The sequence below is a fragment of the Gavia stellata genome, chromosome 2, assembly GCF_030936135.1.
Source record: "Gavia stellata isolate bGavSte3 chromosome 2, bGavSte3.hap2, whole genome shotgun sequence".
NCBI classification, from domain to species: Eukaryota; Metazoa; Chordata; class Aves; order Gaviiformes; family Gaviidae; genus Gavia; species Gavia stellata.
In genome coordinates this window covers 103768268-103912446 of record NC_082595.1, presented here as the reverse complement: position 1 = coordinate 103912446, position 144179 = coordinate 103768268, and positions in this window count along the sequence as shown.

The window sequence follows — 144179 nt, the reverse complement described above, 5'->3', positions numbered from 1 at the left end:
CTAATATTTTCACCTTCTTTCTTTTCTCTAGCCCACACCCCATATCTTGAATGCGTTAGACTCCCACTTGTACTTATTTTTATAAATATTATTTTTTCTATAAGGGTCTCATACTCGCTTGCAAATATCTACATTATCACATAATCTTTACAGATACAAATATAATTCTCATGTGCTGCTGTTTGCAGTTTGTGGATCTATTTTCCAATCAATTCAAGGCCAACTCTCATTAATGCAATGAGAGCTTTCATGAATAAATCCCTCATTTTTCAATGATAAAATAGATTCTTCATTATTGAATTGCGTGCACTCAAGTGGGATCTATCTGCATCCAAAGAAAGAAATTCTTCATTTCTTGAATAATAATGAATTCCCCAGTACATTTCTTACCATTTTGGTTCTTCAGAACTGTATCTAATTTCCTGAATATCTTTGATAAACATTGGCTTTTTTCTGCCTTCTTGGTTAATGAAAACTCAGGAATTATTTCTCAAGCCTATTAGTTAGGGGTGTTTGTGCATTTTTCAAACTACTCTGAAAAGTGAATGATAACCATTGATATCAACTACACTGAGAGTCTAAGAAAGAAAGAAAGGATATATGGGTCATCATTAACAAAATTACAAGAAAGAGTCTTTGAGTGTTGTTGGCATAATATCTATCTAATCAGTGGTAGATGCAGTGAAAATGCAGGTGGATTATGTTGAAACTTCCTTTCCTTATTTTAAAATCATCTGGGAGGTGTGCATAATTTACAAAAGCATTCCTATAGAAAGTAAAAATACAAAATTAATATGGTGGGTACAGTATACTGAGTTTCATCTACTAAATTAAATATTGCGACCTTATCTGAAATACTTGATATCTAAAAATATATTCCTACTCTGTTTATTTAGGAGATAATATTTATTTTTATTGACGATATTGTGAATTTTTTTAGTCTTTGGTGCCTTGAATACAGAATCAAAAATATGGAGCATTCTAAATGCCCTTCATTAATATTGTCTATTGTTGAGCTGACTGAAAAGGTAAAAATGCTGTTTTGTGTCCCATGAAGACAGAAAAAACATCTCTTGTGAATGAGATTCAGGAGTCTGGAGATCCACCCTGGACTCATCTACCAACTCCTGTGTGACTCCACCTTACCTTTCTGTAAAATGAGTTAGCTGTGGCTACAGGTCCAAGAGGTATCTGGATGTTGGAGGTGCTGAAAGTCTATGTGAATTGGAGGAAAGACAGGAAATACTCATGCAAGAGAAATCCAGTAACAGCTAAACATAAAGACAGCAACTCTGGCTCAGGAAAGCACTGAGCTGAACACTGTTGGAGGCAGTGGAATATTCCCAGGGAAGCACCTCTGTTTGCTTGCTCTTCCCTAGGTGCCTGCTTCTGACACCTACCACAGACAGGACACTGGGACCTTCTAGCTCTTTTTTCTGTTTCAATCTTCTGTTCTTCCAAGGCTGCTCTTCACGGGGTGATAATGCCACGTGAAATATTGAGCCACCTTCACGGCAATAGGAAGAAGGCTGTGAAATATTATTCCTATAAAAGGAGGTTGAACAAACACCTGCCAGTGCTTTGGATACTGCTTTAGAAGAAGACAGTGGGCACAATGGCTTGCTGAAGTGTCTTCTAGTATACATTTCTAGGATTTCCACTGATATTTGAGAATTAGTCTCACTGAGAAGGTAGTCCCATCCGGACTAATCTCCTATTTCGTTGTCTCTAAAATGACTAGATTTTCTGCATACAGCCATACCTGGCTCCCTTAATAGTCAAGGAAGTATGCGCTGAATCACCTGCTGATGACCTATGTTAATTGCCTTCCAAATGGACCTCTGTCTCCTCTACAGCATTCAGAAAAACCTTGTGACTATACCATTAACATAGATATCTCATTTGTATACACAAGGTTTTGAAGGAAGAATTCAGGTTTTTATGTGTAGCAAAGTTCTCATTGCATGTAAGGATGCACAACGTGTTTGTAGAAACTTAAAACATTTCTCCAATTCTATTTCACCCTAGACTTTTGGAAAGACGAGGGCTGCAGACTTCAGCTGTAACGTGGAGTCCAATGCCTTGTTTTCTAAGAGATCTGTTATCTTAAAACAAAAATGGCATTCTGGTATAAATGAGGTATACTGTAAGCCAGTTTGTTCTAGATTAGCAATGCAAATGATCAAACTATATCAAGTCCTTATTAGATTTTTAATAATATTTCAAGATTATGTGAGATTGCATGTCTCCAAGAAGAAAAGAAAAAAATTACTAAATTGTCTTTTCAGCTGAAAATATGAAATGATCCAACAGAACTAACTGACATTTGCTGTTGACCATTCAGAAACACACCACTAATGCATTGTGATCTCCAGCAACTCACTATCACAGGCCACCTTAACAGTGGATTACACTGGTGGCTTAGGGGGAACTTGGTCCCAAAGGAGACAGTAGATCTCCTTCTCTGCTATCAGTAGAGCAGTGCAACAACCCCTTCTCCACGGATTAGGGAAAACTTACTAGTTATGATCTTGTAACCAGCACTAATGAAAAACTACTGGACAAATATGTTTCCTTTGATCCACAGAAAATATCTTAGTGCAGTTAGCTGCCACACTACACTGCTTGCTAAATCCCTAACTGCTACAATTTTATCAGATGTACAGTTTTCCAGGATAATTCCCTTTCCTGTGTATAAATATATGAGGTCAAGTAATACAAAAAGGACATTTGCAACAATGTAAGCTGACAAAAGAGTGCACACATTGCTGCAGTGACACTGGAGGATGGTGAGGGCCTGATTCTGCAGCCACCAATCAAATATGTGGGTAAACTGCTGTGCTGAGCATTATTAATTTCAATGAGTTTATATACCTGCAATAGTTTGCACCTTTTCCATTGCAGACCATAGCTCTATACCATGGCTTGCATTCTAAAATATGTAGCCGTTGCCTAGAGCATTCTGAAGTTGATAGTTGCCCCAGTGGCTTATACTACTCAATATTTTGTAGTCCCCTGTGACATCCCTTTTTCTTGTGTATAGTAGACTTTTCATCTAGGTCAATTCTAGCAGTCTATTTGGCAGTTACCTTTTAAAATTGATTGCCTAGATCTATTTATGAATCACTCATCTGCTTTTTTTTTTTTTTCCTTGCCCTAGCAATAATAATGGAAGCAGATGTCAAAAGAGACCAACAGCATAGGTACCCACAGACTTGCTGCTATAGAGACCCATTACAGTCAATCAGCACTGCATGATATACTCTGAACCAATGGGTTGCTGGTTTCTTTGGGTTTTTTTCCCCTGCATGATATATAAAAGATGATTTTTGAGTCTTTTCCAGTACAATGAATAAACTATTCACATAATTTTTACTTTTAACTATTGGATTTGCTGATTCATTAATAATATTCTCATATTAAAATAATCATTACCCTTAAGTTTGTAACATTATTTCCCAGTGTTTTCTATTCCTAACAAATTAGTATGACAGGTGTAGCAATAGAGAAAGTATAAACAAATGGATTAAGTGTACTGGAATCTGCAGTTAGAAGAAAAAGCAAAAGAGAACTTCTGCTGTTATGTGTCTGAAAGTGTTAACTGCATTGGATTTTAAAGAAATATGATATTTCCTTGATGCAAATACCCTTTATCCATAACAACAATAAAGCAAAAATGACTGTAAAGTCTATATTCAGACAAAGTGATCTCTATGTTATGAAGAAAACTGTTTATTGGTTTTGTTTTGTTGGTTTTCGTGGCCTGTTTTTGTTTTTTTTTAAATTTAGGTTTCTGTAGGGATTTCTTTATCTGTGACACATATATTCCTTTAGAAACTACATGTTAGTAGAGTAAGAAAGTTTTGTGGCAAGATACTGTGGGTTTAGGGAGTTTTTTTCTTGGTTTAGAAGAGCAAAGTCAAGGACAACTCCATGTGTTCTGCAAAGTTCAGCAGTAATATTATTATTCACACAGGTTGTCTCAGCTGTGAAGTCAGTACATTTGTTCTGGATGTCTCTTTATTATTAATGGCCCTTTCACCTGACTTTCTACATTCGTTTGAACCAACATTGCTCTTACCTGCTGGCCAGTTCACTTAGATTGTTTTCATCCCCTAGTTGCCTTAAAGGTGAAGCTTTGTTCCAAATGTCTTCTGAAAGGTTAGTCTTAACTGCTAAATGAAATAGTGATACTCTCCTCCTACTTTCAAGGCATCACTCATTCTATCCAAAATGCTACCCCCAACATGACATCACAGGGTAAAATTCACCATGGAGCCAGGGTAAATATAGCACAAAGACCACAAAATGCTTAAATCCACTCAAGTTTGACACCGCGCTGTATGTACCTTAAGCAGAAGCAGATGTTTAAGTAGGAATTAAGTGGTGTGTTGCCTTTTTGACGTCTCTTTGCAAACTGGTGAATTTCACCCAGAGAGAATAGGCATAAAATTAAAACAATTTATTAAAAGTTCTGACTGGAAAAAAAACATAAAAAGAAGATTAGTCACGAAAATATGACTTCCATCTTGGAAAAAATATATTTAGGAAAATTATCATTTTTCTTTCAAATATGAGTCAAAATAAGAATTTCTTATCTTTGAAAATGCCCTCAATTTCCAGTGCATTTGGATGAAGAGGTCTGGTTTTACACGGGCCACTTGCAAGGGTCTCATAATCTGAGACTTATTTGTAATTTTATTTTCATATGAATCTTAAAATACTTAACAATTTTGCTGATGGAGAACTACTTATACTATCAAAGATGTTTATATAAAGCATAAGTAACACTGCCAAAGAATTAATTAGCACGAGCAATGGAGGTCACTGGAATGTGAAGTGCAGGGCTCTAACTGCAAAATCAAGAGCTGAGCAAAATGACATATTGGTTTAGCTTCAGTAGATTATGTTACAAAGAACTCTGTATCAAACTGCTACAATTTCATCTGCTTGTCTTTCCTTCTTTATAGAGTACCTTTATGGAGTTATTCTAGTCTTCCAAGAAAATTTTTAAGGAGATTCAGGACTCAATAAACCATATGTCACAAGCAGAGTAAAATAATATGTAATGAAGAGACATTTTAAACTCAATACAAAGTAACATTCAGATGATTTTGGTGTACGGGATGTATGTGTGCATGTTAGAGTAATGTGAAATACAGAGTACCAAGGTGATAATATGCCACATTAGGACAATTCATTTTATACATCTTAAAATAGAAATGTCTAAGGAATGAGAGATGGAGGTCAGAAAAAATTCATGAATTCTTCCACCTTATTTTCATAAATCAATGCCTTAGGCCCCACTGAGGCAGCTAAAAATACATTTCTCTTTCAGATGAAGGAGATTAGGAGGTGGGAGGGAGGGCATGTTGCCTTGCAAACATAGAGGATGTCAGCATTGTCATGAAAATTATGAACATACTGTGTAGGTGTTACTGCATGAGGGATGCACTTGCCCTTTTAGTGACACAGATAATAACAGTCTTTTATAATCCACTATATACAATTTGAAATTTCACCTTTTCAACTATTATGTTTGTGATGCAGCCTCTAAATACCTAATAGGAGAGAAGAGGAGAGGTTGAATGGACTAAATGAGTTCTCTTCACTGCTGTGCAAAATCTGTGTATTTCAGGCAAGGAACTGGAGATGAACTGGTACACAGTGAATGCAACATTTTCTGATTCCAGGAATTATTGACTTTCCTGGGTACTCTGTTTAGAGAAGACAGAATAACCAAGGTGAGTGCATTTCACTCTGGATGTCAAAGGAGAAATTGGATGACTCAGCTGATACTTTGGAACTATCTGCTTTACAATTTGTGAAGCAGGTCTAGAGACTGCAGCCACCATAAAGGTAGAAAATATGAGCTGAAGTCAAGTAAATTCAGTTCAAAAACCTACTTCTTAAATGCATGGCTATTCATCAGTTGCTTAAGTAAACTAAAAAGTGAGTAGAGACTGTGCTTGAGAGGTGAGAACTTTTATATATTCATCATAAAGAAGCAAAGCCTGAACTCTAATGACTGGGCCTTCATGGCACAGAAGTTAAAAAGACAAATAATGCAATGGGCTTCTGTTAATTGGAACAACTCAGTGGGTAGCCAGTTAAATGGCTGTCTTGATGAGGAGAAAAAATTCAAAAATAGCTTTGAAAATAACTAAGTTGACATAAAACTGCACACAAACTAAAAATTGTAAAGATAAACATTTTATATGCGCCTTCTTTACGGAATCTGCCTCCTATAATATATTCTGTGCAAGACACAAGGTCAGTATCTGTTGCATAGAGAAGACACTGTACCTCTGATACCGAATATACTCCAAGTATGGGGGCAGAAAAGGTAAAGATGGTTGCACTCATTAAGCAGATCTTCATTTTTCTTCAAGAGGTGGAAACTTTGGAGCTTCTAAAAGCAAAGGTTCCTTTTTCCCACTTGTTTGTTGCAATTGTTTTTGTTTTCAATTTCTACCTGACAACTCCTGCATCAAAACATCAATTTCTATGACCTGATAGAAATGTTTTCTGTGTGCAGATTGTGCAAGTACTTGCACACCCACCAAACTTGACCCACCCATTTTCTAGTGAATAGCACTACCAACCTTTAGCGTGACATATTCCCATTTTCACTTAACTGCTAAGTATCATATTTATGCCTTCCACATAGCAGCTCAAGGAGGGCAGTATCAATTAAGCTCAGAATATTTTCCCCATCCTTAAATAGACCTACATAATTTCCCACTGAGATGATCACTAGAGAAACAGCTTCTTTCAAACATGCTTCACACTCTGTAACTAAATACATTTTGTAAAATTATTCGGTGCTCTAATCTGATTCTTTCCTAATGCTGTTGTGGTGGGGAAGTATTCTCTCTACTGTGATGGAGCTGCAACTCAACTATGTATCCCAAGCAAGGGTTTTCATCATTTTTTTCTTAGAGTGTTTCATCATCGTTTTCTGCAATTTCCCTCCTGCTTTTTCACTCACCTGTGATGTGTGTCCTGTCAGCACAAAGGTCTTCAATACAGTTGTGCACTTCACCCTGCACATTTTTGGTCAGAGCTTCCACAGCTCACCCTGCAGTCATACATACGAATGCAGGAGCGGAAGAGTCTCTGGTGGACTGTTCTTTTCCATTCGTATTTGGTTTACGGGGCAAGGTTTTGGTTGCAGGGAGGGTGCTGCAGGGGTGGCTTCTGTGAGAAGACATCAGGAGCTATCCTCATGTTGGAGAGCACCTCTTCCAGCTGGTTCCAAGATGGGCCCACTTCTGGTCAAAGCTGAGCCATAGGTGACGTTCTTAGTGCCTCTGTGATAACATATTTAATAAAGGGTAAAAAAGCTGTGCAACAGCAGCTGGAAGAGAGGAGTGAGAATAGGTGAGAGAAACAACCCTGCACACACCAAGGTCAGTGAAGAAGGAGGGGAGGAGGTGCTCCAGGCGCCGGAGCAGAGGTTCCCCTGCAGCCCCTGGTGAAGACCATGGTGAGGCAGGCTGTGCCCTGCACCCATGGAGGTCCACGGTGGAGCAGATATCCACCTGCAGCCCGGGGAGGAACCCACACCGGAGTAGGGGGATGCCCGAAGGAGGCTGTGACCGCATGGGAAGCCCACGCTGGAGCAGGCTCCTGGCAGGACCTGAGGACCCGTGGAGAGAGGAGCCCACGCTGGAGCAGGTTTGCTGGCAGGATCTGTTGCCACGTCAGGGACCCACCCTGGAGCAGTCTGTTCCTGAAGGACTGCACCCCGTGGAAGGGACCCATGCTGGAGCAGTTCTTGAAGAACTGCATCCCGTGAGAAGGACCCATGATGGAGAATTTTGTTAAGTGACTGTCTCCCGTGGGTGAGGCCCCACACTGGAGCAGTGGAAGAGTGTGAGGAGGAAGGAGCGGCAGAGACATGATGAACTGAGTGTAACCCCCATTCCCTGTCCCCCTGTGCTGCTCAGGGGGAGAAGGTAGAGAAGTCAGGAGTGAAGTTGAGCCAGGGAAGAAGGGAGGAGTGGGGGGAAGGTGTTTTTAGATTTGTCCTTATTTCTCATTATCCTACTCTGTTTAATTGGTAATAAAGTAAATTATTTTCCTGAAGTCAAGTCTGTTTTACCCATGATGACAACTGGTAAGCGATCTCCCTATCCTTCTCTTGACCCATAAGCTTTTAGTTGTATTTTCTCCCCTGTCCTGTTGATGAAAGGGGAGTGATAGAGCAGCTTGGTGGGTACCTGGCAGCTAGCCAAGGTCAACCCATCACACCATTGCTCATTTACCCAATGAAGGACCAGATCAAGGCATCAAATATCATATAACAATTCTGGACAAATATACAGATATCCTGTGTTACATTTTTTTTGTGAACTGTTCCTCAAATTCTTTCCTTTCTCATGCCTCTTCAATTTATGGAGTTTTTCTGTGACCCACAGGACCACCAAGAATAGCCAGCTTTGCATTAGATATTGTTTTGAAGTCATCTAGTAATCACATTCATGCCAAGGTGCTAAGGTTCTACTCTTGCATATAAAAATGACATTATCATATATACCACAAGAGCACGGCATCAAACACTTTTGTCAGTCAAATGTCTGATGAAAAGATAAAATGGGAGAATTTAAGTTGAATTTGTCTGCATGTATGCATGCTTGTAGAAGTTTGCATATGTAGCCATGACATAACAGAACGTTCCATTACTTAGGTTGTGAAGTATGTAGTTTTATATAAAGCAGGAACTTCAAACTTATATTATATACTGTTCACCTTGTACATCCTGATTTCTGCTGCCCTTCTCCATGAGTGGCGTGGACTGCATGGACATAAATACAACATGGATTTAAGTCAAAATGTAAAGTAAATTTCTCATAGAGGGATCTAAGTTGCAATGAACTCAGTCAGAGGTAGAAGCTCAAATTTGCTTTAAATACTGAGAATATATTTTGTTTTGTGTCTCAGAAGAGTTTTAAGAAATCATGGTAAGAGCAATTTTCCTCTTTGTGCAGTTTGGTATAAATTATCGCGCTCAGGAGTTGTTATCCAAATCTATGCTAGTTTACTTGCTTTAACATAGAGTACCTGGGAGTGATCCCAGATGTCAGTGAGATTCCCTCTGCCACCAGGGCTTCTGCAGGGGAAAAAAAAAAGTTTCTCCTCAGATGGTTGTTGTACATCACAGAAACAGACACCAGAACAATCATCCTCCATTCCTGTTATCACATATTTGAAAAGTTCTGATCTAGTCTTTGGAGACCCTGCATTATGGAGAGGGATGCTACCTGCAGCATCCAGCTCTGGAACATGAAGTTGAATACTATAATCACAAAATTATAATGTGTCTAAAACTACTGAAATCAAGTTTATCTCTGTTACTTGAATGTATCATCAAGCCTAAAAGAAAAAAAAAATCCTGTATGAAAATCTGTCAGTCTGTTAAGCTGAAACATTAAATGATTTCTATCCTGCTTACCATCACCTGCACTCCCCTTTTTAATGAACACTGGACAGTAAAAGGACTTTCCTCAACTAATGAAGTAAAATATGATTGTAAGTAACTATACACGTAATAAATTATTTACAAAGAAAACATAAACCCTAACCATACCGAAAATCCCAAAAGATTTAAATGTTAATACACAGTTTGACTAAGGTGTGTCAAGTTAGGTAGCCCAGCTTGTACTATTTAGGTCCTGTGGCCCTGAGTAAAATAAAAAACTTGTGACCGGAACGTAGATTTACATTCAGTTGCTTAATGCCATTTGATTGTCTTTGGCTAATACACCTGGCTTCCAGCTGTTGATCCAGAGGTATGTAGGTTTCCTATATCAATTCTGTCATGTTAACTAAGCCCCTATGTATATTTTGGGTAGGTAGGTGCAACATTTAGGTAACTGAACCCTGTCCTATACTCCTTGGAGGAAACATAGGGAGATTTTGGCATTTATTATGGCATACAGAATGGAAATACCAAGGAAGTGTAAACACGTTCAAGTGCCTTGAGCTGAGCAAGAAGAATACGGTCCAATCTTTCTAATTTTCCTGTAGGGCTCCCAGTTCATAGCCCAGGACTGCCTGTTGAAAGCGTACCAATACAACTTTTCTGAAAAAAACCAACAGCTTTTCTTGTCTTCTTTTTTTTTTTCCAATTTTTGAGAGGCTCCATCTTGCTGAACTTGGGACATCTACACTGTAAGTATCTGAGGTAGTACCGTTTGCACCCTTTATAGTCAATGAAAAGAAGTAGATGAATTACTCCAAAAAAGGGTCTAATTTATCTGAAGTGGCTTTTTGGGATGAGATAAAATGCATTGTAAACTGTGTGTATCTCTTCAGAAAACCAGTGATGGGGTTTAGTCCATCTAATTTTGGACGGCTACAATGTAGTGACTGCATCTACACCCACTACATCTAGTTAGTACAAACAACAGAGTGTAAAGAGTGCTGTGGCTCATCAGCATTTAGAGTGGGATCAGTTCCAGAAATGTAGGCGTCAGTTTTGATGCCATGGATTACCCTGGCTTGAAGCTACTGCTTTGAAAAAACTCCTGCAAGCCCTGTGTCATATTTACCTATCTCAGGTACTTTAGGACATATCAAATTGTGTCAGATGTCAATGCTTAGGCAATTTTATCCTGCCCTAGTACCTTCTTTATAGTGAGTTTAGTTGCTCTTCAGGTTATCACTGACTGCGGGTTCTATTCAGTTGCCTGATCAGAAGCACCTAGAGCCATTTGAGATGACCCAGAGTATCCAAGACATGCATGGGGCTGGCAGACATGACACCGGACAAATGAAAAATCCCTGCTTCTTCGGAGACTTAAACTGAGATCACGTGAGATAGCTCTGGGCATTTGAGGTGCACTAGAACTCGTATATTTTGGTAGCTGAACTAAACCTCAGAATTCCATTGACCATACAGGGGCTAGTATAGTAATTTTGGGGACCTAAATGTAGAATTGGCCATTGTAGAAATATGGCCATTTACTGGGGGCTATATGTAGAATTAAACCTTTACTGTGCAATTCTGGGAGAAATCCCATCTTTTGCATTTACCCCAGTGATTTTTCTTCCCAGGTAATATCCTAGCAAGTGACCTACATATCCTTATATCTCTTTAGAGACAAAATGGAAATAGCATACCCCCATTAGGTGAAGATTTGTCTACATGCCAATGTCAGAAATATAAAAATAAGCATTTCTGGTTTTTTAATCAAGCATTTGTTTTTAAACCAATAAAATAGTGAAGAATATACATCCTTCCTAGCTTCATGGTAATATGGAAATGTTTCACCTATCCCAGTATGGCCAAAGGAATTTCATAGCATGGAAAAATCTTAATTTTGTTTTGTGTCACAGGAAAATAGTGATGCCATGTGAACCTCAAGGTATTTTACTGGGAAGTATGAATTTTTTCAAAATCAAAAAGAAAATTAAGGTTTCCTTTCCCTTGCTTTATTCTGGTGTGCACGATCTATCTACTTCTGCATCCTGCATCTCAGTTAACCCATCCTTGAAACAGGCACAGGAGTGTGAACAGTTCTTGAGGATTACCTGTGTCAGCTGTGGAGGCAGATGCAGCCTGCACCGTGACTTACTGCCCTGCTTGGAATTTGGGCACCCTGTGCAGCCGGATAGCGTAGCCGCTGGACTCTGTGAGATGCCATATAGTCTTAGCCCCCCCAGATCATCTGCAGTGATGATCCACTAGAGCTTATCATGACTTGTTTCCTGATCACGCACTGAGATGGTGAGGACACAGTTCTTGTGCTCACATGCAACTGAAGCAGACGGTGGGAACCCACACTGCAGCATACACAGACCTATAGAATCCACTGAGCATTTTGTCTCAGCAAACACTGCCTCTTGTCCCTACTGCTCTTGATAAGCCTGCATTGCTTAAAGAAGACTTGTAAAGGTGAGGTTACATGCACAAGGGGCACCCTATACCATGGTAGCTTTATGGTGGCATGAGCTCAGGTCTGAGGAAATTATGCTTGTGCTGACATGGTGCTGTAATGGGATTATATCACTTCTGATTCTCAAAACTAACTCAACTTATTGTCTCTATACTGTATGCATGGCTGTAAACATGCCCCTAGCTGACAGATGAATATGCAGTGATTTGAGCATTTGATAAAAAAACAATGTACAAATGTGATATGAGAACATACTCAGATTTGGGATGCCTACAAACAGTAACTTTAAGCTGGAACAGAACTAACATATGATAGTGCTGACCCACAGATGTGAGGCAGAGAGTTATCTTAATTCATCCTGGTCTTTTTTGGACTGATTAAAGATTGAATTTGTCAAATTGCTGTATAGTTGTGTCATAATAATGCGGTATCTGAAAATTCATGCATTATGATTGGTTGAGGTCATTATTAACTAGTCAAAGTGCTGAGAATCCTTTAATATGCACTAAGATTTTTCATCATCAGAGACTCATTTTACAAATTTAATCTCTCATTCTCAAATAAATGCCTCTTTTCTGATTTGCTGTTACCGTCAGAATTCTTCACCTCTATATCATTACCAGTCATGAGAACCTGTTTATCTTTTGACCCTGCTACTCGTCCCAAATCCAAAGATTTTATCTGCCTCAGGCAGAAATAAACACATCTTAACAGCCGTGAATCCCCGTGGGAAGTGCAGATGAAAGGATGATAAATCCTATAAAATTTAATGTAATTGATTATTGGTGGACAGTGAAGAGGGATAAATGCACTCCTGTTTTTGATGAAGAGAATTTAAGAGCAGTTTCTGTCTGCAATTGTGACTGGTGAGAATTTTTTCTTAGCTATCTTACACTTTCCTCCTCATTGTTCATCACCTCCCCTTTATGAAAGGCTGTTTATTCCTCATCTCCCTCTGTTAGGCTATTTAAGTTCTCTTTAATATCTTTCAATCAAAATATCTGAAATTAACAAAAACTCCTTCTTAAGCTGTAATGCTAGTTTGTCTCGTTTTTATGGAGATGTGCTGGAGAGCTACCTCGTGGACAGTGAATGCCACAGCTCTAATGAAAAGCAATAGGGAGCAGCAACATGTGCAACCCACTTTTCAGGTTTTGCACCTAAAGATGGAAGGGGACAGGAGTACAAGCCCTGAGAAACCTGGAAGTGTGATATTGGGAGGGAGATATATAAACACAGAGCAGACAACTTCACTTTAAGCATATACGTTCAGAAAGCAGGAACTAATCAGACCAGAATATAGACATGGAGAGAACTGCTGTGAGTGTCAGGCTACTACATTCCATAACACTTACCAGTAATGACAGATGTCTCATCTTAGCTTTGCAAAGTTCAGAGGCAGCTCTAATAAGGGGCTCTGCAGTCCATTTATGTTACTTCTTTTTTTTCAAGAGACTTGAAGAAACTCCATAAGACTGCATGAAAAACAGTGTTAGCTCAGTACTAAAAGGGCAAACAGGCTGACCTAGGGAGCTATACTGTGGTTACTTTGAAATTGGTACTAGGGAAAACACAGAGTGGATGACATAAGAAGCAATCAGTACATAATTAAAGAATAGAAATATTCTTAATGTCAATCAGTATGGTTTCCTGTAAAAAAAAGTTGTGTGCAACAAAACTACAAGCACTCTGAAAGAGACTGTAAGTGTATGGCATTGTCTATGGCCATCTGTAACAGAAACAAAATCTAAAACTGGTAATGAATTTGGTAGCAACACAGTGCTGGAATCCAGAGCTATAACCCATCTATTTCAGGTGATCGTAGTGTCGTGGTAAAATATAGGACTACTGAATATTATTTTGCTGAGATTTCCTGCAGGAGAAAATGCCTACTTTGGTGTGAATGATACTAGCTCCCAAACCATTATTGTTTTTCAGCACAAGAAGTTGCAGCTACCTTAGGTTTAAAGCCAGGTTTAAAGTCAGGTGCTCAAGGAAGTTCATGCACAGTAACAAATAGAGTTATCAGGCTCCTAATGATCTATTCTCCCATTGATACTCCTGGGACTTTGCATAAAGCTCTCATTAATGCAAATGGAAATGTGGAAATTACATGCTGAAATCAACAACTCCCCCTATTGTTATAATAGGTGAATAGTCCCTTAGGCAAAAAGTAACATTGTTGAATTTAATTTTTCCTTGACTACTTCCTTCTCCTTAGGAAACAAATCATGTTAAAAAGTGTGGTCATTTGGGTTTGTTTGTTTTTTAAGTGGATGTCATGGGAGAAAGTCAGTGCAGAGGATTTATCAAAAACAACATTCTTGTTATGACCCAGTTCTGACCTGGCTTAGCCAAATCATCAATCACAGTGACAATGGGCCATATTTATCCCTGGTGCAACTGCACTGTAATTGACAGAATTACATTTAGAAGAGATTTGCCCTATAGCTGTTTAGTAAGAAGTCTGGGGTGATGATTAGTCGAAGGTTAGCCTTTCTCTGCAGCTTGGATTAATGCATACACTATGTAAAGGTATATGTATGTTTCAGTTTGCTACAGATGTTGTAGTTAAGAATTCATGGATGTTTACACTTTGCTGCTCCAAGTTTCATTATAATAGAATGTGAAGATAACAGGGCCACAATCTAGTCATACAGTTGAAAGGTTGACAGAATAATTTGATTGTGTTCTGCTTATTTACCACAATATTCTAGTATACTTTGTGGTTTGTAATGAATGCTAGGCATGGGACAGCTAAAATAGGTAGCACTAATGATGTCCTACAGCAAAGAAATCTTGTTCCTAGATCTTTTATGACCGCATTTCCCAAAAATAACACATAGAGAAAGTGGTAACTTATTTACATGGTTCTAATAAAAGAATACTTGTCAGTGTCTAAGATATCTACTCACTTTTTGTATCTTTCTAAATTTAGGTGCCATTTAGTCAATTTGAGTGATCAAAACCAAACATGTTTATTTCTATGAATGGAAATCTTTCGATCAAACTCTTTGTTGGCATTAACAGACTAGATCTATTAAAACTAGATGGAGCTACCCCATGTTAAATAAGCAGTGTGTTTCAATTTTTTATTTCCTAAACAAGTAATTGCCTTTACATGATAGTAACAATCAGCTGCTTACTGGGTGAAATTGTTCCTAACCTGAATTAAGGGAATTTCTAACATTGACTCCACTGGGGCTATGATTTCACCTTTATTACATTAATTAAATGTAATGTGCCTCAGTAACAAAGCTCAAAATATTGATCAGTTAAGGAAAGAGCAAAGATAAATGCTTAATGTAGGTGTCATCTGAAACACAGAAAGCAGTGATAGAATAAGCCCTGGTTTATTACAGTGTCTTGTGATACACGTTTCACAGCTGTGCTGAATCTGTATATCAATGTGGTAAGTAGCACTTTCTAGAAATGAAGATAGTTACGAATTTGATATTTAGTAAATGGGCCATATAGGTGAGGAAATAATTTACTAGCAGTAATGCTATAGTCCAGCTAAATAACTAGTTGTCTTACTCACCAGTAGGTAGTTGCATATCTCGTGTGGCACTACAATTCTATAACAAATTGATCCAAATTAATTGGATTCACAATTAATCCAAACACACTTTAGAAGGAGAGATATAGAGCAAGACTGGACTGACCAATTTTTTTGCAATTTTACTGGAAAACTTTCTGAGATGTGATGTGCAGTAGCATGAGGGCTTTGTACTGAAATTCCATGTGGGGTTGTATTATCAATCAATGTGTCCTAGGGATTTACACAGAAATCTGCTAATGGAATACAGTTAACTTAAAACTATGCCATCAGTAAGTGTCACTCTCACTATTGGGAGACATTAGCTATCACAGCAGTGGCAGGGAAAAATACAGAATACAGTACATGTAGTTCATAAACTGTTGTGAATTACATGGCAGTTCTTTCTGACTTTCTTTTGTCTACATATTCCTAAGATTTTTAATAGCACCCTTCATTGTTACCCTAGCATAAAAGACAGATCAATTAAGAGAAGAAATCAATGTAAACTTTCTACTCAGTAATATAAAATAAGTGTTGGAGGTCTTGAAAACTACTAACTACATCTACAACTTAGGCTCTGTGTCAGTGTTTCTCATTCAGTGGGTTACAACCCCAAAGTCATCAGGAAATGGCACCAGAGGGCTACAAGGGAGTGTAAATTTTATGACAACTTAAAGCAAAGGATATTTCTCTCTCCTGTTCTTCACAAACCTTTGTCTTTTAAGGTCCAGTAATTTTTGTAAATCTCTTGAAACACACATGGTAGCAACTACTTTTCTCACTCTTAGATTTGCAGCATATAGAGGGGGTTCATAATTTTTTTCTAATATCTCTTAAATAGTCACTGTGTAAATGTGTATAAGTCATACTTTCATTAAAATGAACTGATGCTTGTGATACATGATACTAGCTAGCATTTGACAGCTAATGCACATTAAAATTCTTCTGAGGACAATGTGAATTTTAACACATCAGCCGATAGGATTTATTGCAACTAGCATTGATCAGATAGCTTATGGTAAAAATACAGCAGGGCTTTAGCACATTAATTAGTATGTGCTAGCCATAGGAGTTGAAATTAACCTTTTTATCTAATGAAGACCATATCAAAGACTAATTTTTGTGGGATGCAAAAGCTAACAGAATTCACCAAGGAACTCAGCAAAACCTTACTGTATTTTCTTTCAGGGCTAATTAAACTAAAAGCACCAGGATATTATCCCCATATTTAGAATTTACACCTGCATGTAACGCAGCTGTAGCCTTGTGTGTTAACAGCATTTGTATTTTCTCTGTTAGAAAGATTGTGCTGATAGAAGCTTTACTGAGCTGAAACAATGCTAGCTAAGAAAATGAGCTGTGAGCTGTTCCTTACTATTGTCCCTTTGAGAAGTTACTCCTCCTTCAGTCTTGTCCAGCTGCTCCTTAACTGCTGTCTCACTGCACCCACTCATTTACCCAGACAAAGGCGGTGCCGTACCTTCAGCAAGTTTAATAGCAAATCTTTGTTCACCTGGGTTATATTTGGTTTAAATTTTCATTTTCGGAGAGGCTTACATTTGATCATCTCTGAGATGGCCAATCAGAAAATCTCTACTTTAAAGATAATAACAAAGGATAAAGACAAATTTGTCAGAAAGTAATGTAGTTTCTTCCATCATACATACACATAGATATGTATTTATGGTTTCTCTTTTGCATGCATACCTGCATATGTAAGTTATACTTCAACTTCCCTTAAGAAGAAAATATTCAAAACATAATCATAAAATGAAGAACCACAGAACGTATACCTTCCCTAAGAAGTAATCTTTCTGTGGAAGAGACCACAGGCAGGCTAAAAAGCTTGCAGTAGCATGAAAATGTAATTTGATGGTTATTTAGGTCAAAATTTATTCAGAGAAAAAAACAGAAGAGTCTACACTTTCCTCTCTGTGTCACTATATTTTTCTCTGCTGGTATAACAGCTTGTACTGCAATCTAGTACGGGGAACTGATCCAGCTGAAAAATAACCACCAAAGGACAGAATAAAGATCCTGTTTTTTGACTTGGTGAATTCTGGTTTATGATTAAGATTTACATTTTTTGCCAGTCCAATGGAAGGTGTGAAACCACACAGAAGGAACTAGCAAGGTTATATTCAGTGCAGCTCAAACTATGCCTGGGATTTCATATGGGAGGATAGACAGTTGATGTGGCAAGATGCCTTACAACTATACGACTTGGCTGGTAGGTGAGGAGGTGGGAAGGATTCATATGAATGTTGAAGAAACAGGTCTGGCTTTTCTATGTCCTCTTCTTCAGGTAAGCAGGACAGTGAAGCAATGACCCGCTCTACTAAAAAAATGAAGGGTGAAGTGAGAAAAGAGAAAGGAAGGCCAAACTGCTTCACTGCCCTTGGCATTGAGCAGACTTCATAAGGCTTAAGATGCAATATATTTTCCCTGTTTACAGGTAACAAGAGTCTGTGTTCTACCGTTACCCATCTCTTTCTATTTACATGAGTGTACAGGATGAAACAATAGAGGACCCTGGCAAAGTACCGGACAAAGTCTAACAACAGCTAATAAGAGGAGCATAGCCTCTAGATTCCTCACGGGGAGAGAGGAATAACCAGAACTTTTACTGTCCTGTGGGATGCAATTATGCTGGCCAGAACCAAAGAGTGACCTGTCTCACCTCCCCTATTTATTGAATGCAAACCTGATGTCTGGTTTCACTGCAAGCTCCCTCCCTAAGATGGATATCCTAAGGCCAAATTCAATAGGCAGTCAACCACTATACCTGCCAAGAGCTAGTATTTTCAAAAGAATGCATGCCAGTAGATTATCATGTCTGTTTCAGTTAGAATCAACATTTCATTTCTAGTTCACTTAAAATCAAATACACCACAGTCCAAGAAATATATGCCTTAATCCCCACATATTTTATAGCGCCATGGTTCTCATGTGTGATTCTGACACCCAGAAGAATTTGGGTTAAATTTTCAGATGCTTCGGTGATATTGGATGTTTAACTTCTTTGAATCCCAAAAGAAGAAACTTCAGGATTAATACCTGGCTGTGTCTTCTCAGGGAATAAAAGTAGGAACCATAAGCTTCCAACTGAAATATCTGAAATAGAATCACTATTGCAAGTATCAAAGTTATGGCTCTTTCAAAGAGGCACTCAGAAAAAATGTGGAGAAGCAGCTTTGAAATCTTTATGGGACTTTCTCCAGTGATGATTTAAGGGAAGCCATTCCAGCAGAGGAAAAACACACTAATTGTTTGGAATATGTTTGCAATGAAATGTGCAACTCGCAGAAATTGCAGGAAAAGACACCAGTGAAGTACACAGAAATTTTAATTTTGACTTTTTATGGGTTTCAGACCTGACTAGTGTGTATACAAAGACGATGGATTTATTGCACTGCTCATCTTTGCCAGACTAACAAGATCTCCTAGACACCATGTCCCAGATTCATACCATTCTCCCTGCTGCTGTAAAGATCTATAGACTATCTGTGTATATTTCTTTACCGGAGAGACATAGGTTTCCCCAGAGAACAATTCAGAGCACCTAAGATCAGCATTGCCTTCTTATCAGAATTTATTATTGCAGTGTGCTACAATAAGTAGTATCACCAGGTAAACTAGCTCAGACAGCTAAGGTAATAATTTAGGCATCTCGTTTAACTACCTAAGATCAGATGAAGCAATCCAGGCTGACGGCATTACAAATGGTCATAATAATATGAAAACCAGTAATCACAATGAAGCAGTATTATTGCATATTATGGAAAACTGGCATATTTTATCATTGGTATTACAAAATATGGGTCATTTTCTATCAAGTCACTAAGAAACTTAGTGAAGCAATGAAAGACAAAATAATACTGTACAGGATCGATCTGCTATGGTGGTGGTTCTTTTGGACAGCCCATGACAAATAGTCTATAGAATCCTGGTAAATTGAGAGAATAAGCACAGACTGTTATACATGAGTGGGCAGCTGGAAGACGGGAGACCCTATATCTATTCCAGAGAGAGACAAGCATCAAGAAAATCTTGGGTTTTATAGGAAAGAAAGAAGATCCTTACCAATTTGAATCACCAAATTATAGCAGAGGTGAACAAGAACATTACTTATTCACCCCGTGGAGAGGTATGTGTGCTGTTCCTGGAATACAGTCTCATTGGGATGACAGAGATGTGGTGGGATAGCTCACAAAACCGGAGCACGGCCATGTATGTATACAGTCCAGGAAGGTGAAGAGGGATAGTTGCTCTTTATGCGAGAGAGCGGTGGGAACGCATAGAGCTGTGCTCTGGGATGGACAATGAGGTAGCTGAAAATTTATGCATGAGGATTAGACAGCAAACCAACATTGGCAATATCATGGTGGGTGTCTGTTCCAGGCTGTAGCATTGTAGCAACTTTCTTACGAGGAGAGGCTGAGAGAGCTGGAGAAGAGAAGGCTTAGGGCCATCTTGTCAATGTGTATAAATACCTGATGGGAGGGGGTAAAGAAGACAGCTCTTTTCAGCGATTTCTAATGAACAGGATAGGAGGCAATGGGCACAAATCAAAATACAGGAAATTCTATTTAAAATGAGGAAAAACTTTTTTATTGTAAGGGGAGTTAGACACTGGAAAAGGCTGCCCAAACACATTGTGGAGTGTCCATCCTTGGAGATATTAAAAATCAAACTGGATAATGCCCTGAGCTGTGGCTGACCCTGCTTTGAACTGGGGGTTTGGACTAGATGATCTCCAGAGGCACCTTCCAGCCTCAACTGTTCTGTGATTCTGTGTGACTCTGTGATATATGTTACATTTTGTTAAACTGGAAGGAGTGGTAGCAGAAGTTAATTAAGCTGTAGTACATACACAAACTCATGAAATCATGGAGTTATAGCTACTAATATTTCCTCTGTTATTTATAAGTGATTGAAGTCTGTATCATGCCATTGCCCGTCTCTTTCTATTTATATGTCTGCACTGAATGATATGAGTGGAAGGCTCGAGGCAAGATTTTTAGAGAAAAGAGAAAAGCTAAGTCAATTGAAAGCAATTTCTAAAGGGAATAACATCAAAAACAAGGAGGAGAAATATTTGAAAAAGAGGAAAGGGATTGAAGGATATTGAAGATATTATGTTTATGTGGCATTCTGGCACTTTTGAATGTCCTAAAAAAGAATTACACAAACAGTAAGTTAGTGGATAAAGCAAAAATTTTGAGGAGAGGCACAAAGGAAAACCAATAGAACATCAAGAGCATTTGAAGTGCTAGGAGGCATTTTCCTTGTGGAAAATGTCTGAAAATCCTTAAGAGAGCTGATGAAGATTCATTTGAATAGCTGAGCAGCTCATTTAAGCTGTCAGCCAAAAGCCTCAATGCAGCTTTACAAAATCAGGCTGTTACTATGAACTGGTGGCACAGAAGACAAAAGCAAAAATGCATCGTGTGTTCTGACAACGCACTTTGTCAGAAATTGGTCACAACTGGCTTAAACTATGCACTGAAGTGGGGTCCACAAAATACCTAGTGTTCACTATTTGCTCAAGGTTAATGAACAGATAAAAACGTCCAGACCCAGTATTTAAAAATTATAAAATGAGGATTCTTTGGGAATATACTTTTACTCTCAAACACTGAAGCAAGCCAGAAAACTAGAACTTCTGTTGATTCTGCAAACTACAGAAGCCAACTGTACCAGACACTGATTGCTCACAGAACATCTGTCAGCAACAGGGGAAGGAAAAATAGTCCCGTTATTGATATCAGATGGAATATATAGGAATAAAATAAAAGCATTATACATTCTGTTCAAGACTTTGCAGGGATATCAGAATGATTGGGGATTTCCATGAAGAATTCAAATTCTCTACCTGCTATTTTGAAGATAGTTTCCATGTTTCAGTGATGCTTTGAAATCTTAGAATCTCATTATTCCCACTTCCTGGACATCGGCGCTTGTTTATAAACTCAAGAATAATAGCAACAGTGAGGATGTTGGTAAAAAAAACAAAGAACAGGTTCATCTTCTAGCAACTGTGACTGGAGGAAGGCATGTGAGAGAAAAGCTAGAGTCTAAGACCGGCATCTGGTGTAGTGTTGATCCGAGAGCTCCCACAGGAAAACTGCAGTTGTTCTAAGTTGAAAGAAGAACTTTGGAAGAAATGAACACTTTCAGTTTTCCTTATACTTCTTCAGATAAGGAAGTTGGAGATGGAGGCTTAAGGGGAGAAAAAAGAAAGGTTTCAATGCAACCTGATGATAGTAAATTATAAAATCAAGGTTTCTGTGTTTGAGGGAAGACTCACCATAACTGAAGAGTATCTAATAAATAAAATTGACACATCAAACAGTTCCTAGAACCTTTCCTTAGGGAAGATTACACCAGAATCCAAGCTCAAAATTAATCTTTTTTTGTGGATGATCTAGTCTCCAAAATGCTGAGGTTACATGTGTCATGGCCTCCATAGTTGTTGATTATTAAATAACACACATAATAATAAAAATCACAGTCTGAGATTTGAAACTGGGCATTGGTCTTAATGGCTTAAATATACTTTATGCCTCCTGTTTACTATCTCTAAACAAATAATACTGGATTTTAGATACCAAGGTGTAATATTGCCTTTGACATTATACAAAATAATGAAATAGAGCACAAAATTATATTTATTATTATGTATCAAGTAAAATATCTAATATAATAATAGTATTATATTACAGGAATAATTACATTATGGAAAGTACTTGTATGGTTGAAATTCATTTTCTGAAGTATAACTTGTTTTACTTTCCACATTACACTGAACTTGTCCCACGCATTTGGAGATAAGAAGTGAGTGAGGGATCAGTCAAAAAGAGAAGGTTGTGTCTGACTCTTGTAACTCAGCCACACAGCCAAGAATTGATAGTGCTTAAGAGACAATTATTCTGCACTAGGTTTGGATGCTTCAGTTTTCTTTCTTTCTAAACTGAGCCATGACAGGCAATAAAACATACTTTATATGGATTCTTGATGCAAGTAATGAACCATTGAAGAAACTTCTTATGCTTGACCAGCATTAGATGTGGACAATACTCAAGAAAACTAAGAAATATTTGATTCATCAAAAAAATATATTCAATCATTTTCTGTATCAAATGTTTGAAACTTTAGTGTAAAATGTAAAACAAATGCTGCTTTACCTCTGTTGTTCTTACAGAAGAAGTGAAAAATATGTGGTTGATTTTTCTGTATTAGAAGTAAGAAATAATGTAAGTTTTCTTCTGTTCTAAAATAAAATTTAAAAAAAAAAAGTTAAAAACATTTTCCTGATGAGAAAAATGGAGGGACGAGGGGGCTGCAGGGATAGCTTCTGTGAGAAGACATCAGGAGATGTCCCCATGTCTGATAGAGCCAATGCCAGCCAGCTCCAAGACGGACCCGCCGCTGGCCAATGCTGAGCCCATCAGTGATGGTGGTAGCGCCTCAGGGGTAACATATTTAAGAAGGGGGGAAAAAGTTACTGCACAATTGCAGCTGGAAGAGAGGAGTGAGAATATCTGAGAGAAACAGCTCTGCAGACACCAAGGTGAGTGAAGAAGGAGGGGAGGAGGTGCTCCGGGTGCCAGAGCAGAGGTTCCCCTGCAGCCCCTGGTGAAGACCATGGTGAGGCAGGCTGTGCCCTGCAACCTGAGGGTGTGGGGGTGTGTGTGTTTGATACCATTTCTACCCATTGGCACCATGACAGAAAGCTTGCTTGTTGACAACACTCTGTGCCTTGCTCCAAATTCAAAAATATAGCAATGAACACATTTCTATGTGACAGGACCTTTTAGGACTTCAGGTTAATACTGCTGTGGTTTCAAAGCCCTAAAAGTCTCTTCAGACATGAGTTATTCCACTGGCCTATAGGCAAGACGTTGTAGCAGCTCCTAAAGCACAATTCTTCTCCCTCTAGCAACTATCAGAATTGTTCCCATCTTGTCTCAGTAGCATTGTGGCTTCCAGTCACTAAAGCAGTTTCCTCAAGTCTTTGGCAGAGCACTAGAAAAAGCTTCACGATGATTTGGCATCCCACGTAAGTACAGATAATCAGCAAAAGATTTAAAATAAGAGAGTAACATGAACTGAATAGTACAGTTTTTGCAGTCTAACAAGATGCACAAACTTGCATGGATTTTCTGGAAAATATTATGAGTATCTATAGACTTTACAGAAGAGGATTTTCAAGTGGTGCATCCTTTCTTAGACTGCTTTGGCTGAGATATAAAGCTCTGTTAAATACTACAGAAGGCTTGCTTCAAAAAAGGCAAACCAAAAAGACCCATACAGAACAGAATTATAAACAGGAAGTGTAAGCTGTTGTAAAAAACAGTTCTGCAGTGACATAAAGGAAACTTCTAATCATCAACCTGTCCTACCCCAAATACGAGCATAAACCTAAACCCCAGCATTTTCCTTGTCACATCAGTATACTAAAAGCAGAAACAATGGGAATCACTGAGTACAGATCAGAAGCTGGGACCAGTAAATACATACTAAAGGGATCTAACAATGTGTGAAAAATCTCTGATCATTGAGGGTAAGGAATTACACCAGTATTCTATGAATTAATTAAATGTGTGATACCAGCTGATGACACACATTTGTCAGCTGAGGTATAAAAAATACAGAGATGTTCAACAAATGTTTCCATACACAAAAAGTATCATATTTTATGTGTGCTGGTTTTGGCTGGGATAGAGTTAATTTTCTTCATAGTAGCTAGTATGGGGCCATGTTTTGGATTTGTGCTGGGAACAGTGTTGATAACACAGGGATGTTTTAGTTACTGCTGAGCAGTGCTTACACAGAGTCAAGGCCTTTTCTGCCCCTCACACTGTCCCACCAGTGAGTAGGCTGGGGGTGTACAAGGAGTTGGGAGGGGACACAGCCGGGACAGCTGACCCCAGCTGACCAAAGGGATATTCCACACTATACGAAGTTGTGCTCAGCAATAAAAGCTGGGGGAAGGTTGACTGGGGGCCCCCTGCTCAGGGACTGGCTGGACATTGGTCAGTTGGTGGTGAGCAATTGTTTTCATTTGCATCACTTTTCTTTCTTGGGTTTTATTTCTCTTTCTTTGTTATGTTCATCATCATCATCATCATCATCATTATTATTATTATTATTATTATTATTATTATTATTATTAAACTGCTTTTATCTCAACCCATGAATTTTCTCACTTTTACTCTTCCAATTCTCTGCCCCCCATCCTGCTGGGGCAGGGGGGGAGTGAGCGAGTGGCTGTGTGGTGCTTAGTTGCTGGCTGGGGTTACACCATGACATATGGTACTAATGAAATGTTTAGTATTCTGTTGGTATATAGAGAGGATTGTTATGCAGCAGTTGCTAAGTTTAAATGCCTTGGTTACCAAACATCATAGATAATTTGTTCCCTATATTAAAAAAAGAATTAACCATGAAACTTGCTGGATCACTAATGTTGATTTCTGACAAACCTCAGTACAGCTGCCATGTTCTAGAGTACAGGGGAAAAATTTGTCATGACAACATTGAAAAAAGATAAGTGGAATGTTCAGGAGAGTAAAAGTTGGGTAACAAGTCAGTAGGACACATACAGAAAGGCTCTCTGATGTGCAATTTAGTCCATATAGACCTAAACCAGAACCACATTATTCTTGCCAACTAACATCATATGAATGAAGTTATATTTTTCCAAAGAAAATTGGAATTTTTTTTGGCATTAGAATTTGCTTCATAAAGACAACTGCGGTAAGATATCTCTACGCAGTATGACCTTAGTGTGAGGTGAAATTCTTGTGGTTTTCTTTCTTTCAAATGCCATGATACTGACCCAGAAGATTCCAAATATAAGCAAGTATTAATTGGTTATGAATGGTTTTGCAAAAGTACTAATAAATAGGATGTCATTGTCTAATGGAAAAATTCTTTGTTTCATTGCACTTTGTCCTTAATTCTCTTCAATCTCTATCTGTGATCACGTATCTGTTTTTCCCAGCAGGAAGAGAGAAGCAGTCCCTCTCAGAGGTGATAAGAACGTTTTTTCCTTTTCATGTGTTGAAGAATTGGGTGGCTATTAGCAATATCATATCTATAGGAAGGATTTTTTTCCCAAATCCTTTGTAGTACTTTTAATTTTTTTTTGTGAGAAACACAAAATGCCTACTATTCAGGTAGACATTTTTGTGGTTGATGTCTAATCATGATTATCATTGAATTATTTTTACAATTACATTGTATAGCCCTTTTCTACAAACATAGTAGGTGGCTAGAAGAATTATTCTCAGCACTCTACTTTGATTTTATTGATGAGAAATGTGGTGTTCTTTTCAATAATACTGGACACTGGTACAGTGACTTACAGCATGCTAGTGTGTCATTTTGTGATTGATCCAAATTTGCTTCAGTTCCTTTAGCAAAAGTATGTTGTGCTTGTGTGGAGAGTCTGTCTTGCAGACTGTATATGAACTTTGCTAGATGCTATCAACTTTTTTATTGTGTTTTGCAACTGTTTGGCATGGGCCAAATTGTCATTTTTGCTTTATATTTGGGATGCTAATGGAAAAGTATTCACTGGACAGCAATATGGAACATCTTGGCACACAGGATTCACTGAAGCCTGAGGAAGACCAGTTGTCTCCAAATGTTCTGCAGACATTTGGGGCCAAAGGAGAAAAAAACAAAACAAAACAAAACCCAAGAAACAAAAGATACATACTACTCTACCATAGAGAAAAGTGTCAAGCTGCAGAACCAGATGAAGAAAAAAAGTAGGACTAGTATACACCTGACCTAACTTCATCTATCTACAAAGGAAACATGTATCTGAGCTAGTCTCCATAGGTTTACTTTAAAGTTGATGGAGACTTAGCAAAGGTCCACATGTAGGCACTTGGTTTAGGACTAAATTAATTCCCCCACTGATTACACTGCCTAGATACATGCTAAATACAAAGGGAATTCCAGATAACTAGCCTACATTTCTTCTTTGTCAGAAACTATATGTAATTGAATAAATTCTATTTTAGCTTTACAGAGACAGAAAGAAATATTCCGGATGCCCTAGAGAATTCTAACCAAAGACAGGTTTGCTGTGCTTAGGAGGCTAGAAAATGAGTATCTGCAGTTATGGTTCATAGTTTGGTAAAACTGCATAATTTGGGGATGGCTAAAGAAGCCAGTAAAGGTTTTCAGGAATGCTTACAATGCCTGTAAGTGCAAAGCACTGCACAGGTAAAGATCTTCAAAAGGATCTGGAATCTGAGTAGTCCATACAGGTTGTGACAAGAAAACAGAGAAATTGTCTGTGAGATGTACTAGATCTGTCCAGTGAAAGTCTGTGTTGCAGCATATAAAGTCAAAAGAAATGCGGCAGAACACTGTTCTTCTCATTGGGACACAGATATAGCAGCCCAGTGGGACTCCAGGCAAAGGGAGAACTATTAAAAGGAAAAGTATTTCAGAGGTGTATAAAAATTAAGAGTTTCAGTTAGAAACATGATGCTGACTGCTCCTCTATATGCTCACTAGCACTCATGAAAGATGCAATTGAGGGACCATAGGTGGTTCAGACCAACAAAGTAAATTCCCTATTCATCATCCAAAGAATGAAACCCAGCTAGTCCTACACTGGCCATTTGCTATATAAGCAGCCAACCATTTGTTTCCTGATAAATTTTTACATTCCATGACGAAACAAACCTCCTGACTGGTGTACTGCATTGTATGTAAATACCAGCCAGAATGCAATCCCTGAAAAAGCCAAAGCCAACATGGTTACCTATCGTCTATTCAACTGTGAAGGAGCAACAGGATGACTAGAGGCTATCTGCATTATTTATTAAGGAGACAATACAATTAAGGCAAACCATTTTCCTTTTCAGAGAGGAAATATATGTTAATTCATGCACAGGAGAAGTCTTACATTTTGCAAGAACTTGTAGGTAGAGGTGAATAATGCGCATTCTCCTATCTACATATTTCTTACAGATTAGATTTGCCAAGCAATACAGTTTCCTTTATAAAAATTCAGGTTCTAAAAAAAAAGCAACTTGGTCTTACTCCTTTTTTTCCCGCCAGTAAACAGTTAGCAAATAAGTTTATGTTTGCCTTGAAGTCATCAGTGTTCAGAAGACTGCCAAGATGGCTCTTTAATAGGCAGCTGGTTGGCTGTAGGTCTCTTCAATGGACTGTACTCACTGAAAGATGACCAACCAACTTTATTATTCTTGCTAACTGAGTTGCTGCCTGCCTGCAAGAGCATTTCAGGCAGTAAAACTGGTTATCTCGTTTAGCAAACAGGAAATGAATATAAATTAACTGAGAAAGTATCACCTTTCATACACTGGCAACAGAAACCTGACTGCAATAAAATATATATTGGAAGACTTTTTTAGTACTTAGGAAAATAAATATTCTATACTTGCAGACGGTAGTCTACTTCAATACTTCAAGCCTTTCAATATTACAGATCCATTTCATAGAAATAGTTTGTTGCTTATTAACTAAAGTAATTTAATATTTTTTATTAAAAATAAGAATGATTGAAAATGTATTCCACAAATACTAATTTCAAGTTTTTTTATTAGACTCACTTTTATAATATTCATCCTCCTTTCCTGCATTTATTCTTCATAAATTTTTAGGTGATCTTATTTTACTGACATTAAGTGTACAAGGGAAGAGGATTCCCAAGTCACAGTTGTGAATATGCATGCTGGAAATACCTGTGCTGTCACCCAAAAAGCAAAGAGCAATAAAATAATGTGAATTATATCATCAGCCACTACTAAGAAGTGCATCTCAAGCACCAGAGGTTAAAAACAATCTTGATTCTCATAGGATTTTAAAAATAAAAACATCATCAAAAAATGTAGAATAGAAAACTGATTGAAAGAAAGCAGGATCTGTTCATTAAAAGATTATATATGAGGAAAGCAGGTAGCATCCTGTAATTTAAATGGCTATTTTTGTGAGGGGGTTTTGTTTTTCTTAGTGCTAAGTAGTTGCAATAGTCATAATAATTTCCATTTTATAAAGCCTCAGTTCCTTCATACTCTTGGTGATAGTGAAATCTTATTGGTTGACAATATAACTTCTAAATATATTGCTTCATTTATTCATCAAAGCAGTAGATAAAAGCAAATATGTGACTGGAGAGCACAGTCTCCCAACACCCCCATCACCAACACATAACACACTGAATCCCTGGCATGCCCTGAAAAAAGCACAAGCATCGCTTGACCTGAATAAAACAAATTACTTCTTAAAAATTCTGCCTTCTACCGTCCTTCCTTCACTGACAGAAAGCATTTTCAGGTTGTCTTGTAGATATACAAAAGGAGCCAGCTAAAAGGATTTTCACCTTAATTTCTGACAGGTTTCAGAACAAAAATGATTAACAGGTTTGATCTGCACAACAGATGCTCAGAGCCATTACAGAGCAGCATACCAAGCAACACTTGAAAACCGCTTTCATGAGAGATAATACGATAACACCACATTCCTGAACAGTGTTTTTCATCTGGGCAGCTCACGTTCTTTTGCAAAAGAAGCTTCTGCCTTGATGCAACCAGAACTGCTCTGTGGAATGTCCCTGTCCCTCTACCACACACACCTAAAGGTGCATCTCTCAGAAACCATTTCTTCAGGAGATGAAGTTGAATTTTTCTTCAGGTTTCCAAACACTGAACCTATGCAGAATGCAGATAAACTGATATCTAAAAGTCCTGGGAATCTCCAGATTTTGTGTGGACATCTACACACCGTGATGGAGAAAAGGGGAATTCCCTGAGCTATAGCTTCAACTTCACTCGATTCACTCAGCCAAACTTATACTACTTAATAAATGAAGAGGGGTACTGGGCCATAAGTTAATTTCTGAAAATTAGAAATGAAATTTCTCATCATTTTTGGGTCTCCATGAATCCTCTTCTTTCTCTTTTTCTTTCAAACATTTAAATATTCAAAATGAGCATTTTAACTTCAAATTGTTTCAAACTCTCTTTGTTTGATTTAGACTTTTGATTCTTTGCAGATCATTTGGCACACCCCTGAATTACTGGAATGTTAGATTACACTATTGCTCATATGCACTAATCAAAGCAAGTGTGAATGTACTAATTAGTAATTTCACATCCTATCTGACAGAGACTGTTTACCCTAACATCAGTCATAGAATTTATGGTTTTGGAGAAATTTGCTTCTAGAGGATATAATCTCAGGGTAAGGATAAAGTGAAGGACAAAGAAAGGACATGCTTCTTTAACTGTCTATCTAGGCTAAGTGATGAGGGGATTTCTTTCCCTCTAAAAATGTTGTATTTTCAGGCTTATTAAGTATCGTCTTCAGCTGTTCTCTTAGTGGAGTCATTGAAAAAAAAGAAAATTTTAAGCTGTGTATTTGTTTTCTGTGTGACAGGATAAAAAATAGAAGGCTTGTTTTTTTTCTTTTTTTTTTTTTAAATTCAAAATAAATTGAGCTATGAAACTTCAAAAACATCAATCTTTTTCAAAAAAAAAGTACTCTAGTCAGAATATTTTCCCATCTGTACTTGAGGCCTCTCATTTTTCATTTTCTGGTGAATATGATGCAATGAATAACCTCCAGCTTTTATCCAACAGCTATCTTTCTCCATCCTTTTCCCTTTTTTCTTCTATCTATATAGCTAAACTTCTACAGAGTAAATATTTTGGAAGACCAAAGTTGCAGCACTTTATATTTCTGTTGACTACTTTGTAATTTTTCTGATATTGAACACATTTTTAAAACCTACATGACTGATCAAGAGAAAAAAACTGGGAGAGGAAAGTGATAACTGATATTAAAACACATAGCTTAATAATAAAAATCTCAGCTGGAAACTAAATAATGTGAAAACAATCATTACAAAAATAAATCTTTAATGAAAAATAAAACAGTATTAACATATTTTTCCTATTAAAATAATTTGAGTGGTGGGTGGTTGGTTTTTTGGATACAACATTCTTAGGACAAGTTATTTTTTATAAAATGGTTAAAATCTTTAGCCCAGAACAATTCCCATCCAGATTTAGAAATTGGTCAACAAATTACTGAGGATATGCAAAATAAAAAATGAGTAGCCCAGTCATTAGCATTCTTTCTCTCAGTGAAAGAGAAGGGATCCCACTTCATACACAGTGGGATTGAATGCACCCTTAGCAAGTTTGCAGATGACATTAAGCTGAGTGGTGCAGTTGATTCGCTTGAGGGAAGGGATGGCATCCAGAGGGACCTTTGATGGGCTTAAGGAGTGGGCCCACATGAACTTCATGAAGTTCAGTAAGGCCAAGCGCAAGGTCCTGCACCTGGATCAGGACAATCCACTGTATCAGTACAGACCGGGGGATGAATGGATTGAGAGCAGCCCTGAGGAGAAGGACTTGGGGGTATTGGTGGATACAATAGGTGGATTCAGTATGAGTCTGGGGTCTTAAACGGTAGTCATACTATACCAGATACTGTTCCATGTATATACATGTATGAATTCCCATTTACAACCTTGCACATCCATTTTTAGACACCTCATGTTCCTACACGCTTCAAACAGGTACTAGGAAACCAACAAAAGGCTGAAATTTCATTATAAAGCGAGTATCTGTGACCCTCTGTGGAATTAGTTTTTGGAGACTTTGCTACGGCAAAGCTGGAAATTGATGTTCAGCTTCCAGTATTTGAGTTTACACTATCCTTCCTTTTCAAACAAAGTATTTCCAGCACTGGATAATTCCACCTGACAACATGCATAAGCAGAGTCTCATTTAGGCTCAGTAAGATTCAGAAGTGGACTAATGGGGGAGTAACACAGTGCAGTCTCTCATTCATGTAGAATAAATTGCATATCACAAGTAGTGCATGGGTTTGATACGAAGCACTTTATTTCCTTCTCTACTTCCATTCTTAAGTATCTCTGCCTCTTCCTTGTCTTTCACCTGCACTCTCAGTTCTTGCTGTAGAAGTTGTTAGGTTTGTAGCAGCAAGCGCTGGCCTTTGCTATTAAGGAAAGGAGTATGAAAAATAGGCTAAGTGTGAAAAGTTTGCTATTTTGAAAACATATCTGTGGTAAATATTTGTAAGATGTATGGTAATAGGAGTGAAAGTGCAGTAAAGACATGCCCTGAGCCATGTGTCAAAAGGACAGGTTTAACTAGGCCTGCCAGGATTTTTAGGAAAAGAAAAAATAGTAATGAAAATATGCTTTTTAATCCTATCTGCTTGATAAAAAAGGCTCTTGGGAAAAAAACTGAAGAGGGTTGAAAATGAATGTTGGTGACTACCTCCAAAGAAAAATGATGTGACTTAAATAAAAGATAATTGTAGTACTTAAAATTACTAGGTATGATTCCAAAAAGCAAATGGTTTAAATGAGGATTGACTAAACCCTGTCACTGATGAGGCACAGCCCACAGAACCCCAGAAAAGCGAGCAGAGCAGGTCTGGTGATGGCAACCAGGGTCAGCCACAGTCCAGGGATCACCAGACAAATCCGTGCTCGTGAAGTAAGTCCGAGGTCAAACCAGGAACCCAAGTCAGCAAGGCAAGGTGAGGATCAGTGAGGTACCTGGGCAAGTGCAGCCCGAGAGGCATGGCTGACCTGATCTGGCACTATGGGTATCCTAACCTGAGTGGAAAATTGGACTGGCTGACCTGCAGAGATGCCAATGAACAAACGTTTCTGTGAATCTGGGAATCTCTGAAGTCCTGTGTCTGGAATGGACAAAATGGAAATGGAACTCAAAAACTGCAGTGGGCAGAAACCTGTTTTAATACAGTTACACCACAATGATTTAAGTCTTAAATTCTGTACCTAATGACTCATAGGTCTGGTGGTCTTTGATTGCTGTATATCCAAACAGCACCCAGAATCTTATTACATTTCAGTTCACAATGTCTTTGTGGCATTTCTAGATTGATGTAAATAAAAGGAAGAACAAGAGAAGTTAGAGATTATTAGCCTTTCTACATCGAAGCAGAAACTGAAGGTTCTGCTGGAAAACATGATGGCTACATCTGAACTGACAAATAAAAGGGGACAGCCACTATTCTGTTGCTGAAACCAAGCAGCATGCCTTGGATTGTGTCCATATAAGCAAATCACTTTACCATAACAAGAGAGACTCCTGAAACAGTCTGCATATGGGGAACCGTTCCTGGGTCACTTTGCCCTATGTACTGTGGCCAGATTGTGTCTGGGGGAGTGTTGGTTTGAAATAGTCCAAAACTATGCCAGCAACTGAGCTAACAATTAGACTGTAAGAACGAGTCATGGTGGTGCTTGATCTTGAATCCTGGCCCTGTTATTTCCTAATGTAAACATGTAAGCAAGGTGTACGGTACTTAATGATTAATTGAAAAATTATATTAAAGTTTGTACATAGTGGGGTGCGCTTGGGTGACAGGTACAGATTATTGACTCACATTAGGGTGTGGAAAAATCTAGTGCACTGGAAAATTTTCTCTAAATCACTGAATCCCTCCCAGGTGTACAAAACATAAAGAGACCGCATTACTAATCCAGGCCAGACCCACCATATTTTAATGCATATGTCCTCTTAAAGGCTCCCTGGATATGAATTTTTCCAACCTTATTTTTCAGAAAGGAGAACGAAGCACAGATCATTAAAGAAGTACAAAATGCCATATTCATATTGTTTCAATCTAAATGAAATGAGAAATAATCACTTAAATACCCTGGGGGTCTGGATCTAGGTCTTTTACCTGCAGTCACACAAACGTTGCACAGAATACACTCGAGTTGGATTTTCTTTAGCTCTTAATAAACTGTCTTGATTAGAATAAAGGATCACCTTTCACAAAGTAGGGAATGTTGAGCAAAAGGATTTTGGTATATTTATTGAGCATATTAGCACCTAGATGGTCTTTACATTTTCATTGTTTATATGATTTTTGTGAGCATAGTGTTACTAGTTTTTTAGGTTACAATAAATGGGTGTTTCAAAAGCCAATTACATTTTGAATAATTGCTCCAATCCATCTCAGCAAGATTATTTCATTACGTACTTCGGAAAATGTCTAGCTGTTCTGTTACTGTTTTACACTTTTAGGTTTGAATGTACTGGCCCAAGGATGCAGCCCTGAGTTTTCCAGGAGAGAAATTGCCCCTTATTCACAGGCTCAGCTACCTAATATCACATGTAAGCACATTTTAATAGGTGCCTGAATTTATGGGAAGTGTTTATCCAGAAGCTACTGAAGCCACTATTGATCTTCTTCCCATTTGCTGTTAAAAACACAATTTGTTTGAACTCTTGCAGTCTTTCTGTTCTAGGATTTTTCGTTTCATTTTGGTTTTAATTATCTTCATATTTTTTAGCACAGCTTTATTCTGCCCATGCAGCCAGATGGGGCTCCCCAATTAAATTGTATTGGTATTTTTCCACTCATGCAATCAGTCTATTTACCTTGGCAGAGTACAATATGTTTCCTATCTTAAAATTTATTTTACTATACATGTATATATTCATATATATTATAATATATGTATGCAATATATATATGTACACATACAGATTTTATATATACATAGGTATCTATAACATAATTCTATATAAAATGCCTGCATATACAACCACACAGTTAGTCCAAGCATGTGCATGTAAGTATTTCTTTTCCCTATGTAAAAGGAAAGACAGCCACAATGGTTATAACCTTCCGATAATACATGTGTATATTTATTCTTTGATAGTTAGCTCGTGCTGTTATCTGAGTATCTAAAAAAAGTTAAAATGTTTGTGGAAAGGCCTATGTTTCCATTTTAGAAAGAGGGAACCTGGGACTAGATCATTAGAGGTACTTAGGTGCTCACTGAATGCACACAAAGGATGTTTTAACCCTTGCCCTAAGCCTTACTCATCAATGCCAAGCGGGGTGTCTTAGGGTTCTTAGCTGGAAGCCTTCTTCAAACAGAAGTGAGGCACCTGAGTCTGGTCAGTGACATCTTCTAGCAAAACACAGAGATGAAGATTTCCAGCAGGTCCCACTCCTTACAGATGATAGGATGGACTTGCCTGCACATGTACAGATCTACATCCACCCAAAGTAAGCAGCTTGAAGAGTCACTGTTCACAGCTGACTTGCTGTGTGTATGTTTGAGGACATAAGGATCAGCTTATGTTATCAGCTTAATTTAGACGGTCTATCCATGCTTTCTGATTTCATGTGTCCTCTCTTGTTACCAGAGGAAAAGCTGAGAGGGTGGAAATCTCTCACAATAGCAGCAGTCCTTGCTTTTACCTGTTGAACCCATTCTTCATCTCCAGAAGCAAGAAAAAGAAAATAGTCTTGCAGGCCAGAAACCTCTTCCAACTTTCCTTCATGGCCCCCACCCCTTCCTCCTCATTGGCCCTGCGGTACGACAAGGAGCAGCTAAAAGGATCCAGCATCTTCACAGAAGATAGTCAATTGTGGAAAGTGGGCAGGAATTGCTCTAGATGGACTAAGAGTAAATATATGTTTGGAAGGAGAGGATAACGGTCTGAGGGTCCTACAAGAATTATAGAGTGAGAGCACTGGTCCCCAGGGAAATAAAGGAAGCAAATGGTATCAGGAGGAAGGACTGGCTGAAGGGAAGGGGAGAAAGGCATACTTGCACCCCTGAAAGCTCCACTCACGCCCTCTGCACCTCATACCATGATGAGGGTGGTGAAACACTGGCACAGGTTGCTCAGAGAGGTGGAAGATGCCCCATCCCTGGAAACATTCAAGGTCAGGATCGATGGGGCTCTGAGCAACCTGATCTCATTGAAGATGTCCCTGCTCATTGCAGGGAGTTTGGACTGGATGACCTTTAAAGGTCCTTTCCAACCCATACTATTCTATGATTCTATGATACTGTACCACTTTCCTTAATAAAACATCAGTATCTTATCCTAAGCTGCCACTTCCACTTGAATCCTTCTGAAATATTGTTGATACCTCCCAGGCATGCCAATTACTACCTTGAAGCTTTTCTAACTCCCCGTCCAGCCCACACTCTTCTGGAAAGGTTGCTGGATATCTGGCAGGATGCTTAAGAACATTTGAGGTAGCACTAAACTCCTATCTTTACACAACCAAACCAGTCTTTATGTTCCTGAGAAAGATGTCAACAAGAAATAGTTCTGTAGCTGAAGGTAAGAAGAAACAGCACAATGGGAATTTTGTCCATTTTTTGACATGAAGTGCAGTTTCAAGAAGGTTAGTGGCACCAAGACAGTATTGGATAATATTATACTTTACCTGAAACAGAATCACAAACATCCAAAGGCTTTTAAAAACATGTAGGCACATACACAATTAGGTGTTTCTGACACTTCCAGTATCACCTAATTTTTCAAGTCCAGTTTGACAGAAATCACTGGGCCATTTCAGTGCTGGATTATCTATTCCTCCCGCCTCACATAAGTCAGATGGCTGTGCTTTGTGGTCTGCTGTGTCAGAATACATTATATAAACCTAAATTCATGGTAGCTGTTATCGCTCATCTGTACCTCAGGCTCCTGAAGTGCCTAAGAGAGGAGCGCCATTGCCCTAGCTTCCCTCCGTAGTCAGTGGACAGGGACAGCGACTTCTGGATGGTGACACAGAATATCTGTGGCCTGAATCAGTTAAATGGGGTCTGTCCAGGCTGGACTGTTACTGTACTAAATCTGTAAGAGCAATGCAAATTTCCATGTACTTAAGGGGAAAGAACTATAACTTGTAAGTCAGTGCCTGAGGCTACTAGTCACTTCTTGTGACTTCATTCCTTCCTCCAAAACTTAAACTTACACACAGGCACTTCTTTTCTTTTCATTTTATGAGAAACAAGGGTGGAAGTACCATTTTACAGCAGATTATCAATGTTAGTATTTTGGCTGTAATTGGACAAATATACATTCTCTTGGGTATTTTAAAAAAATTACCAAAGGTAGGGCCTGGAGATTTGTAGAGCTCAGTAAGCAGTAGTGGATTCACTTTTAAGGTCTCTTGTGACTTTATGTCTTTAAAAAGCATATTCCAGATGCTAAGTTTTTATTAACGATTCCAGGCTTGAAACATTTGAAATAAGTGTAGAATAATAAAGGGTTTCATATGAAATATTCTGTGACCTACTTTCTCAGTCCTCTCTGGTTATGAGCTAGTGGTAGTAGGAAATGGAAAAATAACGTAAAAGACACAGTGATTTAGATTACCCAACTAAACAAAGTTAAATGTTGTTCCTTTGTTTGTAGCAGAAAGAAGGTTGCATATTGTGTTTGAAATAGTGTATGAACATTTGTCACTCCGTGGTAGCATGAGTTACATTTAAGGAGTAACTTTCTTGGCTGGTTCATTGAAGAGTATTCATGGCATGTGCAAACAGTTCTGAGAGAGGTGCTACACCCCAGTGGCTTGAGGACTGTAATTCAGCTTATGTCACTTTTATCCTTGCCTGTGACACTGTTCTTCTGCATGTTCAGGGTGAATCACCATGTGACAAATCCATAAAGGCAAACATTTTTTAGATTACCAAGACCTTTCTTGCTTCCTAAGATATTCAACATAAATAATTTTATAATTTATATTTTACATATAGAAAGATGTGTATGTGCAGAATATATTTATGAAATAGCAGTAGTAAATACTAATGAAAGCAGATGGTGGTTCAAGAAAGGGTTCATTGTAAGAGCAACTACTTAACTAGAATACAAGGTGACAAAATTAGGTCTCATAAAATAAATAACACTGTACCACAGTGTATTTGAAAAAAACTTGCAGGAACTCCACAGGTGTAAAGATATTTATTTGAATTTAGAAAGATAGTGTCATGGCACAATATTAACAGGAGTAATCAGTATATGAGAGAAAGGAGTTAAAATATCCGTCCAAGATTTCTTTAACTGGGACAGCTGATCAAAGACATATACATATAGATATATATACATGTATATATACAGGTATATACTTGTTTATAGAAATTTATCTACTCAAAATGTCTCATTGATCTTCAGTATTTCTGAGTGGTTCATGTACTTTTGGAAGAGTTTTGGCTGAAGGTCTATTTGAGCTTATGAAAGAAGAGCCATAATGGTGAGGCAGAAGTTGTCAGGTAGCAGTCCTTTGCTCCCAAGTCCAGAAACCTTATATTTCTGTATAGCGTGGGTTCTGCCACACCAGATCTCTGCGGAACTTCTAGATCACACAGGTAGAACTCTTTTTCATGACCTTTTGTGCACTGATATATTACTTAGATTATCCCCATCACTACCTCCCAGTACAGTTCTTCCGAAACAATTTGGAACAGAAATGTTGCTTAGAGATTTTGTGTCAGTTGCGCTACAAACTTGTGCTTTTAGCAGATGCCTGCTTCCCCTCATACTCCTCCTTCTCCCCCACTTGGTTTGCATATAAGGAGAATAATGAAAACAGAAAATGCCATGATTAAATTTTCTTTTTCCTCTCCACTGCTGTGCAAGGACAAAGCAATAGAATTCTTCCTTTCTTAAGCTCTGTATGGTCTTATTTCAAATCCATTTCCACCCTTCTTCATTTCTTTGGAATTGTGAAATTATATTGGTAAAATTAAGGAAATCAAAGGGGTCATGAAGCTAATCAGGGCCCTGAGCCAGGGAACCAAATGCTCGGTTATATTGCTGTATCTTTGCCTTCCCAAGGGAGCTCAGAAATGGTCCTTCATCTAGCTAGCTACATTGAACAGCAAATATATGCACCTCAGGAAAATAATGGAATTAAGTGGCAAAATAGTAGCCTAAATGTGGTTAGTATAATAATATGACATCCTGTGAGGAAAATTGAAGAGGATGAAAGAATTGTTATAAAATGTATTTGTAGGCTGGAAAAAGCATTTTTCAGAAGCTTAATTTCTCAAAAAATATCTGTTTCACAATTACAGACTTAACTCGGATTCTTGAGTTTATAATATATAAATGAGGGGATATCTTGTGTTTGGACTATGAGGAGCTTCACTAGGTTTAAGTAATAGCCAGCAGAAGTGTAGCAAAACCTCGTGATTGATAATCTGATGCCAGGGAAAGTTTACTAGGCAAAAATGTAGAAACTTGTGGGTGATTAACCACTGGAGCAAAGTCCAGTGATGTCTGTAAAGAGCACAAGATGTTTTCCAGGTAGATGCATCTTAACAAAGACAAGTTAACAAGGGTAAGTATAAGAAATGTGATTACTTTTTATATGCAGGAGATCACACAAAGTGATCTAGTCAACTTATTTATTCCTATTCCATCTTCTTCTAGCTCTGCAACAAGAGATGTAGGTGACACAAAGGAGACTTGAGCCAAACTGAAACTTCTGACAAGTTAGCATAAGATTTAGATTGTTTTTCTTGAAGAGAAAGAATATTCTCAACACTCTTACAAATAAAAATAAACATCCAAAAGTGATCAGAGAAAACAGACCTGAAGAATTTGAAAGACAAAAAATAATGCAGAATTGGATGAACTACTATTCTTAATAAATACAGCATATTTGTTATTTTTCTTCAAACCCATTGCGATAAATGCAATCACCGAGGCTTTTATTCTTTAAAAAATTATCTTTTTCCAAAATTATTCATTGAGGCATTATTTTCAGTTCATTCAGATCTGCCTGTAACATCCATTTCTCCCACAACCACCTTAGAAATAAGAAAAAAAGAGGGTTTTTTTGTTTCCTGAGAGGTTTAGAAAAATATATAGCTATATAAGGAAAACAACCAAGAACAATTTTTGTTTCAGCTGTGCTGTGCATATATGTTTGCTTCTGCTTGTTTTAAAGTAGTCAATAGGAAATCAATAAGAATTTAGGGTTCTAAATAGAAGTTAAAAGCCCAGATAATTTCTTGAATCTTGGCCAAAAAGATTAAATGGCTTGTCAAAGATTGGCAGGAGACTCAGGGTCTAGATCCAGATCTTCTGATACCTTCCGCTTTACTGCATGTATAAGGCCATCAGTCTCCAGATGTTTTTTTTCTGTGATGCTTGTCATCCTTAACAAAACAAAACTGTGTTTAAATTCTTTACTGCACTTCATGCAGAGGTAAGCTGCATGCATTGTGGGATAGGATTTGCTCTGGTGCTGGCAGCAGCCTCACTTATTTATGGTTGCTGTCAAAACAACTTACTACTATTAATTGTTTGATCATCCTTAGGAAAAGGCTAACAAAGCTCCAACTGTACATCTCTTAGAAGTGTAGGAGAATAATTTAAATAAATTAAAAGCCCTTAGATAGGGTGAACTTAGGGAAAGGTTGCAGAGTGAGAGAGACTACAGTCCCCAGAGATGTTTTTTTCAGATGATTTCATGGCAGTTGACATCAGTGAGATGCCTGCCAAGGTGAATGAGCTGCAACATTTGAACAATGTCATATACAAAAAAATGGGACTGTCACACAGACCACTTGCAGCCAGATGCCAAAGGTGCTGAATTTGGCAGGATGTTGTCTAATTGATAAGATCTAATTCTGTTACAATTTATTAATTTTAATTTTCATTGCTTTCTTTCCTGAAATTCCCATTTCAGATGGGTCTTTAGACACCCATGCCATGACAGTCCTTGACCCAAAGCTTAAAATCCGGGTAGGCAAGAGAGTCAGAAGGTTGAAGGAAGGGAGAGTCAAGGTGCAGGCTCTGCCTCCGCTTCCTCTTGTGCCTCTTGCAGCGTTCCTGGTCCACATCTCTAAGTTCTTCTGTGCACGGCTTTCCCAGCAATCTGAGCAAGCCTGTGGCCCAGATAGGAGCTGAAATTAACTTCTTAATTTTAATACTTTTTTAATGTTTGCCTAATGCACTTGTGATCAACTGCACACCAAATTTAGGGAATTATAGCACTATGCAGCTGAAAGGCTACATGTGAAATGAGACGAAGAGAAACCAGACTTATCTGGAAACTTAAGAACTGCCCAAGATTCTGGATATTTAAAAAAAATGCTCCCCTCCACACACACATCCACTGTGTTTCGAGTGGAAAGGTGAGAAGGGAAAAGCTGCTGCTTTTTCTAATGTTGCCGTGGTTTATAAAACTATAGATTTATTTGCCAAATGATTCGGTGGCATGCTTGTTAACCAATGCATTATCTGTGAAATATTTGCTTTGTTTGTTGGTTTTTTGTCATTTATGCACTGCAGAGTCATACTCTCAAGTCACAAAATTGTAGTTTTAGTCCCTGATTAGACTACTGAAACTTTTAAAGCAAAGGTATAATGAATAAATAATGCATATCATTCTACCTGGTATGAGATCGCAGATAAATACTGCTTTGTCGTAAAATACAGAAAAGTTTTGATCTTCACACAGTTCTTCTGTGATTGGTTAAATCCTTTTGGATAATCCTAACTCCAGAAATTCAGATACATACTCACAAAACAGCATATTTTATTGCGACAGATTCCTCTTTTGCCCAACCTTTAATATTCCTTCTACCATGGACAAGAAGGGACTGAGAAAATACCATGATCCAAATTGAAACTATCAGTAGGAGATTGGATAATGTTTAAGTTTGAAGATGGGATCCTCAAGATATTCATTAACAGCTAGGCTGAGCGATTTATTTTCAACATGTTTACATTCATTGCATGCATACCTTTAAAAAATGTTCATGTCTGTGTTAATACTGTCTGACACTGGACATATTCTATGGATGTGTAAGAATATATATTATCTGGCTAGTATCAAACAGATTTATTGGGTCTTTTTTACTCTTAACTTTCTCCTTAACAAAAACTAAAGTTTTTGTTTTAGTTAAAAAAAAAGCAACAGGTGAAACCCACCGCAGAGTAAATAAATGTCTGATTTCATAGTTACTGAGGTAGTAAAAATACTGAGAGGTGTGACATGCTGGTGTTATATATATAAATGGGTTTCTGATTTGAGCATGAGAAACAACATAATTTCACAGTATTTGTAATAAACTATTTAAGGATTTTTTCCCAGACATAAAAAGTTTTCACTCTTTGCAGAAACTAAAGAAAACTAGTCATTAATCCTGACAGATTAATCATAGTTGTTGACCCACTTATTTGGTTTAAGAAATGACAGTACGCTTTATTTATTGAGCCTCCACCTGCATAATTACTGGGAAACAGGTGATTGAACCAATGGAAAAATAAACAGAATAATAATAACTTTTAAATAATGTGATTACTCTCCACTGAAAAGGCAACATCTGAAGTAGAATCTCTTTCTAAAAGAACTTTTAATATGTAGTTTCTTAGGTGTATTGCTTTAAAAACAGAAGAGCTGATATTCATAATTGTTCTCTGTGGCAGTATGAAATGTTCTATTTTTTCCTCTGAACTGCAGTAATTACCAACTGTGTTACTTAGTAGGGCCCACACATTGTTGAATACCCATTTATCTTAGCACATTAGCTATACTTTTTCCTCCTTTTCACTTTGCTTATTGTCTGTTTTGGCCTCTGTTCAGGGAAATATTCAAGCTTATGGAGTTCCACTGGGACTCATGCCTGCACTTAAGTACTTCACTGAATCATGATGCTTTCCAGAATTAGGGTCTTTCTGCTCTGCCAATAAAATATCTTAAGGTAATGCTCAATGAATTGGAGAAAGGACAAATAGAAGTGGAAGGGAAAGTGATCTCTCTGCATATATAAGCACATCCTTCATCTGGAAGCGACCATGAGAAGAAAGAGTGGACAAAAAAGTAGTGCTGCAAGTCAATGGGAAGCCTAAGTGAAGAACCTGAAAAAGACGGTAGCAGCTCAAATCAAGATTTCTAGTTAGTTATGTATTTGAAAAGACTATGGCTAGAATAGATTAAGAAAAATAAATTATTTTATTTTAAAGAATAGGAAAAGAAAGAAGTAAAAATAGTGTTTTCAACCTCTCACTGCAGCTTCTCCTTATTTGAAAGACTCAGGAATCAATTTATCTAAGTCATAGGAGTCCATCAGAAACTACTGAAAACTCAGAGCTCGTTTTATGTAAAAAAAGATGAGCAGTCCTTGGAATGAAAATATTGTAAGACAGAGGTCTGCAGAAAAGATTTTCATCAGAGTTAGTTAGGTGAAAAAAATCCCATGAAATTTGTGTTCAGATGTAGAGAAAGAAGCACTTTTCTTTCAAATGTTCACTGAAGTTTTTAACCTTTTCCAACTGTAGGCTTTCCCCAATAAAAGGAAAGAAAGAAAAATGGGCCTCCAGGTCCAAACTGAACTGTATGGAATGATCTTATTTTTTGCCATGAAACGGTACAGAAATGTCTTAGCATTTATTTTTAACTAATAAGGAAAATAGTTAAGATTTAAATCCTGTAGAATTCCTGAAAAAATGAAATAATTGTTTTCATCCACCCAAAAGTTTAAATTAATAAAAATGGAATGTTTCAAGACAACTTGACAATTACAGTAACATTTGCATGGAATAAATGGAAATATTTAATTTTTACAATACTAAAAATATATTTTTTATTTTCTTAGATCTTTGAAAAATGTATTAATATAGTGCTTTTTTAATGTCTCTCATAGAGTAAATTTACTATCTTAATGAACAGAAAGATAAGGAATAACAAATCTTTCAATGTTTGAATCTCTTTTATAATTTTATTTTTCATTTGACAGGAAATTTTAAAATATCAGGTATTTATTTTTGTATAGAGCAATAACTAAATCTTTCAGAATTTGCCAAAGAACAGTAAATATGGTTCTTGATTTTTCTTAATATTTGCTAGTTCTTTAGAGGGTCAAGTAGGGCTGTGATAATATGTCAATTTAAATCTTTCATAGTTTTATTAGTCTTTCTGAGTGTTAGGCTGGAAGTACCTTCTATTGCATGGATCACGCTGGTGCTAAAATTGCATTAAGCGTGGGGTTTTTGGCCGCAGGATTTACATGCATAAATCACAGAAAAATCACGTTTGTTTCCAAATGACACAATGCCCCCAGACTTTCAAAAATTCATCTTCATTGTTTGAACTGAGGAACAAAGATGAATCTAAAGCTACAAGGAAGACTGAAGAGTTAATTCATCCAAAATGAAATTGTTTAACAGATTTTATGATGATTATGTGAATTGAAATTGCTAAAATTTAGTTCCTGGTTCCATGTGCTTATCCTCAGAGCTCATTTCCCCCAGAATGTTCAAGGAAGTGTAACTCCATGACTAAATAGTTGTTTAGTAAAGGAGTTTAATAAGAAGCAACAGCAGATCCATTTCCTGGGGAAGAAATGCATGCTAATTTATGGGATAGTTTACTAATTTTTCAAGTTCACTTTCAATGTTATTTTAAATGCTGTTATTTTCTTCTGCTTTGGTTTTAGATCTGTTTTTACAAGTGTACTGGACTTTGAAACCTACGCGCCTATTTGAAGTTTTCAACTTTGTTTACTGGTTAACAATGCCAGAAGCTGCAGTTGAAATTTTACTCAATTTAACTAGCTTTCTTCACCCACTGCACAAATGAAGTATGAGTTTATTTAATGCCACAGTGTGTGTACGGAGCTAGTGATTTGACTTTTGCTCTTTAATACATTTCTTCAAGTTGCTATACTTGGTGATTCATTTACATCAATAACTGAAAAGTTACCAATCTCATCTTGATTTGAGAGCCTTGCCATACTTGCTAATGATATGCACGATTGGTCTTCACAATAAGAATGTACCATAATTCTTTAAAAAAAAAAATTACATTCTGTGAATTAATCAATATAAACTGCAATTATAGCATTTTAAAAACAACCCCTCTTAATCTATTGAATTTTGTTTGTTCCCATTGGTGATAAGACTGGGTTTTTTCCTTCCCCTCATTCCTAAGAATAAGAAGTCTTGCTGTTACTTGCCAGAATAAGAGTAAAACAGGATGATGGCAATGCACTCTTTTAATCTTGCATTAATCTTGAATCTCATCCTATGGAGTGAGGATCACTATTCGACGTAATAAAACACAGTAGTAACAGTTAGATTCCTTTAATATCTGGTATTCCAGAATATAAAAATTTTTCTGACTATAATAAATGATAATAAAAATAATAAATCAAGCCTGTTGAAACATGTAATATTTTATTTGTTTTATAAGTGAGTAAACATAGTCAGAGGAGTTAAAAGATGTAACCATTTCTAGGAACATATCCCTCTAGCCTTGATTCCCATTGCCTCAAATAAACGATGCTGCACCATATTCCTTAAGGGCAGGAGTCATCACTGTGACTTACGTTACAAACTGCCCTGTTATGGAAGCAGGTTGGTATGCCCTGTTATGGAAACAGCTGGTTTTCTTCCTTGTTCAAAGCTCAGTATATGCAATATTTTGTTACAAGGATGAGATTAACAAAAGAAAGGAAGGCTACCTGTTGGTTTTATTGGTTAGTTTTGTACTGAGCTGCAGAGAGATGAGGAATTGTGTCTGAAAGCTATAAAGACAGCTCCAGGAGAGTGCAATTATGTGCTGCTTTTATAAAATAAACTAAGTAATTAAGTATTAATTAAATATCTTAGGTGTCAGTTGTATTCTTATGCTATGGAAAGGAAGGACACAAGGAACAAGGCTAAGTCCCATTTTATATAGGGTAGATTTTTGTTCTGGTGGACCTGTTTATCATTTGCACCCAGTGAAGATGGGTGCTGGTGTCCCTGTGTACCTAGCACAGGACTGGACAATCAAAAGCAGAGATTCTCCATCTGGTTAGGAACAGACTAGGAGACTGTCAAGGAGGTGACTTAGAATCATAGAATCATAGAATGATTTGGGTTGGAAGGAACCTTCAAAGATCATCTAGTTCCAACCCCCCTGCCATGGGCAGGGATACCCTCCGCTAGATGAGGTTGCTCAAAGCCCCATCCAACCTGGCCTTGAACACTTCCAGGAATGGGGCATCCACAGCTTCTCTGGGCAGCCTTTTCCAGTGCCTCACCACCCTCATTGTAAAAAATTTCTTCTTCATATCCAATCTATGTCTACTCTCTTCCAGTTTGAAACTGTTGTCACTTGTTCTGTCACTACAGGCCTTGATAAGAAGTCTTCGCCTTTGTTACAAATCCCCTTTAAACATTGAAAGGCTGCAGTAAGGTCTCACCAGAGCCTTCTTTTCTGCAGGCTGAACAACCCCAACTCTCTCAACCTTTCTTCATAGGAGAGATGCTCCAGCTGTCTTATAATTTTTGTGGCCCTATCCTACTCTGGATCCATTTGAACAGGTCCATGTCTTTCTTCTAGTGGGGACCCCAGAGCTGGATGCAGCACTCCAGGTGGGGTCTCATGGGAGCAGAGGGGGAGAATCACCCTCCCTCAACCTGCTGGCCACACTTCTATGTCTGTTTGCATCCATGCAGGCACATAACCACACACAAGGTAGACATTTTCTTTGTGTACTAGAGGTTTTGCAAAGTTTGTTGCAAACCACAGAAGCAGCAAGTATTTTTGAACTGGAGAAGAAGACTGGAGGGAAAGACCCACCCTCAAACAGTATAGAGCACATACTTTCTTTTTTTCTTTCTTTTTTTTTTTTCCTTTCCAAGCAGAGCTGAGATATCACTATTTCAAAAATTACTGCATTGTGGCTGTGGAAAATGAAAACCTCAGGGTTTTGGAGTGTTTATTTAAGGAAAAGGTACAGGCAGATCCACTCAAAACTCTTGACAATTTTGAGTCTGTCACATGACACTTGAGAGAGAGTGTATTCACTGATGAATGACCTTGTGGCTGTCCTCAGCCAGCTGGAACCATGCTTTCCCATCCATGGCATGTATTAGAGTGTGCACCACAGCTGTTCTCCATCAGAAGCTAAGTGCAATCCTTTCAGAAAGCTGTCGGCAATTAATTGTCTCCCTTTCTGAATTTGCCTCTATTTATGGGTTTTAAAGAGAAGAAAAGACTGCAGCAGAGAGTTAGAAGTAGAGAATCTGGGGATTTGTGTTGATGTTCATGGGCTGCAGATGGATAAACACTGCAGAAAGGAGAGAGGAAGAAAGATATGCAGGACCGAGGTCAAGTCATACCCCCGTATTTAATAGAGTTTCCAGGTCTGGGTAGCATATATTCTATTATAGAAAGTCAATTAGGTCTTGTTAATTGTTAAGGCCGGTCATCAGTACAAGTACAGCTAGGTATTGAAGTACATATTGGAGTTTTTCTTATCCATCAGTACATCTGAAAAATCATAGAATTATAGAGTCATAGAAGGGTTTGGGTTGTAAGGGATGTTTAAAGATCATCTAGTTCCAACCCCCCTGCCATGGGCAGGGACACCTTCTACTAGATGAGGTTGCTCAAAGCCCCGTCCAACCTGGCCTTCAACACTTCCAGGGTTGGGGCATCCACAACTTCTCTGGGCAACCTGTTCCAGTGCCTCACCACCCTCAGGGTGAAGAATTTCTTCCTAAAAGCTAATCTAAATCTATCCTCTTTCAATTTAAAGCCATTACCCCTTGTCCTATCACTACATGCCCTTGATAAAAAGTCCCTCTCCAGCTTCCTTGCAGGCCCCTTTCAAGTACTGGAAGGCTCCTATAAGGTCTTCCCGGAGCCTTCTCTTCTCCAGGCTGAACAACCCCAACTCTCTCAACCCTCTGATCATCTTTGTGGCCCTCCTCTGGACTCACTTGCCAGAGTCAGAAAAGTTTCTCTCTGCTTCTAGGTATTGGCTATATTCAGCTGCTTGTACCTATTCATGCTTAAAGTCAAGCCAGTACCACAACTCTGGAATTCCTCTATTTTGTTTATGGGACGCCATGTAGGAAAATACATTTTATTTCCCTTAGAATGTAATAAAGAGGCAACAGTGTTTGCCCAGTGATGAGGTCATTGTGGGAAACCTGCCTTCCAATTGTTTCTCAGCTGGACTGGACTTGGACTCAAGTACTCCATCTCCCAGGAACATGACCAAACTGTTCACTGTGGTAGGCTGTGTCTGTTTAATCTCCCCTGCTCAAGCTGTTTTATGTTATGCAAGTAATGAGATATGCACCAAACAGAGGTTGGGACCTTATCTTTCCCATATTGTTCATGAATGCCTTAAATACTGAGCTTTTGAATTTTTGCAGTTTATTTCTCTCTTGTCCATTCAGTGAGTGTCTAATTGTTCAGTACAGAGTAGGACAGGTTCTTTAGGACAGGTATTAAGTCCACATATAGAGCAGCTTATGGGTAATTTCTGTGAAAGGTGTTGAAGTTAAAATCTCTGAGATAAGAGGATGAACAGGAGTCTGAACTTAACTTGCATAGCCCAACAGAAGTCGTCTATAAGGTCTAAGGCTTGTGTGTCCTTCATCTCTGTTACTTCTCAGAGAACGGATGATTAGTTGAGGTGCCAGGAGAAGATTAATGGCTGTAAATACAAGTGGAGATAGGTTCCTGAAGCTCTCCACTCACTACGATGGAATTTAGACACTTAATTTGGGACTATGTATTCTGGTAATGCAGAGTGCTTAAATACAACTCATTACAATTCTGATCCCGGGCCTTCTTGCACATCAAGCCTTAAGAACTCCTGCTGAGACTAATTTAGTGTAACTCTTATTTGTATGGTCAGGTGAGGACATCTTTTGGGGTCACTTACTCCCTCGTACTCTGCAGGACAGAACAAAAACTCTCACAGACTCCAAATACAGTCAGTTCAGCCTTTGGATAGGACTCTATTGTTAAAGTTGACCAATTGCAACATTTACTCAGGAAGTTATAGCTTCTTTTAAATATGAAATAGTGTTTAAAATAGTTTTGATTAATAAACTTTAGAAGGTATATAAAGAAAAGATAGTAATGACAATGTTAAAATCATTCTATAAATCAAGGTTTGTCCTCACTTGTTATACTAGTTCTGGATACATTATCTCAAAACTGTATGCTTTAACTGGAAAAGATTCAGACACAGTAATTAAAAAAATTAGTTAGTCTTGAATGGGCTCCTTATCTGGAAAAAAAAAATGAACTGACTAGTGCTGTTTTCATTTAAGTAAGAGTTGAATAAGGGATACATTAGGACCTTACACTGCCATAAAAGACACAGAGAGGTTGAATTCAGCACATCTGTTTACTATGTCCTTGTTTTCCAAGACCACAGGGATATATAATGAGACTGAATGATAAAAAAATTTGGAGGAGAAGCCTTTTCACACAACACCTAGGATAATCCATAGCTGTACAACACCAGTAGGACCAAAAGCAAAACAGGCAATCAATAAAGGATTAAGAAAATACGTGGGTAGTACATCAAAGTTATGGCAGATAATATGCAAAAATATAAGATAAAGCTAATGAACACTACTGGTCTTTTGTTTAAATCTGGTGGTGACTAAAAGGAATGAAGGATTGACACTCATTACACACAGACTCCTTCATAATTGATCTCCGCAGCATATAATACTAGTAATTTCTAACCACAGCATGGAAATTTCTGTGCTTTTACACAGAATGTTTGGCTGTGGCAGTCTATCTGACAAATTCAGCTATGTTAACGTAAACTACCTTGCTGAGCCTGAAACTGGTACCTGCTTAGGAAAGATATAGGAAACAGAGAATGTATAAAATTATGCTTCAGATTTCCTACTATATTCCTATAATCCCCTGAAAAGGTAGATATCGTATACAATAGTGGACAAATATGGATCGAGATGCTGCACTGCTGTGCTATGGGACCATCATGTCATTTCATCTTGTGAAATTAAGGAGGGAGGAAGGTCTTCTCAAAAGCCCTAAAGCCTTCTTTCCAAATCCTCCTTGGGTGAATTCACTCTATGCAATGTTCCACAGCTACTGATGAACAAAGATTTCTTTTCCATTGAAATGCAGAGCTGGAAAGAGTCTAAAGAGACAACTAATCTTTTCATCCTCTTCTTCCAACCCTGGGAATGAGACAACCTCCTCTATATGTACACCATGCTTATCTGTTCTTAAAAACCTCCAGTGGCAGATTCAAAAGGATCACTGGCTTACCAGTTCCAGTATTTAACTGTCTTTACAGTAAAAAGGATTTTCTTAATATTTGATCTGTATCTTAGTTACAAATTAAGCTGATTACTCCATGGATACCGACAGCAATCAATCACTGTTCTGTTTTACATTAGTCTTTTACATATGGCCTAACCTGAGTAGGAATTAATTGAGAGAAGTCCCTTGGCCTGGCTTACACAGAAAACAGACCAGATGATCACAACAGTCCCTTCTGGATTTATAATCTATAACTGTGTGCCTCATATATCTCACCTGAGAAAAAATATCAAGTCATTCTGCTTTCTTTTTGAGACGAATACGGCAGTGTTTCATTTGACAGAAATATCCCATTCTCTTCTGCACTTACACATTCTGGGAACATTCCCATTATATTTGCAGAAAATTGCAAATTTGTTTTTGGTATGAATGACAAGTAATAAAATTAAACTGTATTGTACTGTACTAGGTCACCCATAGGAGCTGGAGTTTGTTTATTACCAGTTCCTCTGTTTTTCCCTTTCTTAGCAGATAGCTCATTATTTCCTACAAGATCGGTTATTTGAAATCTATAGAGTTGGCTATAAGTGTATGCTGTTTACCATTCTACGCATCAGTCCCTTTCCTCCCTTTCCAAATATATAATTACATTTTTTATAGATGCTGTGCTAAGTTTTTAAAAAGCATGTGGGTTTTTTTAGAATATGAGACTCTTAGAAGCAAAGTGGGACACTCTGCTGTTCATTTGCACACCGTTACTGAGAATGACTGAAGTTTTGTTGTAGGGGTTTTTGCTTTGTTTTTCCTGCTTTTGTTTTCTCAGCTCTGGAAACAAATGGAAGGTTTGGAGACTGAGTGCTGCTGCAATTAGTTCTTTTCTGTGGGTCCTCTGAAATTTGAGAAATTCAGAGGAGCGTGGAGGGGCCCTACCACCTTACTTTTTTTGTTCTCTGGATAACCTGTAATGGGAGATTGTCTTAAATCAGAAACAATGCAAGCACTAGGGCAGTTTGCAGTATCTTTAAGCATGAGACTAACAAGCAGCTTCCTCTCTGAGATGTACGGACTTAGCACAGTCCCATAAGGACTGTGATGCAGAGGTTTGTATTCTAAATGATCTGCTGCTTTTTCTTGGATGTCCAGGATGACAGTGAAATACTTTCATTTTCCAGATGAGGAGCATAAACAATCCTGGTCAGAACACAGATCATTCACCAGTCCAAACATTAGCCTTGTTTGCAATGGGCCAGCTGACATAAACTGAGAGTTATCCTAATATAGCACTCTCAGCTTATCCTTTTTATCCTTTAAAATCTGCCGCAACAAAAAAAATTAGCTTTGGTGATACATCCCTAATGAAAATAGGCAGTAACTACTAAATTTATGATTTTTATTTTCTGTATAATTCCACCCACACTGTTTTCTTAATGATCTCAAAATATTGCCAAACATGACTTCGTAACTAAAAATATACGTGTGCTCATTTATATGTCAAAATAGAAAACATTTTCTTTTAAATCTTTAGTGCTTTTTGTTTCTTTGCGGTTTGGTTCCTTTTGTTGTCTTTTTCCTTCTTTCCAAATGCTGCTTTTCTATATGCCTAAGAAGGTATCTGTGACATGGGTAGTTTCAGGGAGCAGCTGAAAAGGAAATAGGATAAAACTGTCTCGGGTTCTTTCTGGAGTTTTGCATTCTCTTTAGAGATAATAAGACATACATTTCAGTTGCTAGTGCTAACACAGCAATGTTGATAAACTCTGAATAAGTTGAAGTGAATTATGCTCTTGATGGTCTAAGAGGGCAAACTAAAACCACATATCTGTATCAAACAATAAAATGGCAGGAAAATCGACCAACAAAATATCTTTTCCAACTCCAGTGTTTTTGTATTACATGTTTCATAAAGCACAGCTATGCAGAAAATTAAGAAAACCAAATAAAACAGTAATTTGCAGCAAATGATAAACTACTGTCCTTTTCTCATTCCAAAATATCAATTTAAAATCCTTGCTTAAAGAAAGAAAAATATGGCAAGGGTTACAAATATTCTCATGGGTAGAGCTGAGTATTTGATTTTTCTTGTCTTCCTGGAATATTTCCTGATGTTGCTGAACGTTTCAATTGGTAAGGAGGTAAAAATTAGATTACTGCAGGAGCTGCAAGTGCTTCCAATTTGATTGAAAACTCATGCACTTCAGAAACAGGCAGAGTAGGTCATTCCTCTATAATTATTGTAGAAACTAAAACATTTTCCCCCTTCAAGGAAAAACAATTATGAGCTGCAATAAAATGGTTAATTATATTTTAACATAACTTTACCTTGAGGTGAGTTTTAAAGCTGCTACAGCAATATAACTTGCAATAAATAAATTTGGCTGGCAGCCATAGAAATGAGGTTATTAGGGCTAGCAGTAAACAGCATTGTTCCTAAGCTCAATGAGTTTCCCATTACTTATTAAGAGGCACTGATATAAACTCCTTGGGGGGAAAAGTTATAATACAGTATATGTTAAAGATAAAGCCCTTCATAAGGTAACGGAGACTTCAGGTATCTTTTGTCCATATTCCAGGTAATGCTTATTGACCCACACAATTAAAGAGCCATACAGAGAGAACTTAGTAAAGAATTGACTTTTGTGTGTAAGTCTAAAAGAGTAGTCTTGGGTATTTCTAACAAAAATTAAATGAAATATATTCCTTAGTTTTATGCTTTATTTCAGACTCTTTGCAAGCTTTTACCGATTTTTTTCTTTTTCTATTATTTCTAATTTTTTGAGTGGTCCCCTAATAACAGTGCCACATAGTGGCTAACCTCTAATGGACAGTCTAGATCAGTGTTTGTTGAATATTGTTCTCCAAGATTAGACAGCATGCCATTATCTTGGAAGAAGTCCATTCTTCTCTTCAATACCTTAGTTCATTATTTTGAACATAGCTTTCCAGAAATTCCTACATTTCTGCTGCAGAATCTGAGAAATATTCCTTGTTTTGAACACCCAAAATATTAACAAAAATATTTTTAACGCTACAAATTTGCATAAAGCAGTATGTGTATGGTTGATTCTGTAGCACATTAAAATGTGACATGATACTTTCCTTCAAACAACTGGAAAAAATAATTCTAATTAGAAATTCTTTAGTTATTGATGAATGTTTCAGTATCAGCTCCCTGAAAAGCAAGATAGGGGATCTTTATGAACCTATAAAACAAAATTATTTTTCTTTTTTTAAGACAAAATGTTGTTGTGATGTTTAGGTCTATAGATCACTGGCCTTCCTGTGTGTGGATAATATTTCAATATGTCCTCTAATTTCTCATGAGATTTGATGCTTTAGAATCTTGAAAGAGTTGAAGGACTTTAATGATATGTTAGCAAAAAGTGAAAAGCCTACAACTCTGTTCTAACAGTCCTTACTTTTCAAGTAAAAGAAAATCTGGTCGCCTTCCAGTTTGGAGCAGCTGAGACCCATCAAACAACTGAAAAGAATTTGTTCAGAGCTGGAGCTGTCATACTCTATTAACATAAAAAACAAATGAAGTGCTGCTTCTGACTTCAGCTCACCACTTCATACGAACACTCTCCCATTTCACTTGACAGTTGTGGACATTGAAATAATACAAAACATAACCCAATCAACAGACTGTGAAGAATATGAAAGCTAAAGACAGATGTTCAAAAGCTATCATCACCTTTCAGCTTTAATTATATTGACACAGAACAAACAAGTGATAAATCAACTATTTTATAGTGCAATAAGTTTTATTCTACCTGTTAACCTAATGCCTCTTTGGGTGGCTTATTCCAGGTACATGGAAGTCCATGGAGTATTCTGTATGCAAGCAGTCACAGATACTAATCTTGTACTAAAATAGTATTGAAATGTTGCTGGTTTCCAAGATGATCATTACACTCAAGAGTCTTATCTTGGGTTTTCTTTTTACACTCCCTCCACCTGTTACAACTTTGAATCCCCTTCTATGTCATTCATACTAAGTCCTACAGTAATTTGTAATACCCTAAAGAGAAAGAAAATGGATGAAGATTTGTGTATTATTTACTTTAGGTTTCAGTTTTATTGGCAATGATTGGCAATTATCCAACATGATTTACGACAATCCATTATGCTCTGGGCCAGCTCGTAAAGATGAAAGAAAAGGTGTAGCATTACTGCACAAAGTGGGACTTGGAAGCCAGCACTGTTTAAATGAAATTTCTTGATATATCTTGATTTTAGGGACCTATTTATCTTTAATGCTGAAAAAGACTCTTTGGTACTGTGCCAACCACATGAAATCCAGTTCCTAATTTCACCGTGATTTATAATGGCAAAATTCTCCCATGAGATCCAGTACTTAGCTGAAGGATTCACAGCAGAAATATGGAAGTCTTTTTGTTTGAAAATTGCTTCTCAGCTACCACCTGATTTAAAGTCCGGTGAAAATGAAGGAGGGGGATTACAAGGACATTGCTAATTTCCAAGTTCCTGTAAGACTAAGGACCATGGTAAATAAAACTTCCAGGGAATCCTAGGAAGAGCATCATGTTAAGTGCTGCAGAAGAGGGCTTTTTAATGCTCCTCATTAACCCAACTCAAGGAAGAAAATTCTCTGCTGATCCAACCTGCCATTTGGGTAAAGCTCCAGTGTGAAATTAGAAACACAAAACAGACTCCAAAATCAAGGTATTGTCAGTGTGATCACCGTTGCCCATTCTGTATACTCTGCTTCTAGGCACTATATTCCATGCCTCAGGGAGTGAAGGTGGTTAATAAATAACCCTTCTTTCCTCTATCCCTAAATAGAAACCCAGAAAACCCCAGCAAAAACATGAATGGGTCAAAAGTGATCAAAGGTTGCTTTGATTTCACAGAATTTCTGTTTGAAGTTCTGATGAGTCCAGTTTTTCTGCTGCCAGTATCCCATGACTCAAATAGAGGGGATGTTCTGGTGGTAAAGGTAAATGGCTAAACAGCCATCCCTTCCATATTTATTCAGTTTGCTCAGAGATGCTGGGCGGCACACTGTGGTCAGGCCAAGACACAGCAATTTCAGAGTTTTATGTTTGCTTTATTAGCAGCTTACTATGAAATGTAAGCGATTGAAAAATGTACATAGACAGCAGATTTACACTAACTTTTAATGTTGTGTTTGTAGACTTAGATGACTTTTATGATAATGCTGCTCTGTTTGGTTTGGGGGCTTTTGTGTATTGAATATTTAATGATGTTTTAATTGTTGTTGGTTGTTCTGATTAGAGTTAATCCATGTGGCACCTATAGTGTGCTGGCAGGGGGCGCTTTATAAATGAAAATGGTCATTATTTCTTACTGTAAAATACTGAATCACTTACAGTTAGGGAAATGGACAGAAATTTTACAGATGGGTGGTTTTATGAGTTCAGAAGAAAAAATAATGCATTTAGCACGTTAGTCAAAGCTGCAAAGTAAGTCTCTTTCATCACATGGCTTTTTCCCCATTGAATAGACTCCATCTGGAAAACTTACATCTTTCTAAGCCATGAGGCAGATGTAGAGGTAGTATTTGTCCTCCACTAAATGAAGTTAGAGGTAAATTTGTGCCATATATATATAACTACTTGGTCATGTGGACAGCAATAGTGTTGTTCTTACTTTGTGAGTTTCAGTTGCTACACAAATACCCTAGGAATTGCTGTAACACTACCTTTCAGACTGCCTTCAACATCTTCAAACACGTGTGAGGTACATGTTGTATAGATGTATCTAATCTACTGCACCATGTCCAGGACTCTCTGACTTAGCAAATTTTCCCACCTGCCCCATTAAAGCAGATTTTTGACTGTTTTGTTTTACAAAGATTTGGTCTCCTACACAGATAATTGTATTTCAGTGTGATTATATGATAGTACATGTACCCCCGTATCTGGTTTCATTGTGTAGTAACATGACAACTAGACCACTCAGGATCTTGGCAAATGACTTTTCCCTAACTTCTGCCAAACATTGTTGATGTTGAGACAATACTGAATTTCTGACACAATGTTAAATTTCATGTTCCTGATAAGAATTTTCCTCTACAACAAGAAAAATTCCTGCAGAAAACTGTCTTCTCAGAGTGCACTTACTGCTACTATGAAATGCTAGACTGGTGAAGTTATAAATCAACAGGCTGCCCTTATCCTCAGACCAGATGTTAGAGGAATTAGTCAGCACACACTTATTTAATTTATCCTATTCCTGTGCCTTGAGACTGGCCTACAGCAAGTGCAACCTAGGAAGAGCAGGACTTGAAGAGTTCCCAGTGGTCTGAAATGCTTCTTCTCAGGACTACATGGGCTGAGAATGCCCCTACCTGACCAGTATACGGCTGCCTCTGGTGTGAAAGGGAGACATAGGGGTGAAAGGATAAGTATTGAAGAGGTCAGAAATTTTTAGATGAAATAAGATTTAGCTGAAGCGGAACATTTCTGATGTGCCTCATCAGATGACACTTTCATCAAGAAGAGAGAGGAAAACTTTGGTATACTACTCAATGGTCTCATACCTGGGTTACTTCTGAGATGTTTAGAGATCATTCTGAAGTCCTGCTGCACCTATACCACAATGACGATGTTCTTAATTCAGCTAAGCATGACCTTACATTAAAAGTCTTACATTGTAGGTTAACTAACTACCCAAAAAGCCTCCAGCTGCCAGAAGTTATTTGCAAAGTTGTGTTTGCTTTCCACTCTAGAACAAAAACTTGATCTGAAATCTTGAAAGTTGCTGTAAAAATGAGATTTCTTATCCACCATTTGGAAGACCCACATCCATATTTAGTGACATTGAATTCTACTACAGCCCAAAATGCTCGACGTTATCATTTTAAAAGCCTAATGCTACCATACAGCAACAACTCTTTCTTTCTTTCTCCTCCCACCCTCTCTTTTCCTCCTTTAACATACGCCATCACATCTGTACACTTTAATATGAGTCTGCTCTTCTCATACGTAGCAAAGCAAAGAAGATCGCAGATAGTTGCATTTCTCCATTTGTGATCAGCAGTATATGAAACAGGCAGATTATAAAGCTGACTTTACATTGTTGATATTATTATGATGTTGTAATTTGCATCAGTCTAAAATAATTTTTGTTTCATCACTCTCTGTGGTGAAAATAACAGTAATAATTTAGCTAGGTAGCTTTTTAGTTTGTTTTTATTTTGGAGAAAACTAAAAAATATTCCCTAAGATCCTTTTAAAAGGTAGGAGTAACAAAATCATAAAAAATAAAAATGCTATTAAATAGGTTGTAAATTTCAAAGTGATACATGAATGCAATAACCCAACTGGAGAGTTGGGGAAAATAATAAAACCAGCATGCTATAGTACTGACAACGCAAAGGCTACAAAAATCAATAAAGGGAATTTTGGAATCTGGTAAGTTGTAATGTATCTGCTGAAGTACAGTCAAATTTTAGAGAGGAAAGTAGAGAGGGCTTACAACCATCAGGACTTGAAGGAAAGCAAAACTTCTTCCTCAATGGATTCATTGTTCTGTTTTTCATTGGTTTGTGGTGGAGTTTTTTCTTTCATTATTTGGATTATATCTTTTTGTTTCAAATAAGGCAAAAACTTGAAATAGGAATTTGTGAACCTTGCCTTTACAAACTGAAGCTGTTAGTGTCTGGTTCTTGGTACTTACTTCAGAGCTAAATGCACTGGACATGTAAATGTAATGGTACAAACCTTTGAAAGCAAGATTAGTTCAACCCTTAAGATAAAAGGGTTGAGGCTGCTTTCATGACAAAGATCTGTGCATTTATAAAACCATAAAATCAGTTGCTTAAATCATCAGTGTATTTAGCTGTTTCAGTAATAGATACTGGAATACATTTCCATGCATTCTCACCAATCAGTCACCTCTTAGGACTTTGCATATACAACACCTGCTCTGTTCTCAGGTTCCAATAACTTCAGTTTCAAAGCAAAAATTCTAAAGATCTGTGAATAAAGAACAAGTTATTTTTTGTGCTATTTTTGCTCCTTTATCGTAATGCTTCATAAGGTTGTGGTTTCTAGTATTTTTGTCAGTCCATCTATTTGATTATTCATGTTTCATACAAAAAGATCCAGAACTTAAACATATTTCACTCTAATACTTGTGACTATTCACCATCTGATAGTTGAGATCAGTTTGGAAGAGGCATGAGAAAAATACAGGTATGTTTCAGGTCACTCAAGTAATATAGCACTGTAATTATGATTGCTATTATAAAAAAAAAAAGACTGGTTGTTCATGGGGCTTCGGCATTGTCAGAGTGAAGGATGACAAAGAAAGCACATTAAAAAAAGCTAATTGTCTAAAGACTACTAGAACATGTGAATAATGTAATCTCATTTGCAGAGAAAGAACATTATATTAAAATTGACTGTGTATATTTAAATTTAAAAAAGTTGGGCTCTGTCACAGAGAGAGGGAGAGAAAAAGAGACTTTGCAAGTGAATTGAGGAGGGAGAATCTGGATTTATTTCTCTTACAGCATTTATAGCAAGTAGTTAAATGCAACTGCACTACCCATTTGCAACATCTAGGATTTGAAAGGCAAGCTGACATGGGAGAAGGAGAAAAGGAAGAAAGAAAAAAAGATCTATGAAGCTGACTTTGAAGAGAGAGAGTCCAAGGTAGTAGAGTAAACCAGAGTTTAGTCCAGTGTCTATAAAATCCAGGTCTGGCAACTCACATGCTTAGTATTAACATAGACAAAGCATGTAGACATCTCTGGAACCCTTAGTCATTGCTGGGAAAAAAATAGCCTCATCCTTTACCAGTTAGGCTGGTCCTCAGATGCTTCAAGACATCAATATATACAATAAATTTTAAGGAATCCAAGATTCTGCCATCAAATCAGCCTATACAAAAAATGTTATATCCCTTCTTTCTTTTCAATAGGTCTCCATTGGACACTAATTAACTTGGAGTTCAATATTATTCCCACTATAAAGGCTTATCTGAAATTTGTGACAGAGGTGGGGGGAACTATTATGTTATTTTCTTAAAATCATCCTCACTGAGCTGTAAAAAAGACCTGACTCCATCAAAAAGATAAATATTCCCCAGAAAAACTATAGTCTGAGTATGTTCCCCATACCACGTGTAAAACAGCCTCTTTCATGCAAAGATATAAAAAGAATACTTTACACATTTATCCAAAAATCACCACTTAGGTGTAATTCTAAATAAATTATGTTTTATATTCTGTGAGATCAATAATTTGACAGTTCTCTTTCTTGTGCTTTGATAAAACCACAGCCATATGTACTTCGATATATTCAAGCAGGCATTTACTTAAGTATCATATGGAGTTCAGAGACTGTTAGCAAAAGCAAAAGGGCACTAAAAAAGCTATAGGCTAGCAATAGAGCAGTGTAGGCGAGTGTCTGTACATGAAAGAAAAGTCATCCTGAAGGAAGGCAGTTATAACCAATGTAAGAGCACCAGCCAGAGCAGAAGCATGAATGAGTTGGTTAAGCACACAGCAAAGAACTGCAAATATCAGAAACCAACACCTGCTTGGGCAGTGCTCTAACCTAGGGCATCTCTGTTCTAGCAAGTTATCATGGTTTAACCCCAGCTGGCAACTAAGCACCACACAGCTGCTCGCTCACTCCCCCTTGGTGGAATGAGGAAGAGAATCAGGAGGGTAAAAGTGAGTTAAGATAAAGACAGTTTAACAGGTAAAGCAAAAGCCGCGCAGGCAAGAAAAGCAAAACAAGGAATTAATTCACTATTTCCCATCGGCAGGCAGGTGTTCAGCCATCTCCAGGAAAGCAGGGCTCCATCACACGTAACGGTTACTTGGGAAGATGAACGCCATCACTCCGAATGTCCCCCTTTCCTTCTTCTTCCCGACAGCTTTGCATGCTGAGCACAACATCATATGGTATGGAATATCCCTTTGGTCAGTTGGGGTCAGCTGTCCCAGCTGTGTCCCCTCCCAACTTCTTGTGCATCCCCAGCCATACTATCTTCACAGAAATAGGTCATAGTAAGAACATAAAGTCATCTATTATGGATTCCTCTATGCTAGTGTTTTGGTTCAGCTCGGGGTGCTTTTGAAATTACTCTCCCGACATACACATTCACCATGCTTTGAGTCGTATCTCAAAGCAGCTCTGGGTGCACGGTGGATCCCTTTGGAGAGAAGCTGAGCCAGATGATGTCTCCTGCACTAAAGTTCATCTGAAGTAAAACCTTTACAAATACATAAAATGTGGCCATCAGAACTTCAGCCCCAGCTATTTCACACTACAGATCCACCTGTATGATACCACATCACCTGTTATTTAGACACAGTTTTATTCTTTCAGAGTAGGGTCTCACATGAGTAGGATCTCAAATAAATAAAGGGTGGTGTTCTACCTTCTTCAGCAAATATATCATATCTATGTTTAAGTATAACTCATACCTATGTTTGGAAACACTGGAAACGATCTTATTACAAAAAACTGAATTCTTCATTGCTATGTAAACTACTTTCAAATTACACATTAACTGAATTTAAAATTAAAAAATGGAGGCAAATCCCAGTCATTTGCATTGTGACTGTACTTGGTATGTGTTTTTTGTTGGACCTACTGTCACAAAGTGAAAACAGGCAATTTTACCTATGCAAAAGACTTGTTGACCAAGATTTGGCTCTGAGAAAATTAAGCACACCATTGGCAACAAAAAGGAAATATGTCATTATTAGAAGGAAGTTAACAGACATGTAGCAAAACTGTTTAAAAAACATGCGACCTACCTTACCTCTTTGTGACATGTTCTTTGCAGAGAAAATGGCAATTCCACTTCCAAATTAAAATCAAGCATCTGAAAGAGTTTGTGATCTAAAGTCATTTCATTGAAGCAGATTGAATGAATTTATCAATATCCAAATCTGTGTTGATATTTTTATCTATACCAGGCCTCAGGGAATCATTCAATCATAAGCCTAAATCTATCCTCCCTTGGAGAAACATTTCAGCATATATCTAAATCCTACTAAAATCGGTCACAACTATTCTCCTTTTGAAGTGAAGAGTACAAATCCCATTTATTTCAATGATTTAGGTTCTGGCCTTGCATGCATTGCTGAGCACTGGATTTATATCTGCAGAACTGACCCTATACCTGGGCCAAGTACCGTACTCCTTTACAGACTTTAAATTTACTCTACAATTAATGTTTGCTATTGCTTTAATTTACTGTTCAATTTCTCATTACCAGATGAGGGACAAGTAGGTTTTTTTCACCTGATTTGAGGGAATCCATGGGGAAAAATTAACAAAACAATTATTTTTATGCATTACGGTCATTATTTTTAAGTTAAATACAAATTATATTTGTCTTAATGAATATTATTTCATTTTATGATTCCACTGTAACAATTAGTTGCCTCATCTATTTAGAATGCATTATTTATACAGATGAACTGTCTTCAGAGTTTAAACCAAAATCTTTGCTTAACTTTTAAAACCTTGTCCTTCATTCTTTCTCTTACAGATATCACATATTTTCATTGCCACATGCAGCCAAATTTAAAATAATAGAATCAGGAACATTACTCTACAGGGTCATGTAGCTGAAAGCAGTCTAGTACTAGAGTGCACAGTGAATATATTTCATTTCTTTGACTAAAGAGCAACAAGAACATGCAGTTTGTCTCTAGATTAACAACTGAATACATAAATCTGTGACCCAAGAGGGGTTCTTAACTCATATCTTACTTTTGTACATTTTATAAAGAGGACTCATATCTTCAAATAATTATTACGAGTACTTCTTTTGTATGGGACCTTTCTATAAACATGCACTTTAATGATCTAGCTATATAACGGCAAAAGACAAAAATTCAATCATTTAGCAAAAGCTGTGACTCAGGATGCCAAAAGCAGAGAATGAAGCAATGTAGCAATTTGTTAGTTAATGAGTTCAGGTTTTATTCTTAATTATATTATGCATAATAGCTAAATAGATCCATCTATACTAGTGGCTTACAATGGATTTAAGGGGGTCAAAACCAAGTCCACTATTATGCTAAAAATTTTCACATTATCTACATAATATTAACATAACAGAAATAGTGTTATTTTATAAATAATTTTACAAGAAGAAGTTTCATAACACCTACAAAATTTCAATATGTTTATTTTTTGAAACAAGTATAATTGATTAAAATTCATAAAGGGGCAAGCCCTTTCTACCTGCACAGTAAACAGCAATCTTAGACCAACAGTGTCAGACAAACTATTATTTATCAGATTTTCCCACTTTTTTCTTTTGTCTTCTGCAATCATATCTGGCATTATGTTATGTGACATCTTATTTCAGTAGGATTTTTCTTTTCTTTTTCATAGAGGCAGTTTATGTATTTTATAGGAAAGAGGAATTAGATAAATTATATTATAAATAGAAATCAGAACCCTTCAAAGACAAAATTGTACTTTAAGTACCTATATTGGCAGGTTCCCTCTTCTTTCTTTTCACTCTCAGTCTTGGCAGTACACTTTCTGTACCCTGACCTAATTTTGATGAGATGGGCAGAACCCATCTAACCTTTGACTAAAGGTTGAGATATCCTCCTGGGAATTACAGTCTATAGATAGAACTCCTTCAGACTGAAGCAGACCTTATGTCCAGATGTCCCACTTATTGTAAAAAAGTGATCCCCATCTCTCCTAAAGTTTGAGCTGAATCCTGTGCTGTCCGAGTGCATCAGCGGGGCTCTGACCATTCCTGGGGGCATTACAATCATCCTTAGGAGCTTCCCAATCCCACGTGAGTTTGCAGTGGAGTGTGATAGGTGCCTCACTGTCTAAACGGTTGTTCATGCATCACTGTGTATGGACGTAGGAAAGCAATGGTCCTGGATGACACTATTGTTATATTTATATATAATATATTTATGTTATACCCAATTTACAATAGAGCTCTATTTGTGCTCTTAACAAGAAGAAGCAGTTAAATTACCTTACTTTGTCACCACCTCAGTTTCTTTCTGCGAAAAAACAATATCAAAAGAGAATTTCTGGCTCCATTAAATAGTGGTTCTTCTGGTTTAGTTAGTGTTTTTTAAGGACCTACCCAGTTAGAATTCTTTATTAGGCAGCAGGGTAGTTACAGGAACCTTAGGATCAGATGTTTGTTAAATTTTGGTAGTTTAAAAAATGCTACTCAAGGACAAAATGGCTTTCTATACTTATTGACATTGCCATACAGAAGTGAAATAGTCTCACCTGCAATGTATAATAGGCAAAGAATATCTTAGGAATAGTTACAGATAAGAGTCTCATTCTCTACCATAGGTTTAGGACTATATATTAGTTGGCTAGATTACCAGATATACAGTACAACAATGTTTCTAGGAATGTATATCATGAAACTTTTACAGTTTCTCTTTATGTAATTTATAGCATATACCAAATAGATACGTTTTATATGTAAGTAATCTTCATGTGACCGCACTAAAGTTAAATAATCTGGTTCAGGACACTATATTTGCTAATGAAAAGAAAATATTTTGAACCATAAACTTTCCTTAGTTTTTGAATGTGTATCAACGAGAATCTCTTTAAATTGCCCCCTGTGCAGCAAGCAACACACAAGTCATGTTGCAGTCTGAAAACATATTCATTTGACTCCCTTGCAGTCTGAGTCGTTGCATTTGAATTTTTGCTCCAGAAGAAATGGGTTGATCCATCTATACTATCAACTGCTGGTCAATCCTCAGCCACTCCTCTTATTGAGAGCTCTAAAGGTGCCCATCCATTGCACTGTGTTAGCTGATGAAGAGAGACTCCTACAGTGGGGCTGAAGGTCCTGCTTATACTGCTTATGCAACAAGTTTTCTCCAGCTGTCTGTGTCTGGTAAACAGCGACATCCCTGAACTGGAAAGCTGTGAGTGGGAAAGTAGGGACCAGGAGCTAACAGTGAGACAAGATATCTTAGCTGAGATGACTTCAAGCTACCCCTTCACCCTGTAAGTACTTGCTTAGTTGTAGTAGCTTGTCATCAGAAAGGAACAGCTCTGCAGAGCATGATTTCCCTTAAACTTAGCTCATATTGAAATGGCAAAGTATGCATCTGCACACCATCCTGGGAGAGTAATCACATCTTCACGTTCAGGTAGCATCTCATCCTGACATAGTCTGACTCCAGACAACATCCTGAGCTCTGGTAAGTGTCCTAGTTTGGGCTTAGAAGACAAATTCAGTCCCACTTCTGTCCCTGGCTTACTCTGTGACCTTAGGCATATCATCTCCCCTTTCTAGGTCTGTTTCCTTATATCTAAAATACATTTGGAGACACTCTGAGTTCTCTGGGAAAAAGTGTTGTGCCACAGGGACCTGGAATTGGTTGTGCCAATGCTCAGGCAGTAAGTGGCAACTACTCTGCCAACCTTGCTAAGACAAGATCTCTTTTTCCTTCAGAAAAAAAACCCTATATCTAGTCCGTGCAGGGCCGAAGCACCAGGGCTCTTCTTGTATCCAACAGGTTGAAACTTTGTGAATACGCTCAGAAAAGTGTTGAAAATTGATCTTTTCTCAAAATATTTCTGCAAGACACTGTTTGTTTGTTCGTTCATTTTTACAATTTTCCATCTTTTACAGTAATATGCACATAGAAAATGCATTTTTCAGTTTATTGGTCCCTTTTCATACTTTCTTCCTTACTTTGGGGTACATTAATAAGCAACAAAGTGAAGCTTTTTCACACAATGCTGGGGCAAACTGTAAAACTTGTTTCCACAGGAAGAGTCTTGGAAACCAAGAAGGCAGTGGGATTAGAGTAAATCAGTTAATCACATTAAGAAGGTAGGAGGAGTATAAAACTTTCTGCATTGGAGTTGCAACAATTTCTGGTTCAGTTAGCACCTATCTCAGGAGGACATTATTCTGTGAATGCTTTTCATGGGGTTTTTATGCATTTGAACAGTAAGGATCAAGATTTCCACCAGACTGTTAGTCTGATCCAGTCTCAGAGTTCCTATATTCTTAGTCTAGCAAGAAATTAAATTGGGGAAAATGAAAGCTATAGCAAAAGAAAGAAGAGAAACTTTATAAATTCTGAAATAATTTGCAATAAAATAACTTTTTCTACAGGACAAAATAAAGATAAATTCATTTTACCTCCAACTTCTTTCTCTATGTTAAGGGAGTTTCTGGATTAAAAGCCTATAAATTTTAGATAAATAGAAGGAAATGACAAAGTTGGAAGCAACCTAACCTCAACCTTGAGTATAATTTCCCCTCATATCTGCATCCTATGGATGTCCCCTGCATCTTGCTACCCAGTTACCTTTGAAGATGTGAGCCCCACCCTATAAAAATATGAAAAAAGAGGAACACTTAGGTCTCCTTCTACTAATATTTCTCACAAAACCCAACATCTCCTTGGGGGCTGGATCAATAATACAGCCATAATTATTCTAATAAACATCAAATGAAATTTAATATAAACATTTAGAATTAACCCGCTTTTAAGACAAATGCAGAACTTCTGTATAATGCCAACCAGGGCTACAGTACTTAGCAATAGACATACATTCAACAGTATTCACTGATATTGGTCACAATCAAATGCGAGAGGTAAGGGAAAATACAGAACATAGCTTCTATTTAGGCTCATCAGGGCCAATGGAAAAGGAGCAGAAAAGCAGAGGCAGCAGAGTATGAATACACTGCCAGCCTTGCTGTGAACATCTTCTTTTGAAGAGGCTGAGAAAACCTGTCAGAATGCTACAGAAGTTTTGATGAAGGGAAGCACTCACAGGAGCTGATACCAGCATATGGAGGGTGAAGTCTTTTCTCATTATCTTGGCTGATTTTTCTGCTTGGAGACACATCTGCTGGACTTCTGCAGGAGCCCTGTGGGAATGTAAACCTAGGCAGTCACATCAGTCTGCTAAGCCATATTTATGTAACATTATTAGGTAACTTTTCGCATCAAGGGATGCACTGACTCAGAAACACATTCAGGGCTTATTGGAGGTGGGAAAAATCATATGGGAAGCATGTTTGCCATCTGATGGGAAACTACGTGGAGACCAGTAGAGAATTCTCCTCCAAAAAGATGAGGGATGACTACTCTTCAGGATTACTTAGCAAGTTACTCACATTACTTATTTGGAATGATAATTTCCCTGAGCTGTCAAAATCCCAGATTTAAGACATATGATTGAACTGCTGTTAGCAGTAATAATGGTTATGGTAAACTAATGACAGTTTCATGCAAATTCTTTAAACTTTAAACATTGTAAAGTTTTAAAAGCTTAGGGCTTTTGTCATTTCAAGCCAACACTTTCACATTATTATCATCTTTTTGGATTTAACATACTTTATTTTCAGAGTTTGAATACCCCTAGAGGGTTTCCTTTTTACACAGAGAAGGAAAAGAACATGGCGTGAAGCCACAAAGAATTATAGCCTTGTCTCTTACCTACTTGCCTAGTTTTATGTTTCAGATATTTGGCATGTTAAACTCCCACTTTCCACTTGCATGTGCAGAACACTCCAGGGCAACACCTCTAATGTGTCTTGATGCATTGCATATGTCAAGGCGGGGTTTTTTTGTAAAAAGATTGGTCCTGATTTTAAATAAAACTGAAGAAGAATATAGTGTTGTAAAAACTTGACTTTATATTAACATTTCTGTGATCTTCATCCTGATTGAAAAACAGAAATATGATTTCAGTTAAGTAAATTTTATCTTAGGGACAAAATTATCACAGAGGAGTATGGATTTCATAAGGAACTACATTCTAATGTCTTCTTTCATTTACTATTCAGATTTAAAAACAAAACAAAACAAGACCAAACCACACCCCCAAGATATGACTTTACTACAGAACTTAGGATTTGTCCAGTCTATGTAAAGATCAATCAACCAATCAAACCATCTGACAAAAAAAACCACATGTAATTGCCCTCTGCAATAGTTTAAAAGTTATGAAGTTCCTGTAAACGATCAATTAGCAATATACCCTCATCTGAAACCTGGGACTGCATACCAGTATCTCCTGGAAGGATATTCAACTTGTATCTCTGAATTTTACATCTTGAGTTTCTCTCTAAAGTCCAACTCTAATATCTGGCCAGTAACCTCTGATGATCAATTCTATCAAGGCAAGTACATGAATAAAGCCCAGACGCAGTTTGGTCTGGATCGAAGTGTTTTGCTGGATCAGGTGAGAGTGCTAAGTCATCCTCTTTCCTGATAAAACTCTAAATTTTGAATGCTCAGCAGCTTCCTACCAATAATGCTCAGCAAAATGTGAGAACAGGAAGCAGTTATTCACACAGGAATTTGACATTTCTGACTCTCATCTGACAAAAATGAATGCCTTGAAAATACAAAGAGTTCCTCCTTCAACCTTTCCTTAAGGAAACACCTCATGCATCTTGAAAAATTATATGCCTGTGTCCAACCTGTGAACAATTAATTGCTACATCCTTCACAGTAGAGGGTTTTTTTCTCCCTACTCTTTTTTTCTTTGCATATATATACATGATATCTCATTATTAAGTGTGTTGGGAGCACTTATCTGCATGGAGCGAAGGTAGTGAATTTTTCCAAGTTGTAATGATAAGCTAAAAGTAAGCCCTGCAAGGTAAAATCTATTTAAAATGTGGCAATTTGGGAAAATATGTCCCTCAAGCACAGCAAACATACCATCAAAGTGAGTTAGCTACCAATTAACTTCTACATTTTGCACAAAGGGCATTAAATTCTAGGGTAAAAATAAAACCAAATGAGGTATGCCTGCTCTCTGTGAACAATAGATCACACAAAATGAGCTTTCGATGTGGTGGTTTTCACTGTGTTTTCAGCATTCAACTGTCCTTCTGGAAAATATTTGTTTTTCTGTTTAAAAACACTTTTTTCTATGTAAACTCATAGCACTAGGCATGTATAAAAAGAGAAACTTTAAGTCAAATGCAATAAACTAAAAAGTGTGACCCTAGGCAGGCTCAGACACTATGACGCAGAACCCAGTTTTGACACCTCTGTTCACAACAGGTAAGTAACATTGCTCTATCCATTACCGAGCTCTTGATCCCAAAGCTCAGATGAAATGGTAAAATACCATGGAAGCAAACAGAGTTCCAGTCAGTCATAATGGCAACTAAATGTCATACTCAGAAAAGGTGCATTGACGGGAGCAGGAGCCTAGCCCGATACAGGCTGCTTAAGAAGTGAAGGTCAAAGGAGCTTTGGCAAGAGCCAAACCAGTCAGTGGACCTCCTCTCCATAGCCTCAGAGATGTGCCTAAGCTCTTCCTGCTGGAACCAATTAGGAAAGTACAACATCCTAGCAGAGATAGGGAAGAACTTAATTCTCAACTGCCATGGCCCAGACAATGTCATCTGCATATGGGAAAAGAAGTGTACTGCCTTGGCTGGACTCAGCCATGGGCATTACATCCAGAAAAGAGCATTTTCTGTGTAATGTTTAAAGGCAGTTCAGAAATTGCTCCTGTGAAAGAAAAGTTACAGTGTGGGCAATATTTCCCTTTCCAGAGAAAGAAGCACAGTGGGTTCCAGATTATCAGGAAAAAAACAGTATTTGGCATCAGTGGAGCTTGAAAAACGGTGCAAGAAAGAACAAGGCAATGGATTGCTTGATAATCGTTATATTGAAACTTTGTATATCAGGTTTTTAGGATTTCTTTTCTAAGTCAGAAAAACATTTGCAAATCATTCAATACAAGGTCTGCAGTGCAAAGAACAGTCGATTTTCATCATACCCATCCTGCCACACTACTGTCTTGACTCACAAGTTTTATATATGAGAGTCTGGACATCAGCCATACTCCTGAGGCTTTGACTGACTTCCAGCACTACTGAGTGAAGAAGATTTCTGTAAATATGATGCATATCACCCAAGAAACAGCATATAACCCACATGTCAGGCCCTTCTTTTTCTGTGGCAAAGCATACACAGCACAGCCATGTCAGCTGCATTGGAGCTGTGCTCCTCTAATGCTGCAGTTCAGCCAAAGCATTCCCGAAATGCGTACGTCTCTGTCCCCATAGAGTGTATCCTGTCACGCAGCCCTCCTCTAGTTAAGGTGCAACGTAACAGCTGGCCTTTCATTGTTGTAAAGCAATGTGAAAAAACTTTTTCCGCGGTACGAGACATGAAATACAGACAGATGTCATCAGAAAGCACTTACACCTAAACAAGGCACACATGGATAAGAGAAGGTGCATTGAAAACAAAGAGGGTAAAATAACCTATATATGTATGTAAGTATGTATGTATATATACACGTATAGAGAGAGAGAGGGAGAGAAAGAGAGAAGCACTATTGCAACATTATTGACCCATTTCTTGTAGGTGCCAAAGAGCAAATGACTGTTCAGGAAGGATTTCAGAAAAGAATGATTTGATGGGCTAGAATAAAGATTTTACTCACAAAGGGCAGATCAGAAGAAAGTCGTATGAACCACTGAAAATAGACTTTTTTTTTTAAGATGAGCAAATATTTCCTCAGTTGCCAGTTGTCAGGGTTTGAGTGTAAATCACTACCGACACTGAAATCAGTGACAAAATCTTGGTTGATGCCAGGAGTGCTAGAATCTCACCGTGTGAGAAATGCAAATTTTCAGTTATTTTACCAGATGAAAATTCCCACCCTGGAGCACATTTAAACACATGTTCAGAGGTAGGTAGATGCTTCAGTACTTTGTCATACTGCAATGTTTGGGTTTTTTTCTTTCTGAAGTAGTGTTTATAACAATAAATAAAAAATGTAAGAATTGCAAAGAACTATTAGAAAAGATTATTTTAGCTAGTCTTTGTATTTCACTTCACAGTCACCAGGAACACGTATTTCAGAAAAAGCATATGGAGTTCCCAAGTGAATACTTTAACAGTATTACGTCCTTGGAGAATGTTATATCTTAAATCCAGATATAAAGTAGTTGACTTCTGTCTTACAATTTCTAACGTGCTACCTTATATAAGCTACTTTTCTATTTAGTGTAAATTTCTCTGGGTTTATAAACATCTAAACCTATTGCAATTCTATAGAATCTTTTTCTTTGAAGTGGGTGAGTTCCCCAAGTCACTGCATTACATCTGTGAAGTACCTGCTTAATCAACTGTAAATGTGCTTGATTTCACCAGACTTTTGTCCCCATTTTCCTCTCTGTGATTATCAGAAGATATTGTAAGGACCCTCCATTACAGCATCACTGCATTGTTCTTATACCTTCATCAGGCAGGTTCTTGTACCCTGTTTTGTAAAACTGAACACTTCTAACTTTTCTTGCTATCTTCTCATTTTGAAATTCTTCTTTTCCAGTGTTTCTGTCAACTTCATACCTTAGTCCTTAAAGCTATATTTAAGTGCTTGGAGAGAGGCTTTAAAATATTGCATTTTGTGTCCTGAAGATATCCAGTCAGATGCAATGATGAATAATTTTTTTTTAGTTTTCTATAGTAATTAGTGCCATGCCTACATAAAATATCTGGACAGTAACACGTATATTCAAATTTGTCAGAATTATGCCTAACCTCTGCCTCACATGCCATAACCACTAAATACATTGTCCTGCACACATGTGTATATATATATACACACACAGTAAAGCAGCAGAAAATTAGAAAAAAAAACTTATTGAAAATATCATAGGGAAGGTCGATTCTGCCTCTGCACCTTATTTTTCTGTGACTTATGGGAACCTCACCAATAATGTCATCCACGGTTGCAGTGCTGGTCAATAGGCAGTCTCTTTCTCACCCTGGCATGCCCCCACCAGGTGATGCACCATGAAACTGCCTTCTGCTTCAAAGAGATCTGAACAGTCTATGCGATTCTTCCAAAGAAATATCTTGAGAAAAAATCTAAGGATTATATCAGTGAAGACCAATTCCTGGAATGCAGCTACATAAATATTCAAAGGGGCACTTAAACATGCATGTAACCCTGAGATATACACCTAATTTTATCCTTAAAGAAGAGACTATTCAGGAGGATATTTGGTTAAGTGCTTCACTTGGAGGCTGTGTTGCATCTCCACTGACTTCCACAGGGATGAGATTACCGCAGAATTGCATGTGGTTCTGTTTTGAAAGCGTACAGGAAAAAACTTGCAAGACTGCAACAAGGACCTGATTCAAGCATCCATTGAGCTTACAAAAGTCGGAGTACTGGCCTGACTTCATTGTGTGATCAGACATTATGTAACAGAAGATTCAGCTGCATTTCATTACATTTTTTAAATTTATGTAACACTTATTTTATCTGTTACACTCCAATTTTGGAGATTTTTATTATAGGCATTTATACAATACATTTGAATGAATTGTAGGATTTAATGGTGCAGCAGCTAGAATGTTATTATAATTTTTTCGTATGAATAGATCAAAATGCATCAGATAAAAGTTTTAAAACATTAATAAAAATGCAGGAGTGAAGAAATGACTCGTGAAAGAGGGGAGAGAGCCAGGCACATTGTGAGTAAGCACTACATTAATTCATAACTCTAAATCCTTATCAATAAATCTTAAGTCTCAGCATGCAGTATTAGGCAAAAGCAAAATGTGTTTTTTAAAGTTGCACTCAATAACAATTTCTCCAAAGGATTGTTGTGTGATTGATGATTTTTGAGCCGTTCATTGTGGGTATGCAAAATCCTGGTCACTGTGATTGTACACAGAGGTCACAGTGTTTGTTTCTGTAGCTTGAAATGAAGCATGTAGCTTTTGTGAGTTGATTTCTAGGGAGAATACTTTCACTTAACAGCTCAGGATTTCCATGACTATTCTTTAAAAATGTAAGTTAGTAGTTTCAGTGTATGTTCTACTCAATAAACTTGTTCAAGTAAATAATTGTATGAACCAAACACAAAAGGACATGGCAAGCGAAAAGTTTCTTCTTTTCAAATTGGAACAACCATTCACAGAAAACGTGCTGCCTTTGCTTAGGCTTATTATTTAAAAAGCATTAACCTTACATTTACATAAAAGTAGAAACTCACGAGCTGCCATGCTGAGCCATATAAATGGACTGTCCAGTAATTCCCATTCTCGCATGTTGCAGTGAAAGGTAAAAATTTCTTTGTGGACAATTCCCAGTGAAATCTTTGATGAAGGTTTTCCTACTGACTCTTAGGTAGTTATTGTTGTATCTGTTTCCTAACTCTGAGACCTAATATATTCCCCATATTTTTCCTTTGCATGATTGGTGATTTCTAAACTGTGGAAATTGGACAAAAATAAAGTTTACTCAGCCTCTTTTGTAGGCAAGCAGATAGAATATTGGTGTCTGGTAATGATGTACTTTTTTTTCTGTTTTCTTGAGGCATTCAGTAGGAGTGATGGCATGACTGTATTTCTTCTTGATTGTGCTGAAGAGTAAACACAAAAGTACTTTTCTGCAATGAAATTATTTTGGATTTTTATAGGAGTGCTCATGTAATTATTATCTCATCAGGGAAACCCTTGCTATTTCGTGCTGTTTTGTTAGCCACTATAGTGTATGTATGTCACCAATTTCACAGCAAAATAAATACGTGAAGGTGAAAGATGTCAATGATTATAATAAATTCATCTTAGCAAGTCTCCTGGTCAATGACCTCAGGACTTTGCCACATCATACTTACAATTTGTAGAGTCCTAGTTCTTTCTTTATGTTTAGATTTCTACTGAGGATCCACTTTTGCATGATAGGTATCCTGGATCTGCTTGAGACATGGATTTAAATTAAACTCAAATTCCATTGCATTTTAAAGTAGGATGGTCACACCAACCAGCTTTAAGCTGCTGTCATACAGGTGACCGGCAGTCAAGGTGTGCTCTATACTCTGTGATCAGATCCAGCAGGTTGAATTAGGAACTCCAAATTCCTCTGGAAAATAAAAGAGCATACGCTTAGGTGAAAATTATCTCAGGGAAGAATGGCAAGGATATTTTGTTACGTTATTTCTAGGAGACTCCTCTTGACCCTTGAGGTCAGATACGGCTAGAAAGAAATCACTATGACTGCACTGGTAGAATAAAAAGTATTATTTCATTCACAGGTGCAGACGGACAGAAACTCATCTTTCCACACTCTTAGCTGCCAGACTTGTGCCAGATGTGTCTAAAGTTATATAGTTTTTTCCTTGAGTTCACATATTTTGCCTCTTAGTAGTATTTTAGTGTCACTATTAATTTAGATATACACAAATGTTTAGATGAATTGTGTTATTTTGTGAGACTTTAGTTTCCCAATATGAACTGGAAACCAAATGCTACTAATAATGATAAAGTCTGATTATTCCTGAATGTGAAAATTAGCAGATTATCTCCTCCTAATAGCTCTTGGCCCTTAACAGCTGATATTTTTTTTAACTGATTATGATATGAAAGAAAAACACTGTATACTCTTCCGTTTGTAGAAAATACAATTGGATCAATGTTAGCAAGATGATTTCATTTGCACTGAACGTAAGAAAATTAAAAAGTAGGCCCATACCTAAGGTTCCTGATCTTAAAAAAGAAAATTTTGAGAATATAAGGGAACTAGTAGAATTAGTTGGACTGAAAAGCTCAGGAACTAAAATACAATAGAGACCTGGAATTTTAAAAATTCAGTGACAAAAATATCCCAAATAAAAGTAGGAAACACATGACTGTGTAGCTCAAAGAATTAAATGGATAAATAACCTCACGAAATTAGAAAACATGAGAAAAAAAAAAAGGCCTGATAAAAGTAGTGTTGCAGAAGACATGGCATGTAGACACTAAAAGAGAGGTTTCCCAAAGGCAAGTTCTGATAGACTTGTAAAACTATTAAAGGAAATAGCAAAGGTCTCCTTCTTCAATAAAAAAAGGGTAAGAAAATGAGGAGAGAAATAGAGTGAAGAGAGAAGCAAAATTAACAGGGTTGAATGTGTTCAACTGGGGGGGACTGGATAATTTCTAACCCACATTTCTGAAAGAGCTGGGATGTGAAATTACAGGCCCAGGAGCAAGTGCTTTGAATAAGAGTAGCAAGATAAATCTAACACCTTATTCAAGAATAGCAAATCAACACCTATATTTAAGAAGGGAGGAGGGGGAAGTGATCTAAACCACTACAAGCTTGTTAATGTAATTTTCGTTATACAGAAGGATTTATAATTCTTTCTTTAAAAAATACAGAAAGGAAGGTAAATGGAATATAGAATTATGCACAAAGCTAGGTTAGAAAAAATAGATCATGCCAGACACTCTATTGAAAGAGATGTGATAGTCAAATGAAAAGATGGTAGCTCTAATATATACATGGATTTCAGCAAAATATTTGACATGGTGCCAAAAAGAAAATAAAGACTTATACTAGAAAGTGAAGAACAGTGGAATAGAGGGTATATGCTTGAATTATAATAAACAAGGAAAATACTGGGCAGAATGAAGATATCAGTGGCATTTAAGGATTTCATTAGTTCCCTCAGCAAAGAAGTGGGGGAGATACTGATAAAATTTACTGACATTGTGAGTTTTGGAGTCATCTTTAATACAGAGGAATATTTTCTATTGCACAGAAAGGAAGAGATGAGAGATGGCCCTGAGGACTAGAATAACAAGGATGAGATAAAATTCAGAAGTACAAAACACAAAGCCATGCATTGTTGAAATAATAACAACAATTTTTCTGTAAACTGGGATTCATGAGCTGGTAATGATAGCGGGATAGACCTTGTAGAACTCCCTGATCACAGACCAACTATCACCAATATGGTGTAGCCAAGAAAAAAAGGCAAAGAACATCCTTGGATGTCCCAAGTGAGATAACCCGTGTATCCTACAGGAGTAAAACTCAGACTAGATTAAATGCAGAGTAGGGTATGCAGGAATGACTAGGAAATTAAAAACTTCTCTTATGAAAAGAGTCTGAAACAGCTTGGATTGTTAGCTTTGCAAAATGAAGGCTAAGTAGGGATTATGCTAGCTTTCTGTAAATATATCAGTGACGATAAACATCCAGGAGGGGAAAGGCTACTTGGCCAAGAATAAATGGAAATAAACTGGTACTGAATAAAATTTATGTTGGAAATTAAAAGAATGTTTCTGAGAACCAAGAGTCTGGAAAAGTGTCCAATACAAGAGGGGCAAAAAGCTTAATTCATTTTAAAGTTTGATTAGTTTATGAAATGGGATGTGTAACATAATTGCCTGTAAAAGCAGAGACTGAACTCATTAATCTATGAAGTCCCTTGCAGTACCATGTTCGTATTTGTGCTGAAGATGATGTGGGGTTTATGACATATGATAATAATCCATTTGCATATTTAATAGGAACAATCACGGCTGTATGGCCATATATCTGATGTCCTTTCTTGCAGTACATTGAAATAATTGGCCAAAAAAATTAAAAGCAGCCTGGTCTGCTGAGTGCACACAATTTGTCATTTAGTCAGTGGTTTCTGCTTATTCATTATCATCATCTGGCATTCTCTATCACAGAGATATTTTTTATGGACAAATGAGTTAAAGCGAGAATGACAATATGCAAAAGGGATCAGAAAATAGAAGGCCTTTTTCCTCCTCTCTTTTATTGTTTGGTTAAGGAGCGTGTCACTGTGATCAGCACTCTTGATAAAGTATGTAAATGTTTAGAGCCTGCTATTCCTGGGCTATTACTTGCGTAGTCTTATTATAACAGCAATCTGATAGAAAGTGATTAGGATCGGTTCCCAGGAGGAGAAAGTTTAGAATGACTTTTCGGTTCAAATAGCACCATGACATTGTTAGTTCTGGCTTAATAACTCTGATGTGGTTTCTGCCTTCAGGTCACTGAGGTATCTTCAACCTTGCTGACTTGTATTCTGTTTTTTAATAATTCTAAAGATTCCAAACTGTGCTTGTGATTATTTTAGCATTTAAACAATGTTGTTACCTAATGTGTCCTCAAGATTCATGTAATAAGTTCCTATTAATATTTTCAAGTTGCTACTTAAAACAGGTTTGTGTCACAGGGAAAACTTTTCCAGTTCAAGTCGTTTGAACCAAACCGGTATCAAAGCAGTTTATTTATTTATTAATAGATAACTATAACTAACTAATATTCAGTGAACTATACATTCAGGATTAGTGTTGACAACACAACAGATAAACTGCTATACTAGACACTGTGAAATTATTAAATGTCTAACTACAAATTTCTAAACACTCTTATATAACTAAGCTCAAAAAAATTTAATTACACCCGAACGTGCACAGGCTCATGTTTTTACACACACACTCACAGCCCTCACAATTTGTGTGAGTTTCAGGCACTCACACCCTCTCCAGGGTTTGCACTCCCTACTTGCATCCCCCTTCTGTGAGGGATGTGGATGATCCAGCTCTACACGTGTCCATGCTGCTCGCTGCAACTCCCAACGTACACGTGGGGAAGAAATCCCCACCAGGTCGCACACGCACACCTGAGAGACCTTGCTTGCTAACTAACCCCAGCTGCCCTTTGTTGGCTAGGTGCAGGATTCTCATGTCATCCCAGGGGAGGATGCTCAACCTGTCTTGGGCAGGGAGGTGACTTCTGGCAGGACCAAAACAGATTTTGACTGCTTTTCTATTTCTTTCTGTCTGTCTTTCGCTCACTGTTCCTCCCTGCTGTTAAAAAAAAAAGTTACCTTTTTTAATAAAGTTTTTCAAACTGATTTTTTTTCCCAAAATTCCCTTTGCGATTAAACCAGACAATGATCATCTTCCTTTTTAGCTTTGCTGGTCTGGGACAAATGTCACTCAGGCAGTTTTGGTTATTCCAGCTATAGATACTGTTGCACTAGCATTCCTGTCTTAACATCATTTTTTAACCAGGCCATGTTTCCTCGGAAGGGCCAAACAAGCTCTACAGATTGTAATTGCAATGCTGAAACATAAACCCCTCCTTAATCAGTGTCTGTCATAAGCAGACAGTCTGAATCTTATAATAGAGTTGAGTACAAACCCAGAATATTAGGTATATCATGCTATTCTGAATTCTAGAAATGAATGTCACAAACAATCAGGCAAAATGTTATGGCTGAAACAGAGTTGCTTCTATAAAAGTCTGAATAACAAATGGTTCGTTAGACAAGTATTGGAGTTCAAAATGTGGAAAGGCAGAGTACTATTTTTTTTTAGTAGTTTCCACTTGAAATGCTGTGACAGGAGAATTTACAAGTCACTTGATCAGTAAGTCAAAAATTACTTATGTTTTCTGATGAAAAGTCTGACAAAAGTATGTTCTTTAAATTAGGTACCTTTCATGAATCAGGTTAAGCATCCAGAATCTAATCTGCATTTCTGAGATCTTTATATCATTGTCTATAAAAAACAAAACAAACCAAAAAAACACTAATGGAGAATCGTAGAAAAGTTTACTAGAGTTTATGATTTTTTTTTTCTGATATTAAGAACTCTTCTCAACCTTTCAAATTAGGACCAAAAGGGTGATTCTGAAGGCTCATTTAAGAGAATACATAACCTTACAAAGTTATCACCCCTTTTTTACCATCTTTAGACTTGTAGAAGTGGTCATCTGTTCACAGAATCACAGAATCACAGAATCACAGAATCACTACGGTTGGAAAAGACCTGTAAGATCATCAAGCCCAACAGTCCAACCCATCAAGTCTGTTAGACTGCAGAAGATACCTAAGCTGTATGTGGTATGGAACTTGTGAACAGGTTAAATACCTAACTTGCTGTCAGCACATTAATCTCTAACAGAGAAACATATCCGCACTCTTGAAGATTAACCTACACCCACACACTGGTTTGCTAAGAACAGTTAATTCCTCCCCCTAGGAATATTCTCCAATACTACTACTGAGGAGAAAAAAGATTGAGCTAGTGCTTTCTAAGGAGTTCCTTGTTTTCCTTAGACTTTGTGAGTCATCCCAATGTCTGTACACTCTTGCTTGTGACAGAATTGGTAATATCCACCCAATTTAGCTCCTGGGATGGGCTAACCAAATAACTTTTGTGTTCTGTGAAGAGTTTTAGAAACTGGTGTCCTAATCCTATCTTGTTCATACCTGTTTAAAAGGCAGTCCCTGTCTATGCCAGATAATTACTTATCATTACAGTAAGCTTTTTTACTTTTTTACGTCCAGTCCTGCAATGCTACGTCAAGTCCTGCAGTCCTTTTATATGTGTAACTCCTACTGAGATCAGATGAAAAGTTGAGAGAGTCAATATTTATTCCTGCTAATGACTTTTGTATAAAGTCATTCAGATTAGACCTGTAACCTGGCATCTGTCCACCTGTCAGATTATGTCCTTCCTGTACTGATATCATAATTTGTGATTCACTTTTAAGACTTAGAGGCTTAACAATTGAACAGAGACAAGGAGCAAGATTCTCATAAGTTAGAAGTGACTTGGGGTATGCAGCTCGAGGCTTCTCATAAGATCTCTATTTCCAGGAGGATAAGGTTTCCAGTTCATTGAAATTTACCTTGAAGGGGTTACATTTCTTAGCACTTTTTTTCTTAATCAGTCGGAGAAAGTGCTGTGCACTTCTCCTAAGCTAGTAATGTTGGAGGTCAAAGCTGGGTCTGCAGTGACACCCTATTTAAGAGAATCACACTTCAGACTGGAGGCCCAGTGCAGCTGTTCTCTCAACCTGTTCCCACCTATGGTGTTTGCTATCCTGTTTGAGTTGAGGATTGACTCAAGACTGAAGATTTCAATTAAAAATCAAGATTGAAAATCAACTTAATTAAACTGTCTGAGAATAAATTTGCACTCAAAATTGTGTTAAGACCACGGGCACTGGCCCTTTTGAGCTTATCCAGGATGTTATTCTGTACCTCAGGTATCATGACTACTTATACATAAGTTAATATATGTAAATGGCCTCACTGAAGGCAATAGAAGGATTTTTCATTGGTATTAGTGGGAATAAAATTAGTTTTTTTCTTTTACAGTTATTTCACCATCCTTCTATTTCATCTGCTTCTTGCCCTAACCTTAGAGTCTAGATTCTGGTGATGAGGTACTGCACATTGCTGTTGCAGTGCTGCCACAGAAGAACCAGTCTTCTACTGGGACCATTAGATATCACTGTGATACAAACTGAAAATAAACACAATCAGGGACTATTATTGCCACATTCTCCATAAAATACATGCATATTCCTGAAAATGAGTAATAAGTTGCTGCACTGGGACAAGATGTCCTGATATGAGGGAGCAATAGTTCTAAAACAAAAAAAAAAAACTCCTTTCAAGTTACTTAGTTTGACCTCTCTCATAACACAGAATTTGGGGGCTTTTAATTCTCTTGAACCATGACTAATGTATTGTTTTATTCAGAAGCTGAGATTAAAAGCACCCAGTCACATTCCCATCAATGAATAGATATCGATTGAGAGTTGCCACAATAAGGACTTTTGGTGTAGATCTCTGTTTGTAGCAATAGTGTTCTAATATCTGCTGGAATATTGATTCAAGTTAGTTGAAGACAATGTATACTTCATTTTTAATATACTACAGCATACTGTAAGAAGTTTATGACATCGTTCCTCTTTTTTCTTATACATTAATAATAAATTAAATATTGTTTAAGAAAACAAAATAACAAAGTGAAGAAATATTTTTTTCTAAATCACTCCCTTTAATTTTCTTCTACAGTTACTTCTCATACCTGTTAAAGAACAAAGTCTGTCTACATTGGTTACAAAATCCCTTTGGGGTGCCCAGCTGAAAACCAATCATGTAGGGAAATAGAATAATTAAAATAAAAAATAAACGTAAAATTAATGCATCAGGTAGCGAATACGCACGTTTTTTTGTGATGAAAAATCTCTGCTGTGACATTTGCTTACAAATGGCCTGAATATATATATTTGGGAATATAAACCACACTGTTCAGCATGGAATGTTTTATTAATCATAGTTCTTAAAGACAGTGAACATGGGAGGGGATAGATCAGGAAATAAATAATACATACAACAGAAATGGCCCTGAGATGAGTGGCTCTTCCCTTTATAAATATTACAAGCTTCCCACAATCCCCCAGGTAAGAACACAGTATTCAACACATTTAATGATGAGCTACAACAAAAGAAGAGCATTTTAATTTAACATGGGAGGTAGTTCCAAGTCTATCTTGGCTATCCTGAGAAGTGTATTACAGCCCTAATACTGTTATATAGTGAATTCCGGTATATTCTTATCCTTCATTACTGGAAACTGACTCATGTAGTAACAGCTTTGTATCACATTATTGGGAATGAAATGATCTGACTTTGTATGAATCATCAATATCAGATTAAAAAGTGGCAGCAGTGAATTTTGTACCATACTGCCATTTGATATAATAATGGTGCTAATAATATCTGAAATTATGACTTCTAGTCCCTGTTCAGCAAGAGATTATTTTGGATGGGGGGAGGGGGGAATGCTTTTTTCTTCCTGCATTCTTCTTTGGACAACACATTCCTTTTTCAAATAAATACTTTTATGAACATAAATACATTTATTCCGATTAAAAATCAGAAGTAAATTGTGCAAAAATGTTGGTGGTCCCTCTCTCCCCCCCACTGATGGTATAAGATGACTCGGTGCCTAATTGAGGTGTTTTGATTCATGCTGCCAGGGTCTTGAATGTACATTTTAAGCATTGCCATAACATCCACAGTAGCTGACCTAAATCCCTTCCCCAGAGGCTAGCAATAATCCTGTGAACATAAGAACACTGTTATTGGGTCAGGGCAAAAATCCACCTAGATTCATCTCCAACAGTGACCAACGGCAGATGCGTAGGGAGGCATGTAAGAACAGGGCAACATATGGTGACACCTCCCTGGTACACTCCTTTGCCAGCAGTGACTTATGCTTCTGGGACTTCCTGAATGAAAGGTGATGCCTTCATGTTTAATAGAATCCTGTCAATTTTATTTCATTAATTTGTCTCATCTCTTTTGAATCCAGATAAGCTTTAGGCATACACATTGTCTTGTAGCACCACACATATGAGAAAGTACCTCTATGGCTTGCTTTTAATCTGTTACTTGCTAGTTTTATTTGATGTTCTTAGCACAGATGAGAGAGTTTCCATTCATTTCACCCACTCTGTGTTACTGCTCTTTTAGAGACATCTGTTGGGTCCTTTCCTCAGTGACTTCTCCAAGATGAGGGGTGTTATTATGTTTAGCTTTTCACTATCATTGGTCCTCCTTGTTGTCCGTCTCTGTATCTTTCCCAGTACTACTGTATTCTTTTGGAGACAAGGGAATGCTGAACTATATTAAAGACAACTGAGGGATTCAAACAGTGGCATCACGATGTTTTCTATTTTGCTTTCTATTCCTTTACAGTTAATTCTTAATTCTGCCTGCTTTTGACATCCACTAAACACTGAGTTAATAGTTTCATAGAGCTACCTGTTGTACTTCAGTATCTCTTTCCAGAACAGTAACAGCTAGTTCAGAAGCTGTCACTGTGGAAGCAAGATCACTTCAAATGCATAGTGAAGATTTCTTTCCCATAACTCTACTTGCCTGTCACATCATTTTTACTAGTGAAGCAGAACATGGACAGAACTACTCTTTGCAGCAGACACAGCCCTACAGATTATAAGATAAATATCTTATCTCAGTGTCAGGGTCTGTTCCTTTGGAACCTAAAGAGTCAGAGAGGAAGATCCAAAATGAACTTTTTGCATCTGAAACAAAGTATGTCAAATAACTGAATACACCTTTGTGGCAGAGAGATGGGAAAAGTAAACAAGGAAGAGCTGCTAAATCACTGAGATAGATCGAGAGAACTGTAGTCTTGCCATAGCTATTGTATCAAAAGAACAGGAGGGAGTCACTGGTGCAGAAGAGGCAGAGGTAGCCCATTGAGACTTGCTGAACCAAAAGAAAGAGGCAGAGAACTAAAAACGGTTTCTTACAGTTCCTCTACCTTCTCACAAAGGGAAGCTGTACATATTGCTAGTCTGATCCTGGAGACCTGATGAAGGGGGAGAGGTGTTGCAAGTGTGGAGCTGAATGAGGCATGATGAAGCCACCCTTCTTTTGCCAGCACCAGTCTGCTATAGCATATATAATGACTTTCTTTAGATATGTTGATCAGACATGAAATATGAGCACCTTCTAAACTCAAGGAAAGGGTGAGGAGGCCTTTTCAGGCACAAGACAGAAGAACATTTGACAAAGGTGGTACAGACTGTTACCAGGACGACTTACCCATGATAAAGACAAAGGCTGATTGCATGATGATATTGCTGGGAAGATTTACAATTTATTCACTCGATGGGATAGTGAAAACTGTCACTGATAGCGGTCTCTCAACCTCAAAGTAGGATTTTTTCATCTAAAATTCCACAACTGAAGAATTTTGGTACTGGGAAATAAAGCCCACATGTCTTTGTACAGGTACAGTTTGAAATTAAGACACCTAAACAGAGGCATAGACACATGTGCTTAGCTCATGTGGAGCTAGTTGATGAACAGCCAGTCAGTGGAGCCTAGTGAATGACCCCAGTCAGTGAGGCAGTAGGTGCATGTTAAAGCTGGCCAAACATAGGCACCTGGTGCTATATGAGATGCCCTTAAGTGTTCATAACACCATCGCTGGGCTGGCAGATATGACAGGGACTTCCAGGAAGTCGGTGGAGGCCAGATAAGATACTCCTTAGTGCCTAAAATAAATCCACACCCTATGTTTAGGGTGTTGAATCCCAGTCTGAATGCATATGGTCTGAGGAGACTGGATAATGGCTGAGCTTACTAGACATACAGCGTATGATTCAAATGCTGCAAGCAATGTATTTAAGCACAGTTTAGTTGTGTTTGGTTTCCTACTTGGCCACAAGTCACCATTCCTGAGGCCATGGATTTAATGTAGGTCCTGTGTGTTGTATCTACCAACCTTGGGTGGATGTTTTACATGTACTAGTCTTTCTCAAATGGGGTTTGTGCTTGTGTGCAGGAAACTGAATTGCTCCTCTAGTCACTTCTCAGCAGAATCTCCCCCTAAAAGACAATGACTGTATTGACCATGTCTCTATTGATTATGTGACAGCTTAGACACATAGCTCACCTGCACGAGCATTCCTTTAGACATCTGTATTTGATGTCTTCATTTTGAATTGAATCCACTCCTCTGGTCTGGTTTCCTGCATATCAACTATTTCTTTTTACGATTTTTTGCAGATGAACTCTCTCTTACAGCAGTGACACAATTGCAGTATATGCATTACTTCTCTGCAGAGAACTGCATTCACAGAAGGACCTTAGCTCTAAATCAGCAGTATATATATTGTGATTTTAGCCTTAAATTCAGTCTGAGACATCAGGCACATCTCAGCTATAGCTGGTGTTCAACAGCTAATTCTACATAACTCAGTCTACATAAAAACCATGCTGCAGATGAGCCTCTACCACCTTGTGGAGGATAGCACACACACACACCACATTTCATCAGTCCTTTCAGGATCCCTTTCTCTACTCCTTCTGTCTTTTTCAGTTCCATCAGCACACAAAATAGCAGGATGCTAAATGGGCACCTTGGGTGTCAGCTGGTTTCTTTTTCTTCCCCCTCTCCTGTTTATCTCTCTAATGTTGACACTAATCTAGTGCAAGGGTTTGCCTCATTTACACAAAAAAAATTTATCAGATTGTGAATTAAGTAGAAGAGTAGGGATGTTGTTCAGAAAATTACCTTCTATTTCAGCAGCTTTGTTGACTCCCACATTTACTATGGATTAAAATTCATGCTGTCTGGAAAGGCGATTTTCTTTTCTAGTCTTGAGTCTCTTCCTGCTAATAACAAATATATTCATACGTACTCTGAAAAGCAAACCAAACATTCAACTTTGTCCAGGCTGCTTGTTTGGAAAGAGTGCCTTCCCAAAATTTGTTGAGGAGAAAAATGTTTTTCTTCTTCCCCAACTTGAGGCAGCTGTTCTACTTTTTTGCAGGGTTTCTGCTGTTGAAGACTTTCTTGTATGTACATTCCCCTGATTACTTGTATTTATTCTAGGTTCAAAAAGGAAGGAAAAACAAACAAACAAAATCCCCTAGCTGTCTGCTTAGACAAACTGAGCTGGTTTTGCACAGTACCTAGCACCATAAGAATATCCCAGTGACAATACAAAGATTGATAAATATGAGCATCCCATCAAGGGGCTTATGAGGGGTCCAGTCCAGGGCTGAGAGCAGAGGAAGACTTACGGTGCAAATTCTCTTCCTATGTGACAGAGGCACAGGTGATGTTTGGGACAGATGGTATCTCAAGGATGCAGCAAATGTCCTCTCCCCAAATCCAGCTGAGTGCATGGCACGCTGGTGCTACCTTGTCATCATACAGAGCCAGATTGCAGCCATGCCTTCACCTGTGTCTGAGTTCAGATACTGTGTTGTCTTGTGTTACACCACAGCAGGAGAGAAAAACTACATCACTGTAGTTTTTCTGGAGATGCAGATCTTCATACAGTAAATTCAAGAGAATGAGAGAGAAGTAGCATCCATGTGTTTTAGCAAGGGATCCATAAATTGGGTCTGCAACAGGGAAATCCGGTACCATGTGTGGTATTCAGTAACTCTCTTTGCTCAAATCTGCTTCAGCTGTAGTCTTGCCTGTATGATGTGACTGTTGCTTACAGGCTTGGCAAAGAGAGAGGGGAGGAACACAGAGCAGGACATGGAGGAACAGCAGGGTAGAAGAACCGCACAAAAGGAGAAACAGGGAAGATGCTGCTTGTTGGAATCATAACTCATCATTTCTTTTTTTCTTGGGTGCGTACAACTGGGAACTCCCTTTTACTCAGGACAGAGGTCTTGAGCTTTAAAAACAACATGGGTAGGTGCTTCACTTCTACTCATTTGTCTGGCTTTGTGTGTTCCTCAAGAACAACTACAAAAGGAAATGTTGCAAAAAGCATTGTTTATGAGGATTTCTCTGGGATTCCAAGGTGTCTGATGCTGCCCAAAATGGGGATGCATGATTAATTTTTCTTGCTAAGAAAAGCTATCCTTTTAACTTGCTTTTATCTTCTGGAAAGTCAGCTAAAAGATAATAAGAATGGAGCTGGTGGGATAAAGTCTCAGTAGAGTAAAATCCATTATATATAAAAGGAGACATGGAAAGATCAAAGAGGGAGCTAAATGTGTCCTGAAGTACTTCAAAAGGTGGCTCACTTAGGGAGTATTGATCATCTCAGGGCAGAAGTGGAAAATTGGCCAGATTTTACTGAAAGAATTGAAGAAGCTGTTGTAGAGGTGGAAAAGCAGCAAGTCTTTTAGTCTATACATAGGTTTATGTGCTGATAAATGTTACGGTTATTTGCAGCTATGTAAATTAGTGTATGAGTTAGACATTACCTTACCCCTGGTGTTTTCAATTGCAATCCATTTTATTCAGTGTTGAAGACTTTAGTTCTGCTACTGTTCCTAAATACAGAGATTTCCTTTGTTTTCTAATAATGTAAAGTGCAGTTTGCTGCATTTCATTTATACCACAAATTGTAACAAGTTTAAAGAGAACAGCTTTCTGCTCTTGAACATGAAGGACATAACAAGGACTGTAAGAGGTGACAAGTATAATGTTGTTTGTAAAAAATTGCAGTTTTTATATATATATATAGAGAGAGATACCTACAGAAACACATACAAATAACTAAGTATAGATTGTATATTACATATCTAGTATTATATATATGATATAATGTAATTTTAATATATATAATTACATATAGTGTAATAGTATTAATTAATTAATTAATGTAGTGTAATAATATTTGCTCTAAATTAAAAGAGAAGTAAAAAGAAAAGGAAAAGAAAGCAAAAGAAAAAAAAGAAAGAAGGAAAAAGAAAAAAAAAAAAAGAGGAAATAAATATATGTAAGAAGCATTTCCAGGAAAACAAAACAAAACGAAACCACTCCTTTCCACCTGAACTGAAACAAAATTACAACTTGTCTCCTAGTACCCTGAATGGCTCTCCGCAGTATTACTCCCTGCTTGCAATGATAGTGGATTGACGACAGCCTTCCAGGAGGCCAGCTGAAGCAGGAGCACTCAGGCTTTCTGCATCCTCACCCCTCCTACCAGCGCCGGGAGGAAAGGTGGCCCAGCCTGGAGGAGGCAGAGAGCTCGTGTCGGGTACTCAGCTCTGACAGTCTACCTGGCCAACGCTTGACAAATTTACTTTCTGCCCGCAGAAAGTGAAGCTGACAAAAACCTTCCAGGTGAGGAGCCTGGAGACCTGTCAGTTCGATTTTTCCCAGTGGAAAAATGGAATATTTGTTCACAAAATAAAAAAAAAAAAGAAAAGAAAATCAATTTTGCAAGAAGGGTATGTGCTATCAGAAAATCCTTCTGACTGAACATTCCCAACTAGCTTCACTGACAATTTGTATCTGCTGTGGAGGCAGCATAAAAGGAGTGCAAAATATGCACTCTCTGATTGTATAATGAGAGTCTGTGGCTGGGAATTTAAGGCATTGTTCAAGTATCGCTAGTATTTGCTATCTTTATAACAGTCTATGTGTTTATTCCACCCCTTATTTTTAAATTCACCATGCTCCACAGCATGTATGAATACCCCCCTCTATCTCCCACTTAAAGGTGTGACTGGCTGTGGAAACAGTATGATTTGGACAAACAAAATCCAATTTAAGCAGGATCAGGAGGCCAGAAGAGGAGCTACTGCCAAGGGGATGCTGAGAAGGACTCCCAAAGACCTTGCAGAGGCTAAACTTCTGCAGATGGAAACATGAAGCCCTATCACAAGAGTATCTAAGAAAAAAGACTGATAGTCTAAAAGAAGAGTGTGCACAAGAGTTTCTATGTAAAGGTGTCTGGTTAATGCATAAAATAAATAAAGCAGCTTATTTTAAGGCTTCTGTGCTGTACGTCTCCAAACATATGAGTTACTGCATTCATAAGAATAGGCTGAGTGACTTCAGTGAGTGCAATATTGCTACTGACCTGAGCAGGATCTTGAGGAGATTCTTAAAAAAAAGATTTATTGCATTTTAGAAGACTGAATTTTTTGAAGTGAGGCATTTGGATTATCTGGTTAAGAAAATGTGGGGTTTGTATCTTAAGCATTCACAAATATTCACTTTTTCTTTTAATACTCTTTCTTTTACATAAAATCTGGAGTAAATTCACAAATGCCAGAAAACTTACTTCTATTTTGTAGCACTGCAAGTAAAGATAAACTAAGGCCCTATTTACTGCAAGAAAACATGGAAGAGGATTTTTTGTCTTAGATGGGTACATGAAATGCTCATGATTTTTAAGGTGTATGTCCTTTACTGCAGAATTAAACCAGGAACACCAATGAAAAAACAATGTACATAATGCCAATATAAAAACCATAGCAGCTTTAGGTATTTAATGTAAGCAAGCAAGAGCACAATCCTGCTCCCAGTGGAGTCCATGGATTTTTACAGGATTAGGTTCTTAATTCCAATGGAGCTGTATGGGTAAGAAAGACGTGATGCACTTTGAGCTGTCTTGATGACATTAGTAGTGATCCCTGTGGAGGTGGTGTATACATATTTTTTTTATATATATACACACACACATATATACATATAAATACATACATTATATATCTCTGTGTATGTACTTACACAAAGAATCCCTCTGGTGAAAAAAAGTAGGAACTTTATTTTTATTTCCTCAACTATTTGCTAAGATATGAATCTAACCTGAAAACTCTCAACCAGCCCCTTGGTTTAGATACTCCATGTATATAGTTTGGATGGTTTAAATGGGAAATTTTTGTTTTATGATATGTGGCATTTTAAAAAGATTAAAGCTTTCCCCAACAGTTTTATTAAGAAAATAACCAGTGGCAAGTGTTGAGCTACTTTTTACTGTTTCCCATAATAATGTCATTAATCCAATATTTAATTAAAATCCAGTTAGTGTATGATGATAAAACATTATTTTCAATACTGACTTTACATGATTATTTTTCCAAGGGTTTTTTTTTTAGCATGAAGGCAGTTATAGACAGCATTTTACTGTGTTTTCAGTGCAAAAGAATTCTATTTTTTTTTTCGCTTTAGAAGACTGATTTTTTTAAGTGATGCATTTGGATTATCTGGTTAAGAAAATGTGGGATTTATATGTTAAACATTCACAAATATTTTCTTTTGCTTTTAATAGTCTTTAAATTTCAAACTAAAATTAGGCAGCAACAGACTTGAAGATTTGAGGTTGTGGAAAGAAACTTCTAGTATTCAGGACAATGTGTTTAGTATCTTTCAGGTCTATAAAATGGTAATTCTGCTAGCTGTTGTTGTTATTTATTATGTTTTATTGCATTTCACACAGCCTCATGAGCCCATTCTGACAGTTATGTACTGCTGGAAGACAGTCTACCTTCGCAAAGACTTGTATTCTAAATAGGACAATAAATGAAATTAACATACAGGGAATATGAACAGAGGAATAACATATAGAATTTGTAATTTGTAGGCTCAGTGTTACGTTGATCATGTGAGAGAAAAAAAGTGAGTGCTGACCTCTGTTTTCCAGAATTTTTCTGGATTTTGCATAAAATAGCAATTGTCCAATATCTGTAAACATTCTGGGGAAGAAATAAGGTTTCTTCATGTTTGCAGGTGAATGTCCTACCAAATAAGGTAGAGAACCGCTCTCTCTCTCTCCTTCTCTCTCAGGACCAAGGTGTCACCTCCCGTTCCTCACTTTCCTGTACAAACACAGTCTTTAGGTTTTATTTTTCTTTTTTTCAGTCTCAGGGAGAGAGGCACATTCCAATGCAGGGAACAGTCACACCAAAAAGAGGAGGGTCAACACCTGGCAGCCAGCACATTCCTAGAGTAATGTTTGGTTGGCTCCTTCCCCTCTGCCTGTGCAGCAAGGTGCATTGTAATTGAATTCAAATGTAGACATCTAGCAATATGCTTTTCTTAAATAGCCCTGATGGAATCATACGCAATATCCTTCTCTGAATAATATATTCCTACCCCACAAAGCCTGTCAGTCTTTTCTGGAGAAAGGCAGTGCAGCAGATTTACTTTTATTTACACCGTCTACATTCCCCTTCTCATTAGGATAATGAGGAAACATGCTTTCATGCTTCACAGTATTCCAATGATCTATATGAATTACAAATCCATATTTCAGCTTTAGCTTTCTTCATCCTCAATTGGCCACTGTGAAATCTACAACATCACATCGCATTTGTCAGCCTCTGTCCTGTGCTAGAGTTCAACGGCTGATTTCTGCTGCCCCAGTAGCCATTCACAGCTCTGACTCTGCAGGTGCAGCCAAAGGTGATGTGATCTACTGAGGGCATGTTACATACACTCTTCTCATTATATGACTGTCAGGTCTGAAAAACTTTAGCTGCAACTTGTCTATGTATTAAATCACTGGCAGATGCCAATATGAGGTCTGGAAGCTCTGCTGAACTTCCAAGCAGGAGGTCAGCCTGTCTGTGTTCCCTGCTTTTTTAAGAGTTACACGAATGCTGTTGCTTCCTCTACCCTCTTCTTTTCTTCTCATTAAAAATCATTAAGGAAACAAGCTTAGTAGAAAACCACTAGTGTGATTTGGTATAACCTGGAAAGAGTGCAACACATAAGTAAAATGACTGACCACCACATAAAGGTCACAGAATCGCAGGATTGGAAAGGACCTCTTGAGATCTTCTACTCCACACCCCCTCCTGCTCAAGCAGGATCAACAAGGGCAGGTTGCCCAGCACTGTGTCCAGCCAGGTTTTCCTAACTCCAAGGATGTCTCCAAGGATAGAGAGTCCACAGCCTCTCTGGGCAACCTGTCCTAGTGCTTGATCACCCTCACAGTAAACAAAAAAAGTGCTTTCTTGTGTTCAGGTGGGATTTTCTGTTTTTTCATTTCTGCCCATTTTCTCTTGTCCTGTCAGTAGGTACCACTGAGAAGGATCTGGCTCCCTCTACTTCATATTCCCCCCATCAGGTAGTTACACACATTGATAAGATCCCCCCTGAGCCTTCTTTTCTCTGGGTAGAACAATCCCAGCTCTCTCATTCTCACCTCATATGAAGGATGTCCCAATCTCTTAACTATCTTTGTGGCCCTGTGCTGGACTCACTCCAGTAATCTTGTGTCTTTCTTGCACTGGGGAGCTCAGAACTGGACACAGTACTCCAGATGTGGCCTCTTCAGTCCTGAGTAGAGGGGAAGGATCACCTCCCTCGACCTGCTGGCAACACCCTAATGCAGCCCAGGAAGCTGCTCACCTTTTTTTGCTGCAAGGATGCACTGCTAGTTCATGTCAGCTTGTTGTCCACCAGGTCCTCAATCTCCTCTGCAGAGCTGCTTTCCAGCCAGATGGTTTCCTGTGTACTGGTGCCTGGGTTTACGTCTCCCCAGATGCAATTATCTGCAAAAGGACTAGTGGTTAGCAAACCATAATTTGGGAATATTCTCAGACTGAACAACTGAGATAATTCAGTTAACATTTTGCTTTGTACACAAGACCAGTAAAACTCCAGCAGGTACCAATTCTAGTATTTTCAGTCACAGATCACAAAAGAGATTCTGGTAATTTCCTACTAAGGATACCATGATAGAATTCAAATTCCAGATAATTACACAGGAAAGGTAACAAATGTCCTGCTGGAAATTAATGTAACTCAAATAATAAAAGTGTTTGTTAGTGCTGCATGATGGTTAGGTGGATCATGAATGTAGGAACAGATCTTTCCTACATCTTGATAACATTGACCCACAATAACTGTTCTCTTTTACGATCTTGACACAGGGATTTTTATTTCTGCTTTGCATACTACTTAACAGTTTTGGTACTGTTATTATCTGTACTTCTGGAAAAGTAGTTGTGTATCTGAAATGCAAGTAGGAAGAAAAGACACATGCTTCATTCTCCTCTCACTTACACCGGTATAGTACTACTAATTTCAATGGATTTAGTCCTGAGCAATTGCAGTTTAAATAAGAGGTAAAAGAAATGCATAACCTATTTAGAGTGCAGTAATCTGGGATGTGGTGCTTGCTGCCCTGAATATAGGCAGGAAAAAAAGCTGCAAATTATAAACTCATTGGAAAAGGCACTGCATCTTCCCTTAGTTTGTGTAGACTTTCATTTGCTTCTAATGGGAGGTTAGGCTCTGTAAGGAATGCAGTAGTGAGCTCTAAATCACCTTTCAAAAAGTCTGTTGACTGTTGTCCTTAGAGTAGTTGGTGATTTACTTCCTTTTCTTCAGGTGGCTTGGTAATTTGGTGCTGTACCTCTTAATTTGCTCTTCCTTGCAAGAGACAGCATGAAATGTAAAGAAGGAGTCTCTGGGAAGCAGTTCACTGCTGTTCTAGTTCTTTGTGTCTTATTGTTAGCAAAAGTAGCATGACCTTACATAACGTGACACATGATAGAAGAAGTAATGTGACAAGACATATCAGAGAGGCAGTGCTGCACACGAGATATATGACACATCTCAGCTGAAACAAACATTGCTCTTAGCAAAGATAGTACCTCAAAGGGCACTTTACTTTTCTCTCTACCCTTCAGACTGTTGATAGATACAAGGGTCATCACAGAGACTAAACCTCTGTCCTGAATAATACCAGTAGTCCAACAAATTGCTGAAGCTAATGTTTATCATTAGAAGATTAAAATTAGAGATAAAAACAAACACAACTATCTTAGGCTGTGCAGTCAGAAGGAGAAGATGGTGAGATTTTTTTCCCCATTGACTGTCAGATCAATTGTACAACTAACAGCACAAGGCAACGGTTGCTGCCAATTAGAAATAACACAGGTGAGATTTCATTAATTTGGGTCACTGTGGTTCGAAAACCACTTGCAAAACCTCGAGTTCTGTGAATTAGTAAAGAAACACACTGGAAATTGTACCATGTATTGTACTATACACTTGTCAACCATAGTTCATTTGTTATCATACATTTGCAAACATGCTGTAGTCTAAGTTTTTAGAATAAGCACAATAGGTAAATAAAGTACAATAAACAGATTAACTGATATTACATGAGACTAAGCTCCAGTGATTAGTTCTTGCACTACTGCACAGAAACTCCCATGCTTGAGAAGAATGCTAAAATAGAGGAATTATTTAGATTCTTTTGTATCTCTTTACATATATGTGACTGCTTTTTTCTAAAGAGTGGCAAGAACTTTCTAATAATTAATACATGAAAATTCAAAACATGCTTGGCTATCGAAAATGACTAATTATTTATTCCTACTTGATGGACAGGTGAGCTGGGGCTCAAGGAGACTAAATACATTGCAGAAGATGGCATAGAGAATCGGTGATCAAGCCCAGCATGCTTCATCCGCACTGGTCTCCACTTAGATCACATCACAGGGATGAAACCAAGGGCAGATATGTTGGGCAGGCAAGGGGACTGTGTGGACTGCCCAGCCCTTAATACTGCATTTGGGGCATCTGCTTTGTATCTCTTAGGGCTGTAGGCAAATGAGTTGGCTGATGAATAGGCCCTGGCCTGAGGTTAAATGAACAGGGCATGGAAAACTCTTGGACATGACATGAGGAATCACTGGATGTGACAGATAACAATGAAAGAAGCTGACAAAAGTTACAGATGGATCAGTGAGGAATAAATCGAGTTCACTTGTAGTTAAGGGGGAGTTATATGAGAAATGGCTGGACCTCACATATAATTGGAGGGGACCCTGGGTGACCTTTTGGTGAGCCAAACATTGCAAGGGGGACCCTTGGAAGCACCTGGGTTAACATATCAATAGTACCATATATGGTTGTGATTATCTAGGTAAAGGTATCAGAAATACCAAATTTCCATACAGCTGTAAGAAAACCGGTGAGTAGGAAAAGTAATTAGCTTATCTGGGAGGAGACTATCACAGAGATAGGGACATGCAAGGACGGTAATAAAGAGGATCAAGAAATAAGAAAAGGGACAATGCAGTATGCAAACCATGTGACCAATGCTGTACAGGGGTACCTGCAGGGCAGCCCTGCACTTGATCACTGCAGCCTAAATCATGACAATAAAGCAAATCTGGTTTTCTGGCAATGCCATGCAAATCAAACCTTCTTCTGCCATCAGGAGGACTTGGGCGATCCTTACCAAGCTGGGTGCTTTCCCCAGCTGTTAGGCAAACACCAAGATGGATGGATCCAACATCCTGATGTCACTATGTTATTGCCCACTCCAGGCTGACAGAAGCAGCATCTGCCCATCACCTCCTAGCAGTATCACCAGCTGTATCCAGAACTGTGTCTGCATCCCACATCCATTGCAGGCACAGTTGATGCCATGTGAGATCAGCAATGACTGCAAAGATAGCTGAAAACTGTGGAATTCAATACACTTCTTTTTTCCCAGATTCCTATTATTTTTCTTACAGGAGAAGATTTTTTTTTTGTAGTATGTATGCCCCCACAGCTGATCTTCATACTAGAAGTTTTACTTCTTATCAGGTGAAAAGTCCTTTAGTTCATTCCTTTCTTTCAGGTTAGACTCCTCTGCGCCTCATAAACCCTTATATGCTTCCTTTTTTGTTTACAGTTTTCCAACATATACTTGATTATAAATTCTCTTGTTTAACCCTCTTTTAATCTACCAAAACACACCTCTGCTCATAAATCAGTCTTTTCTTCTATCGTCATTTCCAGCGTGCTTTTCCATGTTCCTGTTGTACGACCAGTTTTCACACCATACAAGAAGCCATAAAGTGAGGTTGATAGTTTCTCATTGCTTCACTGCAAATGGCTTTTTATTGCTCTGGATGAGATATTGGCCTGGATATGGGAGATATGGATATGAATTCTGGCCATAAATGAAAGCTGTGGCACTAATGTTTTTCTCAAGGGGCTCATTTCTGGCTTGCCTGCTGCTTTGAACAGTTATCAGGCATATCAACTTGCCTCCAGACCTTGGTTTCCCTCCCTTGTTTGGAGACAAGGATATGAAGCTTTCTTTGAGGAATGTTTTGTGATTTAAGAGGTGAGACTATGATGAGAACAATTCAGGTAGTGTTATATTTAGGTACATTTATTGCCATTTCATGTTCCCATTATGAGAGTGGACAAACTTTGGGCAAAAATGAGGGAGGGCTCTTTATGAGTTAATATTTGACAGTTCCTTATAAAATGAGACCTCATCAGGGAGAATTTTGTTGGATGCTAGCACTGTTTAGATAATGTTTCAAAATGCAAACATTTTAGAAGAGGGATTATCCACAGAAATCATTCTAGTTGGATTAAAAGATTTACAAAGGAAGAAAATTGGACAAGAAGAAACACATGAAGCTATTCTTTTCTTTTCAAATCTGTTGCTCCTATCATCACAGGCAAACTCCTGTGGGTCACATCCTGAGTACAGGACTGTACTCCAAACACCTGTACTATTAGAGAGGACAGGATTTAGTCTTCTGCATGATATATCCTTTTGGTTTTTTTGTTATTTCTCTCCCTGGTTTTAAATGGTGAAATTTCACTGATTTAAGGGAAGATGCTTCTGGTTTACATCAAAAAAGTGAGGAGAGAATTGGACTCTTGACTTACAGTCCTCGTATTAGCTCCCTACTTTTGCTCAAGAAAATATGTACTAAGTGAGAGTGCGTAATGTTTTGTTCTCTCTATACCAGAAAAAAGATACTCTGGTATGTACCAGACTGTATTGCCATTTTTATGAATAACTTGACCCAGTTGTCCAATCTAATATTATATGATATGGTTCTTTCTTTGTGTATGTTCTTTCTTCTTGTTCTTTAGTTTTTAAATACTTTCTTGAAGATGATTTTGCAGTTTTGTTATGTTTGTTGTTAGAATCAATGGAGTTAAGGTAAAAAAAAAAATAGAAGGCAAGAATATAGTTTTCAACTGGTATAGAAAGGTAATTAAACCTTACTGCCTTAAATCATAGCTCTGAATCATTTCTTTAAGCTAAACTCTCAGTAAACACCAGGAAAAGAAGAGGAGAGAGCCATGTGTACTCCATGAAAGGAGGTTGCAGAGAGGCGGGTGTTGGTCTCTTCTCCCAAGTGACGAGTGACAGGACAAGAGGAAATGGCCTCAAGTTGCGCCAGGGGAGGTTCAGGCTGGATATTAGGAAAAAGTTCTTTACTGAAAGAGTAGTGAAACATTGGAACAGGCTGCCCAGGGAGGTGGTAGAGTCACCCTCTCTGGAGGTATTCAAGGAGCGTGTGGATGTGGCATTGTGGGATGTGGCTTGATGGGCATGGTGCTGTGTGGTGTGTTTTGTGGGTGGTTTTGGTTTTTTGTGTGTGTGTGGTGGTGGTTTTTTTTTTTTTTATGGTTGGACTTGATGATCTTACAGGTCTTTTCCAACCTTAGTGATTCTGTGATTCTGTGATTCCACTTTTGCATATTCAAGGCTTAAGGGTTGTGACTGGACAGTCCTTACTAGAACAGAATATTGATTACAGCATCTGTTTTCACACAAGTTCTGCTCTTCACTGAAGCTCTCATTTACCTGCATGTTAATTCAGATGCAATGACCTCCAGGAACACCATAACAAGAGTTATATTTCCAATGTGAATGCACAATAGCATGGGTAGCTTTGGACTTGGCTTCGTTTGCTCTTGACATAAATGTCAAACTGAAGCACCATCTTTCTTCTTGAATCTCAGGAACCAGGGGTTATACAGCCTGACAGTTGGCAGCCTGATTCACTGTCTCAGAAGTCATTGTAGAGTGGTGGCTTTTATTCTTCTTTCTTTTTACACTGCTTCCTTCTTGCATCTTTTTTTCTTAGCTATATGCTATTTTGTCATTTGAAAACTGAATGACACATTAATTTCAAGCACTAATGGGAAACTTTCAACTTGAAATCTAGTCAATTTAAGGAAGTTAAATGCAGTTTCTGCCAATGCATTTACCTTGAGACATCCTGCCAGTTTTATATTTTCGCATTCACATTTTCCTATCTTTAAACTGTATTTCTTTTTCTCTATTGCTGTGTGAAAGACAAAGTCACTGGAGGATGATAGTGACAGAATGAGTAACTATACAAAAGGTGCCCACAGAACTGTCTCTATGCCATAAAGAGCAAGTCGAAAATTTTGCACATTTTTTCTTTTCCAGAGGAACTTCACATAACATGTAAATAGACATTTATTTTCTAAGAACATCGACTGTTTTTGAAGAGTTTTTTTACAAAATTTAAATCAAATTTTGCTTTCTTAACAAAAAAAAAAATAAATCTGTAAAAACACAGTTGCAACAGAAAATATCTGATCAGCCTTGGTACAAAAATCCTCGTCAAGTATACGGATGAGAGAAAGAAAGTCAGAATTCCTAATCTCTCTCAATGCCTGGCAGTAAAAGGTATTACTTCGTACAACAGTGGTTAAAACATTTTCGGAATGAAGTATGATTTTTATGTTAAGAGTATCCCTTTAATTAATTAAGCATAACGTATTACCTCTGGCTGGATAGTGCTGGCTGCAGTTGAGAGCAAACAAGTTCCTACCATCTGAGATATATTCATGCTACTTGCATGGTTTTAAAGCCATGAGAGCTTCTGCTTTTTCAGTGCAGAGAATTCAGGAACCACCACCCAAACACTAGCCTAAAGTATGCTTCATAGATTAATACTTCTCTTTGGAGATTCATTTAACCCAAAGATCACACACTACTCACAGACATGCAGGTTTTTTTTTTTTCTTGTCTGTTATAACTTGATTTCCAGTGTGATCATAAAGTTGCCTCTTTGCAGACATGAGGGAATACTGCAGAGGTAAGCAATAGCCATTATCTTTACCATAGGTATAACAAAGGTTACATGTCCCAGGACAAATACAAAGGCCTATATTTTATTTTAGTTTTTATTATTTTTAGGAGACACTGCTTATGGACTCCAAGCTGAGATTTCACTGCCTTGGGCACTTTCTGGCAAGTTGAACTTGCCCCCTGTGGCTTTCTGTTCTTTTAAAACTAACTTATGCAAATTGAGAGATATCAGTGTAACTCTTTAGCACTAACCTAAGTCTTTTTGTTTTCTCAGATTTTCTTGAATTCAAACTGGGGTAAATTGTCCCACAATAAAGCACAGCACCTTTCTAGGGTTTGTCTACCTACCCAGTATAGATACAGATGGTGGGATCATGGATCACTTGCCAGTTTGAGCCCCACCGCATCAGATGATTAAATCTATGAAGTTAATCTATGAAGTTAACAGAAAGAAGTGTATTTGCATAAGTTAGTAGTGACATTAGTCCTAAAGCTGAAGACATGCTGCAATAAATCAGTTATTCTTGTAGTTTATCCACTTTTCTGTTTGTCTTTCAGACATATCAGGAATTCTCTGTCCTACTTCATTTTCCCTCTGAGAATGAAGAGAGCATGCTGACTTTAACTACAAAGACTCAGATCATATGCATTTTGCTTGTCAACAAGGATGCCCTCCAACTAACAAGTACTCTAACTTATTTGAGTGATTCATCCCTCACATGGCAATAAACATTTAATGCAGAAAGATGTAGGGAATTTAGGTAGCTTTATTTTCACTAGCTTACCCATAGACCTTTTGTTGCTTTGGCTTTCTTGCTTTTTGAATATCCAGACACTACTTACCATATATCAGCAGCTATCTCAGTATCAAAGCTTTACTAGCTCAGGGCAATGGTACTGGGCTTTTGCTTTGTTTTCTTGATTCCTCTGACAATGAGCATAGGCAAAACCAGCTGATTCTTGCTTTCCATATTTTTTCAGTTTTTCTGAGGAAAATATAGCACTTTGAAAATCGAAATCTTTGCCAGGTCAAAATTTGTGTTGATTCATGTGACGTTCCTTATGAGCAACTTAAATATAGGCAGAGTGGCTTTCGGCAGAAGAAGAACCTGGAGTAGGTGGCTAAATAAAGGGCTTGACATTAAGGGAAGGCATAAATCTGTCTCACTGGATCACATCAATAGGCAATGTGTTTTGTGTCAGGAGGTGGTTGGAAAATGGGAGAAATGTTACAGAATTTAGACAGCAACTATCTCCCTAAAGATGGGCAAAATGTATACCACAAGCTAAAAAAGTTTTGGATGTTGTCAGCACTTCTAATTTGAGAAAATTACGACTTTTAGTCCACAATTGTCTTTTGTCAATCGCCTTTTGAAATGTTTGCTAAAGCTAGTAACTTCCCCCAGACACAGAGAAGAAAAAGTCCACAAAATTAAACATTTGAATGACTTGATACAGAATGCTTTTCAGACAACCACATTTTTCAAGATTTTGGATTTTCATTCAAATTGCCATTTGATTTTTCAAAATTCCTAATGAAGAAAAAATAGTGTTTTCTACATAGTTTTACTCTGCTGTCTTTTTTTTAATCCCATCTCCCTTAGTTTGACCTCTTCTTCTTTCTCTTAATTGTACAGCTCTTTGTATCAAAATTTGTCTTCTAACTAGTTGTGAGCAAGCCTTACTTTGGTGAAATGACTGTGTTTATTTCACATCAGATAATCCAAAATCAGCAGTGAACCCGGACTTCTTAGGATTCCCAAATATATTGTGCAATTCTTATTGAAAAAACCGACAATGAGCCACAATCTTCTCAGCCTGCTTAGAGTGGGAATGTCAGGAAAACAGCTTATGTTTTGGGCTGGGTTACCAGCTAGGTCATAGGAGTCTGGAGATCTGAAATAAGCGAAAATGCACTCTCAGCAAAATATTAAAATCTTTAACATGAATTGTATCTGCTCAGAGAACAAGTATTATTTGTCCAGATCCAATTATATCTTTCTGCCCAGCAGTTTTGTGGCTGTTTTTGCTCTTCTTAGAGCTCTAACGGCCAAAGGTGTGGTGGACGTTACACAGCAGCCATCATTGCTCTGCCTGAGAATGCTATCAAGTCCACCAAATTTGTACAGCACTTGGTTCTGAAAGGGGTGGGAGGACCATATTTAACCAATTGAAAGATCACTTCTGTTTGCCTAACATCCATCTGTTTTTAACTGTGCTTTGACTTTTTAAACAAATACGGTTTTGCTCTAACTATGGGCTTTCTATCAATCGTGGTTTAACCCCAGCCGGCTACTAAGCACCACACAACCACTCGCTCACTCCCTCCCGGTGGGATGGGGGAGACAATCAGAAGGGTAAAAGTGAAAAAACTCGTTGGTTGAGATAAAGACAGTTTAACAGGTAAAGCAACAGCCGTGCAAGCAAGCAAAGCAAAATAAGGGATTCATTCACTACTTGCCGTCGGCAGGCAGGTGTTCAGCCATCTCCAGGAAAGCAGGGCTCCATCACACATAACAGTTACTTGGGAAGACAAAGGCCATCACTCCAAATGTCTCCCACTTCCTTCTTCCCCCAGCTTTATATGCTCAGCATGACGTCATATGGTATGGAATTTCCCTTTGGTCAGTTGGGGTCAGCTGTCCCGACTGTGTCCCCTCCCAACTTCTTGTGCACCCCCAGCCTACTCGCTGGTGGGGTGGGGTGAGGAGCAGAAAAGGCCTTGACTCTGTGTAAGCACTGCTCAGCAGTAACTAAAACATCCCTGTGTTATCAACACTGTTTTCAGCACAAATCCAAAACACAGCCTCATACTAGCTGTGAAGAAAATTAAGAAGAACTACATGAAGAAAATTAACCCAGCCCAAACGAGCACTATGTCCATCTTCACATGTCATTGGGACCTTTTTTTCTTTACAATATTGACCTGCCCCTGACCATTCAATCTTTTTCTATTTTTGCCACAGGGCCTTTCACAAAAGTATTTGCTGACATTCTAGATCTGAGTTTCTGTTTCTAGCAAGAGCTTTTTTTCTACTAGTCATTCCTAAAGAAAGACAATCCACAGTCTTTTACAGCAGGAAAGTAGATTGCAAGAGTAGTGAGAAAGGCAAAAAGGCAGATGCATTGTTAATATCATTTAACATTTTCCTTATTGACAGAGGTAGGGATTATCGTATACTGTTTGATTTTCTGCAGAGGCCAAAGACCATCCAAATTTCCCTTTGAATGACTTTCCGGTGTTAAGCTTCACCAGCTGCAGGGTTGAGGGTTTTAAAGAAGGTTTCTCATTCCCATCTGTGTATAATGGTGGTTTTGTGCATACATCTGCTTCAGATAATTTTTTTATTATTATTTATTTTTATGGACTGAACATTATTAGAGACACGATCTTCTTCCTGATTGTCTGCCTACCTTTTCCCCAATGAGGCTAAGGTTGGTCTCTGGGCAATTCCAAGCCATCAGCCATGTTGTATTAGACTGTCACGTCGTTCACAAACCATTGTCTCTTCTACTTTGTGTCAGTCTCCTGCAAAAAGAGGAAAAAAGCCACGTAAGAGAGACACGCCAGAGACTGCAGGGCTGCAGAGGACAGGGAGAGGCGATTCAAAAGTGGGAGCAACCACAAAGCTCCTATTGCTTGCGTGAAAGTGGTATGTAGGTGTAGAATACTGTACTATATTTCTTCATGTAAAGTCTACACTATGCTAAAAATGACCTGGTTATTATTCTCCTGCAGACACAGAAGCACAGCAGTACAAATTTCTGTGCTGGTACAGAGTCTGTGTTTGTGATGCTGTGTATGGGACTAGACAGAACAGTGAAATCAATGGAAAGGTTCATGCTGACTTCTGTCTCATACTATTTCCAAATGCAGAATTAAGAAAAACTTGCCTGCTTTACCCTATTTCCAATACTATTCATTATTTTTATTTTATTAATGGGTTTTTATGTTCTGTCAATTCTGTAGCCTCTGGAACAATCTTTCATTTATACTCTAAGTTCACTGCTGGATACTCAGGAGCACTTACAGCAATGAAGAATATAGATTAACAAATTATATCATTTTAATGTTATTGTTATTTTAATCCAAATTATGGTGTATTTCTCAGTTTCAAGTCTCCTTGACAAAACATAATTAATGTGAAAAATGCCAGTCCAGCTTCAGTCTCCCTAGGATTTCTAATTAAAAAGCTGACTCATGGACTATACTGGTACATTTACAGTAAGACAAATCAAGCATAATTGAATTGGTACTGATTTACATACTTCAAGTTTACAACAGTGTGAGAGCAAAAACTTGCCCAGACCTCTAATGTACTTCGATTTATGTAAGCCATGCCACACACTTATAGAACTCTCCTTGTAAGTCATTTCAGTTATAGGGAATTGCAACAGCATGACTTTCCTACAAAAGCCATGAAAGTTCTTAAACTGACATTGAGGAGTGTTTCTAAAATAAAAAGGGAAGAATATACCATTATGAATTCAGTGGTGCTTTACTTAAAAGTTAGAAGTGCATCACCAGTGATCACGCTGAAGGAGATGCTGCACGCAGGTGCCTTCCCCTTTTTCAGTGCTAAGGCTTTCCACCAGCAGCCCTGCTGTCTGTTTGCCCGTAGCAGCTCTGCACCCCTTCACCCAAGCTGCCATGGCAGTGCTGTCCCAGAGCCTCTGTGGCAGCATTTTCCCCTTGTTGTTCTCCTGACGTTGTTCTCCTGCCATTTTCCTCATGTCATTATTCTCATGGCCTTGTGCCTGCGTACACTGATACTGCTGTTAGGGGAAGCGTTTGCCAGCAGTGTAAGGATCATCCCTTCTTTATCTCCTTTTCCTCCCCTTTGGCTGTAGCTTTTGAGTTACCTTAGGGACCCTAATAACAGAGGAGCATAAAGCTTAGCAGCCATTCAGCCCTGTTGCTAACCAAAATGTGCTTCAGCATCATAAGCAAGAACAACCAATGGGGACTTGAGCGGGTGCTGTGAAAACTGTATGTTACGGTGGGGACACCCACTGCACTGGCTGCGAACCCAGGGGAGGATGCTCGTCTGGGCACCCCCATTGCGTCTCCTCCTCTCTCTCTCTTTCTTTCTCTCCTCTTTTGATGTTTTACTTTCACTAGAAGTAAACTTCAGCCTTAGAGCTGATGAATGACATCAGGTACGGAGCTTCCTAATAAATCTTCATGAGTGTGAACTTGTCTCAACATAGTTTTTGCAACAGAGGCACTATAAAGCAAAAAGACTGAAAATAATAGCCTACCCAGTGTTGTGATTTGACCCCAGCCGGCAGCTAAGCACCACACAGCCGCTCACTCACTCCCCCCCTGCCACAGTGGGATGGGGGAGAGAATCAGAAGGGTAAAAATGAGAAAGCTCATGGGTTGAGATAAGAACACTTTAAGAAATGAAATTAAATAATAATAATAATGATGATAATAATAATAGTAATGAAAAGGAAAATAACAACACCACCACCACACAAAAAAAAAAAAACAATTAAGAAAGACAAGTGATGCAAATGAAAACAATTGCTCACCACCAGCCTGTCCCCAAGCAGCGGTCCCCCGGCCACCTTTCCCCCTAGTTTATATGCTGAACATGACATCGTATGGTATGGAATATCCCTTTGGTCAGTTGGGGTCAGCTGTCCCGGCTGTGTCTCCTCCCAACTTCTTGTGCACCGCCAGCCCACTCGCTGGTGGGGTGGGGTGAGAAGCAGAAAAGGCCTTGATTCTGTGTAGGCACTGCTCAGCAATAATGAAAGCATCCCTGCTTTATGCAGCGCAAATCCAAAACACAGCCCCATACTAGCTGCTATGAAGAAAATTAACTCTATCCCAGCCAAAACCAGCACGCCCAGTAAGACCATGCCTATACTAAGCAATACAGAAGTGCCTGGGACTGTTTCCTGGCCTTGAGGTCAACCGTCAGGAGTGATCGGTGTCCACGTAGCTTCTTCCACCCCATCAGCATGGCTGCATCTGTTCTTCCTGCTGGGAACAGCCCTGGTGTGAGCTAACAGTCTCAGACACCCTCGAGGACATCAGACAGTGATTCAACGCACCCACCGTACAGTGGACATCGAGGACTTGCTTCAGTCGTACACACACGCACCTGGTGCCAGCCGAGCTGTCCATAGCGTCTGAGACGTCCTAATGGGGTGGGCAGAGATCACAGAGGGCCTGTGCAAGACACCATCCTGGGCCAGGAATGACAGCTCAAAGCTTCTCAGTTGACACCTGATACCTACGTGTGAGCAATAGTACTGGGCACTTGTAGCTGGTCAAGAGTAATTCTTCAGGTTTTACTCAGCGTTCTTTAGACCTCCACTGACTGCACCGGGAGCTTAGAAACCTATGCTGTGGCTCAGTTACCGAAGTAGGCAGGCTGGTTCTGTTGTGGGGTATCCAAGAGATCTCCAGAGATGTGGCAGGTATCATAAAGGACCTACAAGAGGTTTGATCCTTCTGGAGAAGTAGAAAAGAAGACACCATCAGGCAGCTAAAATGACACTAGACTTTTCTTTTTAGGTAACTAAACTTTCAAGTGCACGGACAAACACTTAAATTGAAGCGCCTTAATCTTGATTTGAATACTGCCTTTGGGCACTATGATGATAAGTGACTGCAAAAGCCTTTAAATACAGTGAGTGCTTTCTGGCATTCTGCATAGTAAGATGCTACTCTGCATGAGTAATACTGGTATAAATGGCCTCTACATTCAAACAAAACAAAACAGAGAAGTTGTACATTAATTAACAAACTGAAGTTAAATACAATCTGGCTGTGATAGACTTCCATCTACTGTAATATTTCATCATATGTACTAACTTCACACCATGAGCACATGAATAAAGGTATTACAGTCTAAATAAAAAAGCAAGAAAATCTTTTTTAAAAATCTTTATATTTTAATAGTTCTTGATAGTTTGTTCCATTAAGTTTTGCTGCTAAATTAAAATAATCTGCCTCATATTAGAACTCATACCTAGGATATTATTGCACACCTTAAAAACCTGACCATATAGCTGATAGCAGATCAATAATTTCATAATTACTTTTTTCCCAGAATGCTCTAGTAGTTTAATACTAGGAGTAAACTACACACATACATACCCTGCTTTCACCATGCTTTTTATTTACCAACAGGTCCATCAGAGCATTTTTATTGTGTTCTCATATGCAAGGTTGTTGAAAGAGATGATTGAAAGATGAAGGAAGAGTAGATCATGGGAAATGAGATGGATTATAAAAGACTTAGAAATAAGCTTCCATTTCATTGAAAGAGGTACCTATATTGTTTGGCTTTAAGGAAGTTTTAAACCCTTATCTTAAGGATCCTTGTCACTGCAAAATGAACTGATGTTACAATGATTCAATACTGTGCATGATGTTTCTGAGCTCGAGTGCTCTGCATTCGTTTTCTGTGTCATGCAGGGTTGAGAGATAATAGGCAGCTACTGAGAGACCAGCATCCTCTTGGAGGTATCCTAGTGAAAGTTTTCTGAACTCTCTTTTTGAGCTTTGAGCAAAATAAAATGTGAAAGAGTAAAGAAGAGTTGGAAATGGAGAAGTTGGAAATATAAAGAGTTGGAAGCGATTAATGTGAAACAGAGGAAATAAAAGCTTGAAGAAGTCAATGGTAATGAGGTGAATGGAAGGTTCTAAAAACCACTGTTTACCCTAGGAAACACACAGGGTAATGTCACACTAAGGAGGCTGTTATGTTGCTAATTTTTTGGAGGGTACACCTAGCTATGCTTGGTGCACCTCCAGAGCTCTGATCAGAACTATGATACTTCACAGTTCTGCTTCAGCTGCCTGTTCCTAAATCAGAGTCACATCAGTAGATTAGTTTCATTCCCATTCCCATTTCATTTCCCGTGGTACCCTTTGGTGAACTCCAGTGATTATGAGGATAAGGGATTATTTACACGCTCTAGATCCAGGCAGAGATCAGGCTTTGCAAACGTTTATTTTATGGTCTGCAAATTCATTGCCTTTTGTGACTTGCATTAACCCAAGCAATGAGTAGCAGTTACGTTATTAACCTATTATATAGCGTATTATATAGATAATATCAGCCTGGATAGTACCTAAAAGCTTCACGCTCATTTAGCATGCTTTTTTTTTGCTTTTTTTCTCCAAGTAATGTATTAAAGGTGTTTACAGGATTTTAAGAATCTCAGTAGATTAATCAATCAAAAAAGTTTGCTGATTCCACCAAAGGTTTGGTGATTGCTTACCAAAGTTAAGGGAAATATTTCCATTTAACATTTCTTTCCAATTTGTAAAAATTACCATTTTCTACTGAAAGCTTGATCAGATAGGGAGCTACTTTTAATTAGCTAGATAGTTTAGGAAGCAGGTAAATAGGGTAATCTAGCAAGAAACAGAATGACTTCTACTTACAATACACAGTAGAAGACTCTGTCTTGGTGTTAATGGATTATGGTCTTGTTTAATCATTTCCGACAGGAAAATTTTCTGAGAAATCATATTATTACAAGTCACAATCCTTTGTGGGAAGTAAAATTTTAAGTCTGAATCAGAGTATTTTCTCATGTCCATGACCTAGGTATTCTGGAGTAGTAGTAAGTTTATGAGCTATCTGTAACCTGTTCTTAATAACGAATATTACCAGCTTGTCATTTTGACAAAGAAATATGAAGCAGTTCAGAACTAGTCAGAAATGGAATAAAAGATTCTGTCTTTCTATTTTTTCTCTCTTTTCTCTTGAATTTCATTATTTGATTTTTTATAGCAGCTTTGTTTGCTTTAAAAAATACAGAAGGAGCTGTGGAGGAAGGACTCTTGAAAATGTCATTCATGTTTTGAAAAGGGGAAAGTTTACACTTTCATTTTCAAAATCTCAGCTTTAAAAGGAACAGAGTCTGCTGGGTAAGGCAGAAAATGTTAAAAGTAGAGAAAAGAAATAACCTTAAACATTACCGAGTTCCAGTTTGCATTTGAACCTGTGCCTCAGGCTTTCATTTTATATTTAATACTGTTTCCTGGGTCTAATTGCTCCAAAAAAGCAGTGATGAAAGCTAAAGAAAGAGACCCTATAAGAGTAAAAAAATCTGCTTGTGGTTATGTCTACCGATTAAATAAATCCCTCTCTGTGAATTTCATTTGTTGTGAACTCCTGAAGAAACAGGAGGTTTCACATCCAGAATGTTCTCAGAGGTTACTGGTCGGTACCATCAATGAGACTTCACTGCTCCTGACCGACTTGTCCTTCACTCCACTTGCATATTCTCTCCAGCTCACCATACACATGCACAGAATGATCTCAGTAGATTGGAGCAAGTGGCGCAAAGCAAATGTTCTTGCTCCTTTCCCAGGTTTCTACCCCATCTCTGGAGGCAAAGTAGCCATGCACAATCCATGATGAGGTTCTGTTGCTGCTGCAGAAGAACACTTAAAACACACTTTGATACTGAAGTTATTGAGGACATCTACACTTTCATATAGCGTGTATGGGGCAACGAACCCCTATGGCACCAAGGTGAAGCAGAAATCTTGATTTATATTCCTCATCCTGCAGCTACTTTTCCACTTTTGAGCAAGATCTGACTTTGTTTATCTCTCCATAAAATGGATTATGACAGGAATTTCTTGTCATCAAGGCATGTTATGTGGCTAATTAACTTGTATTTGTAATGTCTTTTTATGGCACTTGTATGAAAAGCCTCACATTGCTGTTGTAATGAGTTCACTCTCTTCCTATCAACTGCAAATGAAGCAATGACTGTTTTAATACTGGAGCATATTTCTACTCTTAATTATGGACTAGATTATTATCACTCTCAGCCCAGCTTGAAGGTACTCTCTTCTTTGCAATATCCATTTCTCAGGTTTGTGCTGTTGGGTTCAGCTAATTTATTTTTGTAATTGGAAAGGAAGTAAGTTTGAGGAGGCATCACTGTGCTTCATCTTGTTCATCAGGACTGAATAGCTTGTGGTCATTTGAATGTGTTAAATATCCCGGAGTGCAGTCAGGAAAAGCACTGTAAAATGTAAATTGCATTGCGCTGAAAACGTAGCAGCTGTTAGTAGGAGTGAAGAACAGGAAGGAAAGGCAGGTGAGCTTCAGCTCAAAGGCTGTGCTCAGTGCCATGACTCTTTTGAACAGGGCACAAATCCATTTCTGACTCCCAGTATTAACAACATCCTATTACTTTGGTATTATTTGGAAGTTAATTACAGGGCCCATCAGCTCTTTTGGCTCAAGAATATTTCAGTTAAAAGTATTCAGGCATTATGTGACTGGTTGCAAGGGAGATTATCAAAAAGTCAGAGAAGTGTAATAATCAAGGGATTTCTTTGTTAATAAAGAACTTGATGAAAAACAAATTAGTTAACACTACACTGAGTTGAAATCTTGCTGATGGCAAATTCTGAAATTAATTTGAAAAAAACAAACTCAAAGACATTTTAAAGTTTAGCATAATACCAAAAGTATGCAGAAAATTTGCAAAAATGTAGATCTCCAAGTCACCTTTCTAGGCATGCAGATGACCCTCGTTGGTGTAGCATCTGAACATTTCTGTCATGCTATTTTGAAAATCAGAAACCAGAAACCATTGTGTTTCAAGTGAAAAACTCAATGAATTAGTCTTATTGAAATCCACATCTATCCACAGTTGCATTAGATCTTACTATGACTATTTAGGAATCATGTTAGAGAGAAGCTAGAGCCCGTGCCTTATCTGCACTTTGTCTACCGAGAAGACAAGCACAAAGTGGCTGCATATGCTTCTGGTATGCCAAGAAAGAGGCTGCTAATGGTGCCAGGTGCTCAACATGTGGCATGCCTAGGTAGAGCAGGCACAATTGGGCTGGCATTGCCAGGATCACACCTATAGCACACAATTTTCCAGTGTGAACTGAAATCTCACTAGATTCTGTCCAAGCCTTTCACAAAGCAGTAGTTGGAAATTGGCGTATCATCCTGTATCTTGCTGACTATAATGCATGACTCAGAGGGACAAACTTTTCCTCAAGAGCTATAAAGGAGCTTGTTTCCACATTGGTTTTCTCCAGCATCAAGTATTTTTTCCCTTGCCAACTAATGTATATTTCAACCAATATGGTGTTTGTGGGCTGAATAGAGAAAAGCTCACTTTGTATTAATGTTTGCATTCCCAAATAAAACATTCACACGATAATGATAATGCAGTATAGGAAAAATTGTTTCACATTTGCTTTCCTTTATGTACAGTGTTCATGGATCGTGATTACAGTGTATGCATTGAGCATGAAGTCATGCATCAGTGCCAGAGCACTTCCTTGGTTCTGCCTATTATACTTTTCAAATGAATAATATTATGCACATATTTTGCCTCAGGAAAACAAATGCATCCTCACAAACCCCAGTGAGGAAGGAAAGTGTATTTTTATCTTAATAATTCCAACCATAAGTACTAAAACATCATGGGTCGGGTCCCCAAAAGTAATGAGGGTGTCTTAAAGATCATGAGAACAGGAAAAATTATAATACATTTCAAGTTGCCTATTTTCTTTTTTTTTTTTTTTTTCTTTGACTATTGAGAGGCACTTGGGATATATTTTCAAACTGCTTTTTTCAATCATGGAGGCTAGAAACTTCTTTGAAAGAAAAAATTTCCAATACTTATGTACACATTTCACTCCTAAAGTCAGATTTGAATAAACACATCATTATTTATTTTGACCTTCATACTAAGATCATGATCGTGGCAAGGGGGTTGTCGTATTTTTGCAGGCAAAGAAATATGGCACATAATAACCAAGTCAGGGATTTGTAATGAAAACTCTTTTCAGCAGGACATGCAATTCCCTTACAGTCTCTTGGAAATGCCAACTAGAAGTGAGTTCATTTCACCTAATCCAAGTTTGTTGTTTGGGATCTGTAATGGAAGAGATTCATATCACCTAATTCTATATGTCTTGTAGGTGTCTAGCCTAAATGAGCTGCTAAGGTTCCCCTTATAGTTAATGGAGAGTGACAGGAACCTCCAGACTGCAATTCATTCCACCTGTCATAGATGCCCAGCCTGGGAAACAGCAAGTGTTTCTGCAGCCTCCACTGATTTTACAGGAAGCTTGAGACAATTCATTCCCACCCTTATTTTTCAGACAGCTGAGGGTAGGAGTGTGGGATCCCGCCACAAAGTCCCTTTCCAAGCACCACTGCCCCCACGTGTGAGCTGGGTTCCCAGTCAGAACTTGAATCAAACCCTGAACGCTATGTATCACCCTGGTACTTTGTAGTTAAAACAAATGCAAACTTTTGTGCTTCTATGCATTTGACAGCTTATGAAACAATTTAGTTTGTAATACATTTGTTTAAATGAAAACCTGATTAATTCCACTGTACTGACTTATTAGAACTAATAGGTTTTGTTACATGTGTTGCAATTTAAGCATTGTTAATTATTCAGAGCTGAGTGAATATCACAAAACATTTGTCATGAATATTTGCATACATTTTAAACAAAATTGTCCTTGGCAGTGTTTGCAACGGTTAAATATTTGATTTTCATGTATATTTGGGTGAGACAATTTTCTTTTCATGAATATCAGCAGAAAGGGAATCTCATATGAAAATTCACACAAATATTTATTTAAGTAAATAGTTGTACCTGCAATATACTTGCCAGCATCTCTGAGAATCAGTGAAGTGAATGGTCATGCATCTGGCAAAGCCGTTTGAAATATATTAATAATAAGTTCTGTAGATGGCATTAGGAAAAAGATGGGAATGAGAGTCATTGCGTAGCACCACATTCAGTTGAAAAATGCCACAATTGCCATTTGGTGGTATCTCAAGCACAAAATAATCCAGAATCTCCACATTTAGGGAAAACAACTCTGGACGTCTTAGATTGACCTGCACTGGGACATCCACATTGTGCGCTACACTGTACACTGGGGTCCCGCACTGCATTTGCACCAGCTATGCATCTCTGCTGTTGCCTGGAGTGAGGCTTGCAGTATTTCCATCTGAGACGAAGGGAATGAGGGGAAGATTGAACATGTCAGAGAGTGACAGCCTCTGAGACCAGTCTTTTATATGGCACAATGCTTCATATTCATCTTGGTAAACTTTGGATTTTTGTGGCATAGGTATTTGCACCTAACCTATTCTACTCTCTTTAAAGTGAATAGAGAAAATAGGCTCTCGTGCCCAAACCTGTAGTTACCTTAGGAAGGAGTGAGTTATGTTTTGTAAGTGTCTCTATGCTACAGGTGTTCATCTACATGATCAAATAACTCAGCTTTCCTCTTTGGTCCCAGAACCTGTTCCCTTCTTCATCTAAACCAGTCAAACAGCCTTTCACCTGAGCTTGATGTCTTCCAAGATGACACCCAAGGTCAATCTGGGCATATTAAGCCCCAGAGAAAATATTGTCTAGGCAATATAAGATTACAGTCTATCCAGCTCCCAAGTTCAATAGGACAGGCACCACAGCCCCAAATCACCTCGATTAGTGCAGAGCATATACCGTTATCCTCCTGATACCAAAAGACCATTCCCTGTGACACAGCCACCATGTCATTTCAGTCGCTTTGAGTTGGAAAAAATTCACACAAATAATCATGATGTTCTAGGGCCAAGTGCTCTAACGTGTGAAAGCAGACTGTTTCTGCTAAAGTGGGCAGCCCTGAGCAGTGTGGACATGATACAGCCTGGCATCAAAGTACAGCACTCTTGAGCTGCATAAATGGCGCTATTACTCCCCACTCTTAATAAAGGGATTCTAGGCATCTACATTATTAATATCTAAGGATAGGTGAGATAATTTCCCCCTACCTTGGATGACATCTCTCAGTTTCTGCCTTTTTGGGAGGGAAAAGACCATTAGGAAGAAGATCAGGCCAGTGGGATGAACCAGCAGCTGTTGAGCGAGGAATGCACTGGCAGTTTCTCAGGACTAAAGAGAGCTAGTGCGTGAATCCAATGCCTGCTGCTCTTTGAGCTAGTGCCTGGACCAATAAACCTCCTGTTAAAATGAGCCTGCTGTGACTGTTTTGTTGGTATTTTTAATTTAAACAATAGCTAATTAAATATGAAAGCAATTAGCATTTCTGTTCAAACAGCTGTCATGTAATGTCTGGTGCTGCAGTTGTAATTCCTTAGCAGTATTGCAAACGGTTTAGAAGCAATGGCTTTTGGGGAGGGGAAGGGGAAATAGAGCGATATTTTCTATGGGCGTTGAAAACCACTGGCAGGTGCATTTAGCTTTTGCTGCTTCAATTTACAAGCATGTGGGGTACTTAGAAACATACATATCTTTTGGATTCTGGCAGAACTTTAGGCAGCATTATAATATACAGCAGGGAGAGAAATACAGTTGCTGATGCTGTCTTCCAGCTTTAACATTGAAAGATTTTTAAAAGGGTAAAACAGACTTATCTATGTTCTGGAAGCATTCCATAGTCATATTCCACAGTAGGAAATTTCATCTGTTAATTCCACACAAGTTTATCCAACCCATGTGAACAGACCACAGCTACCACCTTCTGCCACATCACTTTATCATACTTCAGTTAATAAACAGACAGTATGTCTTCATAATTCTGAGACTAGCAATAGTAAATTAAAAACTATCATCTGATTAAACAGTCTTGCACTGATGGGAAGCAGCACATGAAGCCTTCAAAGAGAAGTATTCTACAATTAAAACGCTAGTAAAGCTCATTCTTCTCACAAAGACAGTTCAGCACATTATGGTGGTCATGTCACAGCCACAACTTCTGCAAGCACATCTTTTTCAGACGGTGTCAGGCCAACGGCATCCTGGCCTGTATCAGAAATGGTGTGGCCAGCAGGAGCAGGGAGGTGATCGTGCCTCTGTACTCGGCTCTGGTAAGGCCACACCTCGAATCCTGTGTTCAGTTTTGAGCCCCTCACTCCAAGAAGGACATTGAGGTGCTGGAGTGTGTCCAGAGAAGGGCGACGAAGCTGGTGAGGGGTCTGGAGCACAAGTCTGATGAGGAGCGGCTGAGGGAACTGGGGTTGTTTAGCCTGGAGAAGAGGAGGCTGAGGGGAGACCTCATCGCTCTCTACAACTACCTGAAAGGGGGTTGCAGAGAGGTGGGTGTTGGTCTCTTCTCCCAAGTGACGAGTGACAGGACAAGAGGAAATGGCCTCAAGTTGCGCCAGGGGAGGTTCAGGCTAGATATTAGGAAAAAGTTCTTTACTGAGAGAGTAGTGAAACATTGGAAAAGGCTGCCCAGGGAGGTGGTAGAGTCACCCTCCCTGGAGGTATTCAAGGAGCGTGTGGATGTGGCATTGTGGGATGTAGCTTGATGGGCATGGTGCTGTGTGGTGTTGGGTGGGTTGGTTTTTGGTGTGTTGTGGCTTGTTGTTGTTGTGTGGTGGGTTTTTTTGGGGTTTTTTTTTTTTTTTTTCAGGTTGGACTTGATGATCTTACAGGTCTTTTCCAACTGTAGTGATTCTGTGATTCTGTGATTCTGTGATTTTCTTATGCAGGGTCTCAAAATCTCAGTGAAGAAGGAAAGTATCATGGTCTTCCTCCACCCTTGAGGTTCTTTGTACAGCCCAGTTTGATGACAGCAAAAAAATGAGGACAGTAAGGAACTGGTGAGGCACGAAGTCAGCTGGAATTCCTGTTCTCTTAGCAGCAGACTGTAGTTTACACGGGGAAAAGCTAAGACACTCTTTGCTTTCCTACACTTCCTACCCTACCCCGTACAGTGAAGACAGTGAAGCCAGCATGGTTCTCCAGTGATTTGGGTTTACTAGAGACACACTGGCAGTGACGGGATAGGCAGCAGCCTGGGTGCAGGCAATGAATGGAACTCCTCCTGCGTACGCTGGCAGTGTGCATCTCACCTTTCACTCTTCATAGCCCCACGTATTAGTTCGTGAAGCCCAGGGGCTGTGGTGCAATTGCAGTCAAGTATGTCTAACAGCAGTCTGGGAGATCCGCACACCTCCTCTGTGCCATTCTTGCCCAATGTTCCTGCATTTGAGTGTGCCCTTGCAGCATTTAAAATGTCCAAAGTTCACAACTGCTCCATTTATTAATTATTAGAGTCTGTATCCTGACCCACTGGACCTATAGACTTGCCACTGCTTTTATCTGTAGTTCAGCCTGTACTTTTGTAATCTGAGCTGTTAAGTGTACTTGATCAGATAGGTTTTTCACAAACTAATAGCAAGGGATTCACAGTATTTTAGGTTCTTACTCGTGTCATCATGGCGTTCTGTGTTAAACCATCTATTAACTTACTGATGTAGTTAAACAGAACTGCCATCACTATAAATTCCATTCTTGTATAAGAATATGGGGAAAAAAGTATTCTGAACGCAGACCTCTAGCTGATATAAATCAGCACAGTTTCCTACAAATTAAAAGCTCAGTTACATTTACTGTGGCTTAGAACTGGGCCTACTCTTGGCTTTGGCTGGCGAGAATACAGAAAACCCTCATTACTTCCAAGTTTTTTATTGTGAATAAATAATTGGCATTGATCTATGTTCAGTCATCTTGTATACATTATTAAACACTTGTTTACTAAACAACCTTTACAGTTTAAAAACAACAATCAAAAACTTCACTGAAAAATACATCAAATCTCAGAATAGAATCAACCTAAGGAGTTTAGCAGTAAGGTGAATAAAGTTCATTTAATTAAAAGATTGCTAAAGGGGAGACATTGGCAGATCAATTTTTTAAGTTTGTGGAATTATGCACTGATATGCAAGTTTAAAGCTGCTGCCTCTGATTGCAGAATATAACAAATGGGAAACATTATATATTTATGAACCATTCAATATCTTCCCCCTTTTTTTCAACTGGCTTATTGGAAAAGAAAAAAATACCCATTCCAAGTTGTGACAGCCAGAGTTAAACAGACATTACCAAAATATATATAAGAAGGTGTTAACGTATATTTCAACATGAAATTCTACTTGAAACTTCCACACAGTGCGAAGCCAGGGAGTAAGTTTTACGGCCTGGGGATGCGCAGAAACTGCTTTATAAGAAATTGCCTTTTTGATAATGAATATTAACTGATTATTTTTTAGGTTTATAATTTATTAAAAAGGTTGCTATCATTGATTTGTACTTGGGGATTTCTCAGAACTTCCTGAAATTTTGAACCTACTAGTTCCTCATTAAGGGGTATGTATGTGTTAAAAAATATATATAGTGGAAATGTTAAAAGAGTTTTAGCAAAAAAAAGTCCTTTTAACTAATCAGTAGTCTCATGACCAGAGGCCTGCCAATGCACATCCTTAACCTGTCTTAAGAGTTGAAAGCATGTAACACATTGACATTCAAAGGTTTTGGAAGAGTCTATAAAGTCTGTAGCATCACCATAATTGTGAAAAATGCAGTATTTTTGAATTTTAAATATTTGTACAGTGATCATATAAATGGCCTTTTATGGGTTCACATAAAACTGTGTTATTTTTATTGATATTACTATTATTGTTTATTATTATTGCAGCATAACACAACACTTAGTCTAGTTAGGGGTCCCTTAGCATTTCCATTACATATCCCATTTTTGGAGGGGTTTATGACTCAGTCATTAAAATTCTCTGCAGGCTAGAGAGGAAAGGCAAAGGAGCTCACTGTCTGAAGTAATCTGTTTAATTAAAAAAATGGAACAAAATCAATCTGTTTGGTTAGAAAAATGGTTAGGGAAACCTACTACTCCATTAAGTAGTTCCTGAAGTTTGTTTATTATGATTCTATTTTTAAAAAGCTGTTGTTGCTTAGAAGCAAAGCCATGCACCTATTTCATTGGTCCTGATTCAACTTTTGCCCATAGGCTAAGAAGTGATTTACAAACATTCAGACTAGGTGCAAAACACTTGTTTTGAATTGATGGTGTCTTACATGAAGTTTGCATATGTGAATTTTGAACATGCAGGACAACAAGAAATTCGGCCTCTTGACCTGTGGCTAGCCGGTGGGTGTGCTAAAGCATCTACTTTACAAGTTTATCCATTGTACCCTGTTGGAATGCAGGGCAGAAATCCCAGAACCAGCACTGCTGTAAATCATGGTCTGAACATGGATTTTCTTTCTTTGCTGCTTCTTTAGTGTAACTCTCCATTATCTTTTGTCTGACCCCTTACCATATTTATTTCTTCTTCTCATATAACTACCTTGGTGTGGATGTATGAAACATTTCATTGATGAGGTTTTCAGTTATACAGAATCACAGTGTCATTCAGGTTGGACTTCAGGGTGCCTCTTGTCCAACCTTTTGCTCAAAACAGGGTCAGCTGTGGTGTCCAACCAGGTTGCTCAGAGCTTTGTCCAGTCAGGTCTTGACATTGTCCAAGGACAGAGACTGTATAGCCTCCCTAGGCAGCCTGTTCCAACATTGACCTCCATCTCTTTTTGAGGTTGAACATGTCCAGCTCCCTCAGCCTCAGCACTACAACAAGTGCTCCAGCCCCTGACCATCTTGGTGGCCCTCTGCAGAACTCACTGCAGTTTATCAATGCCTTTTTTTTCTTATAGGGCCCAAAAGTGGATGCAGATTTGGGCTAACAAGTGCTGAGGAGAGGAGAACAATCACTTCTCTCAGCCTCCTGGCTGTGTCCCTCCTGCTCATGCAGCCCAGGGTGCTGGTGGCCCTTGTTGCTGCTAGGGCACACTGCTGGCTTGTGCAGTCCCTGTCTATCTGGCTGCACGGGGCCTTTTCTGTGGAGCACCTCCCCAGCTTCTGTTGCAAGGGGTTATTCTTTTCCAAACACTGGACTTCACACTTCTCCTTTTTGAATTTCAACATATTTCTGTTGAGCTATTCCTCCAGCCTGTTCAGGTCCCTCTTGATGGCAGCCTGGCTCTCAAGCATATTTACTGTTCTCCCCAAACTTGGTGTCATCTGCATATTTGATAAGCAACCACTCCTCCGGGTCATTGATAAAGATGTTAAATGTGACTGGACCCAGGAGACACCTCATGGTATTCCACTTGTTACCAGCCACAAGATAGAGTAAGACCTATGAGCCCTTGGCCCCCAAGCATCCAACTAGTTTTACCTATCCAGTTGTCCACCCATCCAGACTGTAATGTCCTAACTTGAATAAGAATATTGTGACAGACAGTATTTAAAGACTTGAAAAAGTCAAGACAAATAATAATTACTTCTCTCACTTCATCCACAAATCTAGTCATTTATTTTATTATAGAAGGCACTCAGGTTGTTCAGGCATTTTTTATCCTTGGTAAAACCATTCTGACTCTTCCCAGTCACCTTCTTCTCCTTCATCTGCCCAGAAATGTGTTAAAAGAGCACTTGCTCAATGATTTTCCTAGGGACAAAAGTGATGCTGACTGTTCCCAATTGCCCTTTTGGCCTTTCTTGAAAATGGGAATGTACAGCTTTTCTTTATGATAAAAATGACTGCATAAGAACCATTGCACCAGGCTACATCTGCAACACAAGGACTTAACTAATTTGAAATGGAATACCTTTTTGTTGTTCTTCTTTTTTGGATAAAGATGATTGTAAGAAAACAAACCTTCCTTCTCGCTATTGTGCAAGAAAGAACAAGACCGTAGTATGTGACTGGGATCCCTCAGGGTATTGGAATATATATTACAAGCACTGAGTGAGTATTGCTGATGGCAATGACATTCATGTTCCTGGACCCAAAGTACCTTTGCGAATTGGAAATAAATTTCTCTTTGTGCTTCAGAAAATCTATTTGTGTATGTGTGTTTGTGGTTAAAATACTTTGTTTTCTGTTGTTTAAAGACCTTATTACACCAGTAGGAGGAGAAGCCATTTATTCTGGTTTTGGGGCTAAGAACATTGGATTGAGGGAGGTTTTTTGGCTCACGGCATACAGTCCCTTGGTGTCACAGGCATCACATCATATCATCACTTCCATAATGTGATCAAACTTCTACATTATTTTACACGTATCATCTGGTGGTTTTGATTTATTTTCTTTTCACAATCCTCCTTGTGTGTAAAGACTGTTACATCACCTGGAGTATAGATATCTTTGGTCTAGCCAGTAACTCTTTCCTTCTGTTCCAGTTTCACTGACTTTTTCTTCAAGACAAGTGACTAAACATCTCAACAATGTTCTAGATGAACACGCATTTGTGCCTCAAACACTGGCATCAATGTTTTCTTTTCTTTCCTATCTATACCTGTCCTGTTATATTGTATGGCACTATTTCATTACCTCATACTTTTCCTGTGGTTAACCAGAGCTCAAAGGTGTTTTACTTCCTTTGTGTTTTCTAGCTGATAGTTACCCATCTTATGGAAGAAATTCTTCCTCTTAAATTGTAAGTGCATTATCTGACACCTTGTACAAATGTACAATGAATATTTCTCATTTCTCTTAGTATAGTCTTCAAGCTCCTCTTACTAACAGTGGCTTCTAACATTTTGCATTAGCAGCAGACTTGTGCCAAGATCAGTAATGAAGATATTATGATCAATTTCTTAAGCATTAGTTCTGGAAAAACCTCAGGAATAATACTTGACTCAACTTTTAAGTTATCCCTAACCTGTTAAAGTCAATAATACTTTTCCACTACCCTTTTTTGTTGTTCCATTTGATTGCATCTAATTCTTATGCTAATCTATGTCTTCTGCAGTTTAACCAATGATTTCCCATACGGCAACATGTCAAATGGTATACTGAAGTCTAGTTAGATTAAAGCTATTGCCTTTCCTTTATCTAGAAAATCAATTACCTCATCAAAAAGAAATATCTGCTGAGGTTGATGTGATCTATCTTTGGTGAATCTATGTCACATTTTACCCTATTTCCCATTTATTTCCATATATTTAATTATTTGTCCTCTTAAAATGTCTTCTAACTCCTGGATAATGTGGCAGTCAAATTAATGAGTGTACAGCTGTCCACATTACTTTGTTTCCTATTCTTAAGTCTAGTAGTAGTAGCAGTAGCAGTAGCAGTAGCAGTAGTAATAGAATTTATCAACGTCATTATTTCTTCAAAAATATTGTAACATTTCCAGAATAAAAGTCCTTATTAGCAGTTTCCTGGGATGTCTGGTGATTAATAGAATTAATAGAATCATAGAATAGCTCAAGTTGGAAGGGACCCATAAGGATCATTAAGTCCAACTCCCTGCTCCTCGCAGGACTACCTGAAACGAAACCATATGACTAAGAATGTTGTCCAGATGCTTCTTGAACTCTGACGGGCTTGGTGTCATGATCACTTCCCTGCGGAGCCTGTTCCAGTATCTCCTTAAGATGAACTGATGATACCAACACATATTCTGAAGACAAGAAAACTGTTTATTATTATCTTTAAGCTAAACAAGTATAATGCTAAGATGTTAGACCAAGATATCACATATTTGTAACTAAATCTATAAATTTATAACTGTAATTGCATATAGATAATTATCTATATCAAAAAGTAGAGGATAAAACATGAAATTTCATTGCTTTTTCCCACCCAAATTTTTGTTTAGATTTAGGTAAAACACTTTATCTTACTGCAAAAATCACTCTGCATGTTAGTTTCAAGGGATATTTAGTACATTACGCAGTTGTGTTTGAGCACCCTCTTGTAGCCCTTGGAGACACGGTGCAATACACTCTCCAGTAAACTTTCTGCTTCCTCATAAAATTGTTAATAATCATAGGTCCTTTTGTATGTGATTACATTGATTATAGTGTTTGAATGACTGGGGGACCAATGTGATGTGAGGGGTCTTGTGAAATGGCCTCAAGTTGCACCAGGGGAGGTTCAGGCTGGATATTAGGAAAAATTTCTTTACTGAGAGTGTGGTGAGACACTGGAGTAAGCTGCCCAGGGAAGTGGTGGAGTCACCATCCCTGGAGGTGTTCAGGGAACATGTGGACGAGGCATTGTGGGACATGGTTTAATGGGCATGGTGGTGTTAGTTGATGGTTGGACTTGATCTTACAGGTCTTTTCCAACCTTAGTGATTCTGTGATTCTGTGTGATTCTGTGATTCTGTCTGCCAGGTCTTAATGCATGCTGTGGCTGTGTCCCATCTCTGAGTCCAGACAAAATGTGAGTGTAAATTATTCCTCTTGCTCCCTCATACTCATGCTTTTGTGAAAAGGAAACCCAGATGTATTGGTCAGAAGGGATCTTTATGGAGCACTCATGCATAAATGGCATTTTATGGGTCATTTAGGAGGAGAGTGGAGGAAAATATGTCCTAATATGACTGGCAACTGCTCCAGACCTGCTAGGAGAGTTGATGTAAGTTCTTTTGGTGTCAGGATGGTATAGTGTGATAGGGAGGTAAGAGGAAAACACCAGGGCAGAGATGCAGTGAGAGGAGCACCCTCCATATAAACACACCTTGCTGAAGTTCTGCCCTTAACAGCCTGAGCTAGTTTCCTGTATCTTCACTCCCGATATGTGGAAATGGTGTAAAAGCTCTTTCTTATCCCACTGGGTGTTCTGAGGATAATTGCAGTGAAGCTTGAAAAGGCTCATATCCTGTCACAGTGCAGGCTGTACAAGTAGCCGTACAGTTAAAACATTGGGAACATTGCACAGTGTGATAAATATTGACCTTTTAAATAGCATTAACAGTACAATCATTCCAGTGTATATCCAGAATAATGTAAGTCAACACACTGGAGGGTGTCCTACCAAATACCAGAGGGCATATTTCACCATCACTGTGTTCTGCATGTTGGTGACTTTTGTCTACCAAAAGTCTGCAAATAATTTGTTCCCCTAAAAATAACTTATCCTCAAAGTGTATGCAAAATGCTGTGTTAATTCTGGCAAATGAAAGTGGTTTATTACCTAATTTAATAAGGTATGAAAATTAATAAATATAAATGTTCCTTATGAATGTAGGCCTGTTGAGTTAATTTGATGGTAGGACTAGGACTCATGGTTACAAACATCTTGGACAGAAAAAACAGGCACAGTTGACATACCTGTAAATGAAAGAGAGAAGACAAGGATGAAGTCATATGCAATGCTTGTGCTTGTTGTTAATCACTGACAGTAAACATAGTGTATCAGCGGTACTCCTATAGCACACACTGTCAGCATGCTTTACTTCCCAGTCACAGATGAAGTCTGTGGTCTAATCTCCTGACCTGCTGCATGCAATTTCAGCCTTCTTTAAGGATTAAAAGAAAAGTATTTTATTTTCTTCTTGTGTTTAGTGCAATGTTAAACATAATTTGAGTTTTGAGTCACCTGCAATAGATAATAAATATAGTTGCAAGTAAAAAGGCAGTTTTCCCTTGTACAACTACAGCAATATGTTAGGTTGTTTTACAGCACTTCTCACTAAGGCATGATGCCTGAATTACACAGAACAATGAGTGTGCCCTTTCCTTCCACTCCTTCCATTACTGCACCCCCCCACAAGGACTAACCCATAGAAAATAACACTATTGTCAAAAAGCAGATAGGAAAGAGATGCAATCAGATTCAAAAGGTGATCACAGAAAGACTTATTCTGATCTACTCTTGTAAAGCATTGCAATAGAATTTGCCAGTAATCTTGATCATTGTAGAGTGGATACTTTTGAATTTTATTTATTTTTTCTCCTGGGAAATTCATAGGCAGCTTTGATATTCTGTTTGTCAGAACTATGATGTTTAATTCAATCTAAAAACATATATGCAGCTAGCAAAACTTGCACTGATTTAATGTATTCAAAGTATCCTTTAAAGACATGCTGCTATATATACCTCTCCTACATCAGCTGAAGGAGCTGTAAGGAGTGGAGTGAGAGGAAGAAGAAACAGAAGGAAGGATGAGTGGTTTTTGTCTCACCTGAAGAAATATCTCAGGCACATTTCTGAGGTTGGATTCCTTATGGCTACCTCTAGACTAATAAATTAAATGTTCTTGGGAAAATTCCTGGCCAACTGGCAGGGAGGAGCCTACATCTATCTCCGCCTCTGAAAACAGAGTGGCTGCATGTGGACTGCTTGTTGGAAATGGTGCCTAGAAATGTACTGTTCCCAAGGACTCTTTAGGAAATTGCTAACTGGGACAAACCCAAAACAAGCCAGAGACTGTTCTACCAATTTAACAGTTGAAGTATAGATAATATAGATGATTGTATTGGAAAGCCCAGAAATTTACTGGATGCTATTTATTTTGATGGTATAGACATAGCCCCCAAGTGCATGCAACAAACTATCACAATTTAATTCATGCTGCGTGCCAACTGAAAGATCTGAGATGTATATAATATACAGCACACATCCCCAGTCATCCAGCAGTAGGCTGATCATCTGAACCAAGGAACTGCTGGGTCATAGGACAAATGCCTTGTGTTTTCAGTATTGGTTGCTTTGACATACAGCCAGTAGTCTGGCTTTTTCAGAAGTTTAATTTCTAAAAGGGTAATAATATAACAAAGTTCCTAACTGCAGTGTCTACTGGAACCGAAACATTTGAAGTCTGGCTAAAAGGAAAAGAACTTTTTATTCTACCTCTGCAAATTGCTCCTCAAAAAAACCCAAAACAAACAATAAACCATACCAAAATTAAACAAAAGCTGTGTTTGGCTGAAGCAGAAGTCTGAGCAGATTTTTTTGGCTTTATTTGTTGCAACAGTGAGCAGAAAGATGACACTACTCCTTGGAAATTGCATATCTGGAAGAGAAAGTGTCTGCATGTAGCAAGCACACAAAAAAAAAAGCAAAAGCAAAAAAAAGCTAAGGCATCGGGCAAAGCTAAGTGATGTCACAATGCCATGGCTCACAAAGGCCAACACACTTTAGAAGTGACTGAAGAGTATTTATCCTGACCTAAACAAAATAACTATCACCACAGAGGCAAGATGCAGCTGATAATATCACATAAAATAGTCAACTAGATGCATTGATAACTTTTGTTATCCAAAAGAACTGAAGAAAAAACTTTTGGTCATGTGAATCATATTTCCAGCAAGTATCACAGTTTTGTGCTACAGTTTTGATAAGAGGCTGAAGAACCTACACCGTACAGATGTGTGAGGAGCACAACAGTCACTGCTTGGTTCTGTTAATAATTAATGATCAAATACCTACAGTGCCACCCACAGGCACTTGATATTTCTCCTGGTTACTAAACGGGTTCCCGCCTTACATTTCTGATCCAAACAGAACTGATAAGCAGTTGGCTTTTTTCTTCCACTGGACTAAATCACCTTATGACAAATTTGAAACACTGCCCGACTATTAAAAGATAAAACAGAAAGAGGAAAACAAAAAAAAGGAGGAAAGAAAAGAGAAGAAATATTTTCAAGTTCTATCACTGTTTTCAAGTTTAGTGCTGACATGCGTGCCTAAAGCTTTCTACTAAGCTGGGATGAGTAGTCAACATCTGTTCTGAATTATTTATTTATTTTCAGTTGCAGAAAATTGGCAGCTCCAATGTCCCTAAGAGAAGGATAATTGTAATTATCTATGATGTTATGAAAACTGTTTCAATGGCTCAGCAGTTACTAAGGGCCTGGGGTTTTTTCTCCTTCTAGCACATATAGTCCACTGTGTGTATGGATGTGGAAAAAATAAACTTTAGGGTTCTTTTCGTAAGTTTTGATGTAATCTTTTCCCCTCCATACCACTTTGAACAGGCTATGATCTTTTGCTAATTAGGGGTTCCAGAACGTGCATTTTAAATATACCACTTATTTTTAAACCTGGTGAAATGGTTACTGGTACAAGGTCTCCGTCCTTCAATACGCTGTGCTTGACAGGGTTGTTGCACCTGTGTAGATCCCCCTGGATATTCAGGAGGGCCTTCAAGCCAGCAAAGCACTGGAATGTCTAATATAAAATATCTGAAAAAGGTGCAGAGCTAAATATTGTACTAAATTCGGATAATCAGTTATATATAATTGACAAATCAATAAAAATGCTAATCTCTCCTTTCTGTCATTTTGCAGGAAGAAGAAAGGATCAAATATCAAATCTAAGAAGTGAGTAGTTTTCTCAGAAACCCATTGCTATTGCTATTTGAAAGAAAACCAAATAAAATTAATAGTGATTTTTTCATTGGCGCTTGTGTCTCCAGCTCATCAAATCACCAGGGAAGACTACTGGAATTCTTATTGCCTGGATTTAAGTAAAAAGTAGACAGATTGAGAAGAGAACCGCTTGCCCTGGAACTAAAGGAAAGAAAAATGGAGAAAGTATTACCTTATATAACAAGGAAAAAAATGCATCAAATCTGAACACAGAAGAAATCGAGATATGGAATTATTAAATATCCATGAATTAAGTTAAAAGGCATTCATGACTCCTATAGAGCACCAAGTCCAGAGACTGTATTGATGGGGAATTATTAACCATGTAACAGTGACAGCTAAATATAAGGTCTGACAGGACTGAGGGATTTGAACTAACTTAACATCTGATGGATAAGGAAAATATCAGGAGATAAATGCTAGATCTGTACTAATAAACTGAACAGTGCCAGGGATCATTCTCTGACACGGAGGCCAATTGGCACAGTCTAGTCACATCCATGCTATTAAACTCTCTTAGCCTCCAGTGCAACATGGTCAGATCTGCACTGCCATTTGGGAATGGTCCCTGACCTGTACTAACTCCTGAACTGGATCCAGAAATTATCTGGCTAGTTGGCTCTGGCCAAAAGCATGGGCATTATAACAATTCACCAGCAGGGATGACTGAATTCCAGTGCTGGTTCTAGCTCTAGTTCATTGACTTATTATCTGTGCACAGCTATATTTTCCAAAAATCCTTAGATTGTATTAGGGAGAAAGTTTTATTTTAAAATGTGCAGAATGTAGTAAGTGGTACATGATACTGAAAAGATAATATTTAAATGACCTTTCTTTTATATAAGTTTGTTATGAAAACAAATTTGTGATGATTAAGTTAACAACAGGAAAATAGGCCAAAACAGGGAAAGAAGAGATCAGAGTTACTTGATGAAGTTAATTTTCCATAGCTGAAAGATACCCTCAAGTAGTTTATAATATTAGCCAAATCACCCAAAATTATTTCCACAAATGTATGAAGAAGAGATGATGTGGAGAACGGGAGAAAAGCAAACAACAAAATACAGATATTTAGAATGGGAGAAAGGAGATCCTAAGGACTTAAAAAGCATTTGACCTCATTCTGATACTCCAAAAGATATTGAAACAAAATTGTTAATCTGTTTTTGTGCAGTTGGTAGATAATAAGGTGCTAAGAAAAGGGCAATATGGATTTGTCAGGATCTGACAAAACATGCCAAGTCAGTCTAATTTCCTTCTTGACATGTTAACTGGCCAAGCAGATATGCGAGAAGCACTAGATATGTTTGATAGTCTGACTTATGTAAGTCTTTTGATGTGGCTACACGGGGCATTCTTAGAAGTAATTTTGGGAAATGCAGTCTCAGTCAAATGCAGTTCATGCAGAACTGGTTGGGAAAAAAAAAATAAAATACTCAGAGCAGGATTATCTGTAGTTTTCTTCCAGACTGGGAGGCTTTTTCAAATTGGCCTCACATATGGCAGTTCTGGGACATATATTATTTAATATTTTCATTAAAGACATGGATGACAGAATAGTGAATACACTTACGAAAAGCTGAAGGACTTCAGGCTGGGAGTGGTTATATATCACTTTAGAGGACAGAAGAGTAACTCAGATTACGGTATATTAGAGAAATACTCTGAAACCAAGAAGAAATTTGTGAAAGGTGACTACAAAGAAGTACAGCAAGGAAGGAAAAAGAAAATATACTAAAAGAAGGGGAAAAAAAGAAGAGCAATATAGAAAATGGGAGTTGTAGTTAAGTATATACTGTATATGGGTTAAATATATGCTGTTAAAAGAAAGACAATATAATTCTGAAGTGTATTAATTTCAGAGTTGTATGCAGGACTGAAAAAGGTAATTATTTAATTCTACTTGAACTACCGAGGTCTTTGATCCAGTTCACGTTTCTAGAATTTGCACTACTCATTAACAAGCAGACTGGTAAACTCTGTAGAGTCTAAAAGAGATCAACTAAGATAATAAAAGATCACAAAAAGATACATTGCCAGGAAGGGATGAAAAAACCAAATGTTTAGTCCAGAAAACAGAAAATTAGGAGGTGTAAGCTGTATTCAAATTTATGAAACAGATACAGGCTCACACAGGCATAAAAAGGGTTTCTGAATCTCAAAAAAATGTCATTTCATCTATTTAATTTTTTAAATATGTATGTACATCCAAGGTTTTTTCAAGTTTGTGATGAATCAAAAGTTCTTCAGACTGTGCAGCTGCTCATTGAGTTTGATGTTACTTGTCAGCTTCACTGTTAGTATCAGCTTTCAGGGTCTTTGGCTTCAGGGCACACTTGCTAAAATTGTCTGCTCCAGAGCTAGCGATCCATGACTTTGAGCATCCCCGGGACAGACCCACCACTCAGGCATTCCCCAGAGCTATAGCCTCCTTGGCTCCCATCGTCCTTGGCCCTGGGGCAGACTGTCTGTGCTACCCCTTGGTAAATACACACCCTCCAAATGCATCTCAGCAGTCTGAAGTCTTGGTAACAGGGAAATGAATATAAAGATCGCTATTATGTTTTCCAGTGCTGAAATTAGGTTTATATAACAGTTAATTGCTACTTCTTGTGTTCCTTTACAAATAACTTTTCCCCCTGCTGCAGGAAGAACAAGAAAAGAAGCAATCCCAAATGTTATAATCAGCATCCCACAGTACCTGCTGGATAGGATGCAACAATGGTGTTACGCTGCCAAAGCAAACCCAGGTGCAGATTTTATAAGTGGGAGGTTGGGAGGGGAAGGGGGGAAGCAGTAATCTCATTTTCTCCATGAGTCCTCATTAAGTGTACAGGGTGAAGAACACAGTCACCGTCGTGTAACTTCACTGTCCATTGGGCACTGCCCCTCCTAACGCACAGATGAGATTCATTTAGTTGTGAAAAAGGAATGGAATGGTATGTGAGGAAAACAAAGACGTGACATCCTATTGCTGTAGACTGAAATATGCATGGCTTGCTAAACCAGAGGGAGAAAGGAAAGGTTTCAAGGATTTAGGAGCAAGCACTGTGTATCAGCAATGTGTGATATAGATAGAGCCCTGTTCATTTAATAACTTTTTTTCCTAGCCTTGAGGTAAAGGGTTTGGAAATCTTTGAGTATATGAGTGTTTGCGAAGAGGAAGGATCCATGCTGAAGGCATAAATTTAAATACATCTGTGGGCTGTACTCCTTTGGTTCGTGACTTCTACTTCTGTAGCTGTTGTACATCCCTCCACGCCAGACTAGTGAGGAGGGAGTGCAGGCCATGCTGGGTAAACTTTTTGTAGCTTCAGACCCTTCATCCTCTGTTACACTGGTGGAATTTATGGCTGAATCAAGACTCTATAGTGTGAAATGCTAATGTAACCCAAATACATGAGCTATAATCCATAGCCTGGAGGAAGGTCTCTTATCCTTATGTCTGGGAGTGTGCTACTTTTGTGCTGCTGAGTTGATTTTGCTAGTAAAATAAGGCAGCTCCTGCCTCCAATCATAGGTGTATATTGTATGCATGCTACTTTGCTGAATTTCGTATACCCTAGAGTTCCTCGTGGTTTAAAAAAAATAAGGGGATTAGGACAATGCTACAAGGTGATACTTGATGTAATGAAAATCTAGCAAACTTTGGTGATGTTAAAAGCAACTAGATGAGAAATTGTTTTGACTGAAATAGACATGAACAGTCTCATAGGTCTAAAAGATTAGAGGATTTACTATACTCTCAAGGATATGATAGAAGTGGCTAGCGTTCTGGCCACCTGCTGTGTCCTTCGTGAAGTGAGATCCAGTTTAGTTTTATTTCAGTTTCTTAATTATGGCAGAACTGTTTTAGCTTTTCGAAGTCCAACCTTTGAGAGGCATAAGGCTGAGATTTTTGTGTAAACACAGGCACAATTCTGCACAAAAGAGCAGATAAGCAAATGCATATAAGGCAACTGGCATGTTGCAAAATAATTATTGTCAGTTTTCTCCTATAATTTTTATTTGTTGAGAGGCAGTGGTTAATCCCAGATAGTTTTTACCCCCTTAATAAGGTCAGGGGGAAGGCAGAGGGGAGAGGAATAAAGAAATACATCTATAGCTAATTCCATGTTGCGCTGAGCTTGTTAAACCAGATACTCTGAAGCTAAAGAGTTTCACAGAAGAAAAGAGGAAAGAGCTTTTTCAACTTCCAGGGAGAAGGTAGCAATAAACTGGCTTGATGATCACTGTTGTTAAATTGAGCCCCTTGGGATGCCAGGTAATTTGCTGGTAACGTGAAAGACTTGGTCTTTAGCAAGTCTGTTTGAATGACTGTCTGGAGGTTCCATCTTTATTGTCCCAAATTCTCTAGCACCTTTCTTTGCAGGGGGACTTATTATACTGCAACAGTCAGTTGATGAACTGCAGAAAGTTAGAGAAGGCAAAAGGCCATTTTCACTGCATGAGCTAGATTCAAAAGCACTAAGAGTAGCAGGCTGAAGGGAGAAGAGGTGCTTTATTGTTCATCCCTGGAGCAACAGTGGAGTCACAAAAGAGATGTTCAGAGAGAGAACATGTATTTCGAGTGTTGGGAAATTTTTGGAGATATAACCTGTTTCTCATAAAATTGCTAATTTGTCAAAACTACAGAAAGTTTCTAGAATTTCTTCACAGTCTGAGAAGAAGTAGCTCAACTAGTCTGTTAACTCTCCACCTATCAGTAAAAACTATTTTTCCCCCAATAGCTCTGCAGAGTGTTTTAGTTTCACAGTTCCTTGGTTTAAGAAGTTCATACAGATTTTTTTCTTTATACTTCACCACTCCAGCCTTATAGATTGTAAATGCTGAAACAACTCAAGGATCTCACTGGATTGTTGCTAGTTCCAGTCGTCACCTCTCTCCAGAAGAGACAATTATGTTCTCCCAATAATATTCATTTCCTATTTTCAAGGTCGCTTGGTGTTCTTCTCGTTAACTTGGAAATCTCAAGACTTTCCATAGCCAAAGCCTGTTTCTCAGAGAAGGAAAAGAAGGTACCTATAATCCCACCTAACAATGACTAACGTTTTACATTCCAGCTGTCAAGACAAGAACAGGACAACTCTGTCTCACATGCCATGGTTTCTGATCCCTATATAGAGAATATCTGTGCAACAGATTTATGTTTTCATGAAGAATGATGCAATAATGGATCTTGTTTGCTCCTGAGCGACAACTGAGCACTGACCCAATCTAGTGAAGAGAACTACAATTATAAATTAGGAAAGAAAAAGTGATGATGTTTTAATGGTGCTGCTTAAAGATGATTTGATTTACTGACATAGCAATGGGTGCCAATATTCAATGAATACTTACAAAATATTTCTGTGGGTATGCACTCAAGTAAAATAATTGAATTCTCGGCAGTAGCTTTTTTACTCCTTTTGTGTTTGCCTTTTGTGAATATTCTATAAAGTGAATTTAATGGCAGAATGGATGTGATAATAGTCAGTTTTAAGCAAATATTGGAGAATATTCTGAGCCTATAAATACTGAATTTGGAGATGCAAATATTAGCATTGTAGTTCTGAATATTTTCAGTGAACTTGGTGTTAGTACTCTTCCAAATATTTTTTTCACCAAACCCTCATAATTTCTATTGCACTCTGGACGAGTAAAAACTATTTCCCTCAGTCTTTGACAAAGTGGGAGTAGCATGGTTGTGGAAGACAAAAGAAATACTTTTCCACAGAAATGGATTCTGTTGCATCAAAATAACATCTAAATTCATGTTTGTGATACATGGTCTAGGAACTGTGGCAGTTAAAACCCTGCACCCTGCTGTCTGTAGGCATCCTGGGTAACACTTTAACATCCTGGGTAACAGCCCCCCACCCAAAAAGTCACAAAAATCTACAGAGTGATCAGAAACACTGTTGTTGCACCATTCAGGTCTACTATTTGAAAACAGTGCTAGGCATTTTTAAGTCTATTTTTATATTTTTACAAGAAATGCATGTGTACCTGGAATCTGTGAACTTTGAAGGATGATACAGAGCCATGGGAATTACTTATACTACAGCAAATATTGTCCAGGTAGTCCAATATTATATTTCTGACAGAAAGCCAATATCAAACACTTCAGATGAAGAGAATGAGAAATCCTCTTATGGACAATTATGTTATAACCTGGCCAGTCCAAAACTCTTTCATTTAGTGTTTGTCTCATATTCTGACATGTTTCCAATAGTCAGAGGTGACTGTTCCAAAAGTCAGAGTTATAAAATCTTATTTTCTCTTCTGATAGTCCAGACTTTTATTAATCTTCAGAAAGATTTGCAAATTACGTTGAAGAGAAAGTAAAATCAGAAAACTCTGTGTGGGAAGTGCAAGTCCCCTCTTCATTATTTTGCACTGGATGGGGTGGGAGTAGTGTAGGAAATAGAGGAGAATAAATCCCAAATTTTCAGACAAGTAGATTTCACAATGAGAAGATTTTAAAATTTTGATTTAAACTAAAAATCTATGTTTCTTTAAAATTGTATATTTCAAACTATTGAAAACCCTAAAGCAAGTACTATTTTTAGTTGATTTTTAATTAAATCCTCTCTTTAAAGTAATATTTTTCAGACTAAAGGCTTTAACATTTCTTTATTATTAATTCACCTCTTGTTTAGATTAAAAGGTGATGGTTTCTTCAATCTCCATGTAGAAATTTCCTGCTATTTTTCACATCTAATCATTCTTACCTCAGAATCGTCTCAGGAATTTTTTCACATCATGAAGTAATCTAACACACAGGTGAATCAAGGCATTTTTTTTTTTACTTTTGCTGAGTTTAGGTTAAATGTTTGCACAGGGTGGGTAAGATTCAATTAGACAGCACAGATTGTCCATGGATTTTCCAGAAATAGTAGTCAGTTTTCAGTAGCTGTCTAAAACATAGCATTAAAGGAGAATAATGGGATGTGTGGCTTGCAAGGGAAAGCTTGAGTCAAGTTATCTCCCGTAATTTTCTGGTTTCTTGCTTATAAGTTTTGGGTGGGTGGTTTGTACTTTGAAGGATCTATTATTTGCTCTTTAATAATGTTTTTGTTTTTCAGGATCTACTGCTCTGTTATCTCTTTCTGGTATTTAATGTATCCAATTACCAATACATGCCTTTCAAGTGTCCTTTATAATGTGTAACAACAGCAAGTGTTAATTATGTCCCCAACAGCCTCCTATACACACAGTTTGTTGGGGAAAAAAGAGACAACATAAATGTACTCACAGTATTATATTAATTATTAGGAGAGTAAGAAGTCCATATGCTTTAAAATTTGTACATATGTTCCTTGGCTATTTGTTCTCCCCAGTGCAAGTGTTTCTATTAAAGCTGAATTTGTCATTTTTTTAATTTGTTACTGACAGTTGGCAAGAGTGTTGTTCCTCCTGCCTGAAGACTGCCAACCTAGCTACTCAGGGAGAAGTAAAGACCTCTCTCAGTGCTCTTGAAGGGATGGTGCTCAATTCCCTTTACCACATACTTAAGACGTATATATTATTTCATTCCCAAATAAATTAATTCTTTCCCTCTTTCTTCCTGGTATATCATCTCTCTGACATTTATTGAATAGGATCAACTTGAAAGCTGTCCTTTCACTGTATATCCATACACTCTTTATAAAAACCTTCTTCCCTCCACCACTTTCCCCTGTAAAAGCCTGGTTACAGGGACAAGTAGTACACAAAACCCTGAAGAATGATCAGCAAACTCACTTCTGCATCTAATGACCATCCACTTAAATTTCTCTGCCCCCACTTTGAGTTGTTTCTTGGAAGTGTTATTTAAGCATCTTACATGAATTCATCTGCTACAGAGACAAATCAAAGAATGGTGATCTGGCAGCCAGGATATCTAAAGGCAAACAAGGAACACCAGTAAGACAGTCCTTTGAATGCACATGGATGAAAACAGGAGAACAATATAATTTTCATCAAAGCCTCATGTAGCCAAGAATCTGCTTGCTCATTTATTAGGACAGTGATCATTGAGCATATAGGTGTATCGGGGATAGCTATTGTTCAGTCATTTTGGGGACCATGACCATCCACTTGTCGTTGATTGCACCCATACCAATAAAACAGTGTTGGAGCTTGTTCTGGCCAATTGCCATATCCTAACTGTGTCCATACTCTGTTAGCCTCCAAAACTGGGGATGGGGGAACAGACACATGCAAAGTGCCCATAAGCTACAGTTCTTGAACCACATTAACTCCTGTACAAGGCTTAGGAATTGTTGGAAGAGTAATAGATCTCAGACCAAAACTGTGCCAGAAGCCTTTCCAGTAGTTTACCAGAATGGACAACTGAGTGCATTGCCTATGGCTGGATCTGATTTAATATCCTACTATTGGTCTACTCTATGTAAATACTTACAAATATATACCTTTACATATAGAGAGAGACACACACATGCATACATGTATATATGCATATATGCACACATAGGCACATACAGTATAAGAACTGTATAAGAACTGTATAAGAATGAAGGGTCTCTAACAGACTTGTAAAACTCAGCCTCAAGCTCCATGTCATGGTATCTTCCGTGGTTAAATTAAAGGCAGTGTGAATATGCTGATACATGCTGCAACCACACATCTTACAGTGTAGACATACCGTAATAATGAATGTCAGTTAAGGACTTGGTTCAGCTCTAATCATTTTGCACTGCTCTGCAGTACAGTGAATGCATTTCATCTGCAAGTAGAGAGTGCTCCCAGCAGAGGGAAATTCTCCACTGGTATAAAGTCAGCACAGCTGATTTCCATAAATGCCTTGTCAACCCTGTGGGATGGACATACACAGGATGAATAACAGAGCAGAACAAGAGTCTTTCACTGGTCTCATAAAAATGCTGTAAGTTAGAAGAGCCTTCAAGCTATTTTAAATGAGGTCATACTACTACTGGCTTTCCTATCTTCCTTTCTGACTACAGGAATACGACCATGTTTAATTGTACAATTTTTGAGAATGAAGCAAAACAAAGCACCTCTTGTGTATTAACTTTTTGTCTGTGGTATGCTGAGCAGAAATTGAGGGTGGATCCATGACATATCTCTTTTGTGGAGAGGAAAAAGGCAGGACAGAATATTTGTTCATGCATAAAAGTAAGAGAGTCACTATGGAGCTCCCTTTTTTGATGCAGAATAAAAGGGGGTAAGGTAGGGGAGAAGATGCTGAGAAGGCTGAGGGTGACCCATTCAGAGCAGCGCTATGTCACCTTTATGATTTAAGCATATTTTTTCTCAAAAATTAAAACGAGTTGTTCTATGAACAACAAAAAAAACCTCAGGTCTTCTGCACATTGCTGTCTTGTATCCACTCATGTGTTCGCCACAGAGTTTTACTACATTGCCCCTATTGCCCAGATGCCCATTAGCCCTTCAGATGTTCCTTCAGCCTGCATCTGCATCTTTAACCTCCAACTCTTCCATCTGTACTGTCCTATTGTTCCTGTTTCCTCTAATGCCTGGCAGTGAAGGAGACCGCATGAACAAGCTTCTTCTCCTTGGTGTAGGGTCCAGCCAGCCTGTCAGGATTCATGGGATGGTTGGCTAACAGCAGGCCAACTGACCAAATCAATACTGAGCTCTTCCTGAAGATGTTCTGGCAGTGGAACACTAATTTGGGCCTTTCTCCTTGGCCAAGCTTCTGATTTTGCTGAATGTGTAAGAATTTTGTTATCCCCCAGGGCTCAAGTCCTATGACAAATGTTGAAACTGGCTAATGGATTCAAAAGTTATTAGGCGGGTATAGCAGATAGCAGATAGTGTGGTCGTGTAAGCTTCATTTCTTCAGGAAACCAGGCTAAACATGGATTTGTATTTTGTACATTACAGTCACAAGACAGCAAGATAGACATTGCAATATAACATCAGACTAATTGTCTGTTTTGTCTAGTATCCAGTGCCAGTGCTATTTGCTTCAGATGATGTTGGAAGAAATACTGTAGTGAGCAATTAGGGATTAACCTCTCCATAACAGAAGTTTCTTAATTCCCATCAGTTAGTGATTAGCTTATGCTCTGAAGCATGAAGGTTTATATCCCTTATGAATTTTTGTTTAATCTAATATAATTGTGGATGTTCTTGTTATCCATATAGCTGCTTATCCTGTTTTGTTTTTTTTCCCTTTTGATCCTGCTGTGTTCTTGGCCTCAGTGATATCCCATGGTAATAAATTATTATGGAAATAAAATCTCTATCCCCAGCATTGTCCCTTATTCTACAGTGTAATTACAGGGAATTATATAGAAAAATGGGAAGTTGTGTAGATAGGAATATACACTTTTTATACAGGCATTGTTTTCCAAGCAGAGCTATGTAAACTTATTCAATATCCAAATATCAAAATACTGCATTGTTCTGCTTACTACAGAGGGTAGGATTGATCCTGCCTAACATCAGTATCTGAGTTCATCATCTCAGACTCTGTTTTATAGAGAAAAAGATACTTTGGAGAGCAATATATCAGACCTATTGTAGATGTCCATAGTAAGAAGAGATGAAACACACCTTGAAAGTACCACTTTCCCTCTATTCACTATTATACTAATTTTGACAACTGTCTCAGGTATAGAGGTTTATAATATAGACATCTATATTTAGTCAAATTAATACTTCTGATGAGTGGTTAAATTCTCAAAATTCAATGTAGGGGCTTGGATACTTCCAGAGAGTAACACAGATTGATTCCCAACTTCATGAAAGTCATCACAGAGGTTTTTGCCTTGTCCAGTCATGCCAGCTTTCCCTATATTGTATTTCTCAACTTATATTTTACATATGCATGTGTACATACCTTGTGGTAAATCTAAAGTGAGTATTTTCCCCAATTACTCAGTTAGGCACGACTGTTCCTGGAGTCAAGGTGTCTTAGAGATGCTCTGCCTTTAATTCTGGGAAAAGAAGTAGCATACCCCCACTGTAAATTGAATCCCCACTTTGTGTGAGGAACTGAAGGAAAAGTAAAGACATGACCAAGTAAGTAAAGGTTAGGGATAGGACACCCTTACTCCTAGCATCAACACCCAGCATGGTAGAAGAATGATATTGCAGAAGACTGATCACAGTATCAGTAACTTCCTGACCATTCTTCCTTCACCTGGAAAGAGTGGAATGAGGATGATAGTGCAGCAGCACCTCTGGCTTTGAAATTCTGGTAAAGAGAGCCAAAGACTTGTGAACCCCCTGTCATAAGAAGTGCTTCATTTCCCTTTTACAATCTCGCCTTTTGCTTTTTTTGTGATCTGAGACATATACTCCACTTTTATTCCTTAACTAGAGAATGTGAAAGTGTAACCTTATGCATATCTATGTGTTTGAACAGCTTTCAAGTTCATGAGGAAAGGATGCCAGAAATAAAGTTTTCCCAGTTTGAACAACAATAAAAGAAAGACCCCTAAACTCATTCATTAAGGGTTGTGGTTTGGTAAGAGAAATAGCAAAAAACCCCCAAACCCTAACCCCAAAGCAACAACCAAAAAACCACCAAAAAACCCCCAAACCCAGATGAAAAAAATGTTCATATTTTTCTACATGCTTAATGACCCGAGTCAATTCACTAAGGGGTCAGATGATGGCTAGTGGTCAGGAAGGAAGAGGTAGGATATAATCTTCCTGTGCTGGGAGCTGCTAGACCAGCTCAGCTTCTCCACCTGACTGCTCCCAGGGAGCCACAGAGGCTCACGTTTGGGTCCTTAACTACCCATGGATTTCAGCAGCAAATTAGAAATCCAAATGGGGATTAGATGAATAAATACCATTGCGGATCGGGGCCATGAACACTAACACGACCTCTGTGCTTAGGCTCCAAAGAAACCTGAGGTCATCAGTTGTGACTTTCTATCAGAAGCTGTCAGCCTGTGTTTTACCAGGCTGCTCCGCTAACAGCTGTCCTGCAGGATCTCGGAAGGGCAGGCTGGAGATGGCTTTGGTGGTACATTCTACCAGAACTGAAATGTAAGATGAAAAAGTTGTAACCAATTATTTTTTTCTTATATTGCAGTTCAGAGAACAGAAAAATAATTTATTTCCAGTATCAAAATAATGAAATAATTAACTTTCTCCAAAGCTTTATTTCATTTCCTCTGATAAAATTCTGTAGTTGCGGTTAATAATTTATGCAAGTTCTCTTTATCGTTCTGATGGTTTTAGTTACCTAAGGATTAGAAAGTAGTTTTGTTACAGACACATAGATTTGATATTGTTATAAGACTTTCAGTTTACCTTTTTAACTTTTAGCTATTTTTTCATGTTTACTTTTCCAATTGCACTCTCATAATTTTAATTTGTATATATGTAGGAATATATATTTTAATAGCATTTGTTTGGATTGATCCTGACTTATTTTGCTGTCACTGAGCAACAAGGAACCAGGATTATTAGAAATCTACAAGGACATTATTAACTGGTGAACCTGGAAGTCTGACTGGCTGTTCTTCATTAATGCTGGGTCTCACAATGCATAGTTAAAATAGGTGAGAACTGTGACCACAGCTTTGTCCATTTTAGTTGTGACTCTCAAAATGAGAGCTAATATGGCTGATGACTGCTAACAATAGCAAGTTTCACAAGGTGGTTTGTTTTTTTCACCAAATCACAAAAACCATGCCTCTGTGGATGGCTTCAGTAGGAGTGGCTCAATGACGGTAGATATTTGTTTAAATGGATTTGCTGAAGATTGCTTGGATTAAGTATGATTTGTTCTATTTTCAGTCAAAGAAAATAGCTGTTATTTTGCAGCAACATTTAATAAAGGCTTTCTGCAAAATAGTCAATGGTGTTAGATTATATCTCTGTTACAACATTAGTAATGGAAAACGACAACCTGAAAAATAAGGTGAAATCAAGATGGTTTTATTTAGAGGAATAATTTTGATTTCCCAGAAAATAATAAGCCAATCACTATATGTTACTTTGCATTTACTTCTGAAAATGCAAAATAACAATATTGTCTCTGTCTGCTTAATTCTGTTTGACAATAACAAAATAAATTTGCTATTGTTTATTAGAGATTTTCAGAGAAGTCAGCTAACTTATCTTTGATTTGAATTTCAAATACAACCTTTTTAAAAAACATAGCTGGAGATATTAATCTAAAATATTTATAAGAAATTTGCGTTTGAGAATATCTAATTGTAGTCACCGCTCTCACATTAACAGTCACTTGCTGCTTGCTTTTTGGAAATTACAATTTTTATTAGAATTAAAATCACAATGAGCTGACACTTTCAGGTGTATTTCAGCATATGTTGCTTTTGCATATGAAAGAATAAAATGCATAGAGGTATTTGAAAGCAAAACAAAACAAAGCAAAACAGTATCTTTATTTTAGAATACCTTTCGTCGTTCACCAAAGTAACAGCTTCTTGATCATAGAGCCTTTAGGCACTTGAATTCGAGCAATTATAGCTAACTTTTAAATTATACCTAATTTAAGCAATACATCATGGTTTCATACATCTGGAAGCTTTATTGCAAAAACATATGAAGAAAGTTCTTTTACAATCACTCAATTAAATAAAATTGTGGTGGTGGAAGAAGAGGTGGAAGAAGAATAAGAAATACAGACTATTATATTACCATATAAGGAAGATCATATTTTTATCTTAAATACATGGTGGGAAGTTGCAGAGAAGACCGAGACAGACTTTTTTAAGTGCATTGTGGTAGCATGAGAAGCAACAGACATAATTTTCTGCAAGGAAAATTCTGCTTAGATATTAGGAAGATTTTTTTTTTTCTTTTTTTTTTTTTCATAATGATTGCCCAGGGAGGTTGTGGAATCCATGGTTAAGCAAGGGTTAGAGGGTCCTGATTTAACTTTGAATTTGGATCTAACTTTGAAGTTGACCCTGCTTTGAGCAGGAAGTTGGATCACATGACCCCTGTCATCCCTTCCCATCTAAATTATTCTGAGTTTATGATTTCAAATAAATGTAGCCTGAAAATCAAAATAACAAATTGGAAAAGAACTAAATATTAATAGAAGTTCAAATAAGTATTGTGGGATGTGCAATTTAGATTAACACCATGTAAAAAGGGGCAGTGTTCTGTTCAGTCTTAGCCTCATGCTTGTTTAATTGCAGTATTGTGTTTTCAAGTGTACAGCTTGCAGCTATCTGAAAAAATTCCTGCAGTTTAGCAGTGCAAAACATGTATGTTTGGTAATAAGATAGGGATAAACTTGCTCCAGAACTCCCAGCTCCCTCCGCAGTGCTAAAACCCATGACCCCTCAAGCTTTCCCTCTCTAGACCACAGAGATAACTTACAAACTTTTGTGAATAAAGGGTACAGATTTGAAACACTTTTACAGAGAAGAGCTTCCAAGTATAACACAAGATCTGTAGGCAGCTGCAAGGTGTATTTATATGGGTAGACATCATGTACACTGAGTATGTAGGAAAATGGGTTTGGAGACAGGCAACATTGGCTGAACCAGGATTAGATGGTCGTGTATTTTAGATTAAATATATATGCAAATAGTTTGATAAATTTGACTCATACTCCTTATATTTGTCTAATGAACCTGGAATTAATTTATTCATGGTGAATACAAGTTCAGTAAATCTACTGCTTAGTGATAAGAGTATTTTTCCTTTTCAAAAACTGCAGACAGACAATGATTGCAGATATGTTTATGAAACCCATCAGAAAAATACCTGGATATCAAAGACAAAAAATCATGACTGGACTTGATTGATTAGAAGTAACTTTATTTATCATGCTTTTAGCTTGAACCATAAATTTAACATGAGTGGACAAAGCAATCCAAATAAATGAAAGAATCAGATCTATTACATTCACTTCAGCATACATCTGAAATGCCAGTGTATTTTATTCAACTTTTCAGATGTTATGATGCATGTCTTCAAAGCCACGACGTGAATTTCTTTTATCATGCAAGCTAATGATCATTTTGACAAATGTCTTTACATAATTTCCTTCCTTCTTTGAAGTACCAGGTTCTGGGATTTCTTAGGAGGAAAAAGAGTTTGACGTCCTGTTCTTATTGAATGATAATGGGAGCTGGATGGCTAAATATTTATTGAGCATACATTGTGGTGTATACATATCAGGGATTGTGTTGAGAAGCACATTTAATGAACTGTATATCTGGATAACTTTTGAATCATTTTAAGAAATATGATTACTTCTATTGATTTTGGGATACTAATAAATCATGATTTCCTCATATATTTTGTAGAGTAATATTTTACCGGCTGTTACTGAAATATCCTTAGTGAGTCATCAATTATTTCCTTAGACTTCTGAGGTGATAAAGTTCCAGTGTTTTATTGAATGGCTGTGAGATTATCAGCTTCTTATCAGCCAGGATTTTTCTAAGTGCAAGAGAATGGTCAAAAGACACATGCAGCTGTTTACAGAAGTAAGGCAGAAAACTCTTCAATGTTTCCGTGCCTCAGCAAAAAGGTGGTTGTATATTGGTAGCTTTCCAGATCTTTGTTGAACTCCACATTTAGCAGCTGCTTGGCTTCTACAAAACCTCCCAGTCTCAGCATCAAGTCTCGTTCTTCTCATAACATGAATTGCACAATGTATGTAAGGAGTGCTTCTCAGAGCAATTTGGTAATGAAGTAATCCCCCATAGCAAAAAAGATTTTGGTAATACGAGTTAACAGAAACACTACACGAAAAATATTGATTTTGCCCGTTCAACTGATACGAAAATTGCTGGAATAAGTGGTAATCAGCACTGCCACCCTTAAGTGCTCAGCTCCAGGAGGAGAACTCATCAGGCTGATGCACATTCCTTGAGGTCTCTCTATACATAGACAGGGGGTTGTTTGGTGTCTGCTCTGAGATTAGCAACGCCCACCATGCTGAACAGTAGGAAATACATGGTGTTAAGAAATCCAAAGGATAAAGGATCAGAGGATACCAGAAATTTTGCCTCTTGCCTTTGGGAGGTCTGAGTTGGGTGCTCCCATAGAAGTGGAAAATGAAAGAAATGTGGACAGCAGGTCAGAGCTTCCTTGTAAGGAGGATATGGTAGCAGTGGAGTTTTCCTTTTGAACAGCAGTTTAGATCAGGTTCTCATGCTGGAAGGTTTTGAATCTACATGATAAATAAACACATTAGCCACCTGGCTGTGGGGTGTTATAGGAGAATGTATTTCCATTCCTCCCATTAACTGGCCCCACTGTGCAGACAGGAATGCAAATCGTGGGGTCACAGAGCGAGCAAGAAGACGTATATCTCCAATCCGTTGTTAATTCATTCAGCCCAGGGTGAAGAGTCCTAGGCTGTTTATACATTTAATAGCAGCAAAACACTCATAAAACCTGCAAAAAATAGGACACCTCCCTCACTCCTGCCAAATGCTTTTTCAGAGATGGCTGAAAAACAGATAAAAGACTTACTAGAGACTGTGCCTGGTGGATCAGAATAAGCAAATCTGCTTTTGGTTAGCTATCAAACTACAAGAAGATCAATGGAGGACTATAGTTCAGTAATTATTTCTTCTTTTTGAATCCATATTCTGTTAGCTGATGAATGCATTAAGCTAAAGTAGCAGATCTGCAAAGAACGACAGATGCATATCAAGAGTTTGTAATGTAATCTATGAAATTCATTCACACCAGGATATGATTTACAAGGAGTCTATTGATTGGGGAATAAATGTTATTTTACATTTAATAGAATATATTTCAATAATGCTGGAGCTCCAGCTCCTGGGTTTTGAAGGATCCTTTTTATTCAGTATAAAATCTGCATCTTTCCCAGTTCCTGTGATTTTACTGTATCGTGCATACTACCCAATAAACCTATCAAAGTTTCTACAGAGCTGTGACATTGTCCATTTTGCTTGTAGTCTGAGGCAAATACAGTTACTGGTGGGGACTTTTTAATTCTTTGAGAACTGCTGTTTCGGGAATAGAACCTTCACTGCTTTTAACCACCATGGATCTACAGACCAAAGGCAAAGAAGCCAATTTGCCAATTAACACTATGTAAGGACTTGGATGAAAGCACTGTCCTTTTTCATCCTGCAGGAGCGCAAGACACACCATGCCTTGCTGAAATTAGAGAGCCATTTCAGAAAGGTGTTGTGTTAAAAGGCAATGAGAATTTGTCTTGGAGCTCGCTAATGAATTCTTCCTTCAGTCTGCCGACCCATTTCATACATTTCTTGTGATTCTTTTTTTTCCTCTCTTTAAAATAAGGTAATATTATTCTCCTTAGATAGTCCAAGGTTAACAGTATTCCTTATAGTGTCATAATATTTTGCTGATTGGTTATACACCAATCAATTTTTTCCACAGAAAAGCCTTCAATTAACCCCCCAGTGATTGGGAGGTGGAATTTCCAGATTAGTGTTGGAGAATTCCACCTCCTATCACCAGGGGCTTAATTGAAAACTTTTCTGAGAAAAATTAATTGATGCAAAAACATCAGTAAAATAACCTAAAATGCAGGGGACACTGTTAATTTCAGTCTATTTAAAGGAAAGACAAAAAAAACATTAAATAGGAGCTTTGAACAAGAAATAAACAAAATTATTACAGCAACACTGAGATTAAAAGGAAACTTGTGAAATGGCCCTGCAAAGTCACAAAATGCAGAAAAACTTATCTTTAATTTAAATTACAATATGCTAAAAACAAGCAAGAGAAATTAGCTTCCTTTAGAAACTGTTTCACAATCAGGTGATTTACTTCAGATTCAGAAACATAAATCACATTTTAATAATCTCTCTCCCAGTATGAAGTCTCTATACAATCTGATATGTAGATTTTTTTTTAAGTAGATGCTTTCTTTGCATAACAAGAAGCTGCAATAAATTAAATGGAGCCCAGGAAACATTGTAATGTAGCTGGGTAATGAAAGAAAAGGTACAATTTGAATCTACTATTGCAAATATATATATTTTTGCTAATAATGAGAAACATCCAGTGTGAATGGATGTATCTGTATGCAATAAACCTGTCTGAATACGGTCTCTTTAATATTGCTCAGATACATTTTTTTTTGCATTAGGCATAATAGACTTTGACCTGCAAATTATGAAAAAGATTAAGATATGCATCAGCAGAGAGATTTATGTCTAGTGTTGACAAATTATTCATTAAAGTTTTATGTAACAGGCCCAGAGAGAGTATTAAATAAGATTATTATGGCAGTTCTTATAAGTGTATTCATCTTGACTAAGAAGAGGTCGCGATAAAGTTTAGGACTGTTTATTTCCAAAGCTTGTTTAATTAGGAAAAATAGAAATAAATGTTCTCCATTTGGCATCTTCCACCGATTTTATCTTTATTATTTCTCTCTCCCAATATTGTGAAAGATCAACATCAATAAAAGTAAATCTATTACACGCAATTTGACAAATCATTTGCTTAATGATTTCTAAATATAGAGAAACATATAAAATTTCTTTCTGAAATTAACAGCACTATTTTCCTTGTGAAAATCCTGTGTTTTGAGCAGACATAGCTTTGTATCTGGAGTGATCATTAGTAAATAAACAAGGTAATTATCTCTGAAAGAAGTTAGTTTCAGTGAAAAACAACCGTATATTCCTACTATAAAACACAGCACTTTGTGTTATACTCTGCTATACATTATACTTTTGTGCTGTCAGGTGAAAATTCAACCAATGGCTATTTGATTACTTTGGAAACATTTGAATTGATTTTTATTACCTAATCGTGTACATCTATAAGGAAGATGTATGACCACTCTTCTTGGAAGAACTGAACAACTCCTCTTTTGCTTTTGATGGAACATGCAACACAGGCAGGTAGAAGAGAGAGAAAAAACACATTGCCAAGGGAAAAAATGCTGCTGAGTTTAGGGGAAAGAAGGTCAATATTCGTTTTAAAAAAGGTTTCTTCTCAACTAATGTGGCACCTTGTAAGGGTTCAGAGGAACAGGAGCTTCTTTGTTAAACACCGAATACCTCAAAATTCTCTGGAAATAGTAATATTTGCAGTAATTTAATTATTTATAGCAATTTATTTATTTAAAATGCTTAGTGTGCCTATGAACTGTTGAAAATCAAGACTTGATTTTCTTTCTTTGAACACTGGTTGGTCATCTTAACTGAGACTTCCATCCAGTAGCAGTCCATGGAAGTCTTCCTGTTGATTAAAGCTCAGAACTAGCCTGTTTGCATTCAGACTACTGAAGGCAAGACTTTATAAGCACACCCAAAGAATAAACACTACTGAGCTGCACTCTCTGCTTCCTGTTTTAGGCTTAGCCCAGCAAGAGAAGCTTTTATTTTTTTAATTTTAAAAGGGAAGAGGGAAATATTTCTCTGACATATTTTTTATTACCTGTACATATTTAGTGCAAAACCACAAATGGAATATTAAAAAATCCTCTAAAAGATTCCAGTGGGAAGGATGAATCTCCTCTTCATGCAGAACTTCTGTTTTCCCAATTGCATCATGGATTTCATCCTACTGCAGAATAGCCTGTATAAGCATTTTAGCAATTACTCATTGGTATTTTCATACAGAAACTGGTGCAGTGTGGTTTGGACTACACTGCTGTGAGTGGCCCCACAACTGACTGAATGATAAAAGAGTGGCTATAACCCTTATGACTGTTTTTTTGTTTGTGGTGGTTTTTGTTTTGTGGTATTTTTTGGATTTTAGTTTTTTTCTCTGAGTCTTTATATTGCCTTCATGGGTTTTTAGACTGAATCAATGAGTGCCATATGCTTCAGTGTGGAGTGTTGCACATGGGAAGACTGAGTGTCACCATATGCATGAAAAAGATGGCTTCTCCTTTTATTTTTCTTTCTACTGTAATACTGAAAAAAGGATGAAATAAAAAAAAATAGGCTTGTGTCATGCATCTGTAGGACAAATTTACAAACTTAGCTTCCAACTACATAGGAGTATGAACTTTCTTGCTGCATTCAGTTGTAGGAGGAAAAAAAAACGTTTGTGTAAGTATCTTCTTGAATCCTCTCCTTGCCTTGCCTTGCCTTGCCTTGCCTATTTATAGCTTTAAGGAAAATTATTTATTTAAAACCTAAAAAGGGATAGAGGGAGACAATCTAATAAGCAAAAAATGTCTGTCCTTTGTATGATTCTAGCAGGAGCCCTGGGAAACTCATGCAGTTTATAGTAGATGCAGATTCCTCCATAATCTTTCTTCATCATTCCTGCAGCTCTGCTTCAATGCTGCATGGAAAGCAAAGATAGTACAATGAGATTCCCTTACGCAAAAGCCTTTTCATAGGAAAGAAAGCATTTATTCTCTCTCTCTCCGGATAACTGATTGTATGCTTGAATAATTAACACACTGTCCTGCTCTTGTAATTCCATAAGAATGATACACAGGAACAATCGTGCATCTTCTTTTTAAAGGTGACTCATTTCCAGGAGCTATGCACCTAAAATAGTGGCAAAGAAAACTCTAAACTGATCAAAATTAGATGTCCCAGGTCTCATCCTGCAGCTATCTGGACGCATATGTATTGGTAAAATAGAATAACTGACTCCAGTTATTTTCTCTGGCTTTATTGTGATGGAGAAGCTGAACAATCAGAGACATCCAGTAAGCAAGGGGCAAAACTCACATGCTGGTATAAAGCTAAGCTCCACTGAAATAAATTAATGCAATTCTATGTCAGCAGAAGATATGGCCTGGAAAGTGACATACAAGTCACATAGTCAAAACCCTAGTATTCTTCCCATGCTAATATTCAAAAACATTCCAGTTGTGCCAAAAGACTATTCCAGTACTGAGTATATTCACTTTTGCATGATGCCTGTCATACAGTCTAATTTTCATTATAAGAAATGCTGTTTATTGTACGTACACTCTTATTTCTGCTTTTTATGCCATCATTTCTTGCATTCTAAACTACTCTTTTGGCCTTCCTTCCTCCATTTGCATATATAATCCTTCTCATATTTTTTGTTCTAAATCAATTCCTATAATCCCTTACTGTGTAATAGCATTTGTCATCAATAGAAATGAAATCCCCAACACATTGAAGGAAAGAGAATTTGCAGGTACTGGTTTCTAACAGCAAGTTGTAATAGAAGCAGTGGGGAATCCTATTTGCATAAAAAGATCCATATTTGATGCAAACTGATGCAACTTTCATGATGGGAATAAAATTTTCCTCTACCCTTGCGCCATGGGCACAAAGCAGATAATACTCTACAACAGTGTTACAGAATTATTTTTCATAAGCTCTTGTCTGAGATGTATAATAAAGGTAGGAGTGTCTTTTGATAATTAGTGAGGCTGATTCCAAGTCTCCTACTATTAGCACTGTAATATTAGAAGTGAAGTAAAATGCTACAGTTCCTGATCAGAGAAAATTCCAACATTTGGAGAGGAGGGAGACACAAGTTCTTTATTGTGAAAGAAAAAGCAGAATTGTTTCAATGCAGTTTTAATAGAATACTTACAATAAACAAGAAATTATTTAAAATAAGTAGTATTGAACCTGAAAATCCAGGTCCTCAGGCCATCCATGGGTCCTGGTATTTTTGTAGTTTCTATATGACTTACAAGAGAGGGAATCTGAGAGGCCAGGGCATAACTGAGCCACAGATAGATGGACATACAGATGGGGTATGTGAAAGGGTCTGAAATCACTGAATTTATCAATACACACCTCAGCACTCCTTGACCAGACTAAAAAAGGTGATCTAAAACATTGCAATTTCTCAGCTTCATGTCAGTAAAACACTGAGTTTTTCTGGCAGTACTCGTGCTGTGATTCCCGTACCCCGCATATGGTAAAGGAAGTCAGGCTTCCCCACTGAATGCATCAGCAGAAAAGCGAGTGGTTTCATTACGCTCTGGCTGAATTTCACTGGGTGTTTTTCGAAAGCAATATATTCCTAATAAGCATTTTGGTCTTGCTGAATCAGCTTCTTCTGGGAAGAAAAAACTCCAGAACAACTTTAATCTGTACCCAATAGGTATTTCACCTTGAGGATTTGTCAAGTTAATAGAGCCTACCCACTTAGAGAAAGAGGGAGGAGGCCTTTCTAATTGGTGCCTAACAGCTTACACTTAAGGGTCATTAAGAGGCAACACTAGAGATAACAGTCTTAATGGCTCCAGCCCACTCTCATGGGGAGCACTCAAGGTAGCATGAACAAAAGGGAACAAGACTGAAAGACCCCACGACACAGCAGGATCTGGGCTGGCTAAGGGATGCAGATTGATTTAGTTCTGCCCCAGTAACTTAAGAGGAAAATTTATCTCATTTGACTTGCAGTGA